Genomic DNA, 144,179 nt, shown 5'->3' with positions numbered 1-144,179 from the left:
ATTGTTAAAAGAAGTGTTGTATGTAAAATTTGTTAGCTCAGTGGTCTTACTAGTGTTCAGTTTTCTATGTGATTCTTTTTGTTTTGTTTTATTGGAATATAATTCATCTATCAAAAGCTAAGTGGTATAGTAAAATTACTCTTTATGAAAATATATTTCCTAGTTTATTTTCCATGTTAGCATTTGCTTTATAGTTTAAATTATTAGGTACATATGAGTATACTTTGTTAAATGTTCTCGGTAAGTTGAAACTTTAATCAATATGTAGTGACTCTCAATTTTATGTAGTAGTGCTTTTTAAAAAAAATTCATCGAAGTATTATACAAGACAGAAAATTGAAAAAATAAAAGGAAATAAACAGCTAGTAAATTTCACAAAATGAGAACTTTCATGTAACTAGTACCACGATGAGAAAGTTGGATAATGTCAGCTTCCTACAATCCCCACATACAATACCAGGCAGTACTGTTAAGAACTTTGAAGAGTGATATTTTACAATTTTTGTAAGCTAACATTTTCCATTTTAGCTATTCTTGGGCATATGAAGTCATATCACATTTGGTTTCAATCTGCATTCTCCAGGTGATCATTGTAATGAGCACTTTTTATTCTATTAATGGCTCTTTGACTTTTTCAGTTTTTTTCATGTATTTCATGTGGAATGCATTTGATTTCTAGATCAGTTTAGGGACCATTGAGATTTTTATAATATTGACTGTTTGAATCAGTGGATATGGAATATCCTTCCATTTTATTTTTTTTTCTATTTTCTCATTAATATTTTGCATTTTTCATTGTATAGGTCTTGAATGTTGTCATTTATTTATTTATTTATTATTTTTATTTATTTTTTAAATTTATTTGAGACAGAGAGAATGAGAGAGAGAGAGCACATGATAGGGGGGAGGGTCAGAGGGAGAAGCAGGCTCCCTGCCGAGCAGGGAGCCGGATGCGGGACTCGATCCAGGGACTCCAGGATCATGACCAGAGCCGAAGGCAGTCGCTTAACCAACTGAGCCACCCAGGCGCCCTGTTGTCATTTATTTTATTTATTTTTAGGTATTGGTGTTTTGATACTATTTAAAAGTGTATTAATATTAAATACCAATATGTATTTATTTGTTATTAGTATATAAAATAAACACAACAAATTTAATAACTTTGAATCCATTGACCTTCCTGAAATTGCTTCTCTATTCATATAAGCTATGTGCAAATTCATTGGAACTTTTATGTACACAATTATGTCATCTACATAAAAAGTTATTTTTTCTACAAAAATCTTATGTTTTAATATATCTTTTCTTTTCTTTTTTAAGATTCCATTTATTTATTTGACAGAGAGAGACACAGCGAGAGAGGGAACACAAGCAGGGGGAGTGGGAGAGGGAGAAGCAGGCTTTCCACGGAGCAGGGAGCCCAACGCGGGGCTTAATCCCAGGACCCTGGGATCATGACCTGAGCCGAAGGCCGACGCCCAACGACTGAGCCACCCAAGCGCCCCTTAATATATCTTTTCTTCATTGTACTGTTTAGAACTTCAGTATGATATTGAGTATAAAGGGAAGTAGAAAGAATTGTATTTTATTCTCAGTGGTAACTATATATTAATAAATGCTTCTAAGTATATGTTCTCCCAAGGATTCTTATAGATAAGTTATTAGGTTAAGAGAATGTGATTTATTTCTAGTTTGCTAAGAATCATGATCTTGACTAGGTTCTTGAATTTAGAGCAAATGATCATTCTGCAAGTCTTTTGATATGGTGAATTACATTGATTGATTTTCCAAAGTTTAACCAAACTTGCATTTTCTGGAATGAAACCAATTTTGTTCTGATGTTTCATCTTTGTTTAAAATCTCTGGACTTTTATTTTTTTCTGTTGACTATAAGACATATTTTCTTACTTATTTGAACATCTTGTACTTTTTAAAAATTCACTTGGGAAACTGTATACATAACAATAATATAATCTCCAATTTTTTTTTTTTTCCTTACAAAAGGGCTAAAATACTTAAGTAAATTACCTAATCCTGTCAAGAACTGAGCTAAGTTTGTGCTTATTTGACATTTTAGTAGACTCGGGCTATCTCAGCTTTGTTTTTGATTCTCAAGCAAGATTCTGAAACACTGAGAAAATCTAATTTTCCCATAAAAATACTCTACCCTAGCTCTTCAACGTTCTACTAAATTCAAGTTCAAAATCTTACAAGTATCTTAAGAGGAAGCCCAGCAGTTTGCCGAGTGAAGATTCACTCCGCAGCAGGGTTTATTTCCTAAAAACATCAGGAATCTGGAGGAGACTTTAATCTGTCCATTAGAAGATTCTGGTCTAGCTCCTTAGCATCCTGAGCTGTAACAGACCTCAGAACCTCTAAGTTCTGAAGCTTCTTTATACTTAAATGGAACTGCAAACTTTGCCAAGATTACTTTTAATAAATATGCCACATCTTTCATTTTTTTCTGGATACACAGAATATTTATATTCATGATTGTGCATAATGAAATACAGTTTCAATGTTGTTTTATTTGCTTAGATACATCTATATGTACTCGGAAGTTCAGTTTAAACTGCATATCCTATACTATTTTCCTAATTTTCTCTGACATTCAAGGAATGATAAAAAGGTATCATTTTTGTTGTTTGTTTTTTTAGATGCCGGTAGATATAAAAAATGTTTATCATGCAGACAATAAAAATGTATACTTCTTTGTGTGCATATTAGAATTGCAGGCACCAGCCATGCTTTATTCTTTGCCTATACTTCATCTTTTGTGTACACTTGCAGTATATAAGGTCAAGGAAATAGACTAGTTCTGGAAGAAAAGCAATTCTGTGAAAAATGGTTTCCTAGAAAAAAAATTGAGAATCATTGTTTGCAAACTTCAGAAACCTTCGTAGAAATAGAAAATTAAAAAAAAAAAAAAAGAAAATTAAATAAAAAATATCTTTATTTTAAAATAATATATATTGAAAATCTGTATGTTTCCCCTTGGTCCAATGTGAGATCCCCTCGCCCAACTTGAAGATACCGTACATTTTGTATTGTAAGGTTGTGCTTATGACAAATTATAAGGTTATATATACTCTCAGATTTTCTACATATTTTGATAAAATTTATTTCAACACATTTTTCCAAACAATAGTTATTTAAAAAAAATTATTAATTGCCTTTCTTGAGCAAGCTTCAATTTAACACTTTGATATTATACCTGTAATTTGTAATCTTTTTTTTTTTTTAAGGTTTTATTTATTTATTTATTTGACAGAGACAGAGATAGCAAGAGCGGGAACACAAGCAACGGGAGTGGGAGAGGGAGAAGCAGGCTTCCTGCCTGAGAGCCCGATGTGGGACTCGATCCCGGGACCCTGGGATCATGACCTGAGCCGAAGGCAGACGCTTAACGACTGAGCCATCCAGGCGCCCCTGTAATTTGTAATCTTAAAACCATGTATAAAATACCTAGTTTATATAAACAGCAGACTCAATTGTAAATTTCAATATGGATTCAATATTTGAATTTCATATTCAAAATCATTGTGATAGACTGCTTTTGTTTAAAACTCTATTGTATTTCCACTATTTCCTTTTCCACTTTCATTATGGACCACAATGTTGTACTATGTCAGTGACTCTTTAGTTATAATAAAGGGAATATGAAGATGTGCAAACACTGATTTTAATATACGATTATTTCATTAATTCCACCTTATTCCATATGTTTTGAAAATTGATAATTAAAAATCAAAAGTAGTAAGTAAGGTGTTAGCTTTTACCTCCATAATTATACTTTAAAGATTATGTATATAATTTCTTTTTCTTTTTTTTCCTGTTTTTTTTTTAAATTCAAATTTCTCTAATCCTTAAATATTCTTAGTAATTTCTGGTTATTGGGTAAATGAGAAGATTAACTTTTTCTAGATCATGACTGAAATAAATTAAATTTAATAGACTAAACAACTATTACATCTATAAATATATTTAGAAAAAAACAGTCAATAGAATCTTTAAGTTATAATAGTAATGAAGTGAGATATGATTAAGTGATCAGCTGGTAGAAAAATAATAAAATCCTTTATGTTACATATTTATACAGACACAATCATAAGTAAGTTGTTCAATTTTGTGGTTAAACCTATCAATGTATTTACACATGAAATTCTACTATTTTGATCATTTCTACAGAATATAATCATGCACATTCTACTTTAAAATGTTTCACCATACTAGCAAGGCATGAACATGTTCTCAAACAAAATCATTCAAAATCTCACTCAAAGTGGACTACTAACATCCATTCTTCTTCTGAAAGACAAATAAATCTATCAATAGTCTGCATATCTTTTAAAAAATACACACAGGGTACCTGAGGGAAAAAACATTTAACATAAATAGTAATATACCTATAATTTGTAAGATATCTTTTCCCAGTAATTAATACTAATCTACTAATTTATCTAGATAACTTATAATGTTATCTCTTCTAGATAAAGAAGCTATTTAAAAAAACTATTTGTTCTGGAAATAGAAATTTTCATACAGAATAAACTTTAGTTAAAAAAAAATATTCTATAGTATACTTGTACTTCTTGTTTTTATATTTATTACTATGTTTCTCCAGTATCCTTTTCACAATGATTGCAATGACTTAATTATAACTTTCCATATGGACATGTTAATTATATTTTAAAATCCTCATAGGCTTATAATGAGATAATAAACCAGAGAATAACATTTTTCACATCTTACAATTAAAGCTATTATAATGCCCTTCTCCTTCTTTGAAATGTTCTGAGGAATAATATAGTGGCTTGGAAAACCTAAAAATCTTCAAAATTTCTACTGCCTTAAAACAAGGCCTTGTTGTGATGAGCTTCAGGTGTTGTATGGGACTGTTAAATCACTATATTGTACACCTGAAACTAATAATACACTGTATGTCACCGAACTGGATTTAAATAAAAACAAACAAACAAACAAACAAACAAGGTCCAGAAATAAATTCATCAATTTTTCATAGGTTGTGTGATTAGTTGCTTTCTAATGAAATAAAGAATGTTGTTCACTACCTCTTCTTCAAAGAACCTTCACCGCTTAGTTTCCAGCTACTACTTTCTCTTGGCTTTCAGTGGCTGCTCTATATAGGCTTATTAACTGGTTCTTCTTCATTTCCCTATTATCTTAATATTGGCGTTTCTCGCCGAAGAGTTGTTTAGACAAAAAGGTCATGACTCTTTTGGTCTCAGGATTACCTTAAACTCTTAAAACACATATACCAAAAACCCACTTTTTATATATTCACTTATGTTTCCAGATTCAGTAGCTTTGAATATCACCTGTATGTTGATCACTCCAAGATATTTATCTCAACCCTAAAGTTCTTCCTTGAAATGTACCTATTTTATATATCCACTGAATGTTTAAAATAGGTATATAAAACTTACTATATGTCAAACTGAACTCCTTATACCCCTCAACACACAACTGCTTTTCCTGTCGCTTTTACCTTTCCAGCTGATATAATTGTAAATCAGCTAAAAGCTTTGAAGCTTTTCTTGACTTCCTTTTTCCCCCTCAAATTGATAATCCTGCCGGTTCTACCTTCAAAATATAGCCAGACACTGGCCATGTTCCTATCACACTACCATCATTACTCTACCTGGATTACAACCAGAAAATATTCTTCCAGGTTTGTTCAAAATCTCTTTATTTAGTCTACCTGCATCAAATTTTGAACCCATAATATCTATTATCACATCAGCAAACAGAGTAATTTTGTTAAAATGCAGGTAGGATCACGTCACTTTGCACTCAGTACTATTCATTAGTCCCCCTCTCCCATCTCAATTAGAATGAAATCGAGTCCCTTGAAAGGACTAGTGGATTTGTCAATTGTCATCCCTTTTATTTCATCTACTGCTTTCACCATCCTTCACTCTGCCAAGTCACCCTGGCATCCCCAAGTTTCCCAGTACATGCAGGGTATCCCATTCTTAGCCCCAAGGACCATGGTTGTGGCTTTTCTCTTTTTCAATAGCTTACTTCCTCCAGATGGCTGCAGAGCTCACACGCTCTCCTTCTTTGAATGAATTTTTTCCCAAGTAACATGTAACACCGTCTTTCCCTTGGCACTCCCTATCTCTATATACTTGAACACTATACACTTATTTATATTATAAACTTATTACCTATTTTCCCCAACTATTATGAAACTATATTAGTGCATGAATTTTTGTCCATTTGGCTTACTGTTAAATCCCCAGCCCTAGCATATGTTACCTGTTAAAAGAATAGATCAATAGTCATTTAGTTGAGATGTTCCCGTAATGTTCCCTAAAAACTGCTGCATGATTTACTTAGGGAAATTGTTCTCAACTCTTTTGATCTTAGGATCACCTTAAACTCTTAGAACATATCTACCAAAAAACCATTTATTATATATTCACCTATGTTTCCAGACTCAGTAGCATGTAATACCAAATACACTACCTGAAAATATGACCATTAGTAAGTAATTTATTAAGAAGAATAGGTACAAAGTAATTGCTTATACAACTTCTATAAAATTTTACAAAACATATTATGATGTTTTCCAAGAGTGAGATCTTATCTGCTTGACTGTTTTTTTGTACATGTGTGGCTCTAATTGTCGAAACTTACACAGTGAATGCAAGACTCATGCTCAATATAATGAGAAATTTAAGTAACTCTTTTTTACATGTAGGCTTGTCTCATTTTGAACAGTTAGATTTTGAAATATGCATAAATCTATGCTTTAATTTCTGAAATTTCAACAAAATTTGCATCACAAATTCAGTAGAAAACTAAAGTACTGTGCATTTTATTCAGAGTATGTAAAATGTAGTAGGTAAAAATATAATGTCACTCCCCTAACAGATTAGAACAAAAGTTATAGAAACATGTGATCTAAAGATTTACTATCTGAGACACATCAAAGGTAACAGTCTTTCAAACTAATGCACGGCTTTCCTGAGGAATGAAACTAAAATCACCTCAGATAACATCACATCTCTGATCTGGTTTCAAGCCAAAATATTGTCACCTGAGAGGCAGGGAAAGCAAGCTTGCCACCACAGCTTGAGGACTGCCAACTTCTCCTTTATCCAGTTTTCATTCCTGGCTTCTCTTGCCTCGCTTACTGTTCTGTTATTGTGGGTTTTAACAATGTGGTGGATTGTTTTTCTCCCTATTGATGTCATTACATGATTAATAACATCCATGGTGCCTTTACTTTAAAAGCTAAGGTGATTGGGGGTGCCTGGGTGGCTCAGTTGGTTAAGCGACTGCTTTCGGCTCAGGTCATGATCCTGGAGTCCCTGGATCGAGTCCCGCATCGGGCTCCCTGCTCAGTAGGGAGTCTGCTTCTCCCTCTGACCCTCCTCCCTCTCATGCTCTCTGTCTCTCATTCTCTCTCCCTCAAAAAAAAAAAAAAAAAAAAAAGCTAAGGTGATTATACCTGTAATTTTTTGTGTAACAGCTTGTATGAGGTATGAGGTTAAAAGTGGATAATCAAGGAAATATATCAAATTTTGCAAAGATGAAAAATAACCCATATAATTATGTTCAAAATGAGAACACATTTGGAGACTGACTGAAGTATGATCAAGTCTCAAGGGAATGCAATGTAGTTACTTAATGTTAGGCACACATGCTTAAGATTTTCATGTTCTTTTAAGCCAGTTCTGAAGAGTTCTAAATTTTAAGTGGTAAAACGATTTAATTGTTTTCTTTTACTTTTGAAAGTGATGATTCACATGTGATTTCTCGACACTTTAGCTTCTAAACTGGGAAGTACTCTAAAGAGAGCAGAGCCATGGTATCATATGGCAGTTTGAATGACCTGGTGTAAAATAATGGAAGCTGGTGATAAAGAATCACCAGAGACCCTGCTACCTGAAGGCAGAGACATGGCAATAATCTGGACTTGCTTCAGTTATGCGCAATAAAGTTGACTCTAGAGCCAAATGAAAGTATTTTTGCTGCTTTCTTAAGAATGAATGCCAGAGTTCTTTCAGTGAATTTTTCTTTAAAGTCTTGAGAACAGCTGATCCCAGCAGTGCAGCCTTGAATAGAGCAGCATGACCTCTCAAGGCATACACCTATGTAAATATGGATTTCTGTAAGTGGTCATTTTATCCTAATTTAATTCAGTATAATAAGAGACCTGATAGTAGACAGATTTTTTAAGGTCCCAAAGAAAATATACCGAACTAAACTTGAAGATGCATTGCACCTTTTAAATCTTGTTCATAAATAATGCTGCATATACTTTAAAGTTTAAAGGTTTGCCAATAATTATTATCCAAATAATTTATATTATTTAATTATATTATTTTATATTTATCATATATTATTATTATATTGCTTATATCAACTCACACATTTTGTAATAAAATAACTAGTATTTGAGAAGTTAAAGTTTAAAAATATAAAAAATAAAGAGACCTACTCAATTATCCTCTCATATACTGTTTTTAAATAAGCGAATCAATGCCTTCAGTATATTAAACATGCGTTTACTTACATAACACTACTCGTAATGTTCTCCTTAATGAGAACATAATAATTTATATCTATTAGAAGACTCTCTTTAATATTTATGCACATGAAAATTTCCAAAAGTTTCACCTTTTCTTAAGATTGCTGCTGAAGGGCGCCTGGGTGGCTCAGTTGGTTAAGATTGCTGCTGAAAAAGTGATGGGAAAAACAGAAGGGCAACTGAATTTGTGGAAGAAAAAAAGGTAATAAGAAATTGATATTTTTATTTTTATTTTTTGTATTCTGGGATAAATGCACAACTTAAGTATAAAATATAAAATATGGGGAAAACCCCACAAAACCCTCATATCTTGTATCACATATTATCACAACACAAAAATATAATTGGTGTCTAAACTTTACAAATAAAATTACACATGTAAATGATCTATCATACAGCATGGAAATTTTAAAGTTAAAAATAATTTGCTTCCTAAATTGAGGTCAACTTAAAATTGGCAACTGACTGTTCACACCCTGATTTCAAATATATGCATGCTCAACTCACAACAATTTCTGTCAAAATTTAAAATTAGAAGCAATAAATAACTCATCATGAATTCATAAAAGGGTAATGTTGTTGGAAGGCTAAATTATCACAAAAAAGATGGTAAAGGCTGTATATTTAATATAAGCAACATTTACATTTTTTACTTGGGGAAAATGTCATTTTTAAGTTAATACCATAAAGAACTCTATGTCATGAATATTTCAATATAACACATTCATAGAAATGACACAGTTCATTGCTTCTTTTTCTCTCTCTTTTACTTTCTATCTCTATCTATCTCTCTATATTTCTTCTTTGGAAATTAAACAATAAATAAGATATAACATTAGGTACTAAAGTATTTAATCTTTTCAAAACTTATTTTTCAAAAATAGAAAAAAAATCTATTATGTGAGTAATTTTCATCTAAACTGAATCAAATACCAGCACATATTCATTGGAGATTGAAAGTACTCAATTTTGTCTTTCAATAATGGAAAACTCTTGAAAAAAATGTTCAACAAATGTTATCCTTTCTGTCTAAGCGAAAGCTGTACCAGACAATGTTAAACAGGCCAGGAGGACTTTATTCAAGGTTACTGCAATTATGAAGGAAAGCCAGAACTCAGGCTCAGCTCTGCTGATACAAAACAAAACAAAACAAAACATGGTAAGAACAGATGGATCACATGGTATTTCTATTTTTTTTTTTTGAGGAAACTCTATACTATTTTCCATAGTGAAACTGGAATGAGAAGGAAATTATAGCCTATCAATGTTTGCCAATTGGCTTTCCCCATCAGAAAAGTAAATTTTCCCATACTTTTATGAAAGAAGATATTTTTACAATTTGGCAAAAGGTGCTTCTTAATGTTAAGCCTCTACCCTTCTACAGAAACTAGGAGATTGGGCATTATCTTCCTTGATGATTACATTTCAAAGGGATGGCTCCCAGGTCCTTCAGAAGATATGCCTGTAGAAGCTGGCAAGAGGCTGGGAGAAGATTGGAACATCCAGGTAGTGAGAAATAAATTAGAAGTTCTCTAAAGTAAATGCTCTATGAAAAGGGAGGTGAGCGCGTAGAGTAAGGAAGAAGCTTGCTTAAGGTTTAGTCAAGCTGAGGGTATCATTAAGGCCTTTTTGATCATTTCAAAGTGTTTCAGTGTTTTTATAAACAGTATATCTTCCTTTAATTAAAATTCCTCAGTACATATTTCATAAAGATGTAGTTGTTTACAAGATTATAAGAAGAATTTTTACAGTGTGAAAGAATAAATGGGGACATTTTAGCATCAATTTGAGAACATATAGTACACCGAATGATGGACATAAATGGCAGAATGACTTAGGGAATGTAGGCAGGGAGCAGAAAGAATGAGGAATATATTCTCAGGAATAAAAGAAGCCTCTGCAATATATTCTCAGGAATAAAAGAAGCCTCTAAATTTTGCAGAGTGCCTATTGGATGATTCATGGCCACACTATTTTAGTGCTTTCAAGTTCTAAACGTGGGACAGAAATACATTTAACTGGGAGAAAATGTACCATTTGTTGTATTTCTGTCACATTTTATAGATGCTGGAAGAAGACTTCTTGCAAGAAACAAAGAACCATAAACTAACTTACATCAATAGCAGTAAGTCAGAGTATCATCATTTTCTGTGCTAGGATTTTTAAGCCCTAACTTCCTTGGCGTGACATGCCTTAGGATAGAATCATGCCTGCACATGATGTGGGTTTGTGATATTGATCTGGTACCCACGACTAAGGGCTTAGCCCTTTCTAAACTGGCAGCAAACTACCCAGGCCCTTCACTCCATCCCTGCTTCCAGAAAGTAAGCAGCTACAGGAGATAAATCCTGCTGTGGTGGCCTTGACCTAGTTTCCTTTGTACCTACACAAACTGCTCAGTATAAGGAGATGGATAAGCCATCCATTCTGGAATACTCAAAAAGAGGTAGAATGTAATTTTCAAAATCCTTTTAAATGGAAAGAATAGGGGCTCCTGGGTGGCTCAGTCGATTAAGCGTCTGACTAGATCTAGGCTCAGGTCATGATCTCAGGGTCATGAGATTGAGCCCTGCATGGGACCCCACCTCAGTGGGGAATCCTGCTTGAGATTCTCTCCCTTTCCCTCTGCCTCTGCCCACCCACCCACCCATGTGCATGTGCGCACACTCTCTCTATATATATCAAATAAATAAATCTTTAAAAAAATTCCTGGAAAGAATAATTTGTAAGAAAAAAGAAAAGGTTCAAATGCCTATACAAAAGAGGGAATTCAAAAACAGTAGGGTAAAGGTCAGAGCTGGTAGATACATTATTATATCAATCCCAGAAGGTTAGAGGTTGATTGAAAAGATATTTTATTCCTCTATAAAAAAAAAAGTTACTGAATGAAAGGATATCCCTCCTTTGCATTCTTTCTCCCTTCTTTGGATCTCTTCTGTGAGAACAAAATGCCTTTGCCTCAGCAGAGCTAGAACATAAAACATAGATTCACAGGCACAGTTAAGTGTTGTTTGTTTTTAAATAGGCATCAATAATATTTGTAGTGTATTATTTTATCTTATTTTGTGACAAAAGCTTTATAGCTCATGGATACATTCTAAGGCATATCTTGGATTCAAAGTTATGTCTTGGAACCTTGGTGATTAAAAAAACTGTAGAAATAAACAGGAAGAGATGAATCAAAAAATATTTTCTCGTATTTAAATAATATTCTCATACTGCCTTTTAGTATTTCATTAGTTTTAGTTTTTAGCAATATATAAGAATTGGTTGTTTTCATTTTTTCTATGAAACTATAGTTAATCACCATATGTGGAGCTGAGAATATTTGCTCTGACTCTTTAACTGTCAAGCCATTCCATTTTGAACAAGACGATTAACCTGATTTTGTTCAAAAGCACATAGTGTTTAAGGTGGTGTGCATCGAATCTGAACAGAAAGGGCTTGGAATCTTTGATTCATGCTTATGAGCTGAATTGGCTTTGACAAACAACATAAACTCTCTTGATATATAGTTTTCTTACCTTTAAAATGTGAAAAATAATACCTACCCAACAGTTTTGTTGTAAGGACTTCTCATAATAATACATAAATACTTAGTAAAGTAATTAAATACAGTAAGAACCCAATAAATGGTAGCTGAGGTATTTTAATATTACAATTATTATTAATACCCAACTTATAGGGTTTTTGAAAGGGCAAATTAGATATATTATTTAAAGTACATTTCGTGTTTTCTAAAAAAATATTATTTTCCTTCCTTTTATTGTCCCTAATCTGCTTACATTCATCAGTAGGAATATATGATCCTCTATAACTATCAGAAACAAAACAAAACAAAACAAAACAAAAAACTATTACAGGGTAAATTAGGAAAAAGAGTCATTTAAATAAAATGTACCTGATTTGTTTTAGGATTGGATCTTAAATTACTGCATTCATTAGGACTAATTTTATTGGTCCATTTTATTGAGAGACAGAAAATTTAGGTAGCTTGTGTGTATGTACACAATTAATATGTGAAAGATGTGGGGTACCAACCTGGAAAGACTGCTTAGAGAGTTTGCAGTATTAAACCAAAGTGTCACAACTCTCTTGGCTTGCAAGCACCCATATTGAGGGTATAAATTACAATGAAATCTCTCAGAGCCAGAATATAGTCATTAGCATGTTCATGTCAATCTGGCTTAAAAAAGCTTTTGTTAATTTATTTGCATATTTTGACTTGGTCAGAATTTTGTCAGTTCTTTTCATTAGTCTTGCACAAGTTCTTGATGGTGAAAAACAACTTTTAAATTGTTTTAATATGACATTTTTAAATACCTTTCCCAATTACACAAGATAAAATTTATAGCCATTATTACAGGACATTTCCAGGTGACCTATTTAGAGTCACATCACTAATTGTTTTTTTAGATTAGTTACGGAAAATAACCCATGTTTTATTTATCCATCAAATGATTAAGTTCAAGGCCTTAAGTAAAATTGCCTACTTGTGAATACTATTTTTGAGAGTCACTATTTAATAAAATCAGTGAGCATTGCATATATCACAAATGTAGATTAAGCATATTCTTCATTCACTAAGAAATATTGATATGATCAAGGTTTAGACGTTATCTATTTTTTTTAGATTTTTTTTTTTTTTTATTTGAGACAGAGAGAATGAGAGAGAGAGAGAGAGCACATGAGAGGGGGGAGGGTCAGAGGGAGAAGCAGGCTCCCCGCCGAGCAGGGAGCCCGATGCGGGACTCGATCCCGGGACTCCAGGATCATGACCTGAGCCGAAGGCAGTTGCTTAACCAACTGAGCCACCCAGGGGCCCCTATCCTTTTTTTGTTGTTGTTTTTAAGATTTTATTTATTTATTTGAGACAGAGAGAATGAGATAGAGAGAGCGTGAGAGGGAGGAGGGTCAGAGGGAGAAGCAGACTCCCCGCCGAGCAGGGAGCCCGATGCGGGACTCGATCCCAGGACTCCAGGATCATGACCTGAGCCGAAGGCAGTCGCTTAACCAACTGAGCCACCCAGGCGCCCTAGATGTTATCTATTTAACAGAAAATCCTTGATAGATCACTAGCTTCTCCGTTCCTCGCAATCATAATTTTACTATTCGATCGTTATTGTTAAATTCTTCAAAAAATTGAAGCTGGCATTATTCCCTGGGTTTTTGAAGCATTCCAGTAAGCCACAACAGTACAGGGCAGCATACTGGCGATAAAAAATGGCAACAGTGATTGCAGGGAACTCAACATCATTCTCATATTTCCACAAAACACTTAATGTGTCTTTATATACTGTATCAAAGGGACTAATTGATTGAGGATCCAAGAATTAATAAGGAGAAAATGCACATTTTTAGAAAAATGCAGGAGATTGTGAATCTATATATATATTTTTTGCTTACCTTCTTTTTTATAGTTTGATACACGTTTTTGTTAAAAGAGTTCAATGCCACCAGAAGTCATAAAACAACACAGGCATAGTGGCAAATCACATACCAATATGTCACGCTGTGGCCGTTCTAAGGAAGTCTATTTGAGGAGAACCAGGAAAGGAAAAGAGAGGTAGCAGAGAGAGGAACACTTCTGGATTTTCTCAGCAGGCAGAATGGCTTTTCTTGAGAAGGCAGAGAATCTTCTCTGCAAACGACTTCCATTTGATGCCATCAGTTACTTTAGTCACCAGCCATTTCATATAAACCCACAAATACTTTTCACTATGTGCTAATGTGAAATAAGGGTGAAACCACTGGTTGCACAAGCAAATGACTGTGGTTCACTTCACTACTTCTGCTGTTAGGCAGAGGCTCTGTCAGTATGAGAGAGATGAGTTTGTGCCAGCCCGTTCCTAAATCTCATCTGGTCCCACTTGGGACCAGTGATGTTCCTTTACCAGCAGGTAATTAAGACATAATTTCCATCTGTAGCTATCACCAACATGAGGCTCAAATTTACTGCTCAACCAAAATCTTCATTGATCAGCAACAAGGTACGAAGATTTATGCAAGGGACTGGAAAGCATGGGAGAAACTCATTTTTTGTCCTTTAGGAAATGACAGTCTAGTAGCAGGAAGACACAAGGGGCATTAATATGCTAAGACAAAAAGTCAGTGCCCTTAGAGGTAAGAAGAGGGAGTGGTGTGGCAAAGTACAAGAGCTGTGGACACAGATGGGGTTTGACTCTCGCCCTCAATGTATCATTCAGCCACTATTGCAAAAATACAGTGTAACAAGCGTCCTTATAAACTGAGTAGCTTGCAACATCAAACACTTTTTTCATTCTGCAGGACATTGGGCTTTACTGATCTAGAATGTGCTCCTCCCGAAATCCTGGAATTGGCTCTAGACTGGGCATTTGATTCAAATCTTCTCCACATCTCTCTCACCTCCTTGGAAGAGTGACTCTCTGAGACATGTTCTTATTACACAAGAAAGGCACATGACCCCTGATTTTGGCAATATGAGTTTATACCCTCCCTGACCCCTTCCTCTCTCCCTTCTACTACAACTACTGTGATGATGACACAATACATTCAAATCTTTTGTTAGTATTAAGGTTGATGACCTTGCAGCGTTGTATTTCACTTCTCAGAGCTCCTTAAGTTTGGGAGGTATAAACTTCTCTGGATCTTACTTTCAGAGAGGGTAGAGAAAGTAAAACCATTCTGAGCAAAATGTTATAAACTTTGGGATGTTGCAGTCTGGAGTCTAGTGAGAGGTAAAATCTTAAGGGGTGAAGAACAGACTAAGAATATTGTGGTGAGCTGGGATATTAAGGAATTACATGTTTAGAAAAAATTCACTATGATGAGGAATGGCTGAATTTTCTTGGGAGTAAGGACTGATGATAAATTTTAAGTTTTCTTTATTGTACTGTGCAGAGTTATTTTTCCCTTCAAATACTGCATACCCACATGTAAAGTCTGCATCACACAACTACTTTCTATAATTTAACTTGGAGGGAATGGAAGAATAAACATTCTGGGCAGCATAGAGCAAAGTAGTCATAGAAGAAAACAGGAGTTGCAAGATACAAGACAGTTTGAAGAGGTGAAAAATTTAGCAGCTGGACGAAATCACAGTGAGAGGTAGTCTTAGAAACATAAGCCTCCCAGAGAATTCTTGGATTCTGAGTTGTCTCCAAACTTCCAGCATTCTTCGTTTCCCTTTGGGAGCTCCTCTTCTCCCAACTGGTAGGCCCACAAACCCATGGCCCTTCTTTTACCATTCAGTGGAAGAGGGAGCTTTTTTTTTTTTTTTTTTTTTTTAAGATTTTATTTATTTATTTGACAGAGAGAGAGAGAAAGAGCACAAGCAGGGGGAGCAGCAGAGAGAAGGAGAGGGAGTAGCAGGCTCCCCACCGAGCAGGGAGCCCAATGCGAGACTCCATCCCAGGACCCTTGGGTCATGACCCAAGCTGAAGGCAGACGCTTAACCGACTGAGTCACCCAGGTGTCCCAGGAAGGAGCTTCTTATGCTTCCTTTATCATCATAAAAACTGCCACTCTCCCCAGGTAGCCCTAGATCCTTGGGTCTGGGATCTCCTTGGATATTTGGCATATTCACCAGGGGCAGAACCATGCTATGATCCCCAGTGTCTAGCTCCATGGCTCACCGAGAATGGTCTCTCAAAGTAAGATAGCTGCTTGGCTTCTCTCCTAGTCTGCTTGCAATGCCATAACAGAATGCCACAGACTGGGTCGCTTAAACAACAGCCTATTTTTTTCAGAGTTCTAGAGACTGGAAGTCCAAGGTCAAAGTATCAGCAATTGGTTTCTTTTCTTTTTTTTTTTTAAGATTTATTTATTTATTTGAGAGAGCGAGAATGAGAGAGAGTACATGAGAGGGGGGAGGGTCAGAGGAAGAAGCAGGCTCCTCGCCCAGCAGGAAGCCTGATGTGGGACTCGATCCCGGGACTCCAGGATCACGACCTGAGCCGAAGGCAGTCGCTTAACCAACTGAGCCACCCAGGCGCCCTCAGCAGTTGGGTTCTGGTGAGAGCGATCCCCCTGGCTTACAGATGTCACCTTCCACTGTGTCTTCATGTGGCCTTTCCTCCATGTGAAAGAGCTGTGAAAAAATACATATATATTTAATTTGTTTTACATTTTTATTCTTTTCAGCTATTCCAATAGCTAATTTGGCATTAATATAAAATATCTTGTGATCTTTACTTTTTTTTTTTTTAAGATTTTATTTATTTATTTGACAGAGAGAGGGACAGCGAGAGAGGGAGTACAAGCAGGGGGAGTGGGAGAGGGAGAAGCAGGCCTCCCACTGAGCGGGAGCCCTATGCAGGGCTCGATCCCAGAACCCTGGGATGATGACCTGAGCCGAAGGCAGACGCCTAACGACTGAGCCACCCAGGTGCCCCCGTGATCTTTACTTTTAAAGACAATAGTTACCTATTCCAGCTAACTATTCCATGAAATGTCTCTAATATTTTCATGTCAGAATGGTAGAAATTCGATGTGAGTTCCAAAAACAACAAAAAATGAGTAGTGCTTATTTGCTTTTTATTGTTGTTGGAGCTTTCAAAAAACACTTTTCGCTACAATATGAAATACTTATTTCTATTTATTCTCTCTCTCTCACTCTCTCTTTGGTATAAACACTAAGATGTTTCTTTGGAGGTCAGAAATATGATTTCTCAGTGAGTTAAGCTTGCATTGGGTTTAAGCCAGGGGACTTGCTTCCTAACTTATTCTAAGACTTAATAAACAAAAAGTTCCATAGGATAAATCATCTTGAGAAAGAAAAATAAAAGTTTATGAGAGTCTGGGGGGAAACAGTTTTTTATTGGTGCTATTTCTTTTGTTTGTTTTTGTTTTTGAAGAGGTGGTCTTTTTTTTATTGTAAGTGAAAGGACTTTCTAAATTGGGGATAGGGGCACCTGGGTGGCTCAGTTGGTTAAGCGACTGCCTTCGGCTCAGGTCATGATCCTGGAGTCCCTGGATCGAGTCCCGCATTGGGCTCCCTGCTCGGCAGGGAGTCTGCTTCTCCCTCTCCCACTCCCCCTGCTTGTGTTCCCTCTCTCGCTGTGTCTTTCTCTGTCAAATAAATAAATAAAATCTTTAAAAATAAATAAATAAAAAAAATAAATTGGGGATAGGCCATTACTCCAAATTTACAATATCTCTCAAATTTAAAATTTGGAGGAGTTATTTTTGATGAATGATAATTAACATGTTTAATTTTATGCTATTTAATTTAAGCAGTATAACCACTATCAATAAAAAGTAAACACATTTTATACTCATGCATTATGTTCAAATAGCACAAAATTACTGAATTCACTCCACAGCTTTAAAGTACACAGAAGTTATTCAGGGATTAACTTTTGGGGTTAAATAAATATAGCAGTGAAACCATAAAGAATACTTTAACGACTACAAGCAGACCATTTGGTTGAAAACACAAGTGAGTTAACTTGTCAAGTTTTCTTTCGGTTGCTGGGGAGCTATCAAAGACTCAGTACACTTCCATCTGTGAACAAGTATAATCTATTGATATATGCACACTCATGAGATAGGAAGAATCACAGATGGGAAAATTGAGACATGGCAGATTTAGAAAGGCTTTCCTTGGCTTGGGGTGGCTGTGGCAATTTCTTAAAATAAGACAATAATGAAGTTTGCCACATCAATTGACTCCTTCACAAATAATTTCTCTGTAGCATGCAATGCTGTTTGATAGCATTTTATCCAAAGAGGAACTTCTTTCAAAATTGGAGTCAATCATGGGGCGCCTGGGTGGCTCAGTTGGTTAAGCGACTGCCTTTGGCTCAGGTCATGATCCTGGAGTCCTGGGATCAAGTCCCACATCGGGCTCCCTGCTCGGCAGGAGTCTGCTTCTCCCTCTAACCCTCCCCCCTCTCATGTGCTGGCTCGCTCTCATTCTCTCTGTCTCAAATAAATAAATAAAATCTTTTTAAAAAAAATGGAGTCAATCCTCTCAAACCTTGTCACTGCATTATCAACTGAGTTTATGTAAAAGTCTAAATCCTTTGTTGTCATTTCAACATTCTTCACAGCACCTTCCCCAGAATTAGACTCCATCTCAAGAAACCATCTTCTTTGCTCATTCATTGGAAGCAACCCCTTATTTCTTAAGTGTTATCATGAGATTGCAGCAATTCAGTCCCATCTTCAGGCTCCACTTTTAAATCTAGTTCTCTTGCTGTTCTCACCACATCTGTAGTTACTTCCTCCACTGAGGTCTTGAACCCCTCCAAATCATGCATCAGTGTTGAAATCAACTTCCAAACTCCCGTGGATGTTCATATTTTGACTTCTTCCCATGGATCATGAATGTTCTCAATGGCATCTGGAATGGTAAGTCCTTTCCGGAGGTTTCAATTACTTTGTCCAGATCCATCAGAGGAATCACTATCTATGGCAGCTAGAGCATTATGAAATCTGTTTCTTAAATGATAAGACTTGAAAGTAGAAATTACTTCTTGATCCATGGGCTGCAGAATGGATGTAGTGTTAAGCAGACCTGAAAACACCATTACTCTCATCGTACCTCTCCATCAGACCTCTTGGGTTACAAGGTGCATTTTCAGTGAGCAGTAATGTTTGGAAAGGAATCTTTTTTTTTTTTTTTTTTTTTTTTCTGAACAGTAGGTTTTAGCAGTGGGCTTAAAATATTCAGTAAACCATGTTGCAAAAAGATGTGCTGCCATCTAGGCTTTGTTGTTCCATTTACAGGGAACAGTTAGAGTAGATTCAGCACAATTCTTAAGGGCTCTAGGATTTTCACAATGGTGAAAAATGAACATTGGCTTCAACTTAAAGCCACCTGCTGATTGAGCTCTAACAAGAGAGTTAGCCTGTCCTTTGGAGCTTTGAAGCCAGGCATTGAACTTCTCTTCTTTAGCTAAGAAACTCCTAGATGGCATCTTCTTCCAATAGAAGTCTATTTCATCTACATCAAAAACCATTTGTTTAGTGTAAACACCTTCATTAATTATCTTAGGTAGCTCTTCTGGGTAATTTGCTGCAGCTTCTACATTAACACTTGCTGCTTCACCTTGCATTTTGATGCTATAGAAATGGCTTCTTTCCTTAAATCTCATGAACCAACCTCTGCTAGCTTCAAGCTTTTCTTCTACAGCTTCCTCACCTCTCTCAGCCTTCATAGAAATGAAGAGAGTTAGGGCTCTGCTCTGGATTAGGCTTTGGCTTAAGAGTATTGCTGGTTAGATTTATGTAGACCACTAAAACTTTCTCTGTATCAGCAATAAGGCCATTTCACTTTTTAATTATTCTTGTGTTCATTAGAGTAGCATTTAGCATTTTTAATTTCCTTCAAGAACTTCTCTTCTGGGGCTCCTGGGTGGCTCAGTCTGTTAAGAGTTTGCCTTTGGCTCAGGTCCTGTTTCCAGGGTCCTGGGGTCAAACCTCACATCAAGCTCCCTGCTCTGTGGGAAACCTGCTTCTCCCTCTGCCTCTCTCTCTCTCTCATGAATAAATTATATATATATATATATATATATATATACACACACATACATATATATAAAGAACTTCTCTTCTTCATTCACAACTGGGCTAACTGTTTGATACAAGAGGCCTAACTTTTGGCCTATCTTGGCTTTTGACCTGCCTTCTTCATTAAGCATAATCATTTCTAGCTATTGATTTAATGTGAGAGATATGAAACAATTCCTTTCACTTGAACACATAGAAGCCATTGGAGGGTTATCAATTGGCCTAGTTTCAATATTGTTGTGTCTCAGAGAACAGGGAGGTCAAGGAAAGGGAGAAAGATGGCAAAGGGCTAGTAAGTGGAACAGTCAGAACACACACAACATTCATTGATTAGGTTTGTCATCTTATATGGGCATGTAAACAATTACAATAGTAACATCAAATATTTGTTATGATCATCATAACAGATATAATAATAATGAAAAATTTGAAATAATGTGAGAATTATTAAAATGTGACACGAAGACCTGAAGTGAACAAATGCTGTTGGAAAAATGGTGCCAATAGATTTGTTCAATGTCAGGTTGCCACAAGACTTCAATTTGCAAAAATTGTATTGTCTGTGAAGTACAATAAAGCAAAATGCAATACAATGATGTATAGATCAGTGGAATAGAATAGAGAGCCCAGGAATAAACCCTTGCAGATACACTCAAATGATCTTGGACATGGATGCGTGAATATACAATGGGGAAAGGACAGTCTTTTCAACAAATAGCATTGGAAAAACTAGATATCCATAAGCAGAAGAATGAATTTGGACCCTATCTTATACCATATTAAAAAATCAACTCAAAATGAATTAAAGGCCTTTTGGTTGGAGGAAAAAAATGCTCTATTTTGCCATAACTCATCACGAGGCAATACCAGATAAGACTAAAAAAAAAAGGAAAAAAGAAAAGAAAAAAGAAAGAAAAAAATAAAGAAATGAAGTATGTTGAAATGAAGGGGAGAAAAATCTAGCCTGAGAGTTGTAATTTATAGTAGGAAAATGGCATTTCAACACATATATGTAAAATTATAAAACTTTTATCTTGGTGTATAAATGTGATAAATCATAAGAATATGCTCTAATAATTTAATGATTTTAACTTTCCAATAATAAACTGCTGTACATGGTGTGTTAACCTTTTAATTATTTTTGAATTCTGTTTGCCAACATTTTATTTTAAATTTTTGCTTAATTCATAATTAAGATTGGTTTGTAGATCTTACTGGTGCAATTTTTGTCAGGTTTTACTATCACTGTTTTACATAATGAATATTTGAAAAATTACCCCTTTTGTTGTATGCTCTAGAATGGTTTATTTAAAAATTTTTTAAAGATTTACTCATTTATTTTAGAGAGGGAGAGAGAAAGAGTGCAAGCGTGTGGGGGGAGGGGTAGAGGGAGAGGGAGAGAGAATCTCAAGCAGACTCCTTGCTAAGCATATAGCCTGAGAGGAGGCTCAATCCCACAACCCTGAGATCATGACTTGAACTGAAATCAAGAGTTGGATGCTTAACTGACTGAGCCGCCCAGTCACCCCAAGAATAGTTTAAATAACATTGGAATTATCTGTTCTTTACAATTCTTTTGGGGTAATTATATTAAACTGTCTGGGCCTGCCTAGTGTTGTTGTTGTTGTTGTTGTTGTTGTTGCTGCTGCTGTTTTTTTAGGGGATAACTCATTGAAAAATATCTGTGCTTCTTCTGTATAAATCAACATGTATATTACTTCTCTCATTTGCAGAATAGATTGCACAAATTATATTTTCATGAAAATGATCAGATTCATTGCAGTTTTCAAATATATTTATATACAATTAGCAACTCAATTTACTATGAATCTTCCTGTGGTTCCTGTTCTACACTTTATTTTCTGATTTTGCCAATTATTATTTCTTTCATCATTATTAGAGAATAGTATTGTTTCATTTCTATCCTTTTTATGGTGTCCTTTTTTTTTTTTTTTTTTTTTTTTCTTTTTGATCAAATGTTAGTTTATGTTTCAAGGATCCTCAACAGAAAGTTACCCTCTAGTTTCAGGATTCAGAATTTATATGTAAGCCATCACCTCTAATTCACACATTCTTTTTTTAGTTTTTTTAATGTTTTCTGTTTGTTGTTGTTCTCTTGAACTTGTCACTATCTGAGAGTGGTGAATTAAAATGTTCTACCATTGTTATGGTAGGGATTAAGCAAACAAAACAAAATAAAACAAAACAAAACCTCCATACTTAAAATTATAAGCAAAAGTGTCTATCATGGGCGCCTGGGTGGCTCAGTTGGTTAAGCGACTGCCTTCGGCTCAGGTCATGATCCTGGAGTCCCGGGATCAAGTCCCACGTCGGGCTCCCTGCTCATCAGGGAGTCTGCCTCTCTCTCTGACCCTCCCCCCTCTCATGCTCTCTCTCTCTATCTCATTCTCTCTCTCAAATAAATAAATAAAATCTTTAAAAAAAAAGTGTCTATCATACCAATTTAATTTGAACCAGAAATATTTGTTCACTAACAAATGACATACAGAGTAGAATGTATTTGTAAGTGTAGCTTTAACTTCAATCTTTAGTCACTGTAATGTGCTTTTTGTGACTTGATTCCAGAGAATTACAAAAATAGATTCACACTAAAGTTTCATTGATTGAAATTCTTATCTGCATTTGAGAGTAAATTCAAAATAATTTTACATTGTCTCATACTTATTTATCTTACATAATTAGTCATGTGAATAAAATTATGATACTGATAGAAAATTTATATTATACTTATGCAATTTTACAGAAAACAGAAGTGTGTTTTCAATTAAACATAATGTGATTTTACAGTTCAAAACTGGTCTATTTTTGAAAATAGTGCTATAATAAGAAAATCAAGGGGCTCCTGGGTGGCTCCGTCAGTTAAGCATCTGCCTTCAGCTCAGGTCTGATCTCAGGGTCCTGGGCTCCCTGCTCTGCGGGGAGTCTACTTATCTCTCTCCCTCTACCTCCTCCCCCTTGCTCATGCTCTATCTCTGTCTCTCTCTGTCCCTCTCAAAAAAATAAATAAAATCTAAAAAAAAAAAAAATCAGTGTTATAAGAAAAAAAATGAATGGCAGTCTTCCAAATATTGTATTATTTTAGCATCAATTTAAAATAGTCAAAATCCTATGATAAAGAGTATGTTAAATTCCACACACATACAAAGTTCTGGAAAACAATTTAAAATAAAGAGCAAAGTTTTTAAAAGTATATAAATGCTTCTATGAAAATGAAATTATTGAAATACTTCACTTAAAATGCTTTACTAACCAAAAAAAAAAAAAATCTTGGTACATAGAATTGTAAAAGCTTTTTGTTGTTTCTTTTTCTGATGTAATTTTCAGATATATTCCCATATACTGACTATGGCCAGACTAACTTATTTGGAGAGGCTTATGAACTGGAAATTATAGTACATATTTTCCGAACCAATAAAAGAATCCTGGACAAATTCTTTTCTTCTGTCAAATGAGATATTCAGAGGACTCCCAAAGAATAAGAGAAGCATTTTTCCCTGAAGGAAACTGTATTTGACATTGCCTTTTAAAGACTAGAGGGACACTCTTCCCAATAATACAGCTAGATAATGAAATACAAATAGAAAAATCACTTCAGGCTGTAACAAAATATACCAGCATAGAGTTATGTTGTTTTTTTTACACCTTATAAAAAGTCAAAATCCCACTTGTTTCAATTTTTTTGAGGACTTAGTAAAAATCAACAAAGTCCATTCAAATTTACCTCCTCCTCTGCATTATCTCCTATTGCTGTTATAACCTGTATTTTTCTAGACTCTAGATTTGACGAACAGAACTCTTCAATATTTACTTACAAGTTTAGAAATAAAATAAACCAATTGTTGATTCATAGTCTATCAAAAGGGTCTTTTTTTAATCTGTCATTTTTTTCTGTTTTATACAAAGTTATAAATTCTGTGTAGAGATAATGCATGTATATAAGCAAATAAGTGTGTACCATATATGTTACGTATGGTGAAAATACATGTGTGTATACACATTATATAACAATGTATATTACATATGTAATATATAAGAGGACATATAAATATAGGCTGTACAAGGAAACATGGCTACATACATGTATAAAGGCGGTCTTGATGAATCTCATTCCTTGAAACCTTAGTAAAATTAACAACAGAAGCAATAATAATGAAAGAGGTATGAATTTTTAGCTATAAGATAAATAAGTTCTGGGGATCTAATGTACAGCATGGTTACTATAGTTAGTAACACCTTATTGTGTACTTGAAATTTGCTTAGGGAGTAGATCTTAAGTATTCTCAAAAAAATGTTAACTATTTGAGGTGATGGATATGTTAATTAACTTGATTGTAGTAATAATTTCACAATGTCTACATATGCGAAATCATCACATTATACCTTTTAAATATATTGCAATTTTATTTGTCATTATACCTCAATAAACCTGGAACAAAAAAAGAGGAAAGCTAGCATTATTGTTAACTTTAAATTATAAACCCAATCTCATTCCACAAATACAGGATTATCTCTAAACAGAAAAGCTTATATGACAGTCTAGGACATTTACTTTAAGACTCCTACAAGTGAAGTTAAAATAACCTCACTAATACCTGTTGGATTAGCACATCAAGATGTATTCTATTTAGAAGTAGAAACTCAACCATTCATATTGGGACAAGAAAATATAGTGCAATACAAAGCTGCCAAAACCTATGACAGAGGTTAATGCAAAAGTAATATCAATGTGGTACAAGTTTGTTCATTGCAAAGTGTTACAGATGAGCATCAATAATACAGAAATTTCAGTTTAAAATTCGGGGGACAGTTTTTAGAATTTTAGGCAGAATGCATGAGAAATTATGAAAAGATAGAAATAAAGGAAAGACAGAAATCGAGTGGAAAAACAAGAGTTTCCACTAACAGATAACTGATACACTGTATTAGAAAGTAGAATAAGTGAAACAGAGAATATAACAAATAAATAAAAACAACAACAATTACAATGGAAAACCTAAGATTTGATAAAAATTAATTCTGAAAAATGAAAGATTCTGAAACTTAAAGATTTTCCATTTCCAAGAAATATTAATGCAGAATCAGAAAAGTTAGAATATTCTGAATGTAACTTGCACCTAAGGATAAAGAAGAAAATGCTAATGTATCCAGAATCAGGTATAAACATCAAGTCATTCACAAGCTACAATGTGCTGGATTGGATTTAGGTTATTCCATAATTAGATGTCACTCCATAATAAGACAATACAAAAACCAGCATAAGACTTTGAGAAAAGCAGATCAGTGTAAATGATGGATTCTTCCTTACAAAAAGCTATCTTTCAAATGTAAAAGTCAAGAAATCCATTCTTATGTATGGATGAGCTCAATAACTATATATTTTTTTAAATAATTTTTATTTTTTTCATAACTACACAATTTTGAATTTACTTTAAACATATATTTAACAGCTTGAATCAAGTAAACAAAATCAAGTAAGATAAAAAGAAGAGTGAAACTATTGGAAGGATTTTTAATAAGCACTGCACTTAACTATAATATAACCACATAAAGAAAAGACATAAATTCTAGAACATTACTGGAAGTAGAAAAGTAGAACAAATTGCAAATATATATATTGTGATATTGATAAGGAGTTGTATATAGCATTCAAAGTTTAAAACATCACTATAAGTAGAACCCAAAATACCTTATTTCAAAATTATCAGTGGGGTCCCAATAGTTTAATTTTGTTTTTGTTTCCCTTACCTCAGCAGACATACCTAGCAGGAAGTTGCCTTGCCAATGTCAAAGAAGTTACTACCTATGTTCTCCTCTAGGATTTTGATGGTTTCCTGTCTCACATGTAGGTCTTTCATATGTTTTTTAAAAATATATTTATTTATTTATTTATTTATTTATTTATTTATTTATTTATTTATTTATTATTTGAGAGAGAGAGCATGAGCATGCCAGTGGGCGGAAGGACAGAAGGAAAGAAACTTTAGGCAGACTCCTTGCTGAGCACAGAGCCCTGCATGGGGCTTTATCCCATGATCCATGAGATCGTGGCCTAAACAGAAACCAAGAGTCAGAGGCTTGACTGACTGAGCCACCCAGGCACCCCAGGTCTGTCAAATATTTTGAAAATCTTCTGCACAGTGAAGGCAGCAATCAACAAAACTAAAAGGTGACCAAGGAATGGGATCCCAGAACACATTTTCAAATAGCATATATGACAAAAGGCTAATATCCAAAATCTATAAAGAAGTTATCAGGGGACCTGGGTGGCTCAGATGGTTAAGCATCTGCCTCCGGCTCAGGTCATGATCTCCAGGTTCTGGGATTGAGCTCCATGTCAGGCCCCCAGCTCAGCGGGGAGTCTGCTTCTCCCTCTCTCTCTGCTACTCCCCCTGCTTGTGCTCTCTCTGTCTCTGTCTGTCTGTCTCTTTCTCAAATGAATAAATAAAATCTTTTTAAAAAAGAGCTTATTGGGGCGCCTGGGTGGCTCAGTTGGTTAAGCGACTGCCTTCGGCTCAGGTCATGATCCTGGAGTCCCGGGATCGAGTCCCGCATGGGGCTCCCTGCTCGGCAGGGAGTCTGCTTCTCCCTCTGACCCTCCTCCCTCTCATGCTGTCTCTCATTCTCTCTGTCTCAAATAAATAAATAAAATCTTTAAAATAAATAAATAAATAAATAAATAAATAAATAAATAAATAAATAAGAGCTTATCAAACTCAACACTCTAAAAACAAATAATCCAGTTAAGAAATGGGCAAAAGACATGAATAGGCATTGTTCCAAAGAAGACATACAGATGGCTAACAGACATGAAAGGTTGCTCACTATCACTCAACATCAGGGAAATACAAATCAATACTATCATGAGATATCACCTTACACCTGTCAGAACTGCTAAAATTAACAACACAGGAAACAACAGATGTTGGCAAAAATGTGGAGATTGGTGGGAATGCAAAGTGGTGTAGTCAATCTGGAAAACAGTATGGAGATTCCTCAAAAAGTTAAAAATAGAGCTACCCTATGATCCGGCACTTGCACTACTAGGTATTTACGCAGAGGATACAAAAATACAGATTCAAAGGGATACATGCACCCTGATGTTTATAGCAACATTATCAACAATAGCCAAAGTATGGAAAGAGCCCAAATGTCCATTGATGGATGAATGGATAAAGAAGAAGTCATATATCTATGCAATGGAATATCACTCAGCCATAAAAAAGAATGAAATCTTGGGGTGTCTGGGGCTCAGTTGGTTGAGCTTCTGATTTGGTTTCAGCTCAGGTCATGGTCTCAGGGTCATGAGATTGAGTGCCACATTGGGCTCTGTACTGATCAAAGAGTCTGCTTCTCTTCCTCTCTCTCTACCTTTCCCTCTGTCTCTCCCCCTTATTTCTCTCTCTCTCTCTAATATAAATAAATAAAACTTAGAAAAAAAAAGGAATGAAATCTTGCCATTTGCAAAGTTTTGAATGGAGCTAAAGAGCATTATGCTAAGCAAAATAAGTCAGAGAAAGAAAAATACTATATGATTTCACTCATATGTGGAATTTAAGGAACAAAATCAATGAACATAGAGGGAGAAAAGAGAGAGGCAAACCATAAAACAGACTCTTAACTGTAAAGAAAAAACTGAGGGTTGCTGGAGGAGAGGTGGGTGGGGGGCTGGGTTAAATAGGTGATGGGGATTAAGGAGTGCACATGTGATGAACATTGGGTGTTGTGTATAAGAGATGAATCACTAAATTCTAATCCTGAAACTAATATTATACTGTGTGTCAACTAACTGGAACTTAAATAAAAACCTGAAGCTATAAAAAAGAAGAACAAAATTGCCAAAAGGAAATAAGAAGAAACAAAGCAAAACAGAATAAATCACACGTACACAGACACAGAAATAAAGTGCAGAGAACAGTTACAAAAGCTGCAGCACTAAAAGCTTTAAAAATGGATAAAAATAAGCTTAGATGAAAACATATTAACATGTGACTGTAACATGTATTTAGAAAAATATATAAATCGTATGAATTTACTTACTAAAAGAAAATATACTTTTTATATACTTTTTTATATAGCATGTGAATCTCAATAAAAATTTCAATTAAAATACAAAATAAAATAGTACAACCACTTTGGAATATGTTTAGCAGTTTCTTATAAAGCTAAACATTTGGAGCATCTGGGTAGCTCAGTCTTTAAGCATCTGACTCCTGGTTTCGGCTCAGATCATGATCTCAATGTTGTGAGATTGAGCCCCACATCATTCTCCATGCTCAGCAGGGAGTCTGCTTGAAGATTCTCTCCCTCTGCCCCTTCCCCTGCTCATGCTCACTCTCTCCTCTCAAATAAATAAATAAATAAATAAATAAGTAAATAAATAAATCTCTTAAAAAAATAAAACTAAACATTCAGTTATCATGCAACCCAGAAATTACATTCTTGGCAGTTACTCCAGGGAAATAAAAATTAATGTTCATGAAAATACTACATATAAATACTCCTAACAACCTAATATGAAATAACTCCAAACTGGTTCCAACACAGATGTCCTTCAACAAATGAGCGGTCAAAGTGGGATACATCCATAACATGGAACAGTACTAAGCAATGAACAGAAAAGTTAACTCTTGATAGACAAAACAATTTGAATACATCTTCAGGGAATTGTACTAAGTGGAAAAAGCCAATCCCTAAAGGTTATAAACTTTAATTCTATTTAAATAACATTTTGAAATGGCAAATTTTAGAAATAGAGAATGGATTAATGGTTGCCAGGAGTTAAGAAAGGGGAGAGTGTGGGGCTGGTAGGAGGGACTCAGATGTGCTTATAAGTGAGCAACATGAGGGATCTTTGTGGTGGTGAAACTGTTCAGTACCTTGACTTTGCGGTGGATACATGAACCTACCCATGATAAAATTTTACAGCACTACATATATACACATACATATGCAAACACAAATGAGTATGAGTAAAGTAGAAAAATCTGATTAGATTGGTAGATGGCATTAATGTCAATTATCTGTTTTGGTATTATACATATACTATAGTTTGCAAAGTGGTTCCGTTGGGAAAAACTGAGTAAAGTGTAACAGGGATCTCTCTGTATTATTTTTTTTTCTAACTGCTTGTTAATCTGCAATGATCTCAATATAATTTTTTATTTTAAAACAGAAAACACTCAAATGAGGTTAAAATAACAAAAAATACTTAAAGACAAACTGAATAAAAATTGAAAAAATATGCTAGACAAAATTGTGCTTGTAGGAGAAAGAGAAGGGAAGGCAGGCAAGCAGAGTTATAAGTGGCCTTATAAATGGTCTTATTAAAAGTGGGAGAAATGAGGACTATAGTAACTATACATATTTCTTCATTTTGTTATATATTAACCATATTATATTTTTCTCCCCCCACTTTCCTGTACTATTATTTTTATAAGGTGAGTTTTGGATGGTTAATCTTAAAATTTATTCTTTAATTATATATAATAAAGGATATCAAAGGTAGAACAGGACCAGACTAAAAAGGAGGAGGAGGGAAGGAGGGGAGGAGAAGGAAGGAAAGAGGGAGGGAGGGAAGGAAAGAAGGAAAGAAAGAAGGAAGGAAGGAAGGAAGGAAGGAAGGAAGGAAGGAAGAGAAAGAAAGGAAGGAAGGAAAAAAAGAAAGGAAGAAAGAAGAAAGAAAAAGAAAGAAGGAAGGAAAGAAAGAAAGAAAGAAAGAAAGAAGAAAGAAAGAAAGAGAAAGAAAGAAAGAAAGAAAGAAAGAAAGAAAGAAAGAAAGAGAAAAAGAAAGAAAAAGAAAAAGAAAGGGGGGGGAAGGAAAGAAGGAAGGAAAGAATGAATATGTTTTAGAAATTGAAAAAAATGAAGAAATTTTGGCATTCCATTTGTTGGTGAGATGGGTGAGTGCCCTGTATTTTTACAAGAGATATTCCTGTTATGTTAGCTAGAAGTATCTACTTGGCTATTGTGTCTGAAAAGTAAGTAAGTGTAGACAGGCTATACAGATGCAGAGTGGGTGAAAGGTTGAAGGACACTAACTTCTGCTTAAAGGAGCCTCCTTTCACCTTATATATGCTCTTCCATGAATACCAGGGGCTGAAAACTAGGGAGTTACATCTCAGGTTCTCAGATTTGCTTCCCTTAATGGTAGGCATTTCATAAAATGTGGGAGGGAAAAAGACAATATAAAGCCACTTTTGTTCTAGTCATAGTGGGAGGCAGATCGCCTGGCTTTGCCAGATGGCCAATTTGCTGGCTTTTTTTTTTTTTTTTTTTTTTTTTCTTTCCTTCTGAAAAGCACCCATTGAGGTGCTGCAGAAAGTTGTGATTATCATCACTAGTTTTGTCTAATTCCTGCTTCTGGATTTCTTTCTTTTCTTTTCTTTTTTTTTTAAGATTTATTTATTTATTTCAGAAAAAAAGAGAGACAGCCAGGGAGAATGTGAGCAGGGGGAGGGGCAGAGGGAGAGGGAGAGAATCCCAAGCAGACTCCCTGCTGATGTGGGGCTGAACCCAGGACCCTGAGATCATGACCTGAGCTGAAATCAAGGGTCGGTCGCTCAACCAACTGAGCCACCCAGGCACCCCCAGCTTCTGGATTTCTTGGACACTCATCACTACTTTCCTGTCCTCTGTTCCCCCAAGTTGTTCCAAAGGTTTTGTAAACCTCCCATGTCCCAAATTAAATTCCTTTTGCTTGTGATTGCTCAAGCTGTTTCTGTTGTTCTGAAAAAAATAACTGGCATAGAAATTGTGTAACAAGTCCTGACATTCTCATTCAACCCATGGGCCCATATAGACCACTATACCTCACAGCTGGAAAGAGCAGAGGTGAGGATATTGGATGCTTTGTTAAATACTGCTGTCTGCCTGAAATAAAATTGTCTTAATAAATGAATTTAACTGCTAAACTTAATGGCAAACAAACAAAATTATCTCATTTAAATGTCACATTTACAAGAAACAGTTCTAGTTTCCATAGTCAATACTTTTATATATAAAGCATTGTAACTATTAAAAATGTGTTTTCACAAACTCCAAAAATACAGGTGTTTGACAATTTTTTCTTTCAGTGCCTTAAGTTTAGCTAGTTATAAGAAATCTTCCACTAATTATGTAATTTGAATTTGAATACTGTCACCATGAAAATAAGGACATGTCTTTAAATTATCTCTATAATGATGCCTGTATGTTGGACATGTTATCAATTTATCTTTAAAGGCAAATTTTAAAAACTCATACAATTTAAATAATGTTGGCAGCAAAGACACACCGAATTATTTTTTAAAAAAACAAACATTCTGTTTTAACATTCTGTACCAAATACTGCCGAGTAAAAAGTGTTTTTTATTGTAATGAGCAATTTTTCACAATAAATCAAGTTTTGAAAAAAATCAAAAATATAACTTAAAACATACTATTCAAGTCTTTGAAAAAGTTGAGTCAATTAAATGATTAAAAAGTATATGTAAATAATGTACTGAAAAGTAAAAGATGTTCGTATGTTATTAGATCACATGCTATTAGACAGTAGAATTTAAAAAAAAATTAGGGTGTGGAATATGTAACAAATATTTACTATAGAATTTTTTCTTTAAATTTTGGAATTACTGAGCAATCCTAGCAGTAGTAGTGGCAGTGAAAGCTTTTATGAGCAGATGATAGAATTCCAGGGTTTGGAAGAAGATATCCATGCAGAGACAAAAAGTTAAGGAAAATCATGAGTGTTGGAGATAGGACAGCTCTAGGTTGCTGAAAAAAAGGAAGGCTATGTCTGGGGTATTACAGAAATATTTGGGATGAGTGGCAGTGTGTTGGGAATTGGAGGTCCAAATTCCAGTTTGCACTCTGCAGGCTCTTTTTTGCACTCTGCGGGCTCTTTTTTTAAAAACCACATATTCAGGAGTGCCTGGGTGGCTAAGTTACATAAGTGTTGGGTTCTTGGTTTTGGCTCAGGTCAAGATCTCAGGGTTGTGGACTGAACCCCATGATGGGCTCCACACACAGCATGGACTGCTTGAGATTTTCTCCCTCTCCCTCTTCCTTCTGCTGCTCTCCCCCTCTCGCTCTCTTTCTCTCTATCAAATAAATAAGTAAATAAGATCTTTAAAATCACATATTCATACAGAACATGGAAACATTTGCATTGCTCTATCTACAACTTGTCTGTATACTTTCCAACTGTGAAAGGAATTAAAAAAAATATGAGAATATGGACATACATATATGAAAGTCATATGTGACATGGAAGACATGAAATCATACTAATCAATGAGAATATTTAAGTATAATCTCTTTAAACAAATTTGTAAATTCACTATTACCTTTAGAAAGATAGACAGTATGAAAATAGATTCAATTATATTGCTAATTTCCCTGTTGTGAGCATTTGATGTTTTAGCCTGATGTATACTGACATTACTCATCTAGATGGATACATTTTTTATTGATTCATATAATTTTTCTCCCATGTAGGTTTATGTTATTCTTCCCGTTGCATAAACATTTCAATGAGTTTGTGTAGGGTAAAGAAATGAAAACATTTTAACCAATCAAGACGTAAAAACTAAAATCTAAATTTATTTTCCTTCGATGGATTGTGAGCTATCTTAATAGTTTCCATGCAATTTGAATGTGGTCACTGTGTCCAAAGGCAAATTTTGCTTTATGTCAACTCAGTAGATACCTCTCAAATCAAAGTGGAGACCTGGAAGCCGTGCCACAATACTATAACTCCCTGCAAACACTGTTATCTTCTGTTGAAAATTATGTTTAATTCCAGGATTTTATTTAAGATATATAGATAGCAATGATCTTGTTTTATTTTTTAATTTTTATTTATTAATTTTTAGGTAGGCTCCACGCCCAACATGGGGCTCAAACTCAAGACCCCAAGATCAAGAGTCCCATGCTCCACACAATGAGCCAGCCAGGTGCCCCAGCAATGATTTTTTAAAGAGATACCAAAATGGAAATGAAATAAAATTACAAAAGTGTAAAGCCAAAACATTTACTGACATTTAACAAGTTGGCATATATATATATATATATATATATATATATATATACATATTTTATTATCCATCAATATATATTTAATAGAAATATGAAAATACATAACTATATACATTGATACAATAATGAATTTTCTTTAAATTCCCAAACATATCATTCATTTAAAATAGTATACTTTTAATATAGTATACTACCTTATTTATAATGAACAATTATATACATTAAGAAGTATTTATCCTAGTACTTAATGCAAATAATGTTAAGTATTTTACTCAAATAATTACTTTTACAGCAACCTAATTTTTGAAATAAGGAGAGAGGATGACAAGATCTCCTAAAAGCTACGACAGTTAAGAACTAAATAGATGGTATTAATTCATAATGATACTGCTCACACTTTACTCCATCTATACTCAAAATGTATTTATTATTAATTTAGGAATCATTAATAAAAATTGAGGCATCATTATTAAAATTATCTACTTTCTCATAATAAAGTTAATTAAATTGAATATTGAACTGAGCAATTGCCTATAAGGAATTAAGAAACACCAAGGTGAAAGGCTGAGAATAAAGGTGGTACCCCAATGAAAGTTTTAGAAGTGATAAAAGTTCAGGCAGTAAGGCAACATGAAATAGTTCAGTGGGAGGGAAATCTGATTTCATCTTATATAGTGCTATGGCTTCTTCTGCTTTATATAACTGATAAAAGAAATAAAAAAGCCATGCTGTTAAGTCATAAGATAGTTACCAAAGTGTGGTCCCTGGGCCACAGCAGTAAAATTATCATGTTGACCTGGGATTTTGTTAGTACTACAAACCTTTTAAGTAAGAAACTTTGGATCGGCCTCAACAAGCTGTGTTTTAAAGTCCTCCTGGTGATTCTGCTGTAGGCTAAAATTGGAGAACACGGATTTGGATTAAAGGAGGACCCAGGGGAATCTTATCCCTTCCTTCCCTAGGGTATTTTGCTCATGCTAGGGGATGAAGCCGCAGGAGACAGAGAGCTTCCTGGAGACACAAGTGTATACTTATACTTATTCCACTTCCAGCAGGGTGAGCACTTACCCAGAACTGTAGAATGTAAATCTGAGAGAAAATATTTATGTATCCTCATTTGAGGATGGTGAAAAATCCCAGTAGTTTCTAGGCTACCTAGTCAAACACGGTTTATCTGGAAGGATATTCTGAGAAAAGATCTTGGAGAGAAGCCTACATTTGACATTCTTGAAAGATAATGGTGGAAAACTAGGATGAAAGTAAATACCTTTGTGAGGAGTCAAGAAACATTCTTATTAGAGTGAGGAATGGTGTGGGTGACATTTAGGCAGTTTCCCTGCCATATTTCCTTTCATGACATCACCTATTGTAACTCTGCAGCTTTCCACCCCTGGCCCCTGGCCATTGGTATTGTTCAAAGGCGGGCAGATTTGTTCCAGCTGGGCAAAGGGATATGCTTAGCAGATGTATTTCTTCACTCACAGTTGGCATAGGATACTCAAATCAAGACCATTGTACTTGACTAAAGCGATTTCTTTGAAAAAGAACATTTTCTGTACTCAAAGATTTATTTATATTTTAATAGCAAAATTTTGGGGGACTCAGAGCATAGATATCATAGTATAAGGATGAATTAGAGAGGAGGAAGAATATAAGATAAAGACAGAGCCCTACCATTCAGGGAGGAGGTAAAAAGTCTCTTTAACGTATGGGTGTTGAGGGGAGGATCATGCAGAAAAAGAGAGGATTCAGTTTGACATGGAAGTCTTGTTCATCTGTTTACTCAGTACCTTTTTGTTGACGGCATACTCTGTGGTAGGTATCTTTCTAGTTGCTTGGGAACAGCACAGATCTCCTTTCTCCAGGAGTTTGCATACCCTCCTTATAAGTCAAATAATAAACACTAATCACAATAATTATTTAAATTATATATTATTTTAGAAGGTGAAAAGTTTTATAAAAAGAAAGACTTTAAGAGGTTAAATGAGATCAAGAGTAGAGGTCATGTTGCAGTTTTAAATAAAGAAACACTACTGGGCTCCTTCACTAGTGAAATTTGAGCCTTGACGTTTATCCCTGCTTCCAATCTTGATCAACCCCTGCTGGTGTGGAAATGGGAGACGATGAAAAGAGGCAGAGATCTCCACGTATGTTTGGGAAAAGACTAAACAAGGAATCTTAAGCCCCTATAACTGGGGCTTAATCGGGGAAATTTGCAGTATCTTTAAAAAGTTCCATGATCGAGACACGTGGGTGGCTCAGTTGGTTAAGCACAGACCTTTGATTTTGGCTCAGGTCATGATCTCGGGGTGGTGAGATTGAGCCCCTCCTCAGGCTCCGTGCTCAGTGAAAAGTCAGCTTCAGATTCTCTCTCTCTCTGCCCCTCTCCCCCTAAATAAGTAAATAAATAAATAAATAAACTCTTAAAAAAAAAAAAAAGGTTCTGTGATAGCAGAGCAGGGAAACAGCATGATATCCAGGTAGCACATTAACAAAGACTAAGGGAGAAAGCAATTTGGTGAGACTGAGGTTAGCTGAACAACATGCAGCTTAGTATGAGATAAGCAGCCTGGGGTCACTGACGCCCACTGTGCTCCGTTTTTAAAAAATATCAAGTGTTGTTGAACAGGGCAGGCCTTGTGTTGGAGTGAAGAGAGAGCAGATTGTGTACCTCACAACCAGAGGTGAAGGCAGGGCCCGCTGGCCTCTGCAGGGACTGGAATAGTGTGGCACCCGAAAACCAAACAGGACAGACTAACGACCCAAGCAGAGCCTAGGGAGGTATGACCCCTCCCCCTGAAGCTGCTGTTATGTTTAAGCTTCTTACACCTGAGATGTTACCACAGGAGGAAGAAAGAGTACACAAAATCTAAACTTTAGAAACTGTTTATTGGTAATGTTTGAATTAGAAGGACAATATTATAAAGAATAATGAGAAATTTTGAATGATGTGAATCAGAAGACAGATGAGAACATAAGAATTTCAGAAGAGGAATGCTTCCACTGAGAGAAACAGTTGTTTCCACATATTTTCCTTGTACCTCTCTGTTCTATTTTTTTTCTTTGTTGGACTTTTAAAACTAAAATTTTCTATTAAAAATAGCTTTTGCAGTCATCAGTTTACCCAAGAAGATATTGCATTACTATTTTAATCTATTATTTTTATATTTTTAGGATTATGGTAAGAATAATTTGGAAATGGTTTATGTCTATGTATGCAGTTAAAGAAAATCACTGTATTTATGAGCTATTTGTAAAGCTGTAAGTATAAATGGTGTATATGTATATACATATATGTATATATGCACACATATTTGTGTGTATATGTATATACATATAACACTAGTGAGAGAATAATATGTATCCTTAGCATTTTGGATTATGATAAAAAAAGTGAAGGAAGCCTGAGTGTTTTTGTATTTTTGTTTTTTTTGAAAAGAGTCATTTCTTAGGGCGCCTGGGTGGCTCAGTTGTTAAGCGTCTGCCTTCGGCTCAGGTTATGATACCAGGGTCCTGGGATCGAGCCGGCATCGGGCTCCCTGCTCCGTGGGAAGCCTGCTTCTCCCTCTCCCACTCCCCACTGCTTGTGTTCCCTCTCTCGCTGTGTCTCACTGTCAAATAAATAAATAAAATCTTTAAAAAAAAAGTCATTTCTCTTTGAAGCTCTTTCTTAAAAGTTCAATATATTGATATTCTTTTTCACTTCTGTGTAATAATTTTCTTTTGCAAATTTTACAAATTGAACTTATTTGCAATATTTAGAACATTTCAAAATACCTTCCAATTTAGTTCTTTTGAGATGTACTTCTTATTTTTCATATATATTTCTAGCAGTTCCCTGGATAATCCAATTCAGTGTATTCTAAGCCTAGAGGGATTGTCTCATTTTCATATTAGATTTGTTTAATCCATCATTGATATATTTATATAAAATTTCACCCACATGCCTTGCCTTTTTTATAACAATTCATCTTACATTTATAGGATATGAAATATGGAAATTAATTGAGAATATCCTGCAGGCATCATTCTTTCTAGTGAGACAGAGAGAAGAATTTATACCCATACATTATTTCTGTAATACCTTTCTGAGTGAGTTGATTAATGAAATATGAATTATCTATGAAAATTCTGATATTTTCACCTTTGTGATTTACATGACGTTTGTTCTCTGTGTTCTTTAGAAGATGAAGAAACATTTGTTTTATTTTAATTTCATGTTTCCTGTTCCAAAATGGATGTTTCAAACCTATTAAAAAGGATTGAATTGCTGGTGAAATTCTCATAATAAGAGGGCTTGTCGAAGCTCAGCTCAAGTTATGTGCTCTTGCTCTGAACTTCAAACACGAAAGAACAGACATGAACCTTTAGGGAACAGTGGCCAGTGACTTTGAAACTAATAATTTAGAAGGAATAATCTAATAGGTAGATTTTTTTCTCCCCCTGCCTTTTTTTTTTTTTTTTTAAGAGAAAATGTCTGCATTTAACTAGGAGTGCCTCAGAACAACAACAAAAAGGCGGTATGATGTGAAGTGTCCTGCTACGAAACATCTATAGATCTAGGTTAGTTGCAAAATATGTCATATTACATATATGTTTAAATTAAAAAAAAAAAAAGTTGAGGAAAACCACAGGAGCCAGATACAAAGAGGAAACAAAATTCAGAATATTGGATAGGATTTAATTTTGAGTTTGCACAGCCAGAGGGAGATGATAGATAAAACCTTGGCCTGTTGATAATGGAGAATTAGAAATGAGATCCCTGCATGGAGCCAGGTTTCCAAAAGTGACACATCTTAAGAGGAAGCCTGAATTAGAAAAAATCTTTTTACCTACAAAGAGAGATAAGGAGGAAACTTTTTGCCTCATTTGCAGCATCAGATAGGAGAAAACTCCCCTGAAAATACATATTTTCCTACATAACAACTATACTCATGTACAATTCTGGAAGAAATTTCATTATCTCTATTAGGCAGGAATCCACAGACAAATCAATACAAGAATATTGAGATTGTAATCTTCCAGGAAAAAAAGGTAAAAACAGGCACACATCCTTTCTAAAATTCCCTCAACCCAATATCCTCAAGATCCCCACAGAGAATGGTCAGCCAAAGATGAGCACAAAATTTAAAATCACAGAACATATCATGGCAAATATATTGTTTTTAGATGGAGATGTTGAACCAGAAATGAAAAAAGAGACATCGCTGTATATTTGAATGAGATTTTGGAAAGAAGGGCAGTGCATTACCAGTGTTGATTTCAGGTCTTAGGGAATTATATAGTTGTTATGTAGGAAAATATCCTCTTTTTTGGTAAATACACACTGGGACTGGGAATCACTGAACTGAGTATCATATTTGTGTATTTGTGGCTTGCTCTCAAAAGGTCCAGAGAGTGGGGGATAGGGGTGAGGGGAATTAAAGAGCAAGAGCCAAAAGAACAAATATGGCAAAATGGTGGATCTCAGTGAGAAGTTTATGACAGTCCTTTTTACTATACTTGCAACAATTCTACAAATTTGAAGTTACTTCAAAGTAGATTATTTTTGACAAAATAAAACTAAAAGATGACGTTAGATTTTAGAATTATGATTGTCTTTAGAAAGATAGTGACTAGAAAGAGCATGAGGAGAGTTTTGAGTGTGCTGGTAATGTTTTGTTTCTTCAATTTAGGCTCGGTTATGTAAATATGTTGTCCGTGAAAATGCATCATACTGTATGCTTACTATCAGTACACTTTTTAAATACATATTACCAATTTATGAAAGTCAAAATAAATGTCTTCCAATGTTGTATATACATTTTTTTGTTACTAAAGGGAAATGGATTTAAGACTGGGGGCCATTTTTGTCCTGATTCTTGAATCATTTCAATGCTTTAATCTTAGTCTGCTCTGCATTATTCTCAATATTACATCTCTCATTACTGAACTGCTTAAAATATGTAACAAAACATCAGCTAGCTTCCTTGGGGATTATCTGGAGATTTCGTTGCACTATTTAGGTGTTTTGAAGTTGTAGCAACTAATTAATTGCTCCAGCATCTTGTCTGACTTTTTTTTTTTTTTTTTTTTGGCTCTGGTACCTTAGATTTAATTGGTAGATGCAAGATGAAAACATAGGGTAGAATATATATGACCCAATTTGTATTGTCTGGGTTGATTTGATTGACTTTTCTTGGTAGGTGACAATAGCTATTATTCCTCCATATTTTACTTTCATAATTTTAAAGCTGGCAACCTACTCAAAATTGAGATTTTCCTCAGGAAATGTGGGTTCTAAGTTCAATTATCCCAAGTCCAATATATGTGTGTAACTGGAATCACAGTATTGAAATGCCTTGTACCTGATTAATGCTTAATCCAAGACCAGCTAGAAAACTCGGCTATGATATAGAAATGGTGCTTATTTTGAGACAACTCAGCCAGACATATACTTATGATTTGTATACATTTATGTATTATACTTGTAGATGCAGTCCCCATTAAAGGAAGGACCCACTGCTCAGCTTTGGAATTATTTGACTCATAAAAAAACCTTGCAATATCCAAACTGTGGAAAGCTGAGATGCCCTTCAACAGATGAATGGATAAAGAAGATGTGTTCCATATATACAATGGAATATTACTCAGCCATCAGAAAGGATGAATACCCAACTTTTACATCAACATGGATGGGACTGGAGGAGATTATGCTAAGTGAAATAAGTTAAGCAGAGAAAGTCAATTATCATATAGTTTCACTTATTTGTGGAACATAAGGAATAGCATGGAGGACATTAGGAGAAGGAAGGGAAAAATGAAGGTGGGGGAAATCAGAGGGAGAGATGAACCATGAGAGACTATGGACTCTGAGAAACAAACTGAGGATGTTGGCGGGGGGTGGGGGCAGGGGGGCTGGGTTATGCCTGGTGATGGGTATTAAGGAGGGCATGTACTGCATGGAGCACTGGGTGCTATACGGAAACAATGAAGCATGGATCACTACATCAAAAACTAATGATGTATTGTATGGTGACTAACATAGCATAATAAAATAAAACAAAAAACAAAAAAACAAAAACAAAAAAAAACCTTGCACTCCAACTACTGGCTTGTCATTTGCTTCTGCAGAACCCAAACTGGTACATTTTCAGGATATATTTTAACCTTCCTTAAAGTAACATTCAGTAAAATTATCCATTTTTGAATACAAATTCAAATGATACAGAAAAAAATACAGTATGAAATTAAATACTGCTAATGGATTACACATGTTATGAATATTAAAAACAGATAATGAGAATTGAAATGGTCAATATTTTATGGAGTCAGAGAGACTTCAACTGAAGTTTTAAAATTAGGAACATTCTTATAAATTAAGAGATAGGGAAAACATTTTAGGCAGGAAAAGTTAAATATGGAAAGATAAGAAAATAGGGACAAGTATAACAACCACAAATTTTGGCACATAAATGAAAAATGCCATAAAGTATGGACACAGAAAAGTGAGGATACTGATTATTTAGGAGCTATCAGTCATCTTAGTTCTTTAAATCTGTGTTATATATATATTTTTTCAAATGTTTGAGATGCAGAAATAAGCTAAGGAGCCACTCATCACTAACCTTAACAGTCTATAAAACTTTTTAAAATATTTTCTTTACATCATCATTTTTATAATCTTTCAATTAGCATTTATTTTGGTCACCTAAAGATTTTTAAAATTCCAGTATTTTTTTTTAAGTTTGAAAATATCAACAGGAATCATGTAAGTATTTTTTAAACCTTAGTAACCCTATCTTTAAAATATCCTTCTGTATTATACAACAAAATGTTATTCTGCTGAATAATTTGATTTTGTGTATCTTTTCATTCATTGTGCCAATGATATGAAATGGAATAAAGCTTGATCAGTATGGGGGCACCTGGGTGGCTCAGTCATTAAGCGTCTGCCTTCGGCTCAGGTCATGATCCCAGGGTCCTGGGATCGAGCCCCGCATCGGGCTCCCTGCTCAGCGGGAAACCTGTTTCTCCCTCTCCCTCTGCCCCTACTTGTGTTCCCTCTCTCGATATCTCTCTGTCAAATAAATGAATAAAATATTTAAAAAAGGAGCTTGATCAGTATGTTAATGCTACCAAAACTTTGATATATCTTTATCTCTATCTCATCTCTATCTCTATTTCTATATCTCTCCCTATCTCTATATCTATCTATATCTATATATCTATCTATCATCTATCTCTATCGAGGGGGTGGCAAGCAAGTTCACAATTGTAAATATAGGCCCTTGTTCTGTTTTCTCTGATTATTTGTCAATAAGCTCAAATTTTTCTTCTGCCACTAATAAATATTTTCCTATTTACTCTGAACGAGCCTGGATTCATGGACACTCAAAGGGCTTAGGACAGATGAGCTAATTGGGACTTGTGCAGATTGATTCATCTTTTAGTCCTTCCTAAAGGAATGCTGTTGTTTATACCTGAAGTATTTTTTATTGCTGGTGAAATAACTTTCTATTATTAATGAGTTTGGTTTTATTTGCTGATTCTTCTCAATTCATCTTCAAAATTACTAATAACAGAGGTCTACTGATTTGAGTAATTTTTCTGACAAAATGTATCTGTATTATTTTGTTTCTCATTTGCAAAAAGTGTAAAATTACATTTTTTAGTTAATTACAATGCACATGTTCAAATGAGTAATAATGCACGTCAGAAAGATTGAAAAGAAAACTAGTTTAGATAATTGTTGTAGTGTCCTTTGAAGATGTCCCTATGAAATTATTTCCTTCTCCAGTGGAACAAGCATTAAAAATATATATATATTCTTAGGAGTTCACCCAATGCCTTCCTGATAATAAGGTTCTGTCATTATGACAGATAGTTATCATTGTGGTAAATTATTTCTCCCTTCCAACATGTGTAGATGTTTTCAGTGGATGCACCTGTCTTCTAAGTGTCTTCTAAAGAAAATGAAAATGACACCACTTCAGGGGTCTGTTGGTTGGACTATTTTTTTCCAATTATCTGTGTCAGCAAAGAGAGAAATAATGTTAATTTTGACCTAAAGATATAGTTCAAGGATCTTTCTTCATGCACTCTCACTTAGGATTTTCATTGATCTTTTTTAAATGAAGGCCACTTAGTGAAGATTTTCTCCTGTAAATCGTATCTTTTTTTTTTTTTTAAGTCTTCAAATTCTTGTTACCTTTTTTTTTTTCTGTTAGTGATATTGCAAATACCAGGTAATTGGCATTGTTGCTCTTGTTCTCATTATCACTGTAGATTTTGAAAAACAATCTAGCAGAAGTGCAAGATTCCAAGTTAAACTGTCAATTATATTCTTACTGAACAGAAAGAGCATCTGGCTTTCTATACTCCTAATTACAGCCTTAAACCTGAGATAAATGTTTAAGCACACTGCAATTTTACAATCTTGAACACAAATATTAAATGTAGTTACAATATCAATTTGCGGCTTCTTATTCAAAAAGCTTTTGTGGGAAGATTTTTTTTTATTTTTTTTACTTTTAGGGAATCATCATTACATGAAAAATGCATAGCGATACTGACTTTAGAATATATTACATATGCTTTCAGACTTCTCAGATATAATAGAAATTACAAAATGCCACTTATTGTAAATCTGGAAACATGAAGCCATATGTTGAACCTGATTATTCTAGTAAATTAAAACATTACAAAGCCAGAGGACAATTACAAAAATCTGTATCAAAAATAATAAAAACTAGTGCACTTTCTGATCCCAGAAATAAATAAGAATGTGCACAAAAATACAGGACTAAGATACTTCCTAGTATCATTTATAGAAGTAATATTTGGAAACAGTAATAACATCCAACAAGAAATGGTTACACATGAATTTCAGCACATCTATATCATGCAATGCATACTTTACATTTGATAAGCACTACTTTAACTTATTTTATAGAGATACATTTGTTGGCATAAAAATCAACATGATGCATTATGTATAAAAAGTTACAAAATAATATACTAAGGAAGATGTTTCTGTGCATCTTTCTCAGCATTTATTTATTCCCAATCCATAGGATTACATGCAAAATATATTTTCAGAAGTAACATTACTATCCATTTTAATCTGCCTTTTGATTTTATCTGTTTATGAACTTATAACAGTTAAAATAAGGCAATAATGGTGATAATAATTATTAGTGTTATATTAATGGTGGGCACAGAACTTCAGAGGTCTTCATTTCTCTAGTGTTCCCCAATAATTTTTGTGAAATGCACACAGATAAAAGACAAAATTTTATAGCAGCCTTAGTTAAGCTGTAAAGAAATATGAGCATTAGTATAGGACAAAGTGAAAATTTGTCTTACCTTTTAATAATTCTGTTCAGATTAAATACACACTTTATTATTTTTTTAAGATTTTATTTATTTATTTGAGAGAGAGAGAGAGCACATGAGAAGGGGGGAGGGTCAGAGGGAGAAGCAGACTCCCTGCTGAGCGGAGAGCCCGATGCGGGACTCGATTCCGGGACTCCAGGATCATGACCTGAGCCGAAGGCAGCCGCTTAACCAACTGAGCTACCCAGGCGCCCCTAAATACACACTTTAGAGAAGACATTAAATATTAAGTTTGTAAAATACCTCAAAATATTTTCAAAGTTTTGATGATAAAGTCGAGTTTGCTTCTATAAACATATTTTTTTAATATTAGTTTTCATGCTTACAGTGCTTGCACCCAAGTGCTGACTGAGGCTTTTAAAAGGTTGTTCGTGGGTGCCTGGGTGGCTCAGTCAGTTAAGCGGCTGCCTTCAGCTCAGGTCATGATCCCAGAGTCCTGGGATCGAATCCCGCATTGGGCTCCCCGCTCTGCAGGGAGCCTGCTTCTCCCTCTCCCTCTGCCTACTTGTATTCTCTCTCTATCTCTCTGTCAAATAAATAAATAAAATCTTAAAAAAAAAAAAAAAAGAAAAGGTTGTTCGCATCCTGAGAGTCTAAATTGATAAGAAACTGTCTGTATAGATAGGTGGTAGCAAACAGCAAAAGAGCATTTCTTAGTTTTTCTCTAATTGACAGAAACTGTTTTTATTTCTATTAACTAGAATTTTGCCATCTCAACTTCTAAAAATTGTACTTCAAGAGTGACGATGTTCTGTAGTTCTATCAGTCCTTCCTTTTCTTTAATTGAACAATATAATGATGAAATTAACTATGATAATAGTTAAGATATGAATACAAGTAATTTCCACCAAAAATTGGATAATTAATGAAGCTTTTTCTTAAGTCTACATAAATACTATTCCTCTAGTTTTAATAACTCATCTTTAGAAATGAAATTATAACACCAACACCATCCAAACAATAACATTGGAACATTTTGATTATTTATTTATTCATTTATTTTGAAACATTTTAAAATTTAATCAAAGTTGATATTTGCTCTAAATCCATAAAATGTGTCAGAAGATGTTCTTATCCTTCAACGCAGTGGTTGTATTTTCAAATTCATTTATTCAGGTACTCAAAGTTTTCAGTTCATAAATCATTTTTTGGAGGTAAAAATGTTTTACTAAAAACCTACAAAATTAGAGTTACTTTCAAAATATTTTCAAATACTTTGATCATAAACTTGATAAAGCTCTTCTCTGGATAACAGTGAACTTCAGCATGGAATTGCAGAGTAATATATCATTCTCATAACTAGAAAACTGTATAGACTTAAATATTATTCTAATCAACTCATATAACAATTTAAATCACAACATATAAGAGTTTCTGTGTGAATAAAATTACATTATACTTGAATATGTGTTTTTAGGACTAAGAGAACTTTGTGAGAAAATGAGTTCTACCCATACATCATGTCATGTATGTAAAGAGAGTAATTAAAAAAAAACAAGCAAACACATAGCTTCTTTAAGTCATGAGTAAAGCATCAGGGGATGTTAGGTATTAGAAGAATCACTAGGGAGAGTGAATACAGAGAAACCAAGTATACCAAGGGCACTGGAAAACAACCTTGAATGGTATCTTCAGTTAATCTAAGCCAGCCTTCCACTAGGCTAAGATATCAAAAGGGGAAAGCAAATGAGCTTCCAGGGACCTCTGTATTTGACTCTCATTGCCTTTGAAGGCTCATAACATATAAGTGACTCCATAGGTTCTGATTAACATCAGATTATAGGAGGGGCCTCAGTGAGATCTCACACCACTGAGTCAGGTAGGAAGTTAAATATCTAAACTTGTGAGGAATTCAAGACATTGCTAAAAACTGTTCTGGAAAACTACTTGGGGCTTTTTCTCTATATGTGTAATAGAAAAATAGATAATTGTTTACCTCCCAGAATAGGGCATGTCCATCTGTACCCAACCAATTGAAATATTCAACAACTGTTGGAAATGATCCAAAATGTTTGTCCTTTATTTTGGATATGTATTTCATAGAAATCTAGGAGTCACCATGTTTACATCATCATTTATCTCTGGGGACAGAAGAGAGTACCCCTAGAACTGTGTGAGGCAAAGTCAATATCCAAATTAATACATGCCCAGATGTCCTTGATTAGAGCAATGCTGATCCCTCTTTCCAGCCCTTGAAGTCAAAATCAGGCATTCTATAAACTATTGTTTTATCCTAAGAAGTCACTACCCTGAAAATGAGTACTTGTTTTGAAAATGGAAAGAATTATACAGCTTTTTTTTTTTTCTCAAACTTTTGTTATCCAATCCCTGAATCTGGTGCTTACACACTCAGCTGAGGTGGAGTGGGTATGGCCATATGAAAATTGTAAGTGGCTGATGACAAGATTAGCCAATCTTATGGAGGATTTTTCTGGAGAGACTGGTATAGTTGGCATTGAGTAAATTTCTTGTGACTAACAGTGTTCCCTATGTATGTCCAAAAATTTCTTCGTATAGATCCCAATCCTTCTTGCTGGTTTTGGTATCATGGTGGGATAGAGTACAAGTCCTTTGGGTGATAGTAGAGGTGATGACTTCATATTTGATTAGCTTTGATAGTCCATTTACTTTTCCTAAGATACAGCTCTTTATTTTGACATTTACATGTGATACATAAAAATTGAGTTGAATTAGGGGTGCCTGAGTGGCTCAGTCGGTTAAGCGTCTGCCTTCAGCTCAGGTCATGATCCCAGGGTCCTGGGATCCAGCCCCATGTCGGGTTCCCTGCTCGGCAGGGAGCCTGCTTCTCCCTCTCACTCTGCCTGCCACTCCCCCTGCTTGTGCTCTCTCTCTCTCAAATAAATAAATAAAATCTTAAAAAAAAAAGATTGAGTTGAATTAAAATTATTATATCTCGTTCTGTATACATGTGGCTTTAGTAATACAATCATAAAAGTGCGACCATAGAATTAAGGCCTTATTGTTGCCTCATCGGTCTCTAAAGGTAGTTTTTGGTAAATATTAAGCTATGTTCTATATCCAGGAACAACATTTAACTTTTACCCATTGTGCAGAATATCTAGTTCCACAGACATTAGGAATCCATCATCATTATAGTAGATCACTATTGTATTCTATTGGACATGCCTACCTTGAAGTCAGGCTGTTTCCCTAATGTATCACATTGTAGGTACCAAGCCTTGTGATCAGTTTATGTGGTAAGCAAGATTGTCTCTGTGTTTAATGGGTGAACAACTGTCTGTTGGTGAAAGGGGGTAAGGCCTCAGGGCCAGTATTAACCCTAAATTGGAGGGCCTATTAGAGGATGAGAATATTAGGTATGAGAGTCATGGCATTTTTTTCAGTGAGACAATCTCTGTTAGGAACCAGTGATGGTCTAGCTACAACCACTTAGCAACTCAGGATTACCGGTGGAATCTTTGCCAAAAGTTCCAGTTGTTTCTGAGGATTGTAAAAGATATACATGTCATAGAGTCTAAAGGAGAGATAGAGATCCATAGCAGTGCCTGAGTTACTTTTGTTTGGCATGCTTTCATGGCAGTTTACCATAGGTACTCCCACTTAAATGTGACCGTCTGTGTCAATTCTTTTCAAGACGTGTAAAATACCTCAAGTGAGGCATGTGCTGCCTCCAATATCCCAAATGACTAATTAGTAGTCAAGCCTCCTTCTTTGTATTTGGTGGATGCACAACCAGCAGATCATTTTTGTTTCTTTAGGTTATAATTAATTTAATCCCCGAGGTTATCATCTGGATGATGTTCTCTTAGACCTTATTCTCATTCAGGGCACACAAATTTTAGCCAGCTGTGCTGGGATGGCATGCAGTGAAATGCAAGCAGGTTTTCTGTAAAAGACCTTATGAAAAAGTCATTGTAAACAATATTTGTGCAATCTTCAAGAATTGACATTGTACTATGGTCTGTCCATCCATTCATGATCTGTCATCGGCATGCCTTTCCAGGCAGGCAAAAGCAAACTGATTTTGGTTTTCTCTCCAGAGCATTATAAAAAAAAAAAAAAAAAAAAAAAAAAAAAAAAAAAAAAAAAAAAAAAAAAAAAACCCTTACCAATGTCCAAGGCTGCATGTCAAGTTCTAATAGTGGCAGAATTTTCAGTTACTCTTATGATATCATATAGTAGAAATGAAAATAATCTGTTTTTTCCTAAACCTATAGAGTTTACAGTAAGTTTCCAGGCACTGGGGGCTTCCACTGTTCAGTCAGGACCAGTAAATCTTGAAGAATGTATTGGATAATAACTGTGACTGTACTAATTCTTCTATGAGAAAATTAAGTACTTTTTTCTTCTACTTGACCTAGGCATTATTTCAGTTTTACAGCTTCTTTAGGTATAGCCCATTCTTGGCCATGCATTTCCCTGATTTTTGAAAAAGTCAAAGACAAAGATTGTGATAACTATAATTAATCCATAGAGTGTCCAAAACATCTGTATCAGATGTACAGGATGACAAAGGAACAGAAGTCCAGGCACAAGAGCAAATTATCTAAGCTCCAGTATGTAAAGAATTTAACAATGCTTTCTCCTATGTCCTTGGACATACTCTCAAACATTTTCTTTTAATTTTTATTTTTGAGCACATACTGTATAATATTTTAGGCTTATATTCAATACTCTCTGCCCCAACATCAGCGTCACTGAGGAACCATAGTTTCTTTTATTGTAGAAAATATCTCTGAGGAACCATAGTTTCTTTTATTGTAGAATCATTTTGAAAGCTAAAATCTGGACACTCGGTGTGCTAAGAGCAGTAAATGAGATGTCACTATTTAGGGCCTGTCAGATGTTTTAATTTCAATAAATGTGGCCAAATTGCCCTTCAAAGAAGATGGAACAATTTACAATTTTATTAACAAGATATGAAAATGATTGCTTCCCCATCATTCCAAGACTGGGATTTAACAAATATTTTACTAACTGATTGATGAAAAGCTTTATTTATATTTTCTTATTTTATATTAATTTCCTTTCCCTATTTTTTATTGAAGTATAATTGACATAGAATACCCTCTTGGTTTCAGGGGTACATCATTCGGTATTTTCCCCATTACAAAATGATCACAGTAAGTCCAGTTACCATCTGTAACCATACACATTTTCCTATTTTTAAAATTCATTTGTTTTTATTCTGCTCATGTTTTTAGACCATTTTCTTACTCGGTTTTTGGTCATTCCCTTATTATTTTTAAGGAATTTCGTTTTTACACCATAATTATTTAATTGTTTTTCAATTCTAATATCAAAGCATTGGTGATTTTATTGATCACATCATCTGCTGGACACTTTTCTTATGTATCATGTTATATTTTGATCTTTTTTTTTTAAGATTTATTTATTTGAAGGGGGAGGGACAAGGGGAGAGGGAGAGAGAGTCTTAAGCAGATTCTGCTGAGAGAAGAGCCTGACTTCGATCTTGATCTCACAACACTGAGATCATAACCTGACCTGAAACCAAGAGTCGGACACTTAACCGACTGCACTGCCCAGGTATCCCTATAATTGTTATATTTTTAAAAAATGTTCTGAGCTCATATTGACATATTTCAGATTAAATATAGTGATGTACAATCATTCTTAACATAGACATTAAAAAGATAATCTTGGATTGCTGTTGTCTTCAGATTTTAATAAAAAAAGCATTAGGCTAATTTGTTTTATATTATTTAGAAACCACCTTTCTCCTATTTATTTTTTTTAAAGATTTATTTATTTATTTGAGAGAGCGAGAATGAGAGAGTACATGAGAGGGGGGAGGCTTAGAGGGAGAAGCAGGCTCCTCGCTGAGCAGGGACCCCGACGCGGGACTCGATCCAGGGATTCCAAGATCATGACCTGAGCCGAAGGCAGTCGCTTAACCAACTGAGCCACCCAGGCACCCCCCTATTTCTTATTAATACCAATAATATGTGTAGGTATGTTCACAGATTAATTTATGATTCAAGAAGGGGGAGAAATTCTAAAAGTTTTATGAGCTTTGTTCTTCTGAAATTTTCAAAGGACTTAAATGAGCCGAAAGTGATGGTTCCACAAAGTCCTGATATTCAATTTAGAATTTAAGCCACAGTTGTCAGTAAAAAGGTACAAAATGACATCAAATAATTTATCTTTGTTTTTTTAAACAAAGATAAAACCCCACATTTAATAAAGGAATATTCTGAAATCTTTGGAAAACTATACAATAATTTAATTCTCAGGAGAAATACAGTTAAACTATTATAAATCCAAGTTAATGGGTGGAAAGAAATATGGGAACTCTTTGTACTTTCCTGTTAATTTTGCTGGGAATGTAAACCTATTCTACAAAATAAGGTCTCTTTAAATATGTCTAAACTACATTATAAACACACACACTATATATATATATACACACACTATAAAAAGTACCATATATACATATTATATTTAAACACTTCTCTACATTCTCACCATTTTGAGTATAAAGAATCTTATTTCCTCATCTGCTACATCTAATACACATGGTACATAGTAGGTTCCTAGCATATTAATAAAAAAAAAACAGGTTATCTGATCTAATCTGTGGCAACCAGTGCTGTCATAGAAGATGATCTTATTCAGCACACATCCCGTGGAAGTTAATAATTATTAATATCATTCTCTAATTGTTCTCCTGTCTTGAGTGAGCTTGGCATTAATTACTGCTACTGCTCTCCTAGTGATCTCCTCCAGTTTTGGAAGATAGTGATGGTCAAAATATTCCCATGTTCCTTTTTTAAAATGTGGTTTGAGAATTAGAGAGTCAATCAGCGGAACTCGGAATATATTTAAAATTTGAACAATACAAACAACACAAACATGTGGCTTTCAAATCCAACTTAAAAAAAAAAAACCTCTGAACTTTATACATTTGTACATAAAAATCATCTAACTTTGATATTCTGTGTCTGATCTTCATAGCATCTTAAAGCTGTATGGATTTCAGAATAATTGTTTTAATTACATCATTTGTATAGATATAAAGCCACCAAGATTAAGTGAATTTCCTAAGGTCACACAGTTCTTTAGAACTTGACCTTTGACCCAGGCCTCCTGGCTCTTTGATGAATAATCTTTTTTTTTTTTTAAGATTTTATTTATTTACTTGACAGAGAGAGACACAGCGAGAGAGGGAACACAAGCAGGGGGAGTGGGACAGGGAGAAGCAGGCTCCCCGCTGAGCAGGGAGCCCGATGTGGGGCTCGATCCCAGGACCCTGGGATCATGACCTGAGCCAAAAGCAGACGCTTAACGACTGAGCCACCCAGGCGCCCCTGATGAATAATCTTTTTTTTTTTTTTTTAAAGATTTAATTTATTTATTCATGAGAGACAGAGAGAGAGAGAGAGAGAGAGAGAGAGAAGCAGGCTCCCAAGGAGCAGGGAGCCCGATGTGGGACTCGATCCCAGGACCCTGGGATCATGACCTGAGCTGAAGGCAGGCGCCCAACCGTCTGAGCCACCCAGGCGCCCCCTGATGAATAATCTTTTAACATCAAACTTCCTTTGTAGCAACTAAGTGATGCAGTTAATCATTTCATTTTTTATAATTAGGTTGTATCCAAACATTTTCAACTTACTATAAATAAACTAGAGTTGTCCAACAACAAAAATTACAGTAGAGCATAAAAGTGGGTATCTATTAAATACAATTTGATTGCATGTGTTTCAATTGCCTTACATTTTTTCCTATGTCACTCCGGGACCTTACTCTGTCACCTGTTAAAAAGGGCCTAAGGCATAAAGTTGAAGATAATTTAAGAGAAATTAAGTATCTTTATTACATTCATCATTCTCTAAAGTCCACTAGGTTAGATAGTGATTCTTTAGAACTGGACTGGTTGTAGAGCATGGTCATGGGAAACCATTAAGTGCTTTATATACAAAATTCATATATAATGTTTTTGGGTTGTTGTTTTTTTTTTTTTTTTAAAGATTATTTATTTATTTATTTATTTATTTGAGAGAGAGAATGAGATAGAGAGCATGAGAGGAGGGAGGTTCAGAGAGAGAAGCAGACTCCCCGCCGAGCAGGGAGCCCGATGCGGGACTCGATCCAGGGACTCCAGGATCATGACCTGAGCCGAAGGCAGTCGCTTAACCAACTGAGCCACCCAGGCACCCTATAATGTTTTATATATAAACCATTAAATCTTCTTTGCCCCTGTTGAAACCTATGTAAGACTATTATTTTTTACAGTTTAATGCAGTATTAGCCTAGAGTTTCAGTTTACAAAAAAATAAGACTCAATATATCAAATGTGATGAGTAAGTGTACCTTAAAGAGTTTGGTATTAACTAATGCTTCACAGGAAAAACTTTCTTCTCATGGCTGAGGAGGCAAATTAAAATGGATAAATGAAAAATAAATCGCTTTCAAGTTACGTTAGTTTGATAGGGCTGCTATACCAAAATCCTACATACAGTCTGGGTGGCTTAAACAACACAAGTTTATTTTCTCAGTTTTGGAGGCTAAAAATCTGAGATCAAGGTGTCAGCAGGTTAGATTTCTCTTGAGGGCCCCCTCCTTGGCTTGCAGTTGGCCCCCCTCTTCCTGTGTGCTCACATGGCCTTTTCTCTGTGCTCAGGCACTCCCAGAGTCTCTTTCTGTATGTCCTGATTTCCTCTTCTTATAAAGACACAATTCTAATGGGAATAGACCCACCCTAAGGGCCTCATTTTAACTTAATTACTTTTTAAAGCTTCTACCTCCAAATGTAGTCACATTCAAGGTCCTGAAGTTTGGGGCTTCAATATATGAATCTGTGGGACACAATTCAGTCCAAAACAACCAGTAACATAGTTCTTTACAAAATGTATAAGCAAAAATTATATCTTGGATAATAAGATATAATTATAATAAGCTAGCTAATTTTTTCCAGGTTATTTTTAATTTAAGTTAATCTTATATTTATGTTAAAAACAAACAAACAAAAACAGCAGGTGGGGTGCCTAGGTGGCACAGTCAGTTAAGTGGGGGACTCTTGGTTTCCACTCAGGTCCTGATCTCAGGGTGGTAAGATATAGCCCAGCTCACCTTCCACCCTCAGCAGGGAGTCGGCTTGACACTCTCTCTCCCTCTCCCTCTGCCCCTCCCTTCCCTGTGTGTACGCGCTCTCTCTTTTACGCTCTCTCTCAAATAAATACATCTTAAAAAATAAAGACACAGCAGGTATGTGTGGAAAGAAGAAAGATAATCCAGAAATAAAAATCTTGTAACATTGACCCGTTTTCTAAAACTTTTAACCTGAAAATGCTGGTGTATCATCAGTTACATTCTGCTCAGTGGCAGAAATGTAACAGCTCTGAAGATGATAAGGGCTTTGGAGTCTTCCACCATTACTTGCAATACAAATTAAACTGTTGAGCAAGAAATCATTTCAACATTATATATTTTTTCAAACAAACAAAAGAAGTGATGAATATTTATCTTACCCTGATATTTTCAGAGACCAAACAAATGACCCAGAAACTGGAAAAAAAAACAAATAAAAAAAAAAGAAATTGCTAAATAACTTTTATCATATTTCTTTTCACACATTTTTCAATATGGCATTACAGAGATACATTTGTTGCCCATTACAAAGCTCGACCTAACCTGGATCATAATGCATAAGGTTGTTAGTACTTCAAAAGCACTTTGTCATTTCAGATAATACGTTGAAAAAGAAGTATAATTTTTAAAGAATGGCTGCCTTTTGATATGTTTGCACAGTAATCCTGTAGTTATCTAATCGATAGGCTGTGATATTAAAATAAGTTCATACTTGAATGCTTCATGTTTTTCCCACTTGTGATTATTCACAAACATAAAATTTTGGAAACATTTTTTTAAGATTTTATTTCTTTACTTGACAGAGAGAGACACAGAGAGAGAGGGAACACAAGCAGGGAGAGTGGGAGAGGGAGAAGCAGGCTTCCCGCGGAGCACAGCCGATGCGGGGCTCAATCCTAGGACCCTGGGATCATGACCAGGCACCACTATGGAAACATTTTTGAATTTCAGCTAAAAAATAGTTGCTCATGGGGGCGCCTGGGTGGCTCAGTCGTTAAGCGTCTGCCTTAGGCTCAGGTCAGGATCCCAGGGTCCTGGGATCGAGCCCCGCATCGGGCTCCCTGCTCAGCGGAGAGCCTGCTTCTCCCTCTCCCACTCCCCCTGCTTGTGTTCCCTCTCTCGCTGTGTCTCTCTCTGTCAAATAAATAAATAAAATCTTTAAAAAAAAAATAGTTGCTCATTTTCTAGTAACTATGCAAATATTATGTTACAATTTAATATTTTTAAATCAATTTAACTTTATAGTACATAGAAAAATGTGTAATTTCCAGCTTTTATTATACTATTTATTAGGTTATAATTTAAATGTCAGTATCCATATATTTCTAAATATTTACTGGGTTATTTTAATTTATTTATTTTTTTTACTTTTTTAAAGATTTTATTTATTTATTTGCCAGAGAGAGAGGGAGAAAGCACACAAGCAGAGGGCATGGCAGAGAGAGGGAGAAGTAGACTCCCTGCTGAGCAGGGAGCCTGATATGGGACTGGATCCCAGCACCCTGGGATCCTGACCTGAGCTGAAGGCAGCCTCTTAACTGACTGAGCCACCCAAGCATCCCTATTGGGTTATTTTTAAATGCTACCTCATTAGATTTTGTAGAAAATCATAGTAATGTTATCTTTATAAAAACTGATTCTTCTAAACATTTTAATGGAGTTTATATGTCTTCACCAATTCTCATAAAAATGTAGTAAAAATTATTATTTTGTTGTAGTAATAAAATATGTTTTGGTGAAATTATTTACTCTGTTATAAAGTATCCGTAAGAGTAATGATTCTTACAGGGGAAGCTATTGTGCTCTCTGCTGTTTTGGTTGATTATTTTAAGATATTTTTTTAAAAAGTTAAAATATTTTGTAGAAATTTAGTTTTGTCATTTTGGAAGTATAACTCTATATACAACTTTACTTTTTTTTTTTTTTTTTTTTTAATGCTAGATATTGGGCACCTGGGTGGCTCAGTTGGTTAAGCGACTGCCTTCGGCTCAGGTCATGATCCTGGAGTCCCGGGATTGAGTCCCGCATCGGGCTCCCTGCTCGGCAGGGAGCCTGCTTCTGCCTCTGACCCTCCCCCCTCTCATGTGCTCTCTCTCTCTCATTCTCTCTGTCTCAAATAAATAAAAAAAAATCTTAAAAAATATAAAAATGCTAGATATTAGAGTTTCGCCACTATATTTTATTTTATTATTTATTTATTTTTTATTTAAATTCAATTAGCCAACATATAGTACATCCTTAGTTTTTGGTGTAGTGTTCAATGATTCATTAGTTGCGTATAACGCTCAGTGCTCATCACATCATGTGCCCTCCTTAATGCCCATCACCCAGTTACCCCATGCCCCCACCCACCTTCCTCCCAGCAACCCTCAGTTCGTTTCCCAGAGTCAAGAGTCGCTCATAGTTTGATTCCCTCTCTGATTTCTTTCCATTCAGTTTTTCCTCCATTCCCCTGTGGTCCTCCGCACTATTCCTTATGTTCCACATATAAGTGAAACCATATGATAATTATCTTTCTCTGATTGACTCACTTCACTTAGCATAATACCCTCCAGTTCCATCAGTGTCAATGTAAATGATAGGTATTCATCCTTTCTAATGGCTGAGTAATATTCCATTATATATATATACCACATCTTCTTTATCCATTCATCTGTCAGTGGACATCTTGGCTCTTTCCACAGTTGGGCTATTGTGGACATTGCTGTTATGATATATTTCAACCTATTATTTTTATTTGGGGATTAAGTGTTATTTTCCTTTAATTATTTGTTTGTTTCTATAGTTTGTCTTCAAAATAATGAGATAGCCTTGTTAAACAAACAGAAAACACTGATCTCATAATATTTAAGATCATATCCCATACACAAAAAGTGCATTGTACCAATTTAGTCACTACTGGGACTTTATGCTGCTACTATTTGAATCTTAACTCTAATCCAGATTTGTGGGTAATGTTAAACATTTTGTTATCCTCATCATCAATATTGATTATATTGATATAGTCAATAATTATACAATAAGAGAATACTGAAGTCATATAGATGAATAGTTAAAATCCTCTTAACAATATATTTTAGAAGAAAAATCATCACCATATCTATTCCGATAAAGGTAAACATCTGTAAGTAAATGAAAACTCACTTTTTTTTTTTTTTCCTCCTCTCCTGTGTTGTGCTCATTACCTTTTGTTTCCTCTCTGCTTTGGATTTTATTTTCAGTTATTTCCTCAATTTCAATTTGTTTTTCCTCACAGGCTGTGTTTCCCTCAGAGAAAATATGTTATCTTGGCATATTTCCCCAGTGTGTCTCTGGCAGGTTTTCTTGCTGTCTCATTTGGAGAAGCTGGGTATTCCCCTGGGATCCCACTTCCTCATTACACTTTGCCAAGATGTTCTTTGCTCTTTCTTTCTTTCTTCTTGTCTCAAGAGAGACTGGCTTTTAACCTATTTTCCTTTGTTTAACTCTTAACAACTGTGAACCAAATGTTTATAGCCATGTTAAAATACACAAATCAGAATATCACCTTTGGGACCATGGGGAGTTGAGTTCAATACTCCACAACATTTTGGCATTGTACTTGTCTCCTTGGAGAATTTTCATCAATTAGAAATGATGAAATGTTTCCTCATCCTTCCCACCACATTCTAGTCTTTACTTGAAACAACCAACAAACATAGTCTTGCATTTTTGTGTGTGTACATATATGTCTGTACAAAAATTTCATGCATGTCCAAGGATAAAAAGGAAATATCAGAGGCCACACCATTCAATATACAGAATAGAGAAGGTATTCACATCATTAAACAAAGGTACTATAATATATTGTCACTTGAGGACACTACAAGGTTCATAAGAGAACAAAGAAATAGTATCTATTAGAATGCTGTCGAAATGAGGCTCTTTTAGTTACAAGCAATAGTTCCATCTTTAGTCATTTTCAAGCAAAATTATATGGTGAGCTCACATCTATGGGAATATAAACACTCTGCTTGGAAGTTTGTCAAAAACCAAACAGCTTCACAGAACTAGAGTGTAGGAAGTATAAGAACATGCCTCATAAAGACAGAACACTTTGCAAATTTTCAGGTTCTTTTGTCCCTTTGTAGAAGTTTTATATTCCACAGGGCCATCCTCCATTGACCAATCTTGAGCAATATGTGTGCCATTTGTCTCTGAGAAAAAAGGTATCTTCGTGTAGTCCACCAAATTCTATTTATTAAGCATGAAATCATTCCACATAAGACAATAAAGAATTGGGGATAAATACAAGGTAGGCCAAGGCAGAAATAAAGTGCCCATTATAATAAAGCCATTTGATTGCCTATTATACTTTCTTATATACATATAATGCCTAAAAGGGCAAGACTAACATAAAGATATTTTGGAAATAAGCATCACTCCACAAGAGTAGAAAATCTGAAGATGTGTTAGTTTAGTTAGCTTTGAATTCAGCTTTTCTGAATATAAACCCCCATTTTCCTCATTGTAATCCATTTTCAATATTTAACAAAGTGAGTAATATATGGCATATCTAATCTTCATACATTTGTTGGTGGTGGGATGGGATAGGAGGGGAAAAGAGAAATTTGTTAATATCTATAGATATGTACCTTTCAATTCAGGGAAAATGTAGAGAGGGGCTATATAATCTTTATTTCTGCAAACAGTAACAAGGCCTAAGTTCCAATAAACATTTCATATTTCCTACCACCTGCTATGGTAGTGGTTCCATCCAGTCAGCATGATATCATCAAAGTCGTGGACCAGCATGATGTCTTTTGCAATGGATAGGCAATTAAGATTCCTGCAGCACAAGGCTGGAGAATTAATGTAGCCCTGAGTAGGACAGTGAAAGTTATTTCTGGCCAACTGGGAAGAAGGAATACTGCTACTGATGGTCTTTACTGACAGTTACAGGGCAAAAGCATTTACCACATTAATATCTACATACCAGGTGCCAGAACATATACTAATTTGGTCCAATACTGAAACCACATTTAGGACAACAGCTGCAATTCATATGACCAATTAAGTTTCCAATAATCCATGCTCATTCTCCAAGATCCATCTGTCTTCTGCACAGGTCAAAGATGTGAATGAGCTTATGAAGAGATTCACTTCCTCTGCATCTTGATTGTGGCACAATCTCTGTAATCCCTCCAGGAACACAGTGTAAACTTTAATTGACTATTTGGGTCAATAGAGACAGTTATGATTAATCTAATTGACCTTTACTGCCATGATAGTTTTCACTTTGTGGATCAGGGAATTCTGTCAGTTGCTGGATATATGTATTCGTTACAAAACTGGGAAATAATCACAGATTGCATTCAAGGTCCCACTAGGCCCACAGTTAGGTGGACCCAAACCAAATTCTTTTGATTGCCTGACTTCCATAAGCCTTTTCTCTGACTGGTGGACCATAGTGATGTTTGGGATCTGTGTAAGAACCAGTGTCAGGTATCTCCAAATATTCTCATTATTTTCCCTTCCCTAGTACAGTACACTTCTAGTATATAATGTCAGGTCCCTTAGGGAAGGCTGAGAAAAAAATTACATTATAAACTTATGTCAGTGTAGGAAGGTACTTCCTCAAAAGGACAAGGCCTCCTTTTCATTCAAGAATCTCTGTGCTGTGAACTGCCTTAAATTGGGGAATATTTGAGTGAATGTGACTCTCCATTGTCGTTAGTCCGTACTTCTGTTCAACAATTCTAGAGCTTAGCCACTTATATTAATCAAGAAACGCTTCAGTAAGACATCCATCTATTTCAATTCTAGAGACACCATGATCAGTTAGCTATTGTCCCTTTCTGTAGGTCAAATTATTATGATTACTGCTTGTACCAACTTACCATTACAGTAATCACAACTACCTGTCTTTAATAATTAAGTACTGCTTCTTGGCCCTTGCCACCGTGGGCCTCATCAATTGAATTCAGGGAGTCAGGTCCTTCAATAGCACAGTTTTGCACTATAATTTCTGGCCTACGTACAGGGCCAATACAGAGTGTTGAGAATGTTGGGACTCTCCTTACAAGCATATTTACCAAAGCCTTCATAAAGCATTAGTCTCTAGACCTTTTCTGGGGACATAGTTTGGGGGTGTTGCATGATAAATCTAATATGTGAATGTCTCTAATCCTCTGCCTTTTAGTGTATCCCTGTCAATGATTATAGCCTGATACAATATTGTCTTTCTTTCATTCTAACACAAAACTCTTAGGATCCATTCCCAAATATTTGCTCCACATTTCTATTGATGTCATTTGACATGATTTTGCCAGTTTTTGGTGTGTGTAGTACATCCTCATGGATCACACTTTTTACCTTTCCCTCTGGAACATGCTGGTACTTGAGTCTGGCTATGGGTCTGGAGGAAGTAAGAGGCTATGGGAATGTGTTCTGAAGATGATCAGAAGTCTCCTACCAAACCACTACTTCAGAGAAGGCAATTAAAGATTTTTCAGACAAGGAGAGACTACATCCCTGAAAGAAGGGAAGCAAGGCTGGCTCTCCCGGCAGAGAAAATCAGAAGGAATTTGTAGCTCAGTGTCTCCAGCTTCATGAGGTTCTGCCCATGTGCCAATTTCTAGGGTCCCATTATTTCCTAGTACATGTCCCATCTCTATAATAATAGACCTTATGAAGTTATAAGTTTCATTTCTGTTGTAATTCGGCCACTCACAGGATTAGACTCTGGACTTGGTTTTCAAATAGCAGCCCTATGGCTCCAGGAACTAATGATTTGTTAGCAAAATTACAGAAGCTTTCTGTTTCTTACTCAAGCCTTTAATCTTGAAGTTTGAAGCACTGAACTCCTGTTCTTCTTTCTCCAAGATCTCCAGTGCACTTAGAAGCAACCAATTAATGGTAATATATTCATTATTTTAACTAAAATATTCTATGGCAATGACGATTTGTTTACCCAAAGTCTTACTTTAAATAATAATTTTATAGATATCTACATGTAATTAAATTAGAAATTTATATGTAAATTGAGAAGTTACATATCACCACTATAATTTCTTTCCTCCAACTTTACTTGCTGCCTATTTAGTCACATTGCTTCACAACTAGCATATTGCTTGAACACAATATCTACATATTTTCTATCATCATAAAATTATTAAAAAATTAGGGTGAAAAACAAATGGCAAAAGCTAGTTTCTAATTAACCTGTGCCTGGCAGACAAACCTCATTGGTAAGGAGGATACCCTACCAAAACTATTAAAAAAACAGACTGAGGGTTGCTGGAGTGGTGGGGGGTGGGAGGGATGGGGTGGTTGGGTGAAAGACATTGGGGATGGTATGTGCTATGGTGAGCGCTGTGAATTGTGCAAGACTGTTGAATCACAGATCTGTACCTCTGAAGCAAATAATACATTATATGTTAAAAAAAAAAAAGAAGAAGAAGAAGATAGCAGGAGGGGAAGAAGGAAGGGGGGGAAATCAGAGGGGGAGACGAACCATGAGAGACTATGGACTCTGAAAAACAAACTGAGGGTTCTAGAGGGGAGGGGGTGGGGGGATGGGTTAGCCTGGTGATGGGTATTAAAGAGGGCACGTTCTGCATGGAGCACTGGGTGTTATATGCAAACAATAAATCATGGAACACTGCATCAAAAACTAATGATGTAATGTATGGTGATTAACATAACATAATAAAAACAAAACAACAAAAAAACAGAATTATGATCTTTCTTTTCTATTTTTCATATATTTTCACATTTAGATCTTTTGACTAAGATCTCCAGCTTTGAAAATAAAATATGCTGCTCATAAATTGTGATTTGATACCCAAGCATGAAGGAACTGCCACTTGAAAACTTAGCTGTACCTAATCTGTAGAAATTGATAGAATTATACATCCTGAACTCTTTTCCATGATGATCATGGTGATTGGAGGGCTTCCAAAACAAGCAACACATTGAAAGCAATCCCACAAATATTTCAGGGCAACATAGTGATCAGGCAATTTATAGACACCTGTCTGATAATGGGTCACTGATAATTAATTATTCCTTTCTACTTCAACAGATGGTAAACTCATTTTTAGTTCATTCTTTAGAGTATTAAAACTAGTTTTAAAGGCTGTGATGACTTATCACAGTTATATCTTCATCATGTGGCACACACATGCATACGTGCATGCACTTATAGAGAGGGGTTTGGGGTTTTGTTGACATGAAAATAACCAGTTCAATAATCTGAAATCAGGCCAGTTATTTTTTTAGAAGGCACCAGCTGAAATGCCTAAAGCATTCTGAGTTTATTCTTTTAAATATTTCTATAGTGTAACAAGTTGTTCTTCTGTGTTACTTCACACTCCATTTGAGAATTGCATTGAAAGTTAAGCCTTAGTCAGTTTCTGCAATTCAATTAATTAGTTATTAAACTCAGTCATTGCAGCTTCCCCCAGTGTATCACCAGATTTTTGAAGACTGTCCAAATGGCTAACTCTGTAATAAACCCTGCATTCGAACACATTCCACATAGATAACTTCCCAGGCCCACATGTTCTTCCCAGGCTATAGAAAATTTCAGCTTATTCTCACAGTCGATGTTCACATTTCTGAACTTTAAAGGCCATATTACCTTACTGCTATTGAGGGTCCAATTCTAACCTTCTCGGTTAATGTAATATTAACAAGAGGACCGGTGAGTAACAATCATTAGTTACTTTTGCAATCCTACAAAAATTGTGAGAACACACATTATTTTAATAGTTAAGCTTTGCCTTCTGTTGCTTCAGGAATATGGCATGGGTTGCAGCTTTCACCAGTGAGCTACCTGTTGGCTAGAATGAAGGGGGAAGCATATTTCCTAAATTGTAACAATGGAAGAAGGCTGCACAAACAAAACATTAACCTACTAGAAGGTGAATGGTTTCTGTGATCTAACTGTCCTATCTGCAAGCTGTGAATATAGTTTGTGTTATTTAAGTATATAACTGATAGGCATCTAATCTTTTGCTGCCGTGTTAAAAAATATGCAGTTCAGCATCCAGAGGAACAGCTGGAGGCATAAATTCATCTCTCTGTCACTTGAATTATGTTTACCTTCAAGCTTCAAAAATCAAATAATCCAGGATGCCACTGTTATTGATATTTCCTCTTTTAAACTATTTCTTTAGTTTTTTTTTTCCCCCCCTTTGGTTGAAGATACATATTTCTAAATACTTTAAAAATAGTCACACTCACAAAAAGTCCTCTGAGAATCTCCTCAATGTGTTCAACATCCAGCACTTGTCAGTTGAAACTAGGACAAAATTGCATTGATTGTTGTTTGTCTTAAATTTTTATGCAAGCAATTGGATGTTACAGAATATTTTACATACAAATGAGTCCACTCCTAATAGAAACCAGGAATTCTGTCAATCAAGGGGTGGGGTGAAAGGGAAAGCTTTCAAATGTGTTGGTTACCCTCCACTGAATTATATAATAAGTGATTGCAGAATGTGAGAGTAAGTAGTAACAGCCTGAATGGAAGCCAGTGGTAGGTAACAGAGTTATTTGTGACATTATCAGTGAATGGCAGTCAACATATTGGATAATGTCATGAATAAAAAGTTGATGTAGACTTTCCGTTATTCATTTTCCAAGTTACTCAAACAAACTATATGTAATTACATTAGAAAATTATTTCATTGCACTAAAAACCAGTTTTTGAGAAAAAATAAAAAAGCATGCTATTTATTTTTTTCGAATCATAAAGAAGGCAAGGAATATTCTAAATGAATACAATAATTTTCTTATATTACTGAATATATATCACTAATAGAAATTAAACGTGAATAGATAATAACCTACTATTGATGATGTACAAATGATGAGATGTAAAAGAAAGAGAAAATGATGAAATTCACTTCTAAGTAAGAATTGATATTAATAGGGGCACCTAGGTGGCTTAGTTGGTTGAGCGACCAACTCTTGATTTTGGCTCAGGTCATGATCTTGGGCTTGTGGGACCCAGCCCCATGATGGGCTGCACACTCAGTGGGGAGTCTGCTTCTCCCTCTCCCTCTGCTCCTCCCCCTGCTCTCTCTCTCCCTCTCTCAAATAAATAAATAAAATTAAAAAAATAATTACATTACTAAATACATCATAAAAGAATGTTATAAAATTAATCCATTTACATAGTTGAACTAAATGTGCCATTAATTAAAAATAAAATTATGAAAACTTTCAAGAAAATTTCATTATCATACAGATCAAGAACTAATAAATGTCATTAGAGAGCATAAAAAAAATTGTTGTGTTCTTTTAATTTTATCCTAAAAAGGGGTTCCTGTGAGAGCACTGCCATTTAAAGGATAGTTGAGGAGCACCTGGGTGGCTCAGTCGTTCAGTGTCTGCCTTTGGCTCAGGTCATGATCCCAGGGTCCTGGGATCGAGCCCCACATCAAGCTGCCTGCTCAGCGGAGAGCCTGCTTCTCCTTCTCCCATCCCCCTGCTTGTGTTCCTGATCTCTCTCTCTCTCTCTGTCAAACAAACAAACAAATAAATAAAATCTTTAAAAATAAATAAATAAAGGATAGTTGAGCAGATCTTGGACAGAGACCTGAGCATAAGGCTTGAGTAATAATACCTGGCAAGTAGGTCGTCATGTATAATGAAGTAGAGTTGTCAACTTTATCATATAAAAACAGGTTTAGCATCCTGTCATCCAGAATAATTAAAAGACATTCTTTTTTATTGGCTATATATTATTACTTAATTTCCTTCTCTCTCTCTCTCTCTCTCTCTCTTTTTTTTTTTTATTATAGGCTAGCTTGCAATTGGCAAAGCCCTAATTTTTTTTTTTTTTTTTTGGCTGAGCAGGTACTTGGTAAATATGAAGTGAGTTAGTATCTCAGAAATAGTGGGAGGAGATGGAACCTCATCACCTCAGCTCCTGTCATGAAAGCTGTCTATGAGTCAACAATGGGTTCTTCATTACATTACTCTACTATAAAAAGGGTCATCCATTTAATTGTTTACTGTTAGATGTGGCAGTTAAAAATTATATTAAAATTCTTGAATAAGGTTCTCATTATTGTCAAACAGGAACATGAGTATAATGTCAAAAACATACTATATTTTACTATTTATGATTGAACTGTAGATGTTACCACCATTACCAGTAAATCATGAAATTCAAAAGCATGCTGATAAATAAAATGGTAATGATATTCATGTTTTGACTCATGAAATTAATCTAAAGTCTTTACTTAGCAAAATGAGAGATTTGCCAAGGATATAGAATTGAATAAAACATGATTCCTGTTCTTAATATGACAGTGTGTAATACAGGAAGCAGATAGGCTCGAAAAGTTAGAATCGTTTGTAAGGGGTATAAACTAGATAAAGTGTTATGAGCAAGAGAATGAGCAGCTATGGTAGGTCTGGGCAGTGGTGTTCAGAGGAAATATTAACCAGAGGAGACTTTTTTAAGTGGAGTTTTGCAGGATGAGTTTCTAAGCAGTGTAGTGAGTGGAGCTGAGAGCAAAGAATCTGAATTCGGAGCACTCTAATATTTGTCTGTCAAAGGCTTTCAGAATCTTAACTAATTTGGTAGTTTTCATCATTCCTGAATAGTTATTCATAGTTACTATATATTTTCACTCAATCCTAATGGCGTAAGAACCTCATATAAAGGGCGCCTGGGTGGCTCAGTTGGTTAAGCGACTGCCTTCAGCTCAGGTCATGATCCTGGAGTCATGGGATCAAGTCCCATATCGGGCTCCCTGCTCGGCAGGGAGTCTGCTTCTCCCTCTGACCCTCCTCCCTCTCATGCTCTCTGTCTCTCATTCTCTCTCTCGCAAATAAATAAAATCTTTAAAAAAAATTAAAAAAAAAAAAGAACCTCATATAAAGAGAAGTCACTTTAAACCAGTAAGTCCAGAGATTTCTAACGGCCTTTGAATTGTTTGGCAATAGAATCTGATTCAATTAAACTAAAAATAGCTGAAAATGGTTCTGGTTTCTTTTTAGATATATATGATCATAAATCTACTACTATGATTTAGAAATAGAGATATTCACAACCAATCAAAACCAGAATTATATTCAAAAATTCCAGTCAAATAATTCTGCAAATAGTTACTGCAAGGTACCTTAGTGCTAGATGCAGAGCTGCAAAAGAAGTCCCTGATACCACTGGACTTGGTTATAGTAGAAAAATTATAGAGATTGTCTATTAAAATAAAAATTAATACAATAAATTTTATAAGTGCTAACAAGGATAACCACATGTTATTTGGAATATAGTAGTCTAACTGATCCTAAGGAGGTGCAGTGGATGCTCAGGGAAATCTTCAGCAAGGATGTAGAGCCTTGTAGTACTTGATGGACGTAGGAAAATAGAGCCCCATGATGGTATAGTATTTATGTTAAGGCCTTCAGGCAGAAAGAAGCCTGAGGTTATTTTTGAGGATCTAATTAGGTCTGTTCTTTAGGAAGATCATAGGGAATCAAAAACTCAGTCAAAAATCATATTTCTCCTGGGGCGCCTGGGTGGCTCAGTCAATTGAGCATCCTACTCTTGGTTTCAGCTCAGGTCATAATCTCAGGGTCATGAGATCAAGCCCCTTGGGCCCCCGTGCCGTGTAGAGTCTGCTGAGAGATTCTCTCTCCCTCTTCCTCTGTCTCTACCTTATGCCCCGCATAATAAATAAATAAATCTTTTAAATAAATCTTTCAAAAATTATATTTCCCTAAGAAGACTCAAGAATGTAAAAGTAATCCTAAATTACTCAATATTATCTTATCAAGTGTACCTTAAATTCCCTTCTTAGAGCTCAAATATTGTGATCAGATAATGAATTTTGAACAATGGGCTTTTAAACTTTAGCTCCTTAGAGTTAAAGAAACCCACTTTTACAGAGATAAACTGCATTTTATTTTATTTTGAGTAACTAATTTATTATTAATTAACTTATACAATAAAAGTATAATGTAAAGCTTGTATCTAACATCAAATCTCACATAAATATTTTTTCCATAAGAGTAAATATTGAAACTGACTTCTCTTTCTTCATTAAATATTAGAATTTTAATTTTTAAATGGGGAGGGAGTTTATTTTATAGGTTTAATCTAATTATAAATAGCATTTTTATGACTTTTCCTTCTTGTCATTTTTATTAATTTCTATGCCATAGAATTGATGGCTTGTAATACAAATAGCTTTAAAAGGCATCAATGCAAATTATACACTTGATATCTTGAAAAAAGGTATTTTTAAGATAAATTGAGTTCTGAGTATTCTTGCTTCTGAGTTCAGTTTATGGATTTGAATTTTGGAAAGTATTCTTTTCTAAAATTATGATCCAACAGATTAAATTTTAGCATTCCCAAACTGTTGATTTCTTTAACCATTAACTCCATAAATTTAATTTACCTCAGAAAGAATATAAGCTTAGCTAGGCACTTTTAAAAGTCTGGAAAACTAAGTAATGGTTAGTATTTTTAACGTGAAGAAAAATACATGAGGCTGCCTCAGAGAAAGACAGGGTAGAGCATTAATCTAGTCAGAAGGTCATTTAGCCTTTGTAGTACAGTTTATATTATCCAATCTTTGCTTTATGTAAAGAAAGTGTTCCCTGGACAGATGAGAAATTCAAAGCTCATTTAGGCGAATCTTACTAGAAGCTTTTGTTACTTTTAGTTAAATTTCTCACTTGTAAATTAAATGTTAAGTTGGTCCACATTTTGCCTTTCTACTTTAGCCCCATGTCATCTAATAATATTTAAAGAAAGAAAATTATGGCATAACGTAAATTGCCTTCCAGTTTGATTATGTCCTAGATTTTTAAAAGTAAATAGCTTTTACTTTTAGACCTGAAAATTTAAAAGTCAAATGCAGGGTAAATTGCAGGAAGGTGCAAAGGATCACTTATTATTGATTGTAAAATATGCATGGATAGCATATTGCAAAATCTTATGTGGTTTTAAAATAATTTCATCAACCAATGCCACTTAATTATTGTTTGGTATTGCTGTATGTAATATTAGATTTTAGCATGATAGATGAATCAAAAATGTACTTCCAAAATTCTGCACATAATATTATTATCCAGGATACAAACTTGATTACTATTTTATAAAATAAGACATTAAATACTCAAAAATATTTTGCCTTCATAATCTATATCTGTATAAAGTACCATCTTTCAGTCTATAAAATTAATAATTTCCATGAAATAAAGTGAATACCAAATTTGAGTATTAGTTGTAATATTTTATATTCATAAATTCTTTGGGACATTACTAGTCCTCATAGTAAGTGAAAAAAGCAATGTTTCAAACAAGTAAGTATATTTAACAACAGATGTTAAAGAAACACAAATAAGTGCATTTGTCAAGGTTTTACTTTGGTGGTTAGCCCATAAATAGTAATAGGTCATCATCATATTAATCATCAGTTGTTTGTGAGTGTGATTATTGAATTCACCTGGTAAGAGTAATTATATGCTTATATGTGTCAAGAGTGTGTGTGCATGTTTCTTTCTGTGCTCCTTGATGTGCACAAGACTATTTCATAAGCTATCCCCAAATCAAATAAGCCCCAATGCCCTTTCTAGGGAACAGAAAATACAATCTATTTCATCAAATAATCATATGTTCATATTGAAATCATCCTGCTGTATCTAGAACAATTCTCTATTTCAAGAATAGGGTTATGCACGGTGACTACCTATTTCCTTTTTTAAAAATTAATTAATTAATATATTTATTTATTTTTATTTTATTATGATATGTTAATCACCATACATTACATCATTAGTTTTTGGTGTAATATTCCATGATTCATTGTTTGCATATAACACCCAGTGCTCCATTCAGTCCGTGCCCTCTTTAATACCCATCACCAGGCTAACCCATCCCCCCACCCCTGCCCCTTTAGTACCCTCAGTCTGTATCTATTTCCTTTTTTAAAAAAATTAAGACTATTTTTTAGAGCAGTTTTACATTCAGAGCAAAATTAAGCAGAAGGGATAGAGATATCCATTGTATCTCCTACCCCAACACATGCATAACCTCCCGCACAATCAGCATCTCCCACCAGGATGGCACATTTGTTACAATTGATAAATATACTTTGATTCAACATAATCACCTGAAGTCCATAGTTTGCATTAGGGTTCAGTCTATGAATTTGGATAAGTATATAATGAAATATTTCCATCTTTATATTATGATGCATGATATTTTCACTGACATTAGCATCTTCCATGCTCCTATCCTATTCCTCCCCCCATCCCCAGCCCTAGACACCACTAACCTTTTTATGTCTCCCATAGTTTTCCCTTTTCCAGTATTTCATATACTTGGAATCAAGTGAATATAGTCATTTCAGATTGACTTCTTTTATTTGGTAATATGCATTTAAGGCTCCTTCATGTCTTTTCATGGCTTGATAGCTCATCTATTTTAGTGCTGAATAGTATTTCAATGTCTATATGTACCACACTTTATTGACCCGTTCACTTACTGAAGAATATCTTGTTTGCTTCCAAGTTTTGCAATTATGAGTAAAGCTGCTATAAATAAATACCCATTAGCAGGCTTTTGTGGACATCAATTTTGAACTAATTTATGTAACTACCAAGGAGTGCAATTCCTGGATCATATGGTAAGAGTATGCTTAGTTTTTTTAAAAAACTGCCAAACTGTCTTCCACAATAGCTGTGCCACTTTGCATTTTCATCAGCAGTGTATGAGAGTTTCTATTGCCCCACATCCTCACAAGCATTCAGTGTGATCAGTGTTCCAGATTATGGCCATTCTAATAGGTATGTAATAATATGACATTGTGGCTTCAGTTTGCATTTTCCTGATGGCATGTGAGTTGGAACATCTTTTCATATGCTTATTTGCCATCTATAGTTCTTCCTTGATAAAGTGTTAGCCATTTTTAGTTTTGTTTTTTTTTCTGTTGAGTTTTAAGAGTTTTTTGTATATGCCAGATAATGGCCCTTATCAGATGTATCTTTTGCAAATATTTACTCTCACTATGTGTATTGCTTTCTCGTTCTGTTAACAGTAGCTTTAACAGCAGACATTGTTCATTTTCATTTTAATGAAGCCAAGTTTATCAATTCTTTGTTTTATGGACCATACTGTTGGTCTTATATCTAAAAGTCATTGCTGCACCCAAGGTCATCTAGGTTTTCTCCTATGTTATCTTCTAGGAGTTCTGTAGTTTTGTATTTTCCATTTAGGTCTGTGACCCATTTTGAGTTAACATTTGTGAAGGATATAAAGTCTGTGTCTAGATTCTTTTTTTTTTTTTTTGTCTGTGAATGGCCATCAGCACCATTTTTGAAAAGATGATCTTTTTGCTTCTTTGTCAAAGATCTGTTGACTATATTAATGAAAATGTTTCTGGGCTCTTGCTCTGTTCCATGGATCTGTCTATTCTTTCATCTATATCACACTGTCTTGATTAGTATAGCTTTAATAATAAATCTTGAAGTCTGGTAGTGTCAGTCCTCAACTTTATCTTCTCCTTCAGTATTGTGTTATCTCTTTTAGTTCTGGGTCTTTTGCCTCTCCATATAAATTGTAAAATCAATTTGTCAATACCCACAAAATAACTTGCCAAGATTTTGATTAGGATTGCTTTGATCAAGATCAAGTTTGGCAGAACTCACAGTTAACAATATTGAGTCTTCCTATGTATGAACATGGGTTATCTTTGCATTTATTTACTTTTGATTTATTTTAACAAAATTTTGTATATTAATGTAGATCTTATATTTATTTTGTTAGATTTATATATAGTATTTCATTTTTTGGGTGCTAATGTAAATTATATTGTGTTTTTATTTTCAAATTCTACTTGTTCATTGCTGGTATATAGGGAAGCAATTGACTTGTGTATATTAACCTCGTATCCTGAAGCCTTATTATTACACTCTTGGTTTCAGGCTGAATTCCTTTTAATTATGGAATTCTAAATGCATACAATTATTTGCTCCCAGATTAAGTAGAAAGTATTTGGCATCTAGAGCTCTCTGAATTTATAACTTCCTTTGAAAATAAAATATAAAGGGAACTGAAAACTAATTCAGTAAAATACTGACTTTTAGCCAGATTTCACGTAAGCCAACCCTGGGGCCAGTTCAGCAGTACATTTCTCGGATGCTTTCACATATAACACTGTGAGTCTTATGTACTCAGTAAATCAATGGAAAATCAATGAAATATTATAAATATTAGAATGAAGTGCTGGGATTAAAAATAATATTATGAAAAATCAAAATATAAACAAGTAAGGATACTGGACACATTTGGATAGCTCCCAGTTTTTTTCCACATTTATCAGAGATAAATGCTTTCCTTCATTTGAGTTTCAGATATATGAATTTAAAGTGGAATGAATCAAAGAAGGAGAGATTCACAAAACTTTTGGGGAAGGATATGAAACAGCTTCTGCTGTCATCATTTTAGATTTGCCATTATAGCTTTAAACACAATGTAAACACAAAGCAAAATACGAAAATATGACTAGGCTAAAGAGGCTAAGTTGGGAGAGAGTTACATTTCCATATATCTATCAGCCTTTAACTAGGTGTGTGTCATTTTTTTGCAATCACATTCTAGAATTACTACTTAATAATTACTTTAATTTTTATTAATAAATAATTAACACTAAAACACTACTATTGTACACCACAGGAAAAATGTAGCATTATATGTTTTAATCATAAATTTTTTCCATTAATGGAAAAGACAAGATTTTTTTTCCAACTGATGGGAGCGTTTTTCTTTTTTAATGTTACATAGTTGTCTGTACTTTGTGAAGTTCTGATTTTATCCCTTATATATGCTAATATACAATGTCTTTATTATGGAAAAAGGAAAACATTCCATTGTTATAATTTACCCAACTACTGAGATCCATAGCTTACATTATTATCATTACTGATGTCTATATTCTGTAGGAGATCAAATGTGTTTACATATAATTATATTTTTATGAAAATAAATTTTAAAAAGTAACACTACTCCCAGACATTTTATAATTCCATTTAAACATCTCTTATAGGGGTGCCTGGGTGGCTCAGTCAGTTAAGCATCTGCCTTTGGCTCAGGTCATGATTTCAGGGTCCTGGCTGGGATGGAGTCCCACAACAGACTCCCTGTCAAATAAATAAATAAATAAAATCTTTAAAAAAAATAAACATCTCTTGTATATGCTGGTAGAAAGGTTTTTCTTGACCACAGACAATGAAGAAAAAAAGTATGGATTATAAAGCAAAATATAGATTTGCACAATGAGTGTATATAAATGTGAGTCAATGAAATATATTGTGCTCAGGGAAATTTAAAATATTAAGAAATAAGAGTTATATAGATTCAGGCAACTGTAGAATTGGCCCTGTCATGAAATATTTCCAAAATATTGTTTGAGAAATTAACTTTGAATGTGAATTATGACATGAACATGTAGGCTTTGGAAATCCCAGCTGACGGGTGCTCTAAATTAAAGTCTGCATAAGTTGAAGATTATAGAATGTTAACATTTATTTAATCAACTGAAATACACTCACAATAACAAAATACATAACAGATGTTGAACATGCTATTGGACCAGCATTCACATTGGATAAAAAAATTTCAGGTTCTCTTCAATGTCTAATTTATCACATATAAAAATTGGATGATTAGGATATCAATGCGTTTCCCAGGAGTAGTCATTAAGCATTGCATTTCAAATTTACAGATAATGAAGTGTAATTTACTATCCATAAAATATACCAATCAAAATTAGAAGTACCCATAAAATATAAAGTTAAATTAAATATTATAATTTGCATTGCATATACATAAACAATAATAATAATAGCAGTCATATAATTGTATACAAAGTTTCGTTATATTTAATAATCATGGTAGTTTCAGAAATCAAAAGTTAGATTGAGAGGTAGGGCTTGTCAATTGGACTCATCTTAAATAAAGTTTTACTTTTTCTATAGAGTCTGAAAATTTAGTCAGTTTCCTTTACTTATATTTATTTTAAAGTTGCGTCTTATTGTCAAAAATGTGTCTTATTGTGGGAATAATTTATACCAGAATCTCTCCTAATAAGAAATAAATCCATTAAGAATAGCCAATCTAATCAGGCTCCCTGCTCAGCGGGGAGTCTGCTTCTCCCTCTGACCCTCCCCCTCTCATGCTCTCTGTCTCCCATTCTCTCTCTCAGATAAATAAATAAAAAATCTTTAAAAAAAAAAAAAAAAAAAAGAATAGCCAATCTAGGCTTAAAATTAACATTTCAGATTAACATTTAATTTTAGCCCATTTACAGAATATATCCAATATTGTAGCTTGAACAAATTCACATAATGCTAGCCGGTGATGCAAATTTCAGAAGTGACAAACTGGAACTAAGTTTTCATTCTCTCCTTGGAATTTCCAAATGCAAAATAAGCAGTATATTAGATTAGTTTTCATGAGCTCCTAAGTCCGAAGAACAATTTAAGTTAACCTGACACTAGTAGAAGAGAGTAAGTACTATTATTTTTAAGTGAGAATATAAGAATCAGCAATATTGGTCTTACATATAAAATATTTTAATAGAAATTTATTTAGAAATTCAACATACATGATGGCTCTAAAATTAAAAGTAAACTACTGCATCGAATAATGCATTTTCTTAAGACTTTATTAAGCTAACTTAATACATTTTCATCAAAATGTTTGTATTCTCCCATGATAGTGGAATGAGCCATCTGCACTAGTCTTCATCCACAGTTTGAAGGCCAATGAAAAGGAAAGACTGTAATAGCTGAGATACATAATACTAAGAAATGTTTGGCTGGTTGTTTGTTGCAATTACATTTAAAGTCTTTTCTTAAAAAAAAAGGCAGTACATAGGCACATTTGGTCTCTGTTTCAATGGTTGATGTTTTGCCATTTCTTCAAAGAAGAGACACTAATTGTAGTTCATCTCTTTTCTTCTCAGACATCTTATCTCATGATTTGGGGACTTAGAAAAATATGTATATAAATGTGAAAAGACCTTTATATTTAAATGGATTTGTTTAGATTAAAACTCATCTGCTTATATTAAAATATGTAAAAGAGTAACTTTAAATAATACATTGTATGTTAAAAAAAAAGAAGAAGATAGCAGGAAGGGAAGAATGAATGGGGTGAAATCGGAGTGGGAGACGAACCATGGAGACTATGGACTCTGAGAGGCAAACTGAGGGTTCTGGAGTGGAGGCGAGTGGGGGGATGTATTAGCCTGGCGGTGGGTGTTAAGGAGGGCATGTACTGCATGGAGCACTGGGTGTTATACGCAAACAATGACTCATGGAACACTACATCAAAACTAATGATGTAATGTATGGTGATTAACATAATAAAAAATTAAAAAAAAGAATAAAGAACTCTGTACAAAATAGAAACACTAAAAAGAGATTTTATATACTAGTTTTGATACATTAAAATGTTTAGAAAGGATCCAAAATGATATCATTTATATTTAAATGAATTTATTTATATTTTATAATTTAATATTATAAAATTAATTGAAATTATGCTATAATTTAAGTTAAAATTACATTGTTCTCAGACATAATTGTATTTTATTCAGTTAAATATCTCATTTATTTATTTTATTATAGTGGAAATTTAAAGATATATAATCAACTACATTAGTTTTCTGCATTAGAAGATGGTAATGTATGCATGTACACAATCCTTCCTATTTTTTTTGCAGTCATTCTTCCCTAGTTGTGAAAAACATATATAATATTATTCAGTTTTAAACTTTCACTTTATTTAAGGCTATGTATTTCCCCATATCATTTAGGGATATATATTTTTGACATGTGTATATATGTACATGTGAATAAGTGTAAGCATGTATATATGTATCCTTATATAAGTATATGTATGCATATATGTAGATAAATATCCTAGGCTATAGTATTTTCTATTGTATATTATCATGGATTGATATTTGTAGTTTCCAACACATTAAAGCAAACAACATAAATGTTATACATTAAAAATATTTTCAAAGATATTTATAATTTTGATATCTGCTCAAATTTAAAACCCTTATATGCTATATTAATTTCCTACTACAGAATAACAAATCACTACAAACTCAACATTTAACACATTTGTCTCACCATTTCTGAATGTAAGGAAACAGGACATGGGTTAGCTGGATCTTTTACTAAAGTCTTACCAGACATACATCACAGTGTGGGCTGGGGCTGTGATCTCATCTAATGTTTGTGTTTCTTAAGCTCATTTAGTTGTTGGCAAAGGTCATTTCCTTGCAGTTGTCAGAGAGAAGTCTCCATTTTTTTTTCTTTTGCTGACTGCAAAGGGTCACTCTCAGTTCCTACACCTAGTTGCCTGACTCTCACAACGTGACAGCTTACTTCTTTGAACACAGGAGAATCTCTCTCCTGTCTGGTATGATGGACAGTCTGTGACATAATCATCGGGATGACTGTACCATCATTTTTGTCATAAAACCTAATAATCAAAGTGCTTCTATTCCATTATATTCACATAGTGTTCTCATACTCAAGAGGAGGAAATTATGCAAAGCGTATACACCCAGCGCCACCTTAGAAGTCTGCCTTTTTATGTGGTGAGAGATGAATCTTTTTACATAGGAGGTGAGGAAAATTGCTGTCTAAATTTTCTTTTTTTAAGATTTTATTTATTTATTTGACAGAGAGAGACACAACGAGAGAGGGAACACAGGCAGGGGGAGTGGGAGAGGGAGAAGCAGGCTTCCCGCCGAGCAGGGAGCCCGATGCGGGGCTGGATCCCAGGACTCTGGGATCATGACCTGAGCCGATGGCAGCCACTTAACGACTGAGCCACCCAGGCACCCCTGGCTGTCTAAATTAATGAGATAATCTTTAAAGTCCTCCCCAGAAAAAAAAAAAAATTAAACCATTTTATAGATATTATTTTGTACTATATTTGCCAATATTATTGTATCTTAATCTATTAAGCACCTACATAAAAGAAAATGAGTAATGTACCTAAAGTTACCCTATTTTTCATGGATTATACAATACAGATAAAGTGAATTAAAAAGAATATATGAATAGGGTTATTTGTCCTTACTTTTCATAAAAATGAAAACGCTTTCCAAAATTCCTATGGCAGATTCTGACTGTGTCTTTTTCTAAACCCTCTGCAATGGAGTAGATTTAAAATTCTTTTGTGGTATCAAATCCTAGCTGCCTAAAACCACCTGCCTTCACAGAAGAAGAGACCTCAGGCAAATGAGAGGGTAACCGAAAGCAATGTTTTGTTACGAAAATGCCAATAATTTAAATGTGAAATGATCCCAAGCTATAAACCCAATAATATCGTATAGAACATATAAAAATTTTGTAAAGACAACTAAAAAGTGCTTGTTAATATGCAGATACTATTATTTCATGCCATGTAAAGAATCACATATTTCAATTTTGTATTGTTTTTAAGAGCATGACACAATGCCTAAAACTGACTAAAACTGTATTACTATCAAAGTAAAATCAGTTCATTAAGTATATGTACTATAATTAAATACTGGAGAATATATTCAAAGCACCGGATCTAGTAACCAGAATGAATACTGTTGCCATTTCTAGTTATAGGATATCTTTCTGTTTATCAGAACTAATGTCCTGATTCAGGAAGAAATAACCAGAGAACATCAAAATTATTTGAGGAGTTACGTCATGAAATATAGGGTCAATTCAATAGGTTAGAAAAAAGTAAAAGCCGAATGAGAGTTTCTAGTTTTGAAAAGCTAAATTAATGTAGTAATGAAAAAATCCACTCATTCCCTTTGTCCATTTATTTGTGTACCATGAAGATAGGTAATGTGTGTGAGAGACAAAAAAGTTTGAGAAAATACAATGGGTTGCATGCATATGCTTGGAATTCATTAGTGTTAGAACAGTATACACATATAATTTCTATTAAAGTAGCAAAAGTTTATTTTGAAGTCTCTGCGTATTTTGATATATCATATCCCTCATAAACAAAATATTGTCTGAGTTTATTATTCTATTCCTCAGACAGTGTTGTGTTATACATGATCAAAAACTATCTCATTAAAGAGTGACAGTGCTTTGCATTAGTTGTACTCAAAGCCTCCTTGGGCATTATACCAAAGAAAAAGCAAATGACAGTTGGTGTCAACACTAAACAGCTTAGGGCAAACTATTTTCTCAAAACCTATGTAATTTAATTGAAATGCAATATTTCATGAATATTAGAAAACTAGGCTTTATTAAAAATGGCAAAGAAAAGTGAATGCATGACTGTTTAGAGTAACAAGCAAGACAAATTTATTCATTCAACACATCACTGAATTATTTAAAACTCAGCCTAAGCACAAGGTCATGGAATAATTTTGGCAAGTAGGCATTTTGCATGATGCATTTCCATAATTCTCCTGCATCTATAAAGTTAATCACAACTTTGGCATGGAAACCTTTTTCTTGTAGTCACAGAGCCAGATAAAGGCTTTGATTCAAAATTAAAGCCAAACCAAACTATTAACACTTGACATAGAACAAATATGTAGATATGTATGAAGAGGAAGAATGTTAACCATTAACTTTAAGACTTGTACACAAAATAAAATTGAAATCCTTATAACTCTAAATTTTTATTTTACTCCAATATAAAAGTGATGTATAGACAATTAAATTCTCAGACATTTGCAAACTTTTATGCAAAAGACTTAAAATAAAACCTGTGAGTTAAGTAACTGAAGTAATGATTACAATTCTTCATTTCTGTTGTGATACTTTTGACTTAAAGCATTTCCTTTTGATTTTTTCTTAGCATCTCCTCTCAGCTTATATTACGCCTCTGTTCTTGCAGTGTCTACTTTTTCCATTAGGGCCATTCGATAGTAATCATAGTTATTTTAAGTTTTGTTCTGATAGTTCCAACATCTCTGTCATATCAGTATCTGGCTCTGATGCTTGCTCTGTCTCTTCAAAATGTTTTCTTTGTCTTTGAGTGTGCCTTGTCAATTTGTGTTGAAATCTGGAAATGCTATAGATGATGTACTAAGTAAAAGGAACTGAGGTACATAGGCCTTTCTTGTGAGATTTTGTGTTTATCTGCCTAGGAGTCAGCTGTATTTACTATTTCCTGTACATGTAGGTGTCAGAGGCTAAAATTTCCTCTTATGCCCTTATTTTTGTGCCCCCTGTTATACTTGGGTTTCCCTAGAGATTTTTTTCTTAACTAAAGTATGAAATGTGTGTTTCTCTCAGTTGCCCCACCCTGACCACCTTAGGTGACAGTTATTTCCTTTCCTCCAGATTGGTTAGGCTCTGGTAAAACTCCACTTGGTTAGGCTTTGATAAAACACTCTCTTGAGGACAGGGCTTGTTTAGAAGAATCAAAAAATGCCCTAGGTTTACTTCAAAATGGCTACTTTCCCTCTTCCAAGAATTTCATTTCCAAATTTTAGATTTGGGAATTTTTTCTCTGATTTTCATTGTAAGAACATGGTAGAGCATAAAACTCACAAAGTATGAGAGAACCCCCCCCCCAAGTTTGGATGCCTCCTGGAATTTTTGCCTCTCAAACGTGTCCACACTGGACCTCCAAGATTCATCAATTACAGAATAGATAGTATTCCTTCCCCATCATGGTTTCCGTGGGATTCTGTTCTAGTAAATTGTCATTCCCTGTATCTGCCCATCTGTCTCTCCAACCTGGGAGGTAGTGGTTTGCGCTGTGACCTCAATTCCCTAATGGATCTAAGAAGAGTTGGTTTTCAGTTCAGCTTTTTCCTTGTGTGAATGGGAGTGATGACCTTTAAGTTTCTTACATGCTGATTTGAACCCACCAGAAATATTTTTAAGCTTTCTTTTTTCCTTCCTCTTAGGTGAAACAGCAATCCTAGAAGGGTTGGGAGTTGGCTAACTGTCCTTCCACCAACTTAGACAAAGTAGTTTCTGAAACTACTACTGATAAAGCAGTTTCCTTAGGAGTGTTGCCATTTCTTATGGAAAATGTCCCAGGAGTGTTTCAAAATGATTACTTTTGACCCTCCCTTACTGGAAGTGTGAGGGGAGATTTCTCAGACATTAAACATGGGAATCTGGGTGGATTCCTGGAAGTAAAATAATGGCACTGTTGGGGTAACCGTGAGATTGGAACCAGGAGTTTCTTATTCTCAAACTAGTCCATACTCAGACTCCAGAAAGTATTAAGTTACCATGTAAGTGTTACTACCAGTTTGTGGCTCCGGCAACTTTTGATTCAGTTAAGATCATCTCAGTGTGATTCTCACTATCATCTTTTAAGATGTAGTGAGATTTTGCCCCGTGACTTCAAACCTCTGATGAATCTAAGAAAAATTATTGACTATTATTTTGTTTTGCTTCTATTTTGTTATAAGAATGGGAATAATGATGTCCAAGCTCTTTATATTTTGAAGCTGAAGCCACATGTACATATTTATAAGTCATTTATATTTAAATTCATGAACACTTCCCATTCATGTGTTTTTTTTTTTGTTTTTTTTTTTTTAAGATTTTATTATTTATCTGAGAGAGAGAGGGATAGAGCACAAGCAGGGGGAGCAGCAGAGAGGGAGAAGCAGGCTCCCCGCGAGCAGGGAGCCCGATGCGGGGCTTGATCCCAGGACTCCAGGATCATGACCTGAGCCGAAGGCAGTCGCTTAACCGACTGAGCCACCCAGGCGCCCCACCATTCATGTGTTTTAAAAGTGTTTCCCAGGGGGGGAAAAAAAAAAGTGTTTCCCAGGCTTTTCCATATTTTATTATTTATTTTTAAATTCTCTTTCACATCAACTAAATTAGCCATAATGAATTATATAAATAGTTTCAAATTTGGTTTTTAGTTTTGAAATGAGTGTGTGTGTATATATACACCAGAGTACCCCTGAATGTGAGTGTGTGTGTGTTCATGCATAAATATTCCTAGAGTCTTTATTATTATAGTGAAACCATGTAAGGAATTCTGGCCCTGAGTTTCCTTCTTTATCAACTGGGAATTTTTCTTGAGTGTCTCCATCCACAGAGCCTTCACCAGGGGAACAATTTGAGAACAATGAAAGTTTTAGATTTTATGAAGTCAAATTTCTCAATCTTATTTTTCATGATTTCTAGATTGGTACTACTTTAGGAAGACCTGTAGATATTACCTAACAATAATAACTGTTATAATAATAATGACTTTTATCATTACTACTTTAATAGCTTTATTGAGATATAATGATAAAGTATATGTATTTAAAGTGTAAAATTTGGTAAGTATTGACCTATGAAACGATCACCACAATCAAGATAATGAACGTGTCCAAAAATTCCAAATGTTTCTCTTGGTCCTTTGTAATTCTTCCTCTCACCCACCCTTATTTGCCCCAGCCATCCACTGGGAACCATTGATCTACTTTCTGCACTATAGATTAGCTTGTATTTTCTAGAATTTTATGTATAAAAACTCATACAATATGGAATTTTTCTCTTGCTTATTTCACTGAGTGTAATTATTTTAAGATTTGTCTGTGTTCACCTATGTATAGATACTTAATTCCTTTTTTGTTTTTTTTCCTGAGTAGCATTTTATTTTAATATTACAGTGTGTATTCACCTATTGACAGACAATGGTGGTTTCCAGTTTGGGGCTATTACAAATAAAGCTATTATGAACATTTGTTTACTGACTTGAGTAAGGACATTAGCTTCTATTTTTTGTAGATAAATGAAGAACAGTGAAATGATGAGGTCATGTGGTAGGAGGATACGTACTTGTTTAAGAAACTGCCATTGTTTTTCAAAATGGTCGTTGTTTTTCACAATCCAATGTACAGATTATGACAGTTCCACTTATCCCACATACTCATCACCATTTGGTATTCTCATTCTTTTAATTTGGACATTTTAATAGGATTTTAATGTTTTTTGGTGTGAATATAATTTGCATTTTCATAATGATTAATGATGGTGAGCAGGTATAGATGTGCTTGTTTGCCAACTATATATCTTCTTTAGTAAATTGTATGTATATATCTTGCAAACCTTTTAAATTAGATTGTTATATAATTATTATTGAGAGTTCTTTATACATGCTGGATACATTTTTTTTTTTAGTTTATCAAATCTTTGATCTCTAAATATTTCACCCATCCATGACTTGATGTTTTATTCCCACAATGATATCTGTCAAAGAGCAAAAGTTCTTATTTTTAATTAAGCTGAATTTATCACATTTTTCTTTGATGGATCATGCTTTGGTGTTGTATCTGAGAAATTTTTGGCTATCCTAAGTTCACTTAAATTTTCTTATGTTATCCTTTGGATATTACGGAGTTAGGTTTTACATGTTAGTTTCTTTTTTTTTTTTTTAAGATTTTTTATTTATTTATTTGAGACAGAGAGCATGAGAGGGAGGAGGGTCAGAGGGAGAAGCAGACTCCCCGCGGAGGAGGGAGCCCGATGCGGGACTCGATCCTGGGACTCCAGGATCATGACCTGAGCCGAAGGCAGATGCTTAACCATCTGAGCCACCCAGGCGCCCCTTTACATGTTAGTTTCTAATCAATTTACTTTGATTTTTGAACATTTCACAAGGTCTAGATTGTGGTTTATTTATTTGTGAATGTGTATCCAAGTAGTCTTGTACTATTTATTGAAGACATTATCCTTTGTCCGCTGAAATGACTGCACATTTGGCAAAAATCAGGTAACCTCTCATATACAGGTGCATTTCTGGACTATCTTTTCTCTTGTATTGATATATTTTTCTCTCTTGGCACTAATACCAAACTGCCTTGATTTTATAGTTTTATAATGAATCTTGAGATAAGCCAGTGTCTTTCCATTTTTTTCTTTCTTTTCAGTTTTTGTGGCAATTCAAGAGTTTTTTTGAACTTTGACATAAATTTTTATTTTTATTATTATTATTTATTTATTTGTTTGTTTGTTTATTTAATTATTTATTTATTTATTTATTTATTTATTTATTTATTTGAGAGAGAGAGAGAGAAACAGCATGAGAGGGGAGAGGGTCAGAGGGAGAAGCAGACTCCCCACTGAGCAGGGAGCCCGATGTGGGACTCGCTCCCAGGACCCTGGGATCATGACCCGAACCGAAGGCAGTCGCTCAACCAACTGAGCCTCCCAGGCGCCCTGACATAGATTTTTAAATCTGCTTTTCTGTTTCTTCAAGTAAAGCCCTTGGAATTTTGATCAGAATTCCATTTAGTTTGTATAACAGGGATTGGTAAACTAACATTATAGGCCAAATCTACCCATTGCCTTCTTTTGTAAATAAAGCTCTATTGGACCTTAGTCACTTTTATTCTTTAAATACCCTCCTTAATTTCTCAAGAATTAACCACTCAATAATGGTAAGAGGTGAGTGGGAAGAGAGGGAATGGAGGAAAAAAAAAAAAAAAACAGAAAAACAGCATGTTTTAAAATTAGTAGTTAGAATAAGAATTGAGTGAAAATTATTATAGTGAACTAACTACCCCAAAGTAGATATTGGTCTTTTTATTTTCTTGTAATTCTATTTCATTTCATTTTTTAAAAAATTTTCTCTCTACCATAAAGTTAAATAGGAGCTCTTAAGGAAAGTCAACTTAAATTAAAAAATTTTCTCTCTACCATAAAGTTAAATAGGAGCTCTTAAGGAAAGTCAAGAAAAAAAAATTACTTTTTTATTATGGGTGTGTTTACCATTCCTGACATATATTGATCTATGTTAAATATTTGATTTATATTGGGCTTAAAGTGAAGTGAGATTGAATTTTTATTTATTTTATTTTTGCTTTTTGTTGCTGTTTTTTCTTAACAGATAACTATTCAGTGTTAACACTACTATATACTAAACATGTTTTCTCATACATTAATTTATCATAAAATATTGAGTCTTTCTGAAATTTCTGTGGGGTTCCATTATATTTATTACCATTCTGTGCGAGTACAAGCAACACTTTAAATTTTTGTAATGTAGTGTAACATTTAATAGGGCAAGTCCCCTCAGTAAATATGATCAAATGCCTTTGGTTTATTCTTCAATAAAACTTTGGGATAACTTTTCCCATTCTAAAATACTTAATGCAGCCTTTAATTATGAATTCATTTGAACTCAAATCAACTGTATAATTATCATCCTAACATATTGTTGCTCCCTTTCATAGTTCAAGATTCTGTCTTTACACTCAGGGCCTTCTTAACATGTTCATGAATCTCTCCTCTGGCGAGCCCCGACTCCCTGTATTTACGTGGGAGCAGCAGTTTTCCTGTGTCTTCCCCTCTTTTATGGAGGCAAGAAGAGCTGTTGATTTTTCTGTCTGTTCAGCTTTTTACTTATTAGGATGGAGTGGTGATCTCCAAGAATCTTGCATGTGGAACCAGAAACTTTCCATTCTTTCAAGATGTCTCATCACCAACAATACTACCTGAATAGGTTGAGAATTCAATGGTCTCTGAAAGCTTCCTCTTGGTATTCAAGAAAGATTTTCTTTATAACTTTTTGCTTCATAAAATCAGCTATGGATTATGTGCCTAGCAGACACTAGTAATTTTTAATTCCTCTAGCAAATTTTAGAATGTCCACTTATACTGGATTCATGAATGAGCACTTTTCCAGAGTCATTTTCCCAAGTATGCTATCTTCAGAAAGGAGGCCAGACTTTAGACATAATGGAGTCTCTTTTTGCAGTAGTTTTATTATTTATTTCTATTTCTAATTTTATATATTCAGAATTTATATCTGTAACAGGTCTCCTTTGGAAATGATATTATCATCATTGTTAAGATATGGTCCGTTGTCATTGTTTCAATAGGTGTTTCAGAAGACAGGATACAGATTGCATGGCATCATTTTTATAAAATTTAAATAATTTTATTTAATTATTTTTCTAAGTACATGTGTTAAGTAATCTAGCATGCTGTATGTTTCTATGTTTTAAATATTTCATATATTAAAAAGAAGAAATAAAATTAAAATGCTTTGTATTACGTTGACACAAAGAAAAGGGGAAAGATCCCAAATATCTTAAAGTAAATGAGAAGTTTTCCTTTCCTTGATGAGTTTACATAGTGAATATAAATATAGCCCCAGGCATATGCATGCGTATGAATTGGTGTATAAATTTCTTTTTTTTATACAAGATGCCAATAAATATACAAAGTCAATAAAAAGGGAGAAGCTCTTCAATTGCATTAGTTTGTTATATTTTCTTTATTTAATATAAATTATTGCTTTATGATTTTAGATTTGTTTTTGAAAATTACTGTAATCTATCATTCTTTTTTAATTTATCATAAACTTCAAAAATATGCTTGAATTATTCACTACATAAATTCCCTACTTCAGCTGTACCCAGGAGTCAAACCACTCTTATTTTGCTTTATTTTGTCAGTCCTGGTGCATCTATGGGATTTTAATTAGTTTACAGAGAGTTACCTTGAATGATGGTACTATAAACTCTAGCTAATTAATAGATTTGTTAACTGTATTTTTATGTTTACAAATATTAAACTAAATTCTGATTTTAACCTGACTACATAGATATGTTTACAGGAGTAAAATATTTCTTGTTTTCTCTTATTTTTAGTGATAGAGCAAAAATTCTTTATATCCAGTTATTGGAATGTAGAAATTAACTATACACATGGTATGGTATGGTATGGTATTTTCATTTCTGATATTTCAGTAATTACTCTTCAATTTGTTGTATAAATCAGCACCCATGGCGCCTGGATGGCTCAGTTGGTTGGGCGACTGCTTTTGGCTCGGGTCATGATCCTGGAGTCCCGGGATCGAGTCCCACATCGGGCTCCCTGCTCAGCGGGGAGTCTGCTTCTCCCTCTGACCCTCCTCCCTCTCATGCTCTCTGTCTCTCATTCTCTCTCTTGCAAATAAATTTAAAAAATCAAAGAAAAAAAAAAGATCAGCACCCATGTTAATTATTCTTTGGCAAAGATATTCCTTAAGAAATTTTGGGAAATACATTTTTCAAGCTTCTACCACATGATATAGAAAAAAAGGTAAAAAGTGACAGAAATGATGCTGAGTTACCCACATTTTTATCTAGCATGGTCATACTCTTCATCAACCCATACAAGTGTCATATGGCAAAGCTATTAACCACCAAGAGCTCCATCATTCTTCTACCTGATACAGTAGTTCCCCCTTATCCATGGTTTCACTTTTTGTGGTTTCAGTTACTGATGGTCAACCATGGTCAGAAAGCTAGTGATCCTCCCTCTGACTTGTTCAGAAGGTGAGTCATAACTTAATACTGCATCACAAAGCCTCCATCATTCACCTCACTTCATCTCATCAGGTAGGTATTTTAACATCTCACATCATCACAAGAAAAAGAAGAATGATGGGCACCTGGGTGGCTCAGTTGGTTAAGTGACTGCCTTCGGCTCAGGTCATGATCCTGGAGTCCCAGGATTGAGTCCCGCATCGGGCTCCCTGCTCGGCAGGGAGTCTGCTTCTCCCTCTGACCCTCCCCCCTCTCATGTGCTCTCTCTCTCTCAAATAAATAAATAAAATCTTTAAAAAAAAAAAGAAAAAGAAGAATGAGTACAGTACAATAAGATATTTGTTATTATCTAACTTTTATTACAGTATATTGTTATAATTGTTCTATTTTATTATTAGTTATTGTTGTTAATCTCTTACTGTGCCTCATTTAGAAATTAAATCTTATCATAGGTATGTATGTATAGGAAAAACCATAGTATGTATTAGGTTTGTAATATCCATGGTTTTAAGCATTCACTGGAGATTTTAGAACATGTCTCCTGTGGACAAGGGGGGACTGCAGTACTATCAACAAATTCCTAGTACAAATGAAGATATATTAAATCTCCCTCTAAAATTTATGGGCACATAATTCCATATGTCTCTTTATCCATATCTGAACAGTGTCTTACCTTACTAAACTCAGTATCAATATCCCCTTGATATCTTGTATAAAGACTAAAAAAATTTAAATATTACAGCCAAATTGTAAGTGTAATGACAGGATGAAGGGAGAGGGGGGAAATGAGTTATACATAAAAACATATAACTGTTTTTGCTTTTGTTTCTTCATTAAGCTGCTATAGAGAACTTTGTATGAGATCATAGGAGATAGTTCAAAAAAAGGAAAAATTGAAGCAGGAATATGTTCCTAGGAATCTTAACCACTTACTTAAACAACTACCTAATCCTTCAGAGGCCTAGGGAATACAATCTCCTATCAAAAAGAAAGTCCTGCTACATGCCATGAATTTAGTGTAAAGTAGGGATTATATGGATATTATACAGGCAGCTCAGGTTCCTGAGTTCTTGCTAAAACATTTTGTCTCTATGAGGACCCAGTAGTAAGCTCATTTCTGTTTTAAAAGGGGGAATAGTTTTCTTAGAAAGAGGATATGAATCTTTTCTAAAGCCCTGAGGTCCAAAGTCCTAAGGGTCTGTGCTATGATAATCTTATCCATAAAACTTTCTTATCTGCCAGAGAAACTTGGAATAAGATCAGATACACAGAATCATTTGGCCAAAAAAGCAGAATAGCTCCATATTGCATTCTGAACCTGATACAGAGCCTTTTTCTTTTCTTTTTCTTTCTCTCTACACCCAATTCAAAACTGAAACCTTACAGATTACTTGGTAAATGGGTTAAATCTTGGGGAAGGACATTCCAGGCAGAAGAAACAGCACATGCAAATTTGGTTTTGTCATTTTTACTATCAAAAAGGGCCAATCAAAAATTGTGACTCTTTCTTTGAGTACAACAACTGGCCCTTTATTTTGGAGCAAATACCTCAACATGCTCGAGATCATGTATTAAGATAATTCCTCTGTTAGTCTAAGTTCCTGTGTGACAAAGATAACAGAGCTCTCCATAGATCTATACTGGATATTTAACATAGACAAAGATAAACCAATGTTATGGTAATTAAATGAGATTTTGGTTTTGTTTGCTAACTCAGCAAAACCTAGCTTATCCTGAATGATGTAAATGCAATAATAACATCAATAATTAAGGATAATTAAGAGCTTTCTAAAAAAAAGAGCTTTTTGTATTTTGTATTTTACCAAGATAAATATGTTCATTCATTTACCAAATTTTTATTAAGGGCTTAGATTCTCTTCCAGGGACTATTTATAGCAGTAAAGAGATTGAGAGAGAGAATAAGAGAGAGAAATACTTGACTTCCAAAATAGAAGACAAATACTAAACCAAATGGAAAAATGAAATTATATAATATACTAATGATGATAAAGCTGAGGAGAAAAAACTTTGCTTTGTTTCCTAAAGCAAGGAAGAAAAATAAGGAGTATCAGGATAGAAAATTACAATTTTATTTTTTAATTTATTTTTTTTTAGATTTTATTTATTTGAGAGAGACAGAGAGATAGAGAGCACAAGTGGGGAAGAGAGGGAGAAGCAGGCTCCCCACAGAGCAGGGAGCCCGATGTGGGACTCGATCCCAGGACCCTGGGATCATGACCCGAGCCGAAGGCAGACGCTTAACCAACTGAGCCACCCAGGCGCCCTAGAAAATTACAATTTTAAATAAGTTGGCCTCACTAAGTAACATTTGAGACAAGACTTGGAGTTAGGAGGAAATGCTGTACTTTACAAGGTACAGCCTGTCCAAAAATCCCTAAAAGAAGATAGGGCCTGATTTATTCAAAGAAGAGAAGAAAGATGACTTCAACTAGGGATGATTTTTCTCTGCTTTGGATATTTTACCCCAAACTTCCTCTATCCTGTTAACTACTCATTATTCAAATTAAAAAAAAAAAAAGTTTGGCAAGCTTACAATTTGTTCATTTATTCAACAAATATTTATTTTATTTCTATATCAAATATCACTGATTTCCTACCCCCAAAACTACAGAGAAACTCCTTAAAATACAGAAAGATATGACAAAGGTATATTTCAAAAGGGACATGAGAAACTATTTCAAAATGATAGGATAAAGTTGGTTATTTGTGAAAGACTAGTGGGGTAGTAGGGGATGGAACTGGAAAGATATGTTTTTAAGGATTTTATATGTCAGCTCATTTTTCTTCACTGCTGGCTGTATGTAGTATTATCCTCTACTACATTCCCCGGTGATGGAAAATAATTTAAAATTTGCCTCATCCCCCTATCTTCAGCTGTTAGTACTGAATCTGTGAGTACATAGCAGATGACAGACTGAAGTATTCAACTGATTGTGGCACATTTAATTTCCTAATATAGTCCTCAGATCTTAAAATTATAATACAGAAATACTGTGTGGATGGTTATATTTTGCAAATAACTTTTCATCACATCATGAGTTTAAGCCCCAGAAATAAAGCTCATGGATTTTTTTTCTTTTTCTCCTTCCTTCCATCTTATTTTTTTCCTATTTATTTTATTTGTATTACTTTCTTTTTTGAGAAAGGTTATATTCTTGACATGTAATGGTAAAAAATTGGACTTATCAGGTGGTTAGCAGATTTAAAAAAAAATCTGTATAAAATAAACACTGAAACTAGGCTATTTTTTTGTGGTTTTTTTTAATTGCATAGTTTGGATAAATAAAAGGTTTGTTCCTCCTGTGAAAAGTTATCTTTAGGATTAATTTAAGTATTGAGGCATAAATATCCAAAGGAGATAAATTTCTCATTTAATTCCATAATATAGTTTAAAGCCCAAGAATATAGAAGGTAGGTCTTACTTATTGACAGATAAGTTTTACTGATAAGAAGAATTCAAAGTATTATTAAAATTGTAAGAGAAAAAAAAAATGTGTAGTATGAAATAATATGGCCAAATAAACAAATGGTTTTGTGACTAACACTGCAAACAGGTCGACTTTTATTTTGTGTATATATATATATATATATATATATATATATATATATATATAGTTCCTTTGAACCTCGCTCAATATGATTGATTCTGAATACTCGCTGTAAGTATCCATAAAATTCAGTTTTTCAGTCATCTAGAGAATCAACTCTATTGTGTTCCTTGAATAAATTTAGTGCATTGGCTGAATTCATGGACAATTGCATTCTATAGAGTAAGTTTCACTTATAATAAAATAAATCCCTAAAACTAGTGTTATATGGGACATTTCTGAATGTCATCCCTATAAGTATATCATGATTTATTCTTATGAATAAAATGTGACAACAAAATTCCATTATTTTAAACATTATTATCATCTATTATTTTTAAAGACTTACAAGGAGAAAAATTGGAATCGTTACAAAACAAAACTTCTGAATTTTAATTAAAAAAACATTCAATTTAGAAGATAGCTGTACTGGGCGCCTGGGTGGCTCAGTTGGTTAGGCGACTGCCTTCGGCTCAGGTCATGATCCTGGAGTCCCTGGATCGAGTCCCGCATCGGGCTCTCTGCTCGGCAGGGAGCCTGCTTCTCCCTCTGACCCTCCCCCCTCTCATGTGCTCTCTCTCTCTCTCTCATTCTGTCTCAAATAAATAAATAAAATCTTAAAAAAAAAAAAGAAGATAGCTGTACTATAAAATTTGATGACTCTTTAAAAAGATTTACTTATAATTTAGGATCAACACTTTTATTGGTGTCTCTATTATGGGATTGTCATGCATAACAAGTGTTCAGATAGTTTAGGAAGGATATTATTGGTCATCTGTAAGTTGAAATTACCACTGTAGTATATGTACATGTTTTTGCATATGTTTACACACATCATACATCCATATATATTTAAAAAATGTTTATAGCATTTGTGCATTATGTGTACATCTGGAAAGCTAGTTTTTAAACTCTTCATTGTAAGCTAAACCTCATTTATCACCTAACAATATTAGTATGTTACTGAAATTGCTCTTTGTACTGTACAGCTATCTAGGTTTATCTATATGCATTTTGAAGACACATACTTAGCCAGCCATGATATTTTAAAAAGCAATATAAATTAATTTAAGATTAAATATACATATTTCTCAGTAAAGACATTGAAAACTACATGATGGTGAGTATTTACATGGCTGAAATCTAAGGTAAGAGGGTGAAGGTGGATTCAGAGCATGTCACCCCAAGGTATGCCACTTTGACCTATCGATTATTTTAAGTTAAAGACATGTGAGCAACAGCAAGTATAAGAAGGGCACTCTGACCCTCCTTTTCTTCCCAGTAGGAGTTAACACCCCCATGGTGCCCTCATGAACTAAGACAAAGGAAGACATTTTTTATTACTAGAGGTGTGGGGGTGGGGCTCAGAAATCTGAACAAACAAATCTCGTTAAGCTAACTCTTATCTTTCTAGTTACTCTTCCACAATTTATTAGCTTTACCCCAAACCCCTTTGTTTTGTCATTTATCTACAAATTTATTGTTCTTTATTGAAGATGCTGGAGTCTTTTTTTTTTTTTTTAAGATTTTATTTATTTATTTGAGAGAGAGAATGAGAGGGAGGAGGGTCAGAGGGAGAAGCAGACTCCCTGCCGAGCAGGGAGCCCGATGCGGGACTCGATCCCGGGACTCCAGGATCATGACCTGAGCCGAAGGCAGTCGCTTAACCAACTGAGCCACCCAGGCGCCCAAGATGCTGGAATCTTAAGCTACTAATTTGAGCTGCTTTTGGTTTAGGTTTCTCCGGTGTGATGAAAGCTGCATGCATTAATGAACTTTTTCTCTTATTAATCTATTTTTCTCTTATAGTTGTCTCAGCCAAGAACTCAGAAGGTAGAGAAAAAATAAATTTTCCTCTCCTACAGTGGGAAACAACAGAGGTAGGCAGAGCACCAGAGCCACATTTTCCTTGGGGTAATTTACAGAATTGTATTTGAGCTTTGGTTGTCTTTGATTTTCAGGCTTCTGCGAATAAAGGGAAAACCCCCAAACCAAGAGAAGTTCAAATAGGAGATAGACCTCTTACTGCTCAGATCCCACAGATTTGTGCCCCCTGAAAATAAACGACTTCCATCTTCTAATCGTGAGTGACTGCAAGAAAAATGTTACTGCACAGTCATGGAATTAAATTAATTATCCATGTGAAATTATCATCATAAACATGCCCTCATGTAGATTTGCAACACAAATTCATGTTATCGATGTTATGCAAAAAAACAAAAGACAAATAAATGTAAGCCACAAATTTAATTAAAATGGCCCTGGTCTAACGGTTGTCCAGTTGCCTGAAAGATGCAAATTGCTATTATTCTAGAGGAATAATTCATTATTCAGGGCTTGAAATAATTTTCACAGATATTTTTCCAATGAAAGTCTTTGTTTAAGTGTGTATATTTCAGTTGTCTGTGAGTGTGGAGGAGGGTGGTGTGATGGAAAAGGACATGATGTGATACAGTAGGAAGGCAATATATATTATCTAAAATGGAAAAAAATATAGGGAAACAGTAAAATAACATACATAAGAAACACTGAATGAGCTGAATTCAATATAGTGCAACTCAGGAAAAACTTTACATTTTATTTTTCTGTCTCCTACATACTCATTTTTTTTAAGATTTTATTTATTTATTTGAGAGAGAGAATGAGAGAGAGCACATGAGAGAGGGGAGGGTCAGAGGGAGAAGCAGACTCCCTGCCGAGCAGGGAGCCCGATGCGGGACTCAATCCTGGGACTCCAGGATCATGACCTGAGCCGAAGGCAGTCGCTTAACCAACTGAGCCACCCAGGCGCCCCTGTCTCCTACATACTCTTCAAATTATATCTTCTTTATTGCTTTAGAAAGAACTCTTCAGCAGGCCTCAAAATTTTTGTGTAAAATAGCATCACTTTTCATCCACGAGAAGGGTTTATGTAGTTAACAAACTGTCCATTCCAGTATTGTAGTCATATAACTCTATACCCTTGTTCAATTTAACTTTTACCTCCTCTTCCAAGCCATCTGAAACCTGTGAATCTTTCCAGGAGTGAAGGGGAGCAGCAATTGGCTTCCAATCTCATGATTCTACCTCTTCAATGTCCCTGAATTCTGCAATTCTACCTTAGAAACCTATTCCAGACTACTGTCATCTCCTACTTGAAACTCTAAGTCACCTTTCTTATCTCAAGTTTAACTCCTTTGCAATACATTCTCCATGATAGAGCCAGGGAAAATTATGATCTAGGGGTCTTTATATTTTCTTTGAGAAATAGGAAGGCATCTTGTGGATGAAAGTGAAGGGGAAAGTGGCAGAGGCATTAATGAAAAAAACCAAGAAGCTTTAATATGAGCAAAGAAGGGGGTTCCTGGGTGGTTCAGTGGGTTAAATGTCCAACTCTTGATTTCAGCTCAGGTTGTGATCTCAGGGTCATGAGATCAGTCCTGCACTGGGCTCCGGACTCTGCATGGACCCTGCTTAAGATTCTCTCTCTCCCTTTTCCTCTGCCCACCTCCACATGCTCTGTCTCTCTAAAAAGAAAAAAAAAAAAAAAAAAAGGATTAAATGAGAAAAGAAGGTTAAAAAAAATAGAACCAGGTGGAAATAAATGAGTCAACAAGTTATCAGCCACACCCATAACCGAGGACCATTTTAATAAAGGGCAGTTAGAAGAGGCTTAAGGAGGGATTAAAAAGAAGGAACCATTTCTGAATTTGAAACCCTGTTCACTTGGTGTTTAAGTATCTCAGTAGTCTTTATTCTTGAAGAAGGAAGATTAAAGCATTGTGAGGCGTGTCTTTGAGGTGTGTTGAAAGAAGCAGGGATCACCCAAGGACAAGGAAAAAGAGAAAGAAGGATTGACTGAAAGCATTATCACCTAACTGATCTTGGATGATAAATTTACAGTGTCACAATTCTGCCTGTTTTATAATAAAGACATTGAAAAACATTTGATTAATCTGAAATGAATGTTTTTTCAAGTGAGGACACTGAAATGAATGGATCAAAGGGACTGAAAGAACTGACAAGATCAGGTAGATTGATATAGTATGAAATAGTCACTGAACATGGAAGAAGATAAAGACAGGAGGAATCTGATCAGGAGAAACATGAGAAACTTGAGATCTTTAAGAATTTGACAATTAGTATTGTAGCAAGAATGATAACTATGCAGGAATGGTGATTAGTATTTTAGGGATGAGACCACTTCTGGCTGTTGACTATGTCCACAATGTAGCCATGTTAAGTGGGGAATTAACTGAGGAAGGTGAGTAGAGTTGGTGTCTAGTCCTATTCGCATTACCCGGCTTGATGCCTGTATGGAAAAAGCAAATATAAGCCAGCACCCAGCTATTTAATGAATGAAAAAGAGTGAAGGGAATATCAATAAAAAAAGATTCAAGGTTGTAAAAAAACAAAAATTAAGAAATTACATTATTTAAAAGAGGTCTACAGAAAAATGGCAAACAATGACACCATGTGATTCTGGACAAGATGAAAAGCATTAGTGGGGCAGCGGTAAAGGTGAAATAAAATCTATATATTATATAAATAGTATTTTATCAAAGTTGATTTTGTGATATTCATCACTAAACTGTGATCACTCAGGAAAACGTCCTCTTAAGAAGCACACACAATTATAACATAATTATAACACAATTTTTCAGAGGTAAAGAGCAACTCATTTACAACTTACTCTCAAACGTATATATGTGTTTGTGATTTCCAATTACTATTTTGCCACACATATGTGTTTGTGTGTACACACACAACACGTTTCATAAAATACATAGGTAGAATATAGATGAAATACGTAAAGGTTTTCTTTTTTCAAAAGTGATATGTTTAAAATATCTCCAAAATATTTAAAAAGCAGTGAAATAATTTCCAAATAAGCTAAAAAAATCTGAAGAGAACATGGTGTATAGCATGGTGGCATGAGTCTCAAATTCACAGATCCTTTTATATAAATGTGAAGAAGTAATGATTTAGAAAGAGTGTTTTGGTAACAGGGATGAAAGGGATGCTTACGTTATCTTCTGACCCTCAGTTTTGTAAGATGTGGGAAATGAGCCCCTTCCATAAGGGAGAGCTTAGGGTGAAGTGCTATATTTAGGGAAATGGCAAACTAAAATCATTTATTATTATAAATATTATTGATAGTGGATGAAGAGTTATTCTCAAACAAAGATGAAGGCAAGCTTGTACATGAGTAAATCAATTTTTTTCTAGTCAGTATTGAAATTGAAGATACATTATGTAGTTATTGTAGGAACGATAACTAAGTGAAACTAAGTGGCTCCTACTGGGACTGGGAGTAGATCCTTGGCCCATTAGGTAAGTATACCAACAAATTGAGCCAAATGCCCAGGCCCTGCAAGCCTACACTACACAAACTGAGTGATTAACAATGAGGAACTGAGGAAGGGAAGTTGATAAATTAGTAATTTAAGTCCCAGTTTGGAAAACGTAACTAAAGTTAAGTAAAGTAAATAATATACACAACTTTTAACTGAAATAACTGATATTCTTTTCCAATTAATTTAGTTTTCCATCCAGGTTTTATTAATTCAATTCCATAATGAATGTGACATATTCCATGAAGATAAAATAAAATGTATCTTAAATAAGTTTTTCCTGCTTTCTTTATGGTGTATTGTCTATTTTTAAGGACTTATAAATTTAATTTTATTTAAAAAGCACGGGGCGCCTGGGTGGCTCAGTCCTTAAGTGTCTGCCTTCGGCTCAGGTCATGATCCCAGGGTCCTGGGATTGAGCCCCACATCGGGCTCCCTGCTCAGTGGGGAGCCTGCTTCTCCATCTCCCACTCCCCCTGCTTGTGTTTTCTCTCTCTCTGTCAAATAAATAAAATCTTAAAAATAAATAAATAAATAAATAGCAGTGAAATAATTTTTGAAATAGTGCAACCTCATTATTCTGAACATAGGAAATGGAGTAATTAATGAAAAATATCTTAATTGTTTAAATTTATTTTTAAATACATGTATTTGGGGTTAGATGATGCATTTATGTGGAGTTAGATAAAACACTTGATGATGACCTTCTAATATTAAATAAATTATTCTTGTGGCAAAAATCAAATTATTAATTTTGAAGCAAATTATTGAAAAATGCTTTGTCTATAAGTGATAAACTCAAATTATTTTTATAGTATTCTATACTTTGTCTTGTGGCTTCTCCTGAGAACTGAAATTAATATCAGTGAATGTTAACATGTTAGCAGCTGGTTGCTTAGACAAAGTTATTAGATTACTATTAAAATTGTCTTAGATTTCAAGCATATTGATGTACCTTCAAGGATATGCCTTATAAAGAATGTATTCCATGATTATGAAGATATATTAGAATCCCAACTGGAGACAGATGACATATGCAAATTAAGATCATCTGAAGAGGTTTTATTTACATAGGAATTAGTTATGAAGTTGTGAGTGAGGTGTAATGGAACTTCAAATGTCAGCACAGAGTCCAGCACTAACAAAAATGTAGAAATGAAGGGAGGTGAAGTTACAGGTTACACAGGAAAAAATGGCTTTGACGATTGTTATGTTCAGTTAAGGAAGACAGCCAACTTTTGTTGACCCTACTGGGAGGGAACCTGAGGATAGTTTTCCCAATCTAACACTTTCATCCTTCAGATATCCTATTGGAGCTCACCACTTGGTGTAGCTCAACAGGAAGCCAGAAGACATGGGAGTACTATAAACAGAACCCATGTGTGTCAATGTCCCGAATCAAAGGCAGGGCTGGTGAAGTTGGATCAAGATGTTGCAGATTTGATGTCTGCCCAATTTGGTGAAAGCCCAATTCCTGGTTAAAACCTAGGCATCTATTGTCTGTGTCCACACATGACAGAGGAAGGAACGAACCCTCTGCAGTTTCTTTGATAAAAGGCACTAACAAATTCACCAAGGCTCTGTTCTCATGACCTAATCGCCTCCCAAAGGCCCCACCTCGAATAATATCATATTGCGGAGAGGTGTCGACGTATGAATTTGGGGAAACACAAATAGTCAGTCTATGGCAATAACAAAACAGCAAATGAGTTCACACACAAAAAAGAAAAAGTATAATAAACAAATGCAAATTTCATTATATCTGGGCTAGAGTATGGGAGCCTGAGTGAAATCTTTTACATAAAGTTTCTTGTATTTTCCTAGGTACACACAATGTGTATAATGTATAATCTACTCTGTCTCACATAGAGTGTGCTTTCATCTCACTTGTCACACAATACTGAAGAATAGGATTTCTGAACAATGCCTTACAGAGAACAAGAGTCATTACTCCTCTTAGATAAGGTCATTATTCCACGTGTTCCAGCTAGTGATAATTGTATTTGTTATCCTGTGGCTATAGCTATAGATGTTAAGCAATTTGATTTAAGACAGAGACAGTCACTCCTGTAACTAAATTCTAGAATTCGCAAATATATATCAAATCCCAAGAAAGTATTCTCATTACATATTTTGCCATATTTGGTACTCTATTAGTTACAGATGACTTAGTTTGGATAACTAAGAAAGAAATGATTATAAAGCATTAGATTTTTATGTCACTTTTAAGTGAGACAACTTTTTGAAACCATAGGCATCAGAAGATGATTAATATTCAAATTATATAATGGTTAATATTAAAATTATTCTGATTATATAAGGAGCAAGTACTAATTTTATAAAAAATAATCATTATGACTAATTTAGGAAATGTAAAAACAAAACATCATTAAAATAATGATAGAAGTCAACAAATGGTCTGTTGCTGTTTAGAGGAAGGAGAAGATATTGATAAACTTTAGGTTTTGTGAAATTTCCTGTCAGGTGGCAAATCTTAGTTATGCTTTATTATCTTTAACTCTAGCATTGAAACTTTCCATCAATAGATGTTTTAAAATGTGCTTTATTTGATGTAGAAAGTTTTGTTATTATACCTGATATGCAAAGGTAAGTGTAATTGCAAGTTTTGAAATGAATTGATTCATAATTTAAATATAATTGCTAATTTGATTTATGTTGAATTAAAATCAACTGTGGCTAAAGTAATGTTTTACAACATTCAAGGTTCATATATCTGAAAGCTTTCATAAAACCTATTTTCAACAAACTAAGATTTGTAGTCTTATTTTATAAATAAATAACCTAAGACTTACCCATTAAATTATTACCCTAAAAACATCAACAAAGTCAGCCTCATCTTCTAGTCAATTTTTTAGTGTTGAATGCATTATTTCACATGATAATTCTAAAATCATTGGAGTAATATTTTGAGTCTATTTTTGTGTATGGTGTAAGGAAATGGTCCATTTTCATTCTTCTGCATGTGGCTGTCCAATTTTCCCAATACCATTTGTTGAAGAGACTGTCTTTTTTTCCATTGGACATTCTTTCCTGCTTTGTCAAAGATGAGTTGACCATAGAGTTGAGGGTCCATTTCTGGGCTCTCTATTCTGTTCCATTGATCTATGTGCCTGTTTTTGTGCCAGTACCATACTGTCTTGATGGTTACACTTTTGTAATAGAGCTTGAAGTCCGGAATTGTGATGCCACCAGCTTTGGTTTTCTTTTTCAACATTCCTTTGGCTATCCGGGGTCTTTTCCAGTTGAAATGGATGAAAGACCTAAATGTAAGACAGGAATCCATCAAAATCCTTGAGGAGAACACAGGCAGCAGCCTCATGGACCTTGGCCGCATCAAATTCTTGCTAGACAAGTCTCCAAAGGCAAGGGAAATAAAGGCAAAAATGAACTATTGGGACTTCATCAAGATAAAAGGCTTTTGCACAGCAAATGAAACAGTCAACAAAACCAAAAGACAACTGACAGAATGGGAGAAGATATTTGCAAATGACATATCAAATAAAGAGTTAGTATCCAAAACCCATAAAGAACTTATCAAACTCAACACCCAAAGAACAAATAACCCAATCAAGAAATGGGCAGAAGACACGAACAGACATTTCTGCAAAGAAGACATCCAAATGACCAACAGACACATGAAAAAGTGTTCCACATCACTCAGCATCAGAGAAATACAAATCAAAACCACAGTGAGATACCACCCCACACCAGTCAGAATGGCTAAAATTAACAGGTCAGGAAATGAGAGATGTCGGCGAGGATGCGGAGAAAGGGGAACCCTCTTACATTGTTGGTGGAAATGCCAGCTGGTGCAGCCACTCTGTAAAACAGTACGGAGGTTCCTCAAAAAGTTGAAAATAGAGCTACTCTATAACCCAGCAATTGCACTACTGAGTATTTACAACAAAGAAACAAATGTAATGACCCGAATGGGCACATGCACCCCAATGTTTATAGCAGCAATGTCCACAATAGCCAAACTATGGAAAAAGCCCAGATGTCCATCGACAGATGAATAGATAAAGAAGATGTGGTATATATATATACATTGGAATATTATGCAGCCATCAAAAAAATGAAATCTTGCCATTGGCAAGGATGTGGATGGAACTAGAGGGTATTACACTAAGCAAAACAAGTCAATCAGAGAAAGACAATTATCATATGATCTCACTGATGTGTGGAATTTAAGAAACAAGGCAGAAGATCATAGGAGAAGAGAGGAAAAAATAAAACAAGACGAAACCAGAGAGGGAGACAAACCATAAGAGACTTAATCTTAGGAAACAGACTGCGGGTTGCTGGAGCGGAGGGGTGTGGGAGGATGGGATGGCTGTGTGATGGACACTGGGGAGGGTATATGTTGTGGGGAGCATTGTGTGTTGTATAAGACTGATGAATCACAGACCTGTACCCCTGAAACAAATAATACATTATATGTTAATAATAAAATAATTAAAAAATAAAAAGATAAAATAGCCCAAAAATACATTAATAATTAGACTTAAAAACAATTTTAAAAGTGTTAATGTAACACAATTATGGAAATGAAAATCAACCCACAGTCTAAAAATAGAGAAGTCAGGCAGAGACACAGTAAAGAAAGAAGTTGTATACAAAATGAAAAAGTTAGCTAAAAAACTAATAGTGCAGGGGTGCCTGGGTGACTCAGTTGGTTTAACGTCAAACTCTTGATTTTGGCTCAGGTCATAATCTCAGGGTCATGAGATTGAGCCCCGTGTATGTGTGTGGGGCGGGGGCACACTCAGCAGGGAGTCTGTTTGAGATTCTCTTCCTCTCCATCTGTCCTTCCTGACACTCGCTCTCCTGCTTTCTCTCTATATAATAAATAAATAAATCTTACAAAAAATTAACAATGCAGATTCTATAATTCATGATTTTTACAAAACCTCTCATGTAAAACAGCTAGATTTTGTATATATTTTATCGATTATCAATTTAAAATATTCTAAGGAATAGTGGGGAATGTTGGTATGGGCAAAGAAGCATTTATGGAATATGACAAGATATACTTACTACTGTACATACTTTATGTTATCTAAACTAAAAATCAATTTTATATAATAGCTATCACATTCATTATTCCAATCGTGGCCCTAGTTCCTATTCAAAATATTTATTCATAACATTTGGTTATCCAGGAGAGCAGTATGCAATTAATTGAAGTTTAATTATTTAGTTCATATAGACAATCAGACACACCAGAAACTAAACTCACGTATCTGTTTTTACATAGATTATAATATGATAAAAGAGAATTATGGGTCAAACACCTTCTAATGAAATCTAACTATGCTCTCCTGTGTGCTCTTATAAACCACAAGACGAACAAAGAGCATATATGAAGGATTCCCAGAAATGAGTGTGGAGATGAGTAGCAACCAAAATGGAAAAGTTTATAGTAACTTCTAGGAGAATAGTGAGCATGTATTTATTTAATACTTCAGGGAATCTTTTTCTGTCTATATTTCAAGTTAGACATTTATAGATATCTATTAATTAATATAAGTGTCCAGAATTCAAAAGACAAATGATAAACAAAGATTGTTGTCTATGTTATGAAATTTTGGATAAGGGATATTTTCATTATTTTGTGTTTTAAATAACCAAAATGATAGGTAAAATCATACTAAATGTAATTTAAACAGTATCTAATTTCTCACTGGCTTTGGTCTATCATAGCATATAAAGAGTCTAGTGCCATAAATATAAAGTATTTTTTAAAGAAAAAATAATAAGGGAAATAAATATTTGTGCCTAACAAACTTCTTAGAGTTTATAAATGCGAGTGCATACAACTAGAAATGATGTCTGAATGTAAGAACTGGAGCATTAGAAGTTGATCCATATTTGGAAGTGAGAAAACATTACATATGTATCATGAGTTTATAAAAATCATTAAAATCATCTGCCTGAAACAAATCTTAATAGACTTTATTAATTGGCTTTGGTTGGTTTGTTGTAATTTCATGAGCTGGTAAATCTCCTTTAGAAATTGGTGATTTGCCTAACTTTTCAGCTCTTTATTCTCTTATTCACATACAGTTTGAGGGGAAGGTTCTTTGATAATGCACCTGTTTACATTGGCTCTGCTAATTGTCTTTATTATTATGGCTATTATTAATATTTGGTTTTTATGTTTCCTGATTTCTTTTTGTTACCATTACGTAGTTCTCTTAATTTTCTTATTTCTACAATATCTTACTTTTGTTAAATTTTTCATAGGATATATCTTGTCTAGAGACTTCAAACACTTAGTAACTATTTTTTTTCTGTAATAGTAATTATTGCAGGACCTTAAACTGAAACATAACCAAAATGGAGATTGGAAAACAATTTAAATATCTAAAAGGACAGCATTAGATGACTTCCTTATGTAACGGTAGCCCCAAGTGCAGGAAGTCACGGATATTTCTGTCCTTTTCTGTACTTCTGGGGTTTGAATTTCATATCCCATTAGTTCTATAGCAAATACTTGGTTCTCTTCTTTTATCTCCTTTTATTTTACTCAACTCTAGCTCATAACAAATAACCTAAAGAACTTCAAAAGAGTTTCATACTTACTTTAGAGACAGAAAGGCAAAAAAAATCTATAAGAAAGTAAATTAACTTTCATCAGAATAAACAGATTAGTACACCAGAAAGGAAAAGGGACACATTATTTAAAGGAATCTGAAAAAAATAGGAAGGGAGTCTGGGACATGAAGAAGTTGATAGATAGCATTTATTAGCCAATAAAAGCCTGCAACATTCTTTCTGTCTACTTAAAGATGATCTACCCATATCATAGGGATGCTCATGAATATCATAAATGTGGGGATACATATATATCCATATAATTTTCTGCATTTAAGCAGTAAAATATTTCCTAAATTTCTTATAAAAGAAATCCTTAGAAATCACATTTTAAAGGCTAATTAACCTTCTTTTGAATAGCTTAGTTCACACAAAAATCAGTGAGAGATCCAGACCTATTTTATAATCTCCCCTCAAATCCTTGGGTAAGCCCAGAATGAGATGCTGGGGAGCTCAGTGGAAAACACATCCCAAAGAATAAGGAATTTGAACAGAGATTTAGCAGTTGCTTAATGGAAGGGAGAGAGAGGTAGCAGTTTAAATATTGTCCACATAGAGAGTCTTGGAAAACACATCAGTCTTTCTTGTGAAACCATGAAAGGACTCTCTGCCTTACAAGTAAAGACTGCATAACAAATCTATGAGTTCAACTGAACACTAAGAACAGAACTGAAACAGACCCACTCTAAAGCTCTAAATTCTAGACTCTACAAATTAAGTGAGCAGCCAAAAGTCTGGCTATCCACTTGAACAGAAATCATTTCTCTTCAGTGAAAGACAAAAGAACCAAGAGTCTCAACAACATATCATCCAAAATGTCTAGTAAGCCATAAAAATGACTAGATAAATGATGAAGTAGGAAAATATGACTCATGGACAACAAAAAATGAATAAATAGATGTCTTAAGACAAACCAGATATAGAAATTAGCAGGCAAGGGTTTGAAAGCAGTTATTGTAAATACATCAAACACTCAGAGGAAAAAAAAAATCTTCGTAAGTGAAAAAAATAGATCTATTTTAAAAACAACAAAATGAAAGCTTTAAGAAATTAAAATTATAATTTATTGGATGTGACTAACAGAATATTGAAGATGGTAAAAGAAAGGTTCAGTGACCTTGTATGTAGATAAATCAAGAGAAAGTATCCAATATGACATATAGAGAGAAAAAGAGATGAAAAATAAAGAATTTGGATGTCAGTAACCAGTAGGACTAATATATGTGTAATTAGATTCCCCAAAGAAGAGTGAGAAAATAAGAGAGACAGAAATAATTTTTTTTTTGAAAAAATAATGACAAAGTTGTCCAAAACATGAGGGAAAACACAAACAGATTTATGTAGCTCAGGAGCCCTAAAGCAGACTAAATGAAAATAAAATCACACCTAGACATTATAATTAAGTTGCTCAAAAGGAGAGATAAAAAAATAACATCTTGAAAGCATCCAGAGAAAAAGTGACACATTATGTACAGAAGAATAGTGATACAATATAACAGTGGAATTATCAAGATTCAGAAAAAAATTAATTCCTGCACACAGTGGACCAACAGCTTCAAGGTAAGTAGAGAGAAACAAACAAACAAATCCACAAAACCAAAAATGCTAATACAACCAAAACAACTTCAAAAATGAAGGTAAATTGAAAATATTTTCAGAAAATTACAGCTAAAATAACTAGTCACCACAGACTTGCACCACAAAAACTGCTATCGGAAATTCTCAGCAAAGACATATGACTCCAGTTGGACCTGATCCAAGGACAGAATGATTATACTAGATAGATAGATAGATACATTGGGTAGATGAGAAAAACTAACTTTTTGTTACTTCCGAAATTAATATACTACTGATAATTTAATGCAAAAATATAACACTTTATGGTTTGGTTTATAACATATGTAGATGTAAAATATATGGCCATAATACAACAAATCAGAGGTAAATGAAATATTGTTCCAAGGTTCTTAAATTTTGCATAAAGTATTAAAATATTAACCCTATACTCTGTTAAGGATACATAAAGTAATTCCAGGAGCAATCAGGAAATTGATACAGAAAGGTATTTAAGTAGAATGTTAAAAAAATGGTTGATTAATCCAAGAGAAAGAAAGAAGATAACAGAAGCAGAAAAATAAATAAATGAATAAATAAATATAGATAAATGGTAGAAGAATGGTAGGTATGAGTCCAACTACATTGATATATATATATCAGATATAAATATAATTAACAATTAAATAAAAAGGAATGGATTGTCAGCCCAAATTTAAAAATAATAATAATAATATTATAATAAGCCAGGCACAATTATTACTTTTGCTATAAGAGATCACGTATTTTAAATATAATGACACAAATGATTTGAAAGTAAAATGATGTAAAAATACATTCCATGTAAGCATTAAACAAAAGAAAGCTAGTGTGTCTATATTAATATCAGATAAAATAAACTTCAAGACAAGCCGTATTACAAAAGGCAAAGGGGACATTTAATATAAGGTTAAAAAAGAAAACCTCTGTAGACTATTTTCCACTGAGGCTTATCAACAATTATCACTGACATATTCAGAGTTTCTATTAATATCTCATGCCCATTTCCCATCCCATTCTGTTTCCTGATCTAAGATTTGTATGGATTCAATATTGTAAGGTATCTGATGTTCAAACTGTCATTATTTAAAACATACATTTGAGCCTGAGCTGTGTAGTTTTTAGCTGCCATTTATTTGTAGGTCAATGTCATAAGAGATAAGAGGTATTATTAATGTTACATGACAGACACTAAAGAATTCTTGTTCTGATCTGCACAAGCTCTTGTGGAACAATGAGAAATCAGAGAAAGAACAAGAGGTCATCTGCAGCCGAACCTGATCAGGAAGATACAGAATCTTTCATCTTCCTTTTGTTCCCACAATTCTACTCTCATCATTCAATTAGAATTAGAATCTATTGTGAATAGATTCAACAGAAAATAAATGGACCTATCAAAAATTAGTATTTCAGAATGATTATTCCTTAAATTTCAGGACAAATATTATATCTGAACTAAAATATACCAGAAGGCATCTGGGACACTAGTTTTAATAAACTTTATCGTCATTGATGTCGTAAGGCTAGAGTAGATGCAACCTCTTACCTAGTGAGAGTCTGTTAGACAAATTTTGTCCTCTTGCTCTTCCTAAAGCTGGTTTGTTTAAAGAGCAGAGAAGGGTACTTTCACCCAGCCTAACATGTCAGAAACACTCTACCCACGTCTAATGCTAAGATATTTACTTAAGAATTCTTACCTTTAAAAGAAGAGGTGCTCTCTTCATAGTTATATATGTGTATGTGTGTGTATGTGTATGTTCACATACACATATATGCATATGTACACAGCAAGCTATTAATATATAACAGTATGATACACATACATACATGCTATTAGTAAATATAATGAATGTAGTCATCTTCTGCATACTTGGTAATATGAACTCATTTGTTGGAATGACTGGAACAAAAGAAAAATTTATATATTCTCCAAGATTCAGAGGAAACCAAAATAACGGATAATGAGTGTTGGCTGTTCAAATACAAACTTAAATGTTTGCCAAGAGAAGGGGAAATCTTGTCAACAAGATTTATAATTACTGTCACATTTCCAAACTGAAAGGTTGAAAAGATTTCGATTGAATTTCCTTGTTTTACCAGAAGAAATGCAGCTTGTATACCTTTAAACATTAGCATTTATCTAATACATAAATTAGTTTCTTTCCATTGCTTTTTTTTTTTTAAAGATTTTATTTATTTATTTGACAGAGAGAGACACAGCGAGAGAGGGAACACAAGCAGGGGGAGTGGGAGAGGGAGAAGCAGGCTTCCCGCAGAGCAGGGAGTCCAGTGTGGGACTCGATCCCAGGACCCTGGGATCATGACCTAAGCTGAAGGCAGTCGCTTAACCGACTGAGCCACCCAGGCGCCCCCTCCATTGCTATTTTTGAAAGTAATTTTTAAATTTATCACTTCCGTATAATAGTCTGATTTTTAAAAACAATATTCCAAACAATTTAAAATACATCTGCTAAAAAAACTGCTAATGATAGTTAAGTTTTAAATCACTTTTGAAAATCAACTTCCAAATTCAGCTATAATGAGTTGGCAATTTTATCTTTAAGGACATTAACTATTACCTTGACAGTATGTCATATAGTTGACACTGTAACATTACTTTGAAGAGAATGGATGAAGCATTTTAAGACACTGACTTCTTAATTCCAACATTTACCTAATTTAGTGAATTTTTAAAATGTATATTCAGATTGAATGATTTTACATTCATTAAGCAATATATTGTTAAACCGAGTTTTCTGTCTTACCTGTTTCTTGCCTAGGGTTTAAACGTTATGGTTGAAAATATTCAAAGGTGTGGTGGGCGCCTATTACCAGAAGCATGTGGCACCATGCTCATCATTTACTGAGGGCCGAGTAAGAAAGACTGAGGTAAAGGCACTCAAGGACATGACAAGAAAGAAAGCAGGTGACCCACACCAGGAACCCGGAAAGTTGGGAGTAGGTACCAGCCTCCTCTTGCCATAGTGGGGAGCTGTCACTTCAGTCTGAGTAGTAATCTAACTTACGTCCCTATTTTCTCCAGTGAGAAACATTGGGTGATTTTTTTTTTTAGAATATTTATGCATAATGCATGATGGAATTGTGCTATATATAGATCCATATCTAAAAAAGGGGATAAGACTAGAAATTGAGTCCTGTCTTGTGATGACTCACCTGTGATCGCTGGATAAGGCATGTCTTTCATCTTCAGTACCTTTAGTACCTTTACGGTGTTGGGAGGATTAGCAGGGATGATGAACATAAAGTGACTGACAGAAGGCATTCAAAAAGACAGCAATTTGTTGTTATTATAATTTGCACTTCACAAAATAGTAAGGAGATGATGGGGCGCCTGGGTGGCTTAGTCGTTAAGCGTCTGCCTTCGGCTCAGGTCATGATTCCAGGTCCTGGGATCAAGCCCCGTATCAGGCTCCCTGCTCCGCGGGAAGCCTGCTTCTCCCTCTCCCACTCCCCCTGCTTGTATTCCCTCTCTTGCCGTGTCTCTATCTGTCAAATAAATAAATAAAATCTTCAAAATAGTAAGGAGATGAGACGTATCTGATAGCAAAAAAAACAGTAAATGGATAGATGAGCTGTAACAAGTTAAATGTTAGACCATTTGCTCTCAATCCTATCAGACCAGCTCCCACAGATACTGGAGCTTATTGTGCAGTGATAAACCAGAGAAGTGTAACCGAAATTCAAAAACAGCTACAGAAATAATACAATGCTCTACCTGTGTGATAAAATGAAATATAAAGTGAATTTAAGTTAAAGATAATATGTATTCCATAATCAGATTCTTGGGCATATCTTTGGTAGAAAACACAGTAAAGAAGCCTGAGACCCTTACATTACACTGAATAGACAGCGGCAAAAGATCCAGGCAATTCAACAAGAGTGGCATTGACGTTGGTCATAAGAATTGGGGGAAATACCGAATAATTCTTCATCATTTTCCAGAAAGTATCCTGTTCTCTCTTTATACAGCTGTCACAGTATTGAAAAATTACATGAATAAAAGGTGTTTCCAAAACAACCCTCTGTTTAGGTAAAAATAAAAGTTGAGTTCTAGGTTGAGGTAATTATAAACAAGTTTTTATCTTATAGAAATATATGCATCAAATCATTTAAAAAAGTGGATGATAGGGTGCCTGGGTGTCTCAGTCGTTGGATGTCTGTCTTCAGCTCAGGTCATGATCCCTGAGTCCCAGGATCCAGCCCCACATCAGGCTCCCTGCTCAGTGGGGGGTCTGCTTCTCCCTCTGCCTCTGCTCCTCCCTCTGCTCCTCTCCTGCTTGATGCTCTCTTTTTCGCTCACTCTCTCTAAAATAAATAAATAAAACCTTTAAAAAAATAAAAAAAATGTGGATGACAACAGTCCATTGTGGACGATGCAGGGTACTTAACAGTCCTGGTCCACCTACATTCAATGCCAGTGGTTCCCCACCCCCATGCGACACAAGGATGCTCCCACAGATTTTCAAATGCCTCACTGGATAGCATTTTCCCCACTAAGGTAGTCAGTCCCTTTTGGATAATTCCTGCCCTGGTAATCCAGCAAAGGAGACTTTCTTTTGGTTGTTCAAGTTTTGTCAATAGAGAGTCTGAAATGAAGCTGCACCCTGGAATTCGTATGTTGCAATGCATTCCTTCTTTTTCTCTCTTCCTTTCTTCTCTTCTTTCACTGTCTTTTTTCCCTTTCAACAAATATTTATAACATATTTACTATATGTAAAACACTATTCTAATGGTAAAACAGTGAATGAGAAAAACAAACTCCCTGTTGTCATAGGGCTTTTTTTTTTTTTTAAGTGGAGAGGCTAAACATGAAAAGGAATAACTACAACAGAGGGAGGGTGTGTGTGTGTGTGTGTGTGTGTGCGCGTGTGTGTGTGCATGCATGCGTGCATGCGTTTGTGTGTGTTAAATAGAAGTTAAAATAGCAAATCTATGCACTTGAATAGGAGAGTAGGATCTGACAGTGAAATGGGAAGTAGAAAGAAAGAATAAAAAAGCAGAATGAGGTGTGAGGGGCTGATAAGGCTGGTGATTATTTTACATAGGGAAGTTAAGAATGACATCTCTAAGAAAGCATCATTTGAAAAATATTGATGTGAGGTGGTAAGGAGATCTGAGGGAAGAGCTTCTCTGGTGAAGAAAAACTCAAGAGCAAAGTTCCTGTGGTATACATACAGGGCATCGTAGTAGTTTAGACCTTATTCCGTCTTTCATGAGAAGTTGTAGGAGAGTTTTGTACTTTAAAGGGATCACTCCAGACAAGGAATTGCATAGGACACCCTGAAATGAGAAATTGTGCATTTGAGGCTGACAGTATTTGATGATGGATTGGACTAGTAGAAAGAGGAAAATCAAAGATTCTCATGTTTGGGAATGAGCCCTGGGTGAATAATGGTGCAATTTACTATGATACAAAAAACAGAGAGGAGTAAGTGGGGGTGGGACATGCTAGAGTTGAAACAAAGCATTTGGAGATATTATGTTTGGGTATTCTATTAGATATCCAAATAAAAATCAAGAAAGAGGTAATGAATTTTGAGCTCAATAGAGGGTCAGTGATTAGAGAAATAAATGTATTTGTCATCAGCTTATCTGAGTCATGTGGAACATAAGTGAAGAGTAGAATTTAGTGAAGTGCATTGAAAGCCAAAAAATAAAATTATTTTAAGAATCATCAAAGGATTAGAACTTTTTAAAGCAGGCAAGATGAAAGAAATATTTTTATTTGTGTTAAACTATTATTTATCATTATGTCATTACATAAGTGGTATTAATTACTGTCATTGAAATGTAAATATTTCCGTAAGTTACATGGAAAATAACATTCAAAAAGGAGGTAAAAAGCTTTTCTCTGGTGATAGAAATATAAGCAAAGTTATTTGTTCTTTCACTTAAAAGGCACACATGATTTTTTAAGTTGTAAAATATATTATTTGTAAAACTTCATTATAAAGATTACTCTGCTAGCAGTGTGCAAGATAAATTAGTATCAGTGATGGGCACTGTCAGAGGCTGGGCGTAGCCCATCATTAGGAAGGTTATTACATCACTGAATCTTGCCATGATATGGGAAAATCTCTCTGTTAGGCATAAAGGGTTTTTTGTCGGTTTGTTTGGTAAATTTGAATAGATTATATTTTGGAAAAAATCACAAAATCTTGGAATTAGAGTGGTAAATAAATATAATACTGGCCTTTGAAATTCCTGTGCTTTGTCTTACTTACTGGTAAACTAAAACCCTGGTTAAACACATCTATTCACCCACTCCACACAGGCAAATGTGTAATTAAAAATTACTGAAAAACAAACTTATAACCATGTTGATCAGTATCAGTTAGATTTGGAATGACAATGTTCAAAAGAGCCCATAAAGATACCAGGCAAATATACTACTGGTATTTTGTCCAATCAGTTCCTCCTTCCCTTCACCCATGGGGCTGTTTTATAACTGCTCCTTTATCCTCAAACCTTCTTATATATTGACATCCATGCACACTCAGATGGTAACCACAGCCCATCTTTTACTGTCAAAATAGAAGCAATAACCAAAAAATCCACATACTCCCACTGCCACATTTTCCTGCTTCTTAGTATCTGGAGATATTGTATTCTTGCATGTTATCATGAACTATCCATAATTCTGCCTGAATTCAATAATTCCTGTTTTTTACACTTTCTCCCTTTTACCCTTTGTACTTCAGTACATAACCCAGGAAAACTTTTTGGCTCTCTCCTATATCAGCAATTATTTTCTGTCTGTGTATAGTTCCCATCATAAAAACACAATGTTATTATACCAGCTCTAAAAAATTATTGTTTTGAACCACCAGCTGCCACAAATGTTTCCATTTGCTGCAGAACACTAAGAAATAATTGTCTATGCTAACCGTCTCCAAATTCTCATGTTTTTTCTCTCTTAAATATAATCCGACCAAGATTTTCCTCCTAGAGTCCTAAATAAAAATATCTAGTGATTTTTATGTTGCCAAATCTCGTATCAATTTTCTCTTCCCCATTTATTTGATTTCTTGCAACTGAAACAGTTTCACATACTCAACCTTTCCTTAGATATCAGGTTGCTACTCTTAATTTTTTTTTTTTTTAATTCTACTTCACTGGTGGCTCCTTCTTAGTCAACTTTGGTGGCTCCTACTCTTCCCCAACCCTCTTAACTTCGGTGCAAACCAGAGCTCTGTCCGCGGTCCACTTACCTGTGTACTGGCTCTGAATACTATTTATTTGCTGCTAACTGCCACATTCTTATTTCCCCCTTAGATCATTTGTTTTTATATATGTGATTGCATTTGTGATATCCCTATATCTTTAGTCATCTCAAATTCAGCTTGTCAATACTGATATCTGTTCTTCCAACACTCTTTCCCATCTCCGTAATCAAGGATAGGTGTACTTCTGAACATACTTCTAGTTGCTTGGGCTAAAAATATTTGGACAGTTGATTCCCCTCACTTTTTCCCCTCATTCTCCATATCCAGTACTTTAAAAATATATCTAGAGTGTTACTAGTTCTCACCACTTCCATTGCTATTTTTCTCTCCACAAATCAGCACTGGAGAGGTTGATTTTAAATATAAATCAGTCCTACAATGACTTCTCATTTAATTCAAACTAAAAACACAAATCCTTATAAGTGCCCCCCAAAACCAACAGGAACTGGTTCTTCGTTACTTCCCTGATCTCTCCTACCACACTCTTCTCTCAAGCAATCCTCCTGCCATTATTACATCCTTGTTCTTCAGCTAATGCTTCAGGCATATATTCAGAGCATCACATTTCAGCTGTGGCTATTCCTTTTGCTTGCAGTGCTCCACTCCAGATTATCAAATGGCCACCCTCCTTACCTGCTCCAGATTTTTACTGATATACCATTTTTCCAGGGATACTCTTCTTAGAAATGCCCTGAATAACTCCTTTAAGATTACAACCACTCCTTTTCCCAGAGCCCATAACTCTATTCTATGCTGCTTTTTAATTTTATTTGTTATGGAAGTATAATTGGCATACTATATCCTATTAGTTTCAGGTGTACATCATAGTGATTGATATTTTAGTACACTATGAAGTGATCCCACAAGAAGCCAAGTTACCATCTGTTAACATACAAAGTTCTTGCAGTATTATTGACTATATTCCCTATGCTCTACATGACATCCTTGTGATTTATTTATTTTATAACTGGAAGCTAGTACCTCTTAATCTTCTCCACCTATTTTGCCCACTCCCAACCCCTCCTCACTCTGATAACCAGCAGTTTGTTTTCTGTATCTGTAAGTCTGTTTCTATTCTATCTGTTTTAGATTCCACATATAAGTAAGATCATATGGTACTTGCCTTACTCTGACTTACTTCACCTAGAGTAATACCCTCTAGGTCCTTCCATGTTGTTGCAATTGGCAAGATTTCATTCTTTTTTATGGCTGAGTATCCTATTTTGCTTTTTAAAGAAGTTTTTCTACAGCATTTAAGATGTTTTATCATAGTACAGTCAAGCGTCATTATTTGAGGAGTCCATATTTAAGATTTCACTTATTCGCTAAAATTTATTTGTAACCCCCAAGTCACTACCCAAGATGTTGTCCTAGTCATTCTCAGACCTGTGTCAAGTGGTGGGAAATTTGAGTCGCCTGATGTGTATGTTCCCAGCTGAAGTATGCCATACCCTAACTTTTTGTCTCAGCTTTTACGCTATAAAGAAGTGTGCACACTATTTCACATTTTTTGTGTTTCTTGCTGGTGATTTTCGTTTTCCAAATGATTCTGAAGCATAGTGCAGAAGTGCTCTCTATGTACTTATGTGTTAGAAGACTGTGAGGTGCCTTATAGAGAAAATTTGTGCATTAGATAATGTTAGTTTTCAGGTGTAAGTTATGATACCGTTGGCCATAAATTTAGTGTAAATGAAGAGGTACTAGCTTCAGCAACATTAAAAAAGGTGTCTTTAAACAGACACACACAAAAAACAGGCTATATATTAATAATTTGACAGAAATGTGACCACAGGCTTGCACAAACCTAACTCTGTATTTCTTACCTAGGAGCAATGGTTAAGTATTCACTAATTCAATGTTCTCAATGACTTTATAGAACATAACTACTTTGAATGATGAGAATTGTTTGCATATGACTTTTACTGGATAGAATTAAACTCTTTGATGAATAAACTATAAGCCCCTTGATAGGAAATCACAGAAAACATCTAATATTATTTCATTTTTACAAAGTTAAACAAAAAACTATGTACACATATTCATAGGCACACACCAAGAAAAAAACTATAAAATATGTTAATTGTAGTTATTGTAAGTGGTGAAAAAAAAACAGGTGTTCAAAATAATTTGTTTGATGATCAAATGTGTGATGTAGTTCAAATTCTGTTTTAGCAGGCATATATGGTAATATACGGAGAGACTAGCCTGATTTATTATCTATCTATCTATCTATCTATCTATCATCTATCTATCTATCTATCTATCTATCTATCTATCTATCTATCTATCTATAAGTTTCTCTATCAACCTAACATTGCCTGGCATATAGTATCTGCTCAATATTTTTCATTGAAGGAAGCGCATACATTTCTTATTCTCCAACCTCACTAGGACTGGAATAAAGGACACTTAATTTCATAAAAGAAATCTGTGTTATTTTGTTATGTTTTAATAAATTTACAACATTTTAAAGGGATAAATATAAAAACAAAATGGAAGTATTACCTTCTCACTTGTCTTTCAGAACAAGCTTCAACGTATCTAATCAAAATGCTTCTCTTCTTTTAGCATTAAAAAATAATGTTCTAAAGTAATCTAATAACTATCTAAACAGTAGACATGCTACAAAGAAAATATCTCCATAATATCTTTTTGAACACTGAAAAATTAATAAAAAAAATGTAGGCTGTTGCCATGACAAGGGCATTAATCTCTAAGCAGCTATATTGATATTTGTAATATATTTTCTAAATATCTTTCCATGACATTATAACATTAATCTTTTTAAAAAGTATTTTTTTGTTATTGTTAAGCAGAGAGGAAATAAACTGTTTTAATGGATGAACTGTACTGACAAACAACATTCAGGGAAATGCCAGAGGGTCCTTACCACAGGGATCTCAAATATATACCATCAGAGACTACATTCCTGGTCAAAAATATAATGCAAAACATAAAAAGTGTAACTGATTGCCAGCTAGGAACTATTTTCTATGAAAGTAAAATATTCTTTAAATGTTCTAGTATATAAACCAGAATATAGTAACTATATAAATAAGAGTTTAATTGATTTGGTATATGAAATGGTGTCCATTAGTCAATCACGACCTTCAAACCATTCTTACAATACAGTGGTTCCTAAATTTAAACAAGACTTTTTCACAGCCTCTTCTTTTTTTTTTTTCTTTTTTCTATTAGAATGCTATTACTATCTGTTTCATAAAATTCATGGAAAAATATTGCATGCAAATGTATATTAATGGCCTGAGAAATTAAGTTAGACCATTTTGATTAATTTTTCAGTTCTATTATATAATAAAAGGCAAAGATATTTTACACTCATAAAAGGAAGTTATGATATTTCATACATATTTCATAGTGCATGTAAATTGCAAGAGTTTTCCCATTATTTACAAGTGAGAATATGGAATTTTGCATAAAAATCACATACAAAATATAATACATTCTGAGACAGATGGGATAAATTTTTTGACGTATACTAACCATTGGATTAAATTAGAATCTTAGATTAATTGGTCTTTACCTGATCCAAAATAGGTATATTTTTTTTTATTTGGTAAACTTATTTTTCCTTTATTTAGGTCCTAAGTGAGACTTATAACTTGCCAAATAATTGGTAGTTATGTCTTGACTACATAGGTTATTGGCAAGGTGGGCATGATGTCTTTATTAAACATTATTATAGATGTGTGCTTAATTATAATATTACCACATGTATGAATTATGAAGCATAGATTTAATGCCTATTATTTTAATGATTAGTGTGACATTATAAGATGTGCTTCACTATAGACAAATCTATAGTACTGATAGTAGAAGAGCTGAAAATTAGTTTATATCAATGGTAAACTAGGAAAAATCCCAAGGTGGAATTTTATTTCCACTGTATCTGGTTCAGGAGAAGCATTTTATATTGCTCATAAGAATTATTGTAGTCTTGCCCAACTAAAAAAAAAAAAAAAAAAAACTTTGCTCCTTAGGGCTTGAATATGTATGACATATATTAGACTGTTTTTAGAAAATTAAATAATTCAGAATAAAAATATTTTGCTAAATAATAGCCATAAATATGAGAAATAAGAGTATACTTTAATATAAACTTTTTAGATATTGAATTATTATTGTGACTATACCTATCATTTGTGAAAAAATTAATTAAAAAAAGCTAAATGTTTATCTTTTATTTGTAGTCCCATTTTTTATTTCTCATATACCTGATTAATGAAATAAATATTTATATAAATAGTAAATAAAAGGAGGGATAGGCAATGGATGAAAATTTTTTGTCCTTCATGACTTTTTGCTTAGCAATTATAATGCAGAAAAACATTTAAATTGAGAGATGAATGTATAGAATGATAGATAATAGGTAGGTAGATATAAATAAATAAATGGATGGATGGATGGATGGATGGATGGATGGATAAATAGATAAGCAGATTGTAGAAAACTATACCTCCCAAGTACTTAACTGTGTTATTCTATGAGCAGAAATGTGTATTAAAATTTTATGTTTTTGAGTGTGTTTTTTCTAATTTTTTATAATGCCCATTGATTACTTTGACAAGCATATATATGTATATATAAAATATATAATGCACATGAATATATGTATATTCATTTTACCTCTTACATCTGTGTAAATATGTATCTTTGGTGTCTATATGCATATTCATAATTCACTATATTCATAGCTCATATATATATAAACACATATTCACTGAAGTAGCATTTAGACAAGTTAAGGATTGATTATTCATCAAATGTTTTTCAAAATTAGGTTTACTGTATATAAAAGATACATTTATTAATTTGCCAATATTTCCAAAATTATCTTTTGCTATGTAATTTACCTACAGTGCTTTGAATTCACCCAAGGAGTCATCAGTATTTAGGGGGCCATCTGTGTTTACTTTTCTCTATTCTCCATTTACTTTTATACTAACAAGGATCATTTCAAACTTAGTTCTGGTGTAAGTTTACCTGGTTTGATAAAAAACTTCTTTGGGGCACCTGGGCAGCTCAGTTGGTTAAGCAACAGACTCTTGATTTTGGCACAGGTCATAATCTCAGGATCTTGAGATCAAGCCTGAGTCTGGCTCCTTGCTCAGCAGGGAGTCTGCTTGAGATTCTCTCTCACTTTCCCTCTCCCCTCCCTGCCAGCTCAATCTCCCTCTCTCTCTCTCTCTCTCTCTCTCTCAAAAATAAATAAATAAATCCTAAAAAATATCTTCTCCTTTAAAAATCGTTTTCTTTATTTTTGTAGACTTATTGTTTATTATAAATGTGGATTTATTTTGCTATTATCTATAATTATTTTAACAATGAAATTCATATTAAATGTATTGATTATTTTGTGAAATCTCGGTGTTCAAGATATTCAGGCTTTTCATCCAGAACTTTGATGGCTCTATACAAACATACATGCACATGCACACACATGCACACCTGGCTCAAGACACACACCAGAATCAAGAGAATTTGAATGAGAATCTAGGGAAGGTGGAGCAGTTGCTAGGCTGGCCACTGCTAATACCAACTGGTCAGACAGCAGAAAGAATATTTTTTATAGACTGCAGCAGCTGACAATATACTGATCAGTTCCCCTCTTGGTTGAAAGGAAACCCATGGATCTCTCTCTCTCTTACACACACACACACACACACACACACACACACGTGCACTAGTGGAAATGGAAGCTAGCACTAAAATATGTAAGTGATGTGAATCTGCAACAGATAGGGGGTATCTACAAAGGGAGATTCAATGCTCTTAGAATTTTGTCCCACTCTTTGCCCCCAACCACCTCTCTTAGCTTTTTTTTTTTTTTTTTTTTGTCTTAAAACAACATAAATTTATTATCTTACAATTCTGGAGGTCAGAAGTACAAATACAGTCTCATATGTATAAAGTCAAGGAATAGGAAGACATTCACTTACTTCATTTTCACCTTACCTTCTTTTATATATTTCTCTTCTCATTCCACCTACAAGAACCACACTGTCCTTTTTGCTGTTCTTGATATTCAACATAACAGACTGAAAAAGATATCAAGCTCATTGGTAGGCTTGTATTTTCTAGTTTTCTTTCTAAATGAATTGCTGTTAAATGCACACCTGTCTTAAGCATTTTGCTGAAAACGTGTGTCTGTGGGTGTGTGTACATGCATGTGTTCAGGTATGATGTAAAGTCCAAGATAATCAGACATCTACACTGGTTCCTCCAAGTCATATTTTACCATATATGTATTTCATTTTTGCTTCTTGAACTAATTCTCTTGAATTTGGTTTTTGATTCCTTAAATGTAATCCTGAATATAAGATGGGAGATAAAAATTTTTTGAAGAGATAATATACATATGTCTATCTACTACCTATAATAGAAGTATGGAATAGTTTGATAAATATAATAAATATTACTTTCTCCTTTCCAAAACAAGATACTGTTAATTAAAATATGTTAAAAGATATGACCAAATTTGCTCTTACCCAAGGTTATCTTAATGTGGGATGGAGAAAATCTTTTTGTTTAATTCAGATACATAGTAAGAGTAGCAGGAACCAGAGCAGTTATATGATCTCACCCTTTTGCCTGTAAAATATTCTATTAAAATTGTATTGTTTTAAACAGTATCTTTATTCCCATCCTCAAGCCATATTTTCTCACTTTATCATGAAAGAAATAAATATCTAGCTAACAACACAGGGAAGAAAAAGTTATTAACTGAAAGAATGTAATAGGGAATCTTCCTATAGTTCCTACAGAGACATGTACAATGGAAACAAAATCAATTGTGAGATACTAAAGCATTGTTCTACAACTCCATAATTTCCACAGATTTGTTGTTTATTTGTTTTCAGCAGCAAATTCAGTAATATGTTCTCTGAGAAACAAGAGTGCCAGGGCTATAATTAGACTTGAATAAAGTTAGGTTCTTGAAATGAAAGTTGTCCAAAAAAAAACTGATTGAAATCAATTTCAAAAAGGAAGAAAATACATTTAAAAAAAAAGGAATTAGAGGAGTAAAGTTTTATTCCAATAAATCAATATAACCTACTAAGAAGGAAAAAAAAAAAGGAAACTGTACCAAGGCTAAGCAGAATATAGTATAGAATCCAATGGAATCTGAAAAATAAATTGATTCAGGACTTGTTTTTTTTTTTTTTTTTTTACTTTGACACAATAAAAATTTATATGAAGAAAGTAAGATAAGGAATAACAACTTCCCAGTAATATGGATGCAGATTACCTTTCCCCTTCAAATAAAGATTTTTTCCCAAAAAGATATATAGTTATTATTATTCATTCATGTATGCATGCACACCACTCACACTTGCTGAGTGCTAACTGTATGAAATGTGCTGAGTTACATATGGGACATAACACAAAGAAAAAAGCGTATGTCCTGAATCTGTGCAGGGTAGTGGGGACAGTGATAGAGACCACATGTGAACAAACAAAGGGAGAAGACTTTATAGGTGATAAATAACAGTGCACAGGGCATAGGGAGGCAAAGAGCGCACAGGGGCAAAGAGGGATTCATTTACCCTGGGATTAGACGTCGCAGACAAGGTGAAAAATCGATTCCATTCTTAAAAGCTTGGATCTTTTAAGTGATCAAGAAGTGGAAGGTTGGGGGTGCCTGGGTGGCTCAGTCATTCAGCGTCTGCCTTCGGCTCAGGTCATGATCCCAGGGTCCTGGGATCGAGCCCCGCATCGGGCTCCCTGCTCTGCGGGAAGCCTGCTTCTCCCTCTCCCACTCCCCCTGCTTGTGTTCCCTCTCTCACTGTGTCTCTCTCTGTCAAATAAATAAATAAAATCTCAAAAAAAAAAAAAAAAAGAAGTGGAAGGTTGGAATTGCAGCAGTGACGTGTAACGTGTATTTCAGGCAAAAGAGAATCATGATAATAGTTGAACAAAAGCTTTTCTCATTTGTTGAATTTTACAGTTATACATATATGCGTATTATATATGTAAAGTTACATATATAACTTTATATCAGTGTATATAGTGATATTTTTAAAGATTTTATCTATTTATTTGAGAGAGAGAGCAGGGGGAAGGCAGAGGCAGGGGGAGAGAGAGAATCCCAAGCAGACTCCCCACTGAGCAGGGAGACTGATGCAGAGCTCAGTCTCACAACCCCGAGATGGTGACCTGAGCCAAAATAAATCAAGTTGGCTGCTTAACCAACTGAGCCAACCAGGCGCCCCTATGCTGATATTGATATGCTGAGATACATTTATATCAGTGCTTATACTGATAGCTATTGCATTGGGTATTAAAACTCAGAGATACACGGCAGGGAATTGAGTATTTAGTATTTCTTTCTTTTTTTTTTTTTTAAGATTTTATTTATTTATTTGACAGAGAGAGAAATAGCGAGAGCAGGAACACAAGCAGGGGGAATGGGAGAGGGAGAAGCAGGACCCCGCCGAGCAGGGAGCCCGATGCGGGGCTCGATCCCGGGACCCTGGGATCATGACCTGAGCAGAAGGCAGACGCCCAACGACTGAGCCACCCAGGCGCCCGAGTATTTAGTATTTCAAGCAGGGTCATAAAGTTTTGTTAAAATCTAGGTGTTGGGGCGCCTGGGTGGCTCAGTTGGTTAAGCGACTGCCTTCGGCTCAGGTCATGATCTTGGAGTCCCGGGATCGAGTCCCGCATCCGGCTCCCTGCTCAGCGGGGAGTCTGCTTCTCCTTCTGACCCTCTTCCCTCTCGTGCTCTCTGTCTCTCATTCTCTCTCTCAAATAAATAAATAAAATCTTAAAAAAAAAAAAATCTAGGTGTTGAACCTTTGTATACCAGTCTCTGATACAGCTACACACCTTTGCCATTATAAGAGCTAAAGCAGCTATATATGATATAAAAATTTATGGGTGTGGCAGTATTCAAAGAAAAGTTTACAAAAACAGGTGGAACTTGAATTTGGCCCACAGTCCATAGTGGGCCAACCCCTGAATGAGAATGTAGAGAGGCCATAAAATGGTGTCAAGCAAGGGAGTGATATAATCACATTTATGTTAGAAGAAACTCATTCTGATAGAGGTGGACACGTTGTATGAGTGATGTGGGGATACAGGCGTACATTTAGAAAGCTGAGATGGTAGCTCAGAACAAAGCAATTATCTGAACTAAGATAGGAGCACTGGGTATGGGTGAGATCAGATAAGTGTGGTGTAAGGAGGTAAACTTACAGGTGGTGATGGATGGAGACTGAGGTAAGGAGATTGAGGAATCCAACAAGCTGCCACGTTAATGACTTGGATGATTTGGGAAAGTATAGCGCCCTTCACAAAGAAAAGGAATAAGGAAGAAATAATATTTTGAGGAATAGGTTTTATCTATACCAAAAGACATGGTGGGGTGAATATTATTATATAAATACAGATAGGAGTTTTTTGGTTTGTTTATTTATTTATTTATTTATTTGTTTGTTTGTTTGTTTGTTTGTTTTTTGCATTTTGATGAGGCTGCCCGGTGGTCATTGTGACCCTAAGGGGAGGTTTTGGACTGGAAATAGCACCTTAATTAGTCATTAGCATGCAAGTGGTATTTGGTAGTATTTGAAGTAATTTTCAGGTGAGCTAAAACATACCAGAGTGGAAAGAGAAGGCCAAGGACAGACCCTGGGCAAAACTAATCTAAGGGATGGTAAAGGAGTCACAGGAAGCCAGGACAAGTAAGAAGAAGATGTGGAGTACAGATGTGTTTATGCAATATGGAATAAACTGTCAATCACAGAGAAGCAATACCAGTTCAAGGGAATGCTGTTAGATTATAGTGAATAATTATTTCTCAAACATAGCAGCATGACTCTCTTCCTGATTGCAAAGTCCTTGAAGAAAGGACTTGTTGATATCAAATTTTTAAACAATTAAGTATTTTGGTCTGTGTATTCCACCTAATATTTTCCTAAGTGGCTAAGCTATTTTTAGAATATAGTTTAAATGCACTAAAAAATATGCATGCTTATTGTAAAAACTTTTAAGCCATGCATAATAGAAAAGAAAATAGCCAAAACATTATAATTAAAGTAACATGATTGTACCAACATATATTTCTTTTAAATTGAACACTGCCTCAATTATCTTGTTGGCTTCTGGGGATAGTGAAGAAAGGCGAATAAAGTGTTAGGAAATGACGTAAGAGAGTGAAAGGAACAGAAATGAAAAATGAGGGAAGGTAGCAGTAGCCTCCCCCTCTCCACACCACACAAAACCAGCAAACATGCCCAACTTCTAGGTATCATTCTTTCAAAAAGTACATTTACATATTCCAGAAACCATTAATAAGTCTAATACTTTTTATAAATAATTTTGCATTTTGTATTCTCTGCCATATCACTACTAAATGCATTCTTCCATATATTTTCTCTGACTAAACTTTAAAATAGCCACTTCTTTGTGGAAAAAATATAGACAAGGATTCAAAACTTTCATAATAAAATTTCAATTACACTATTTAATATTCTTGTTTTAAATAGGAGTCTATCCTTCTTCTATTAAAGAGAATTCTAGAATATCAACTTCTATCAGATAGCATAATTTTGAATTATCCAGCTATCAATTCTATCTAAATCTCACTTAAATGATGATAGGAAATATATTCCAAAATCATCTATATTTAGTACTCATAATATTTTACCTAACAGTTACATATCAGTAATATACCAACTTTAAGCAAATAGTGATTATGAATTAAGAATGTTTTAACATAAGACACAGATATCTGATGTTATTTATGCATTTGTGGTAGAAATGTTTCTGTAGATACTCTTTAGTATCTCTTCAATAAGCCCCAGTACTGGGGTGCCTGGGTGGCTCAGTCATTCAGCGTCTGCCTTCAGCTCAGGTCATGATCCCAGGGTCCTGGGATCGAGCCCCGCATCGGGCTCCCTGCCCGGTTGGGAAGCCTGCTTCTCCCTCTCCCACTCCCCCTGCTTGTGTTCCCTCTCTAGCTGTCTCTCTCTCTCTGTCAAATAAATAAATAAAATCTTAAAATAATAATAATAATAAGCCCCAGTACTGACGTGCTACTTCTAAATTAGCACCCTGTTTGCTGTTGTTTTTGGAATTTAATAAAATGATCTTAAATTCAAAGGACATTACAGGTATGTGAGAATATAGAGCACCTGGAAAACATACCTTTTGAAAAAATAGTGTGCAGGAATTATAAGAATAAAGAATAAAACCTCTGCAAATGAGTCAACTTGGTATCTGCATAGGAAAAGACAATAAAAGAATAAAAGAAACAATGCAAAGATATCAAAAAACCTCAGAATGTGTGAAAGAAATTGCATGACCAAGTTGATGTTATTTCAAAAGCAAATGGATTAGTCATTTGATAAAGAAAGAAATTCAAAACAAAACCAGTGGCATATCAGGCATATGTATTTTTTTAAAATTTTATTTTATTATGTTAATCACCATACATTACATCATTAGTTTTTGATGTAGCGTTCCATGATTAGTTGTTTGCATATAACACCCAGTGCTCCATCCAATATGCGCCCTCTTTAATACCCATCACCAGGCTAACCCATCCCCCCACCCCCTCCCCTCTAGAACCCTCAGTTTGTTTCTCAGAGTCCATAGTCTCTCATGGTTTGTCTCCCCTCCTGATTCCCCCCCTTCATCTTTCCCTTCCTATTATCTTCTTCTTTTTTTTTTTTTTTAACATATAATGTATTATTTGTTTCAGAGGTACAGGTCTGTGATTCATCAGTCTTACACAACTCACAGCGCTCACCATAGCACATACCCTCCCCAATGTCTATCACCCAGCCACCCCATCCCTCCCACCCCCCACCACACCAGCAACCCTCAGTTTGTTTCCTGAGATTAAGAATTCCTCGTATCAGTGAGATCATATGATACACGTCTTTCTCTGATTGACTTCTTTCACTTAGCATAATACCCTTTAGTTCCATCCATGTCATTGCAAATGGCAAGATTTCTTTTTTTTTTTTTGATGGCTGCATAATATTCCATTGTATATATACTGCATCTTCTGTTTTTTTTTTTTTTTTGGATCATGATCTAAGCGGAAGGCAGATGTTTAGTGACTGAGCCACCCAGGTGCCTCTATACCACATCTTCTTTATCCATTCATCTGTTGATGGACAGCTTGGCTCTTTCCATAGTTTGGCTATTGTGGACACTGCTGCTATAAACATTGGGGTGCACGTACCCCTTCGGATCCCTACATTTGTATCTTTGGGGCAAATACCCAGTAGTGCAATTGCTGGGTCATATGGTAGCTCTATTTTCAACTTTTTGAGGAACCTCCATACTGTTTTCCAGAGTGGCTGCCCTAGCCTGCATTCCCACCAACAGTGTAGGAGGGTTCCCTTTCTCCGCATCCTCTCAGGCATATAATTTTATACAGCCAGAAAATCTATGTGTGGTGCTCAGAGGAGTGTTCATGGACACAAACTATGGCAGCTGATCGGAAAACTGCCTAACAACTTTTTAAATTAATGTTAAAGTGCATAAACTCTTTGATCCAGCAGTTCAACACCTGATATCACTTCCAAAGAGGTAAAGCACCTCTATATGAATAAATACATTAACAAATATTTTAATGTATAATATATAATGTCTATACAGCATAAATATTACATTACATATATATTTATTCTGAGGATACATTGTGAGACAAATATAGAAACAAAACAAATGCCCATCATTAAAGAAAGCTTAAAAATTATGGCAAAACCATACTAGGCAATGTTATTTATTTATTTAAAACAACGATAGATTTGGAGCATCTAGGTGGCTCTGTCAGTTAAGCATCTGACTCTAGATTTTGGCTTGGGTTGTAATTTCGGGGTTGTGAGATCAAGCCTATGTCAGGGTCTGTGCTGGGCAGGGATCCCTCTTGAGATCTCTCTCCCCCTCTCCCCTTGCCCTTCCCCACCTCTAAAAACAAAACAAGATAGATTTATACTTGCTGATTTAGAGGGCTTTAATAAATTTAATAAATATTTAATAAATTTAATAAATCAAATTATGGTAGTTTTATACCAATTTTTGTATAGTTAACATTGATCTTAAATCTTTCCATATTTTCATATACGCAAATTAAGGAAATACGCAGGAATGTATTTTAGGTAACTAACACAGGTTAACTGATAGTAGGAATTGTGGGGAGGAGGAGAGGAAGCTAGTTAGACAAAAAAAAAAAAAAAAGAAAAAGAAAGAGAGACTGAAAAAATTAACATATATGATTATATGTCATTGGTGTATTTATCTATGGAAAGTTTTAAAGTTATATGCATGAAAATATTTGTACAAAGAAATTTGAAGGACCGGGATGCCTGGGTGGCTCAGTCGTTAAGTGTCTTCCTTCGGCTCAGGTCATGATCCCAGTGTCCTGGGATCGAGCCCCACATCAGGCTCAGTGGGAAGCCTGCTTCTCCCTCTCCCTCTCCCCCTGCTTGTGTTCCTGCTCTCACTATCTCTCTCTGTCAAATAAACAAATAAAATCTTAAAAGAAAAAGAAATTTTAAGGACCATAAAAACTGTTTCGTTCATGGATAATTGGAATGCTTCTTTCTGATAATAAGCTGTGTAATTGATCTGCCGGATTTCTTACTTTAAGTTTCGGGAAACTCAAACTGCATACTAAAACGTAGTAATTCGATTATCTTTCATAGTTAATATGTTTTCTTGTTCCTTTATCATTTTATGTCATTAGCTTTCTTTTTATGTATATTTAATATTAATAAGTATGCATAGGTGAATAAAATATATATGCATATTTTTATAGATCCTTCTAAAAACGTATTCCTCAGCATCTAAATGCCCCATTTTAACCACTTCTAATGTTATAAAGACTGAAGAAAGTTAAAATACTGAGTAAGATTAAATTAAACATCTCAAAGATTGAGAATAGTGCCAATGTCTGTTACCATTTTTCAAGAGGAACAAATAAGAGATGACTTTTGACTCTGCCAAAGATTGTTAAGGGGAGAAAACTATAATTTCTAGGAATCATAAAGCATATTAAATAAAGTTTTCATTAAAGACACTGGGCTTTGTCACGTTTGATTTGATAAGCATCCATTATTACTTCCCTACCTCTGAAAATTAGACCTCTTGCTAGGCTATGCAAAGCAATTCAAGGAGGACAAGACTGCAACATCAATGCTCAACTCCTGTCTAAAGACAACTGTAAAATCCATGGGAAGTGACATTGAAGAAAAAGGATGGTCCCTCTCTTAGGAATGCAAATAGTAATAATCCAAATTTTATTTTACAAACTGAAATTCAGATATCAGAAAACAGAATGTGACTTACTGACTTCAACATTTCCAAAGATTAGAGGCACCATTCATTTTTTTTTAATTTTTTTTTTCTCAATTACTGTGTGTGCTCTGGCACTATCATTTGCCTTAAGCCAAACATTTTTTTTTCTCAGATTTTGAACAAGACTGAATTTTGAATAGTAAAATATTTTTTAATAATAGGCATACTCTTTGAAGAAAAGTTTACTGCATTCTTATAACTGAAATTATGGATATTTAAGTATTTAACTATAATTTTGGATGGATAACTGATAATTAAAAGCATTAGCTGTTTTTCACTATTGCGTACCAACAACTAGTTGAATATTTAATATTTAACAGTAGTCTGCTTGATTTTTGAAGTTTATAAATATAATTTTGTGGTATTAGCTATTTAATAAAACTATCATTTAGGTTGTCCTTAGAAATACTTTACATCTAGGAGCACCTGGGTGGCTCATTCGTTAAGCGTCTGCCTTCAGCTCAGGTCATGATCCCAGGGTCCTGGGATCGAGCCCCGCATCGGGCTCCCTGCTCGGCGGGAAGTCTGCTTCTCCCTCTCCCACTCCCCCTGCTTGTGTTCCCTCTCTCGCTGTGTCTCTCTCTCTGTCAAATAAATAAATAAAATCTTAAAAAAATATATTTTACATCTAGGATTATATTCCTTGATTTTTTTTAAGTTTTAAAATACACATATCAAATAATTGAGACCCAAATAAGTTAAGTAGTTTGCCCACAATCACACAGATACTGGGGAGAAAAGAAATAGTATTCTAGGATCCCAACTGCCAATTGTTTTCTTTCTTGGTCACCAGGATATTTCATGCCACAATACGTATTTGTGTAAATCCGCAATATTTAGCCCTGTTCTGAAAGCTAAATAGTGGTTCGGTTATTAATTATCTCCAAGTTTTGTTGTATTGTGCCTTGTGTTTTTCTAAATTCTTTATTTTGTTTTTTACTTCCAAGGTGTTGTATCTAACACACCTCTGAAAAGCCCAAGTTAAGAAAGTTCCTGGATAGTGTTCTATAAGGGATAAAGGATCTTTCGTTTGGCGGTGTGTGATATTGACCTTAGGCTTAGAGCGAGAGGGGACACAATCTCTTTTCAGCCTGCTGGATTTCCTTCCATATTTACCTGGCTTACTGATTATGTACTCTGAATGGACACCTGGTCAAAACATTCTAGGCAGCTCAATGTTCTACACCCCTGACATTACAATTCACCCTCCAAGTCTTATTTGTTCAAAAATAAATAAATAAACAGATAAATAAATAAATAATCTAGATCATTAGAGTTTAACATACTGACACAGTTAAAACAAAAAGGACAGGGCGCCTGGGTGGCTCAGTCGTTAAGCGTCTGCCTTCAGCTCAGGTCATGATCCCAGAGTCCTGGGATCGAGTCCCACATCAGGCTCCCTGCTCCGCGGGGGGCCTGCTTCTCCCTCTCCCACTCCCCCTGCTTGTGTTCCCTCTCTCACTGTGTCTCTCTCTTTCAAATAAATAAATAAAATCTTTAAAAACAAACAAACAAACAAAAAAAACAACAAAGAAAAACCAAAAAGGACAAAGGGAATAAATACTAATATTCTAAGAAGATGCTCCACATAGAATTTAGACAATAGCCTAAATTGAATAGTCAATGAGTGGTAACAAACTAAAGGTTTACTGAATTATATTTTACTTCATGTTATATTTTTAATTTGACTTTATTATAGGATTTAACAGATATGTAGTTTTTTTTCAAACCAAGATAATAAAACCAAGACAATAACACACTGTTAAACAAGGGACTGACGGACTCATCATTTTACCTTACCAAATTGTTTCATATTATACCTGTCCCCATCTCAACACACACACACACACACACACACACATTATGATGTGCTCCATAGAAGTCTTAAGAGTGAGGGCATGAAAGACAAATGAAGAACTCTGTTACTTGAGTTCGGGGGAGACTTTAAAATCTATTAAACTACATTCACCCTTGAAGATGCTGTCCAATACATATTCTTCAAGATTTGAAAGAGAAGGTGATAGCATTTATTAAATCAGTTCACTGAGCACTGAGCAATGGGCTTAAGGGAAGGTGAGCTTGACCTGAAAGACTGTAATAAAACCATGACCACTTTGTTTTCTGGATCAATCCTTCTTTGTGCTGTTACTGTCATGTAATATGTTATTTCATAATGTGAAGGATTATAAAAGAATAACATTAATATCAATAATTTCTCTATGTCTACCCCTGATACAAGAAACAGAGGATTCAGTATATACCTATGTCTTTTGTAGTAGATAATTAGTTACAACCTATGTATATGATGGATTGCAAAATCCATCATGTGTATAGTGTGACTGAAAACATCTAGTGTGTGAAATTCAGTCATTGCCCGTCATCCTATATATATGCTTAATCTATGTGGTGGTTGGCATTATTTTCAGACTCAAAAGATATCAGAGACACTCTCTTCTGCCAAAAGGGTAATGTCACTTGAATGTAAAATGCATATGACATCTCTGGTTGTTACATGGATATTTTATCTGACTGCTGATGCTAGCAAATTGTCAATATCACTTTTACTGATTTTGGTTTATGAGAAAAACGTCATATGGTTTTTGTGTTTGTCTTTAGCTAAGGAGTAACTTTGAACTTGTTATATTTATAAAGTTCATATTAGATCAAACCACATTTATTATGTACCATTTTGTATTTATAAAGTGATTATACTTTATAAATAAACTTCTAATGAACTCTGAGTTAAGTGATATATCAAAGACAAGGCTACTGTGAAGCCTAATGAGTCTTTAAGGCTGGGCCATAGTATAAGGAGAAACCCTGGGATCAGAAAGACAAAACTAAGGAAATCAATAGCTATCACCCACAAGAATTTCATCTTTTAATATGTAATGGGTGTGGCATACTTGAACCTGAGCCAAGCCCAAATTTCCATAACAAACATATTTCTTCTAATGAATGAGACATGGCCACAACTTTCCTTAAATATGCAGATATATCATGGGGCACTTTTTATTTTTTAATTAATTAATTATGGGGGACACTTTTAATTGGATTAGGATTATGGTGAGATATATGGTAAAAGGGTTACTGAAGGCTCTAGATAGGACTTCAGGGTTGGGATGAAATCCAAGAGAAGGGACTGGAAAGAAAATCATAAGTACGTGAATTGAATAAAGAAAACAATAGAGTAAGAGAAAGGTTATAGTTTGCTGAGCTGATAGATATCCAGGACCCAACAGAGATCTCCTAAACACTAAACTTAATACAGAAAAATAATTACAAATATGTAAATCCATGAATCTGAGCCTGTCCATATGCATCCTACTTTTTATAAAATAAGATTGTTTTAGAGTTAGGTAGGCTAAATTGGAAATATTCTCTGCTAAGGTCCAGAAAGGCGCAGGGACTTTCATTTAAAACAAATGTTACTGAATTGATGGAGTTGAATTCATTTGTTTACCATACCAAAACATATTGCTGGTAGATCTCTAGTTTTAAAATTCTGAGATATTACTTTAAGGTACACTCCCTCTGTTTGTTTTGCAGCATTCCAACAAAACATGACATTAGTGATTGTTTGGTGCCCCCTTGCATTTCCTGAATTTTGTAATTCTAATTAACAATATTGTTTTACCATACTGATGTTACTCCAAATAACTATAAAAGCTATTGCCATTTTTTTGGTAGCTGCAAATACCAAAATGAGATTAGATTAGTGAAAGTTTAGTCATCCTTTCACTTGATCCAGGGCACACATTTTAAACTAAAGTCTGTTAGTACAATGAAACCAGAACTTCATGAAAGGCAACCTCTATATATTAGAAAATGAGGATATTAAGAGTGGTACATGGGCTTCCTAAATTTGAGGTGTCTGAATAAGCTCTCATATGCATAAACTGTTCTGTAGTCAAAAATGTTTTAAAAGTACCTTTTGAAATCAAGACTACATGAAATGATAATTGGATGTCTTAGTATGATCTGCTGCTGCTTTATCTGTGTGCTGACAGGATATCTACAATTTATAAGATAGGTCAGCCATGTTATGCCATATTGTTTCATACTGTTTTTGAGCCAAAGGAAAAAGGACTCTAACTCATGGCCAATTAGAATTAAAGACCATGGGATTACCAGAGTTTTGGGTTTTGTTTTTTGTTGTTGTTGTTTTAAAGGAGAAGAAAGAACTTCAGACATAGAGGTTAGGATCTCGGAGTTACCTGCAAAGTAGAAACTAGAACACAAATCCTCAAACTCCCAACTCAGGGCACCACACTGCCCCTTTCTATTTATTGACTCATTCAGCCCTCCCAACTACCAGTGAGGAAGTTGCTACTCATATTCATTTTAGAGATGAGGAAGCTGAGTGGCAAAAAGTTTAAGTAACTTGTTCAAGGTAATGCAGCCAACTAATTATTGAGGCCAAGACTCAAACTAAGGCAGTGTGGCTAAATTATCTGACTTTATTGCAATACTATGTGAAATCTAAATTTAGAAATTAAAAAATTTCATCAACATCAGTAACTGATTCAAGGATTCAAGGAAGTGGCAACAATAGTGAAAAGTAAAAGCCTCAAAGATGAGGCAATGCAATGCTGTACTGAAATAGCTGGGGTTATCATGGGCACATTAATTTGACAGTGAACACACACACATGAGTTTCACATATATATGTACATATACACGCAAATATTAGGCACACACATACACATGTAAATGAAGAAATCGGAGTATCTTAAAGCGCAACTGGTGTAGGTCTTCTTAAACAGATGTCCTACTTTTACAGGTTTCATTAAAATAGAAACTTTTTAGTGCATGGTGAGTTCAACTTAATTATGATATAGCAAATCTATGTCACAGGAGACAACCTTTAAAAAGTAACTTAATTAGAAATTTAAAGCAAGTAAATAATCACCTTAAAAATAATGTGAATAACTATAAGGTTTGGACTTAATATTTCAAGCTCAGGACAACTCCTCCTCCTCCTTTCTGGAAAATGAATGAAGAGGTACTGAATTCCATTTATGATTGCTGAATGCATATGCATACATACATATATAAGCAAACTGCAAGGTGGCAAAAAGATAATAAGGAAATCAAATCCTCTAGATAACATAATAGGCTAAAATATGGTCTTTAAGAAACAGTCTCAGAGGAAAGCATGAAATTTCATACTAAAAGAGCAGATTCCATGTGATGCTTCTATCCGCCTGTTGAAAATAAGATCACTGATACTGTTGATGCCTCCTCCTTCCGCCACCATCACCCCATCAAGTTTTGAATAGTTATTAGAGTTACTAGTAGTTACTAGTAACAAATAGTAGTTAATAGCAAAAGTAAATAATGTATTTCCAAAACCAAAAGCTAGCCTGTCAGAAACATGGTCTAACAATGAGCTTTTCACCATATGGCATTATTTAATAAAAAAAAAAAAAAAAAAAGTTGAAAACCCAATCTCTCCGTAAGTACATAATCTACATGGAATATAAAGGCAAACACAACTAAAAAATAAAAGACTTAATTCTCACTGTTGTAAATGAGGGAAGACACTTCCCTTCTCCCTTTCCTTAGAGCACTTTGGAAAACTAAGTTCTTTCTGTGTGAAATGTGGGAATATCTTTTTTAAGAGCTAAAAGACCTCTTACTAACTTTAACATACAAGAATGTATGTTAAGGCGCTGGGAACTATCTCTTTGAAATGTAATCTTAGAGGAAGATATGCACCAATCTCAGTCTCTGGTGGGTAAGAGCCTAACTTAGTAGGTGCCTTGCTCCAAGATGCAGACCTATCTCCTGTCATAGAGATGTGAGAAGTTTATTTCCCTTTGAATTAAGTAAATTAACAAACACAGATGGCTATGCCAAAGACCAAGTGAATCTAGGATGAACTCCCTGTGACAAATGGTATTATCAAGTCCTCTTACTTGAGGACCAGTTACTGTTTATCTTGAGACTGTAATGGGTCATGTCTGCGTGGCTATGCAAAAGGATGAGACGTCTGTCTGTCTTTGCAATCTCTTATTGGATTGCCTCTGATGTACATAACATTCTGCTTTAATGCCTATTTAATAATAAAAATTGTTTTCTTTCTCTTCTACCTTTGTGGAAAGGTTTTCTGGTTTGGAAGGAGATTTTGTTTTGATTTTCCTAACAGGAGCCACCCTGTACAAAAAAAAAAAATTCACTGCTCCTTATTTGATATAGAGATCGTAAGTGTAAATTCAGTGGAATATAGTAGATGCAAATGTAAAACTATATCTTATCCATGTTTCATTCCTCAACTGTATTCTCAACAAAAGCATTTTGATATGAAACATCAACATTTTATTGCACAGAATGTGGGCCTCTTTTACGTTTTAAATGATTAATTTAAAGAAATACTTGTTTTGCACTGCACATTTGAATTAATATTGCTAAGATTGCTTTTTCACTTAAAATATATGAACTAGATTTCTAAAACAAAATAACAATAGCTTTCTTTCTCCCTCAACTTATTAGTGATATAACTTGTATTGTTTGATAGCTTAACTGTGATGTTAAAATCCTGTTATATCTTTCCTGGGTCAAGACAGGGAGCACTGAAGCAGAGAAAAGAGAGAGAAGTTTCCACAAGCCAGCTATGCTCTGCTGCTCATTGCGTTTGACATGCTTCGTGATGAGTGAGGGATACACGAAGTACTGTGTATAGCCCTACTGTAGCCAGATATAATGATATCAGGGAATATTTGAAAGCATAGCTATTTCCAAGTGTGGAATCTATGAAACTAGATAATACAATTTTTAAAACCAAGATCAAAGTTTATTTTGCACTATACTGTTACCAATATTGATATTTATAAACTTGCAGTGAAAATATAGGGACTTTGAAGAAAATTACATCTTTAATCTGACCTAAAATAAACATTGCAACACAACTCTGACACTATCATTTACTAAAACTATCAGAGCAATTCTAACTAAATTTAATCATTTCTGTGTTCAGACATATGGAATTGATAAGATAATTAACAATTGAGTTATGAAACTTGAGGGAGACAATCAATCTATGAACTCTAACTTAGCATGGTGTTGCTAATTAGTCGTGAAACTTATCTGACCTTCAAATTCCACAAATATGAAATCAGAAAGCTACTTTTATTTCTTCTCCCTCATACTTATTTGCTTGTTCATTTGTTTTATTATCTTCTTTTCCCTGAAAATCAAATGAGATGCTCTATGTAGAAGCACCTTGTAAAATTTCAAGTACTATAGAGATATCATTACTTATATTTATCCCCTTTTCAAGCTGATTGTATGTAAATGCTAACAACCATCCTTTGTTTCCTGAGCAAGTATTTGAAAATCCTAGTGTTCAGTAGTTCTAAACTCTTTTCAGAACTTCGTTGGCTCTAAGAGTTTGACAGGATACTGACCTAAGAAAGATAAAATCAGAATAGTCTGCAATTTTATTACCGCTCAAAGAACTTGCTTAAAAGTAGTTCGGGTTCCTCTTTTTGGCTCTACAATCAAATTTTGATTGGAGGGGGATGAGACAGACATTCAGCTGTGTCGTTCTCTTAAGAGGCAATGATACTTGAGCCTTTGACCCTGAGTAGGAGTCCTTTTTTGGGTTCACGAAGTAATTAATCTGTGTGCAAGGCGCCTTTCATACACAGAATTGATACGTTCCCTTTTTCATGATTACACTACCACCCAGTTAACTCCGGGCAGTTGTTACCTTCAGACATGGAATCCCAGGTTCTGTGAATTAACAGTAAATAGGCCAAAGCCTTGTGAAAAAAAGTGAGAGGTGAACCCATAAACTCACATAAATATCATTCACTTAATTAATGTTTAGTTTATCTTTCTGATCACTATGTATTTTTAAAAAACATAGTTACTAAAAATGTTTTTCAGAAATCAGTCTATTTATGGAAAGTGCTAATAGAACTTGTTAACCTTTCAGACTTTAACTGAAATGCACCAGTTGGCCGAGACTGTATCCACTTTATTTTGTATGTTACTTGTATTCATGATGCTCAATAAACAGTCACTGGAAGTAAAAAAAAAAAAAAAAAAAAAATACCCTTCCTGACTTTCCTCATTTCTCTATTCCTTTTATGTATCAAATATCCTTGGATGTATTTTCTGATTAAATCTAAGGGTGTGCTCATATACATTCATTTACACATTAATGAAAGATAGGACATCCTAGATATGAAACAGTGCAACTATAATTAGAGATGGACTTCTGATCCACTCCAGGAAATTGCTTAAGTCCATTTTATACATGTAGATTCATATGGAGATGAAATTTGTATATGTCATGTAAATCTCAGTAAGTTTGAATGGAAACAAAGTATTTAAGTGCTCATCCAGGTAGGTGGTGGTGTTGCGCATGCCTGTAGAGTGATGAGAAATCTGAGCAGTCCAACTCAACAATAATCTTTAACAATTGCTTCAGTGAATCTTTAGAAGATATATCATATTTATTTGTACAGATATTCATTCATCTTTTCCTAAAAAAGCATTGAAACAGGTAACAATAACAATACAAAAAAAAAAAGTGAAATAGAAATCAGAACAAAGTATCAGTGGAAGATATATATAAACAAGAAAGTCCTAAGGAAAGAGAGATCACACTCATAGGGTAAAGGAGTATCTATTTGTTTGTTCAGCTTTAAAGCAGTCCAAAGAAAAGGGTGAAACATGGCCACTTATAGAACTGTCATCATCTGAAAGGAAAGAACGTTAGTTCCTTAGGGGAAGTAAGCCTTAACTTGCATACTTCTACCAAAAAAAAAAAAAAAAAGAAACCCAAAAGAAAACAAACTTAAAACTTCTTTTTTTTTCTTTTTTAAAGATTTTTATTTATTTGACAGAGAGAGATACAGCGAGAGAGGGAACACAAGCAGGGGGAGTGGGAGAGGGAGAAGCAGGCTTCCCGCTGAGCAGGGAGCCCGATGCGGGGCTCAATCCCAGGACCCTGGGACCATGACCTGAGCCAAAGGCAGACGCTTAACGACTGAGCCACCCAGGCGCCCCCAAACTTAAAACTTCTGAGGCTCTATCTAAAGAGCCCAGAATGATAGTTTTTTGTTTTCCTTTTCATGCAGTCTTCATAAATATAATGAAGTCACAGATTTCAAATGGCCAGATAGTATTACTTCTTTATAGAACTGAAGGGCTTAATTAAAATAAAGCTCACTGGGCGCCTGGGTGGCTCAGTTGGTTAAGCGACTGCCTTCGGCTCAGGTCATGATCCTGGAGTCCTGGGATCGAGTCCCGCATCAGGCTCCCTGCTCAGCAGGGAGTCTGCTTCTCCCTCTGACCCCCCTCCCTCTCATGCTCTCTGTCTCTCATTCTCTCTGTCTCAAATAAATAAATAAAATCTTTAAAAATAAATAAATAAATAAATAAAATAAAGCTCACTAAGCTTATGGTCTGGCTTTTAGGGATAGACAAAATACCTAGAGGAGTGGCTAGATTGGATATCATCCAAACCATTTGACAGATAAATTCTCCAATCCAGTATATTTATTGGAACTGAACTACAATACAGAATAATGTATTCTCAGATGAGAACCTAGGGCACTGACTTTCTGAAATGCTGATGGAAGATTAATTCATATGCATTAAAAATCAGACAATGAATAAATATAATCAAGAATTTTTCAAGAATTGATGGCTAGTTCAATTTAGACTCATAGGTGGTACAAAGTAGTCACTGAAGATTGTGTCAAGCTTTATTTTAAGTACACATTTTTGTGCATGCAAATTTAATCAGGTTAGCATCAAAACTCCAGGGAAGTCATTTCAGTGTATGAGTATTTCTTCTTGATAACTCATATTTCAAGATGCATGTTGTCATAATTTCTGAACAAAGATAACCATATCTCTCTACTGAGCTTGTAATTCTCTTTTTATTACCAAAAGTATAGTACTTATGTAGTTATCAGATAAATATTTTTTAAATAGTGCTTTTTAAAAATATATAAATTATAAGCATCAACTAAGAATAGCTTATATCTTATATTTATTAAAGTATACTACAGGTCCTGCTTAGTCCCAAAATAATGAGGAAGATATCTCTGATATATGCAAAAGTGGTATGATCCCCAAATTTAGAAATACAGCACTGTGGCAGAGTCTTTAGTCATAGAAAAGAATGAAATCTTGCCATTTGCAACAACATGGATGGACCTAGAGGGTACTGGGGCTAAGTTAAATTAAGTCAGACAGAGAAAGCTAAATTTGCTCTGATTTCATTTATATGTGGAACCAAAAAACAAGACAAACAAAACAGAAAGAAGTTCATAGATACAAGAAACAAACTGTTGACTACCAAAGAGGAGGGGTTGGGGGTTGGGTGAAGTAGGTGAAGGGGATGAAGAGGAGCAAACTTCCAGTTGTACTATAAACAAGCCACGGGGTTGTAGTGTACTCTATGGGATCTATAGTCATTAATATTATAATAACTTTGCCTGCTGACAGATGATAACTAGACTTATCATGGGGATCATATCATAATGTATGAAAATATCGAATCACTGAAACTAATAGGATATTGTATGTCAATTACACTTCAATAAGAAAATCATTATTTCCACTTCTTTCTAGATCATATTTCCCTGACCCCCCAACCCTGTTAGGTGTGGACATGATGTGATCCATGCCTCTCCCACACCAAACCCATAAAAAAAAAACTTCCCTTCATGATCCTCCATACTCCTTTCCCTCCCCACGCTGGGAGCTGTTGCTGAGGGCAAATTTGGGGGACTCATGTTGAAGGTGCAGTGTCTCTGACATCTTAATATTGAATTATTGTACAGAACTGAGCACTTCCCTAACCTGGATCTGCCTTGCTTTCTATACCTGAATAAGGAAAGAAAGTCTGTGGTTTGGTGACATTACACGTTTCAGGGTATATTTGTCACTAATGTGAGCTTGTTCAAGTCACTTAACATCCTGCACAAGAGAGATCTTACTTCTACTTGAGAGGCAGTTCACTTCCTTGTATTTCTTTGTATCTGTGAAAGCCGGTCTTTAAATTTGTGTCCACGTTTGAATTAGTTTAGTTGTAGCTTGTACGCCCCATCTCTTATCCCTTCTTATGCTACAGCCACTCTCCTCTTCTTTCTGTTCCTCCTCTATGTGCATGCGCATTCTGCTTTACAACTCCTGCACTTAGCTTTCCCTCTTCGCTATTCTGTCTTTCCTTTTTTCTTTGCATGGCCGACTTCTCATCTCTCATGTGTTAGCTCAAATATCATTCTGAGAGCCTTTTTTTTTCTCTCACATGAATGTATAATACCTACCCCTTGAGTTCCCATACCACATTATTGTGCTTAGCATTATCGGAATTTAGCTTCTTTATTGATTTTCTTTTTGATTGGATGGTTGTATGAGTGTGTACGTCCCTGTGTGTTTGTCTCGCCTCTAAATCTGGCCTCCAATATGACAAAGACATTGTTTTTTTTTATTCCTCAACTTATCTTAAGTGTCTCAGATAGATAATTTCTGGCATATAACAAGAGTTTGATAAATATATTTTCAATTTAATATGAACATTGTTCAAAGATAGACTAATAGATAAGGAGATCGATTATTAAAGCCAATAGATGCTCAATGAATATTTCTAGTATAATGGCAGTTTATCTTCAAGTATTACTGAGCAAACTAATTTATTTACCATAGAGCTGCATTATATGGGGAGAAAAGTAAATATTGACTATGGCTGAAATTCCATAAAAGTTTTATGGGTACCTATTTAACATTTCATAAAAATTGAAATGAATCTATAGTGCTTTACATACACCATAACCTCATAGTTAATGAAGAGTTTACTGCCTCTGACGAAAATAATTAAAAGGTGACTTATTCATTGATTTTCTTACAAGATTCAATGAACTTTTAAACATAGCATTATTATATTTTGAAATGAATGGAAATATGAAAACCATGTTTAACTTCTTTAAAAATCAAACTGATGTTGTCTTTTATTTAAACCCAATAAAGTGCACCTTTAGAAAAATGGAATTGCATTTAATAGATATTATATACTTTTGTATAGATGACTTATAGAATAAATGGCAATGCAGTTGTCGAAGGTAAAAACATTTTAAATCTGATTAATTTATAATTAATCTCTTCACATTCACTATGGTTTGATTTAGGTTGTATTATTATAAGACATATATTTTTAATTATAAAACATGTATTTAGAAAATCAATTAATTTTGTTTAAGGAACATGTGTGTTAAGGATAAAAATATTTTTTAAAAGATAAAAAATTATGAAGAAAATTTCTTTTAAAAAAGTTGATAGTCATTGAATGTTTTCATTTAAGATAGGTTTTATCTCTGTTTTTTGCAATAATACAGGAAATCAAGAGCCACATGCTTTAATAACATGGCATATGTGGGAAGCTATCATTTACCAACTTTCTTATTTCTATTTACTCATATATGTATACTTTCCTTTATTCATATATTTAAAATAATGTAATACATATTTATCTTTTCTCAAATTGAAATAATACTGGAAAAAACAAAAGACCTTATTCTTTCCTCAAGGAAATTATAGTTTATTAAATAAAACCAATGAATAGACGATGAATCACAGAACAACATACATGACTAATGAATAATACGGTATTTATGTGTTATTGAAGTTGTAAATAATATGGAACATTACATTCACTTTGGGTAATTGAGAAAGATTGCAGAGGAATTGGCATGACCCTGTCAATAAAAATTTGTTAAGTCTCTGTTTGAGAATGAAAAATGTACTGGAGATATGTTCCCCTTTTAGAAGGGGCAACACTAAATTAAGGAAAGCTATCATGAATTACTCTTTTGAAACTTAGATCATCTTTGTTTATTAAGGAAAAGTATTTAACTTCCTTCTGTGAGCTAAAAAAAAAGGCATTTATTATGTTATAGGAAAAACAGTTTCACTAATCAGTTTAAGAAACTTTCTCTATGAGATTATGTTTTATTAAATGCTTTTCTCTATCATAAAGGGTACATTTTGCTATTTCTATTCCTGTGTTTACTTTCCACTCAATAGAAATGAATAAGAACTCTTGTTGTTGACTAGTTTTATTACAAATATTGACTTGTCTAGATTGTAAACACTTACATTTTTATGAATGTCAGAGCTTGTAAAATAAATTTTAATAGTTGTGGAATGTCATAAACCATGAAAAATGCAGTAAATAGTGACAGTTTATAAATGTAAACATTGTTATTCACTTCAAGTATAAATGAACTTGAAATGATTCTTTTTAGGTGTTAGCACCTTAAATTGAATTATTTTCTTACAGACATTATTAAAAACCCCAAAGTGATTTATGGCATTTAAAACAGCTGCCCTTTCCTATATTCCTTCTACACTGTTAAAAATAAATGGGCTTTAGGAAGTGTCAAAATCCAGTTATGGACTTATGTTTGTTTAAGTGTTTATTTGTTTTCCAATAGCCTCTTTCTACAGAAAGCTCATAGCATAGACTAAGGGGGGGCGGATAGATACAATATTAAGAACAATCCAGTCTTAAGAGCTTTAAATGTAATATGCTGGGCGCCTGGGTGGCTCAGTTGGTTAAGCGACTGCCTTCGGCTCAGGTCATGATCCTGGAGTCCGGGGATCAAGTCCCGCATCGGGCTCCCTGCTCAGCGGGGAGTCTGCTTCTCCCTCTGACCCTCCCCCTTCTCATGTGCTCTCTCTCAAATAAATAAATAAAATCTTAAAAAATATATATAAATGTAATATGCTTAGCACGGAATGGTTGTATATTAAGGAAATATCTAATTCTCCCTTAATTTTTTTTTTTTTCTGAACTCATGTTAACATTCTTCTATTTACTACTTAAAAGCATCTTCAGTGAAGGGAACTGACTGCTTCCTGTAAGCTTGCAAATGGAGACATTAATTAAAGAATCAGAAAAGAACCCATGTCACCAGGTTAGCCCCTCAACTCTGTTTCTTTCCAGAGCCTGAGTAACTCAACTGTCTTAGTAGGTATATATTGTCCCTAGTTTAGATAATGACCAAAAGATTTTAGCCTTAGCCTAATCTTTTTTACAACTAATATTGATTCATATTCGGATCACCTGACTATGGCTGGCTAAAATGATATTAATAACTCTTCTACTTGTTTCTCTAGTCCCAGTCACCCAGGATGAATTTATTCTTTTTTTTTTAATTTGATTTGCATTCACTCATTTACATGACTAAAATGAATAATACCATGTAAGTCTCAGGATTGTGCCCTGTACGTATTTTTTACTTCATACTTTGGCAACTTTCTTATTTTGCATTTCTCACTGGTTAGGCTGATTTTTTTTTTTATCTTGACATTATTTATTTATTGCAATGTGTACATAACAAAATTACCATTTTAAGTGTACAATTCAGTGGTATTGAGTACATTCACAGTGTTGTTTAACCATCGCCAACATCCATCTCCAGATAGGTTGCTTTAATATTATCTTGATTTCTACCAAGAACCATCATCTTACACCCAAGGGTAGCACTCCTGTCTAGGTTTCCAAGGTCTTGAAGGTGAGAACCATAAACCTTCTTCAACAAAGACTGCAGTACTTTTCTAGAAATGAGTGACTTATGGACTCTTTAGTTCATACTATCTGCTTGGCTTGGGATCACATTCATACACTGTGTGTCCCAGAATCCCTAGAGTAATGTGCTGTTTTGTTTTTTTTTTAAAGATTTTATTTATTTGAGAGAGAGAATGAGAGAGAGAGAGAGCACATAAGGGGGGGAGGGTCAGAGGGAGAAGCAGACTCCCTGCTGAGCAGGGAGCCTGATGCGGGACTCGATCCTGGGACTCCAGGATCATGACCTGAGCTGAAGGCAGTTGCTTAACCAACTGAGCCACCCAGGCACCCTAAAGTAATGTGCTGTTAACTCTTTGAGAGATCTTGTCGCTTTATGTTTGACTTCCCATAAGAGATGATGTCTCTGAAAATTGACTAGAACTCATGGCAACCATTAGACAATGTGTTTTCTACCACACTAAATGTAAATAATAAATAAAATAGAGATTATTTAATATGGAACAAAAGCAAAAATAAAACTTAAAACAAATTTTTCTAAAAAAATATTTACTCTCAGAAGTGCTTGAATCTAATCTATCATTTCTATGGTTAGGATTTGTGTAAAGTTCTCATATCTTCAAAACTAATCTGTCCTTACTGTAAATAACTGGCTAACCTGTCAACTCAGAAGGAATAATGATAGAATTTGGGCTAAAAACACAAAACAACATATCAAGAGTAAACATGTAATTTTTATTTAAAAATCATATTCCAGAAGTTGTTCTACATTCTAAACCTAACACATACTTTATTTATGTACTCCAATTATTCTTTTAAAATGCATATAAAATTTAAAATGAAATCATTAAAAACAACCATATTTTTGAGAGGTGCAATTAGTAAATATTAAAATAATATAATTCACTAAGCCAGTGGCTCATAAAAGCAAGAATTACAATGATGGCATAAATTACTTTCAAGAGCCATGTAAATTTTTATATGTTACATACAAGATACTGGCTATTGGGAAACAGATGGAAATTTACATGTGTTCAAGTAGAATTGATTGTTCTTTTATGAATCTTATAGTTGGATAGCTTCCCAATCTTTCTTATTTTTCTAATAATGGACGTTTTGAGTTTTCCTACCACAGCTCATTACATTTTACTGGAAAAACTGTATCCCTTTTATGTCCTTTCTAATCTTTATGCCATTAATTTATTCTCCTTGTTTATATGCTAACTAGTAATACCAGTACAAGATAAAAATAAACTGTGATTCTGAGAATCTTTATATTATTCTTTATTTTAAAAGAATTTTCCCAAGATTTCTCAGTTTTTCAAGATTAATGTTATGCCATAAGAGTTTTATAAGTAATCTTTTTTTTTTTTAAGATTTATTTCTTTATTTTAGAGAGAGAGAGAGAGCATAGGCATGAAGGGCAATAGGAAAAGGAAAGAGAATCTCAAGCAGATTCCACGCTGAGTGCAGGGCCCACCATGATACTGGCTCTCAAGACCCTGAAATTAGGACCTGAGCCAAAACCAATAATCAGGCACTTAACCAACTGTGCTACCCAGGCACCCCTGTAGGATATCTTCAACATACTACAGAGATTCTTTGTTTTCTGTTTTTATAAGTTTTTTTTTTTTAATTATGAAGACATCAGATGTTGATGATACTTATTCTGAATCTGTCATGTGTGCTCTTTATTATCCTTACTTTGTTAATATATTGAAGGTATTTATAGATTTGATTTGTGCATCTACCCTCACACATTCCTAGATTAAATCAACTTTTCATGTTGAATTAACTCTAACCAATACTGATAGAATTTAGCATGAATAGCTTGTTAAAAGATTTTGGGAGCTTTGCTAAGGACGAAATTGACTATAATATTTCTATCTGATGATATTTCTGTCTCTTTTCAGAATGAAGGTAATCTGGCTCCACTGAATGAGATGTAGAGTATTTCCTTTTTACATTATCTTAAAATCTTTGGATACCATTGGGAAGGTATGTTCCATAAAAATCTTGTCAACTTTGACTTTAACAATCACCTGGGCCTTTTGTTTTCTTTGTGACTTTCATAATGAGTCTTTAAATATTCCAATTTATTTAGAATTTACAGGACGATTCAGATGTTTTGTAATTCAGAAATCTTGGTATTTCATCAAAATCTCCAAGATTTTACTATAATAGTCATTTTCACATGCAGCTGTCTCTGTGGTATTATTGTTATTTTCTTTATGCATGTCTGTTCCTCATTTTTCCTTGCTCAATTTAGACAGATTTTTCTTTTAATTTTTTAAAGAATAAACATTGCATTTATGTTTTTCTCTATATTATGTTTGTTTTTCTGTATATTATGTTTGATTTCTATGTGTTTGCTTTCTGATTTTATCTGCATGATCTGCTTTGTTCTTTGTCTTTCTGGGATAAATTATTTTCAGAGTTTGCAAATACATCACCCAGTATACTAATTCTTTCTTTGACAATAAAATTTTAGAATAAAGTAAAAATACTTTTTTATTTCTAGAAAATCTACTTTTAGCTCAAATTTGTCTTTTTATACCTACAAATCCTTGTCATTGGTGAAATTCACGATTGTATTATGTACTTTCTTTACACTTGTTTAATTAAATTAATTAAAGTTTTATTTAAATTATTACTTTCTTGGATGATTTTGACCTCATCAATCAGTCTTTATTAAGGCTATATATATGTATTCCCTTTAAATATAAACATGTCATATTAGGAATGTACTCCAGTCTATCAAGATCATTTTGGATTATGGGTCTCTCTCTTTTTATTTTATTTATTTATTTATTTATTTATTTATTTGAGAAAGAGAGAGTGCAGGCAGAGGGAGGGGCAGAGCGAGAGGAAGAGAATCTCAAGCAGACTCCATGCTGAGCACAGAGCCGATGCAGGGCTTGATCTCAAGACCCTGAGATCATGACCTGAGGTGAAACCAAGAGTTGGGTGTTTAACTGACTGAGCCATCCAGGCAACCCTGGATTATCTCTTATTCAGAGTACTAAAATTTTTGATATCTGAGTTTTGATTAAAATGTCCTTTAAGTTATTGATAATAATTTAAGAAGTATAAAAGTGAAGGAAAGGCTTTTACCAATGCTAAAGACATCTATGAAATAACATCAATTCTTCTGTTTTACTTTTTATGTATGGTCACTCAACTCATTAACATTACATATAACTCATATTTGTCTTCAAAGTTACCTCAAAAACATTCAAAGTTGATCCCAAAATATTATTGCTTTAAGAAAAGTCAGCATGAGTGGTATATGTACATGTGCATGGGGTAGAGAGAGAGAGTTAATACATTTCCAGAGTTGTTATTGAAAACTATAGGAACTATTAATCACCCTCTTTTTTTTATAATTGCATATTAGAAAGTCAGTAATTCACAACTTTTAATTTCATCTAGTTATTTTATGATGTTTGAAAGATAGTATCATTTTAAAAAAAGTAAATAGTATACTTCTTTACACATATCACATTCATTCTATCATTTCATCTCTGTTCTATTACATAGGTATGTCACTTTACATTTCTTCAAATATCTGCTGAATACTGCTTATGAAGGTGAAGGTCATATCCTAAGAAGAGATACAATGAAAGAATGCATCGTCCACCTGGCTCTGTGAGTGTGTAGTTGTGACTTCCAATTACTTGTTCGAATAAGCATTTATGATATTCCTGCAATTAGAATGACTGGATGAATTATCAAAAGGAAAAATATTACTTCAGGTCAAAGGAGGAAAAAGACAAAATTTAAGTGAAGGAAAAAGAGCTAACTTTATTATGAAGGCACACACAGGTGCTATCTATTGAGTGTGTGTTTGTGTATGTGCATAATTTTCGGATAAATGATGAGGATTTGAAATATTTTAAATACAAACATGGTGAAGACAAATGTAATTATTCCAGTGAAATAACTGATTATTCATGTTATGCAATTATTTTCTTGGTAAACCACTTATTAAAATATATCATTTTTCAAAATAAATTAATAAACCCCAGTTGTGCATTTCTTGTTTTAACATTAATGTGGATAGTAATGAGAAATGTTAAAAATGCATCTATCGCTACTAGGAAACTTGAACTTTCTTACTGATTAATTTGATTCTTTAATATTGTTAGCAAATTTCCCCAAGGTTGACTCTGTGATTATGCATTTCAAAATATAACTTTGACTAATTTAAATGGAGCAGAAGAACAGTGCACTCACCTACATTAAACTGACATTAAATAGCAATAGTAAGAGCAAGGCCTAATAGTATGTGCCTCTAATCCACTGAAGGGCTTGACCCTAATGGCCAAGAGCATTTCAATTAAGTTTCATTGTTCATTACATTTCTTCAATATATGTGTCTGATGTGATTGTTTCTGCTCTCTCACAAGACAAGGAAACTTTTTATAAGGGTTAGGGGTAACTGGTTTTTATACCTTTTAATTCTAATGGGAAATCTCTTCAGAGTTTTTAGAAATAGCATTTTGACAGTATTATTCCTTCTTTGAATTATTATTGTTTCCCAGTCTTTCATAGAATACTCAATTAATTTAATTGTTCATTTTACTCTCTATGGTAGCTATGCTTCTATAATCCAGGGATGTATAATGATTGCTTTTCGTGACAAAAACAGAGAAAGAGAAATGACAGAGACACAGATTAATAAGGTTATATTTAAATGGTTTCTCATATCTTATGAAGATCTTTGTGCTAAAGTTTTCTAAGATTCATTTAAAGAGAAATATATTTATTTCATATATATCAGAGGTTGTGAGTCTTAGGTAAAATAGATCCTCAGGGCAAATGTTATTGGTGAGCAGATATTATATTATATGTCACATTGTACAACAGAGAGACCAGATGATGAAGATTTAAAAAACTTATACATATTCTGGAGTGCCTGGGTGGCTCAGTTGGTTGAATGCCCTGCTCTTGATTTCGGCTCAGGTCATGATCTCAGGGTGGTGGGATTGAGCCCACATCGGACTCCATGCTCAGTGGGGAATCTGCTTGAGATTCTCTCCCTCTCTTTTTGCCCCTCCCCCGTTCTCTCTCTTTCTCTCAAATAAATAAATAAATAAATAAATCTTTTGAAAAATACATATTCCTGCCTGATAGCGATAAAAATGTCAGCAATAAGAATAGAGAATGAACAGCTGGTGTAAAAGACGTCAACGTGCACACACATATGCACACATACACAAATCAAAACCTTCAGAAATAATGCACATCTAGGTAAACGATGCTTTTAGATGATATGGCACAATGTTAGATATCAGGAGACAGGCAGGGAACAATATTAGTCTCTTCTGAGGAATCCAAAATAATGACAGTAATTGGGTAGGATGCTCACTGTTGCTAGGTCATAGAACAAGTTCAAGTGACCCTATCTATTAATGAGTACAAGCAGGGAGTTTTCATTAAATAAAATATGATGTATCATTTAGCAAGCCACATGTAGTAGAAACTACAGAAGACTTAGAGAAATATAAAATATTTATTTATATGTAAATATAAAGCAGCAAAACTTCATAGGATTACTGTTTTATATACTGTATTTTTTTTTCTGAACTTTTTAAATTTTTAGGCAAAAATTATTTTTAAGACTCTTTTATGTTGATATGAATAGTTCTAGTTGCAGATGGATATAAGAAAATATAAAGAAATGCAAGGAGATCATCAACACAAAATCAAAATTTTAAACACCTCTGTTTCGAAGAGGAATACAGTCAGTGGAAGTTTATAGAGAAGATTTAACTTACTTTAACTTTTATTTGTTAATAATGGAGGTAGAATATTTTTTATATTCTTCATATACGTATATAAAACTTCAAAATAAATTTAAGCTTCCTCCAAAATTTTTGATGTGACCAATAGAGTAATGCTAATAGTATATTTAATAGTTACCTGAGGATAGAAATGGAGCAGGAATAGCATAGGGTAGACTTTGAGAAGGATCTGAGAGACCTGAGGGCCCCGAACCATGCCTGCATTATAGCTTTGCCTATATTGAGGATTGTTTTTTCCTTCCGTCTTGGTCAGAGCCAAAATCTTTCACGACAAAAGATTTTCACAATGAAACATACTTGAACTGAGAAAGTTCAACGTTAATGGATGTTAAATAAATATTAGTAATGCACATATTTTAGTAATTCTTACACCAAAACGTCTTTCACAGCCCTTTCACGATTTTTTCAAGTGCAGTCGAGTGTGTGTTTGTATAGTTCTTGCAAATACAAAAGTATGCATTTAGTGACTGTATGGGGGTGTGTGTAAACAAATATACTTCTGCATTTGGTTTTGCGCATGCTTGATTTATAGCTCTTTCTGAATTATTGGCTGTTACTTTTTTTAACCCAATTATCTCTAATAAATAGAGGCCCAGAATAGAATGTCACATGTTTTATTGTCCTTGTGAAGAGAATAGAGTATGAAGTGGCCTTCATGTTACAATATACTATAATTTTGTTTACATTTGGGGCAGTCTATAAGGACAATTCAGTGTGCGGTGGGAAAAGCACCTAACCTGAATCAAATCAAGGTTTAAGTTCTTCCTCCATTATCTGTGTCATTTTGAAAACTTCTATTAATTTCCCTAGTTTTTAGGTTTTGAGCCTATAAAAGAAACATACTGAACTAAATAACCTTGAAGCTCCCTTATGGTGTGAATATGATCAGTTCTTATCAATAAAGATGACTGAAAGGAAAATGATAAATTTAGTAAGAGATATAAAGATTTGGTTAGCATATGATATTGAGGCAGCGTTCTTAATTTTCCCATTGTTCCTACTTACATAGTTACCTAATTAAAATTCATGAAATTTATATATAATTTTTGGTCAAAATCAAATAAAGTATGAACTTGCAAACTCCAACCTCCAAAGTTAGCAGTGCATATCCTTTGACTTTTAAATCAAATGTACTGCTGAGGGAGACACAAATGTTCCTTTTGAAGTTTGAGATACAGTTTTTAAGTGAATTTTCCATCAGCCAATTTGTAGCTATGTAACCAGAGTTAAGTTAGTCAGATAAAAATTCCACCATAAATTACAGCTGCCATTACTAA

The sequence above is a fragment of the Mirounga angustirostris genome, unplaced genomic scaffold (genome assembly GCF_029215605.1).
Source record: "Mirounga angustirostris isolate CCGP_5_RB_7025 unplaced genomic scaffold, mMirAng1.0.hap1 SCAF_2, whole genome shotgun sequence".
NCBI classification, from domain to species: Eukaryota; Metazoa; Chordata; class Mammalia; order Carnivora; family Phocidae; genus Mirounga; species Mirounga angustirostris.
Note: the sequence above shows the minus strand (reverse complement) of the source record.